Here is a 104,994-nt window from a genome sequence, read left to right on the forward strand (position 1 = left end):
ACAATGCAGGGTGAACGCCAACCAGCTACTTAAATTATATTCACCGATACTTTCGTGAAATCATACTGGTTACTCCGTATATCTACTGAGCGCGAAGCGCGACGAAAATTCTGGGCTTTACTAAACTTTTATGAAAACTAAATGTTGATACTCCGTGAAAACAGCCCCGAAATTCCTCAGGCTATCTTCCTGATCGGAGCATTAAACTACTTCTACTTGACAAACTGAAAATAGCGAAAAGTAGGTAAGTAGATTACAAGATATTACGAAGTAGAAGTAGAAGTAGCGAAAATCAGATCTACTTGAGTAAGTACCAGAAGTATAGGGAAACTACTTGAGTACTTCGAAAAAGTAGAAGTACTTCGTTACTGACCACCTCTGCTCACAACAACCTTGAACAGTGTTTCTTCACCTTTACTAATTCAGCGAACCCCAAATTTTCGCCTAATTGCAAATATAACAACCCATCACATTACACATCTAATCCATTTGTATAGAATACTGCTGCACAAAGTGAACCAGGCTTATGCATCAACAACAAATGTTAAAAGAGCAAAACCGTTAAAACATGATTCTCACATAAAAGTAAAGATTATAACGAATATTTACTGCAAGTCAGTGTGACTTCTGTTTTAAATTAGTCGGGTCAGTGTTTTAGATAGGTATGCAACGCATGTGTCCCAAGCTATAACGTGATATAGGCCTACACACGTTTAAAGGTGTGATGTGAGAAAAGTCTTACAATGCATGACGAAGTTATAGCAGAGTGGTTGCCTGATTTCTACAACAGAATACATCAGATAATGTTATCAAGGTTGATCTCGCATAAAAATGGATATTTCGTAGAACACGGTGCATCATTCAGCAATAGTTTCTCATTTCTCGCACCGACAACAGCCCCACAGTTTTCCTCGCCAAGTAAGCTATTGGGCTCGCCGATACGCCATTCCATTGTATTCTCGTTCATAGTACCCAAGTCGGTCCACACCCATTCTCCCTCCTTTGGAGCATCTCCTGTTCCTATCCACATCGAGCTCCGTTTGTCATCGAGAAGAACAAATTTATTTTCGATGATATACCTAGAATATTAGAATATAAACTATAGAAATTTGACAGATTAACATTTGCCCCTAATATCGTCGCGATGGAATCAAAGTAGCTTATGTCGCCCGCTATTTTGGATAGTAGTATAATGCAAAAGTTTCGTGGCGCTTATCAACTATAAAGGACTGGAGAGCCACGGTCTGTAATTAACATCCGTTACAAATTACCTTGGAAATTCATTTAAGCGTGCACAAAACGGATCACAAGTAACTTTGGAACAAGAACATGGATGTGACAGGACCGTAACTGCCGCACCCAAACCCCCCAATTCGGGAGGGGGCGAGCTCGAAGGGTCCCAAAATTATTTCGTGAATTAGCAATAATTATAGAGCATTTATTTGAAAATTCATGCAGCTTTATTCAAATTTTTTCGCTCCTGGCGCGATTTAATGTTGACAGATCTCTTCATTATTTGGTACCCTTTCCCCAAGAATAAATACGCATGTCGCATGATTTATAGAAATTCGCATTTCAGCGTCGGCCATTACCGCGCCATGACGCATCAAGACATATAAAGTTTTAGGCAATGTAACATGCAACTCTGAGAAGTGTGCCATAACGATCAGCAGCGAGAAAACCTTGGCCGAAAAAGACTGCCCTTATGCTGACCGAGAACATCGATATATATACAATTATACATATATGTTCAATTGTCCATAGCGGCCTTGAAATGGCTGGCGCCAAATGTTCCTGTCCGGGAAATCTACAAGAGAAATGCCATCCCGCAGAGAAAAAATATTATTTGCCAGTGAAGAAATACCAATTTCTCGAAAAACTAACTTAGTTAGGTTTATCACCCATGGGGCCCAGGACCAGTGTTTTATTTGGGGGGGATCTGACGAGGTGCTGTTTCGTCCCTTGATGTGAGCACCCTGATCAGCGAGCACACCGTGTTTCAGCGTTATTTGGCGGTTCATCATGAATACCGACATTAATGGGAAGATATATGACATAGGCTAACGATTACCTCACAGCATCTGGGTGTCTAACGACTTCTGCACCCAGTCTGCCTCTAAACCCCTGGCATTTCTTTCTGGCGTCAAGGAAGGTTACTGGATCGGAGAACTTCCGGAAAATGTAGTTCCCCGATTTGACCCATCCGTGTAGTGTATACACTTTCTCCACTGATTGTCTTATGATTTCGTTGATCTAAATATGGCAATCGGAAACTGTTAATCAGACTGCCGCAGCACCATTGTATAGTGGGAATTACTCGAAAACATGAAATTCATCCACACCTGTGTTTTGGGGTTGTTGGGGTGGCTTTGGGGTTGTGGAGATGTTAAACATTTTCAAAAGCTTGCGGTAGAAAGCTCGGTAAAATTGGTTGCGGTAGAAAGTTCGGTATAATTGAAGGTGTATGCCAAAAAATCATCTATTTGGTAAGGCCTGAAGGTATTTTATTTTGTCGAAATAATTCAAATGCTGTTGAAAATATGTAGCCTACTGTATTAGACCGTTAAATATCTGAAACAAAACCAAAATCATTATTAGGCACGAATCTTCAATTATCGAAAATAATCGCAACTGATTTTAAAAATTGATATAAGAATCTCGATTACCATATCATATGCATATCTTGATTTTGTATTACCGCAGTTGTATTACAGGAAGACCATTCATTATGTCATGTTCCGTTATACATTTAGATGTGTGTGTATATTTTGTATATATATAGATATGAAGACAATTCACCATGTCTCTTGCGAACACTTTTTCTGCGTCTTCAGTATTATTGTCTTGCGTATGATTCGCCCCTGAAATTTAGATAGAACCAGCAATCAAATCACTCACGACGTATTTGGAACGCATAGTGAATATTTCTTGGGTCTAGTCACATTCGCTTTCAGTTGAGTCTTGTATGTAATGCTTGGAGTATACCGTAATACCGTTCCTACTCTTCTCAATTGCCTTACCTGCGTTAATTGATCCATTCGAAGACCATCCGATCCCATCCTCGCACAAAATAGGAAACTCATTTCGGTCGATAATATCAACTGAAAGGTCCGATGTCGGGTCACAGCTCCATAGAAGACATCCCGGACGCGGTTTACATTTGAATTCCTTCGATAAAATTAACTTGCTGTCAATTGAGATTATCAGTAGGGCTACTAATGCATAAGTGTGCATAATGATCTAACTGCAGAAACGAATAAATTTGCCATGCTCTGGTTGAACTTTTAAAATTGATCTATTCTTATACAAACTCGTGGACTCTCAAAGTCGAGTGGTATTTGCGAGTAATTAGTAGGCTACGAAAACAGCTTATGACAATTAAGTCTATAAACCGGTAATTTTACGCTTTGAAATATAAAAAAAATAGCATATATTTTAAAAGATAAGTCGAATCAAAAAACATCGAAGTGGGCTACAGTCGCGCGCCGCAGGCATAACTTTCGATACTACGCGAATCTTCAAAGCTGTGGGTTCTATTGCAAGCCGAGATGACTATACTGCATAGGCGTTAACTCGGAACGTACAAAAACAGATAATAGAATGACGAAAAGCATTAATGATAATTATGTGAAAACAATACATTTTATGTAGATCAGTATACTTAACAACCATTGATTCACGGAACACTTGCAGTGCCATGAGCCAATCTTGGGGTTCCGTCGAGTCAAGACACACTCTCAACTCATACATATGATTTGTGATAATTAGGGGAAGTTTTTGCAACTTTTGCAACTTTTTTTACAGCCTCCGGCAGCTTCCTAAATACTCTGAAGTTATGTAGTATGGTGTATTAGGCTGTTTGGAGGAATCTTATGTCGCAACTTTTTGCAACTTTTTTTCATTTTTTTCATGCAGCTTTTAGCAACTTTTCCGATTTTTCATGAAACATTTGCAACTTTTTTTTCCATTTTTCAATAATTTTTTCCGAGTTTTCATGCAACTAACTGTTTACTGGAAATAATTGGCACTATATGTAAATAGATAGGTCCTTTCTGGTCTGACGTACATTCAGGCTAAACCGCCGAAAATTATATTTCCACTGGGTCAATTTTTTCAGGCTATTGATTTTGTTGAAGTCGCCAATATTGAGTTTTGCTACAGCGCCTTGAATACGATTCGGGTATCTATTGCCTGATAATTTCAAGGAACATGTCCATACATGCAACTCTTTAGTGCAACTTTTGTAATAAAAATAAATGCAACTTTGTACTGCAACTTTGGTCAAAAATAAGCAGACCTTTCCACGGATTTGACTGCAACAAAAACTTGCCCTAGTGATAATACGATCGCCTTGGTTACCATTGGTTGTAGGCAATTAGGCCAGATCGGTTGTCGAATTGTGATGACGGTTGTGGTGACACGTCGCGTGCAGTGGCATACACTTGAGAGGTTGGTTCGAAATCGAAACCTCGATCTTCTGAATGAAATGCCAATGCTATCTCTAATAGTTGTAAGTTTATTTGTAATTAAGCAAACTATTCATTATAATGTTTTGTGTGAAATTAATACATTCAATGACATCTGCAACCGGAGTGAAATTCTCAAAAACTGGTTAATTTTTCCCACTTTGTGATCGGTTGACTAAAAAAAAAAAAGAGCTAAAATCACCGTTTTTCACTCCGAAATACCCGCCGGAGCTTCACTATGCGGCATATCACTCGCAATTTGCTCTAAATCTGCCTAAATTTTCAAAAAAGAGGACAATATCTCAAAAAAGAGTACAAAAGGGCGTCCTCCGAGGACACTTTCAAAAAAGTCAAAAAAGAGGACAAGTCCTATTAAAAGAGGACGTATGGTAAGCCTACTGTATAGTAGCCTAATGTGATAGATGTCCAGATCGACGTATGTATAAAGTAAGTGTGGTAGATTTTTGTTGTTGTGACTCAGCGAAAATTCTGGATTCCGCGAATGCTTGCAGAATAGCGTAACTGTTCCGCGGGTTAGTAAATGATCATAACCACTAATCTACATGTATGCCAAGACAAACCCAGCAAAATGTATTTTCCGAGTAACTGGACGTATCTAATGAATCTCGACGGGCGACAAGTTATGTCTTGCTCATAAATCACGTTAAGCCCGATGCGCAGTGAGCTCGCGACCCGATAAAACGAGAGAATCGCGCCTGTCTGCGACTACTAACTAGGTCATGCAAGCCGGGTTTGCTGGCAACTCGCATCGCGCCGTCTGCGACAGATTTGGACAACTAGAAAATTCCCATCTATTTAAATTAGATTAGAATTAGACTTTCGAGCTACACAGTTTTTTCCAAATTAGATAAGAATTAGAATTAGAGCTACACAGCTTTTTTTCAAATTAGATTAGAACTAGAATTGGAGCTACACAGTTATTTTTCAATTTGATTAGAATTTGAATTACTTTATTCGCAGAAACCTGGAAATTGAATGAAATTGTGAATGGGAAATGATTGCAGCAAAAATCATTTCATATCAAATCACAGTGAATTCCCATGACGATGAGAATGGTAACGTCTGTACAATGTACTCCAAGCTCGACTCGTTTTTTACGATACGGCCGGCAAACTGATTTGAGATTTTGGAAATACGCGAAATATAGAATTATGAAATGCTAAAATTGATTTCAGTTTCAAATTATTATTGTTCTTGTTTAAAAATAAGCAATTCGCCTGCGCCCAACAACACTTTTCCATACTAGTGCGGAGCATGGACCGGAGCCGGATTGGATATCCGGCCAGATTTTTTCAATTTCGGCCTGACCGGATCGGAGCCGGATCAGTACTTTTTTGATAAGTCCAGAATCTTTATGGATAAGCATGGCAACCAACAACACGCAAGTAACCGCCAAGCCAGTGCGAAAAGAAACGAGTCACATTTTTAAATTCACGGAACCACCGTACCGTGTTGGGCCGGATTTCCGGCAGGACTTTTTCATTTTCGGCCGGAGCCGGATCGGAACCGGATCAGTACTTTTTCCTGATACGGCCGGAGCCGGATCGGAGCCAGACCAGAGAATTTGTCGATCCGCTCCGCACTATTCCATACTAGCTGAAAGCTGAAACGGCTTCGGCGATGGCAACAGCATTCCATCGATGGAGAGTCACCGATATCAATAAGCATATTGCCTTGGCGTTCAATGACCCACCACTGCCAAGACAGAGAGGCTTAGAAAAAGGCATAGGAAGTCCTCGCAAGATCAATCTTTAGGATGAGATAGTCCTTCATCTAGTAACATGTCTGGTTAGCCCCAATATCGATTCATCAGTCGGTGGAAAGCGTTGTCGGGTATTGTGCGCAGCTCATATAGTTCAAAGTATAATGACATTTATGATCAAGATATTTCTTGTTGTAATTGCACTACTTTAATAAAATATTAATTTTTTGTGGTTACCATTAGCTCGTCCATGTTAGTCAGAACGGCGTTGTACTCAGACTTGGACAACTAGATAATTTTAGTTGTCTAATTTCACTCAAATAGAGCGAAATGCCAGTAATCTAATTTTAATCAAATTTGTGAAATGTTTCCATGCTCTAATTTTAATTCTGAACTAATTTTCGAAATGTCTCTATGCTCTAATTTTAGTTTTAATCTAATTTATTGTTTTCCTGAAAATTCCTCTTTGTCTGAGGCATTTTGCAGAGAGTCAACAAGAATACCCCTCTCGCGCAAGGAAATCCAGTGCCAAGCAGACATCGCCTTATACTTACTCCAAGCAGTCATAGTGGTTATTGTGAGGAATATTAATAATCTGCTAGTATAGTTTCTTGCAGGGCATTGTATGGTCTGGTATGGAACGAAATTTCGGTATGGAATATGGAAAAGTGCAAGTATTATGGTATGGTATGGAAATTTACCAAGTATGGTATGGAACGTGGTTTCCATACTTCCATACTTTTTCCATACTTTGACCATAGTGCCCTACATGGCGTGGACACAAGCAAATCTCACAAGCAATAATATTATTGATAATCATTCCAATTCACCGATAAAAACGAATGATAATCGACCGCTGTCGCGTTACAATTGCATTTCGCTAATCGTAACTTCCACTACGTAAATATCCAATGGAGTTTAAGATCGTAGACTCTGAGAATGTAATGTTACATGAACATTTTTATCAATTTGTTGAGCTTGGAAATAATTTTCTGCGCTTTGAGAGGATGATCATCACGCAATATCTATTTGACATAACCATCATTGTAATTCAAAAATATGTAGCTTGTCTTGGAGCGCCGTTACGATATGCCGACCCCCAACACGCGTTGTAACTTCATGCATAATGGACAGCGGACACCTTGATGTCGGCTAATGAAGCTGATGAGTGTGACCCACAGAATGCATGGGAAATAGACATTTGATCAGCTGTCGCAAAATGATTGTAGTGATGCAAAATTAAATTTAAAGGTCAACTGCATCTCTGTAGACAACTTTGCGGAATCATGTTCAGAACTTTATTTTATACCTAAATTACCGACTTTCCGTGTTTCTACTCAATCGGAAATTGCCGTAATTTAGACTGAAAGTCCCAATATTGGCATGTTTACAGAAAAAGCAGAATGTGCATTGTGACGTCAAGTACATGACATCTCTATTCTCACCACAGCCGATATGTGTGATTGTGTGTTCGCCAAGACGCTGGGCGAATATTTGAGTTAGTTGTATGGCGAAGGACTCGCTTGTATGGTGTTAAAACTGAATCTGAGTACTTGAATGTAAGTATGAAATGCGGACGCGCTTCAGGTGGTGATTCGCTCGATCCCACATCAGTGGAACCCCTATCAGCTTCGTATGATGGGTCGGTTGGTAATCTGTAGTGTGATCAGCGTAAAAGCTAAATGAAATGCAGTATGGTAGCGGCCTATGTATAATTTGGTGGATTACTTCGTTTCAATTAGGAATCTTGCTACAATCAATCACATGTGTTAATATGGAGGTTGCCAGCTTAAATGCCAACTATCAGGGAGAGTTTGTGCTGACAGAATAAGAGTGAATCACAGCATTACCATGATTTCAATCAGCTTGTTGGGATGATGATGCATTGAAGATGTCTTACTATAGATATGAACAGGATTATGGTCACAGAATTATAACATCTAGTTTGATGCATGAGTGAATGAGCCTCATTAAGATGAAACGGCGAGTCCGTTGCCAAGTAATTTCCTAACACTACACTTTTCAGGAAGCTGAGAAACACTGCACAGGAATTTCGTCCGATTGCTATGGGGATTCTGCAGAAAACAACACGGAAAATCCTGCCTGCGCATGTCGTTACTGCCATCCGATCAAAAGTCACATCCAGTAGTTTCAAAGGATTTCAATTTTGAAATGCTTCATTGTGCATGAAAATAGTAAATGCAACAAACTAATCCATCAACACTGCTACTGTATCAGGAAGAGAAACATATCGGGTTTTGTGTCCAGCAATATCATCATCCGAGCTAATTTTGACGATGCCGCTACTCAAATAAAATTGATGAACTCTGCCGTTCCTGGTCGTGTTTTGACGAGTGCATTGACTTCTTCATTGCAGTAATCTAGAGAAGGCAAAAAAATATCACAAGGTGTTATAACACAGTCAGATTGAAGGCAGTATTCCTTCTCAAGTATCATTAAATAAAGGATTGCAAACTGCATCCTACAATGATGCGTATGGCTTGTGAATATGGTGAAATCTTATAAGGGTTGTTTTGAACAGTTAACACAGTACTTCACGACAGTTATGGTGATACTGGTACTTTCTCATCTCCGCTGAGCTGCCAACATCTTGAGAGGGACATAGATTACGATATAGTAATGGATCATCGGTATTATCGTGTTGCTTTTGCTGCTTACATGATAAGTAGGCTTCCTGACTCATAGGCTACAGCTTCATCAGTCTATGATTTTATCAGGGTTGTAGCCAAGTGGCAAATTTCCGAGTCACAAGTCATCTCACTTCTATAGTTTTGGCTCGAGTCGCGTCCTTTTCAATTATCCACGGAGTCCATAAAATAAAAGGAGGTCAGCGATGTAACCATCAGGTCATGCAGTCAGCTGGTTACATACTCCCTTTTCAGTAACTAATGCCACTACTTCATTCAATGAGTGAAGTGGCTTAATTTTAGAATACTTCCACTTCAAAAGTTTTTGAAGGCATATACGGTACCGTACTTAATTCTACATGCATACTTGAGTGCAAACAATAACTACTTTCGTTACTACCACAGTCAATACTAATAGAAACGGTTAGTTACAGTCTTATAGTACTAGCTGACTCAATACATTTTCACTTACCGATTTCGGACATTACGTAGCTTTAGAGGAGTACAGGTATTCCTCCGTGAAAATAAAGTGTGGACGGGAGTTGCGTGTGTTCGGTAGTCAACTAGCTTGTGTATCTCGGATACTTCATTGAAGCAAGATGGTTGGAAGTGATCCGCGCATGAATATGATTCTGTGCGCAATTTTGGTCTTCACGGTTTTCCGCACTGTTCAGCTAATCAGCTATAGGCGTCCGGTCGGCTGACGGCATATGGCTTGTGAAAGCGATGTAAGGACACTTTGAGTACCGCATATTGCGTATTGTAGCAGCCATACGCGACATAACGTCTACCTCCATTCCTCATCTTCTTAACAGCTTTCACGATCACACTGAAATACTCAAATCCACAGCAACAGGGATAACCTTATGCAAACCAGGTATCAAGACTTCTGCTGTGTCAGTTACATGACGCCATTTCATGGCTGAATGGTTTCGTTTCCGTTTTTTGACTTTTCGATTTATAATTTAAATTACTTGAAAACTATAAGGTATTTTCAGTTTTCATTATTTTATTCATATTCCTAACCACATAATGTACGAAATAAGGCAAAGTCATTTTTGAGATGCAGTTGACCTTTAAAGATATATTCTAATGCAGGTGTTTCCAACTGGTGGGAAATACCCTAATTGTGGGGAATTTAGGGGCTTCTGCACTGTAAAAAATCTGGTAGATTTACTGGGAAATCTCCGTAAATTTTGCAACGAATTACCGGTAGCTGCCAATAACTGTGCGTAGCTTGTAATTTTACATTTTGATATGTAATATTACCTCAATTTAGCTCTAAAGTCAAGTTACCAGAATTTCTATGCAAAATTACAGACAGTTACTCGTTTCTGAAGTTTACCAGGCTATTGGCAAAATTGATTAGCTTGAAAATCTCTGCAGTCAATGTATACGTGGAACTGAATGTTACTGATATCATTCTCGTGGTGATTTGACCTGATTCAACCTCGTTCGCGAGACTGGGGTCTGTCATACGGAAATTGTTGGCCCTAGTACCAATTTCAGTATAGTACATAGTAGGGTAAAAGAAACAACTGACAATCGTAGATATAGCCACTATATTATATTATAAGGCTGTGGCTATCGGCCGGTCTCGCTGGTTACATTCGTTGTCACGGATAGGACTGATGAGTTGGATTATCAGTTTAGGATGTATAATATTGTTCGGGAAACTAGAAATATCAGCGCCGCATGCTAAGATGACCAGTTGTTAATGGCGAACAAGGCGACCTGCAATAGCTTACATTAGGTTACCGTTACGCGTAACTGATTTTTCTGAGATTCGTAGTAAACAACCAACGCACCACTGTGACATCACAAGCAGCGTCTGGTTACGTAAGTACGGTAAGTAGTGACATCACATGGAATAAATATCAATTTATACGCAATTAGATGGGAAAGAAAGGGACTAGATGTAATGATAAATGTTTCTGTAAAAAAAACGACCTAAATCAAACATTATAACGCAGTGGCCAGTAAATATTATTGGTGGCATACCAGCGGATGAATACCACTTATTTTGAAATCGTTAGAGTGGCGTATCGTCGTCTGGCCATTATAGAGATTTGAGCAAAGGGTGGAGCGAAGCTTGTGCTTGAAGAAAGTGGACACGATCGTTGAAGATTCCTAGGAATGCTGATTGGGATACGCATCGTAAAAGGTACAGTACTACATAGTATTCGTTACCTTGAATATCTACGACTGTGCACACCACCGGGATGACTTTGATTTCATGATTGAAATATTTCGCCGCATTCTCTGTGCTATTTTGGGATGTTAGTCGACCTATATACTGACCTGTGACACCACATACTGACCTGTGACACCACATACTCTGCCGCGGAGTAGTTGAAACTGTTGGTATGTTTATGTCATTTTGAGCCATCGCATAGACATGTTTCCATCCACTGCTAGATTTGTTTGGTACATATGCCACCTCAAATGAGTAACCTTTTGCTGCTTCAATACATAAGATCAGTGGTTCTCAACCTGGGGAACGCGAGAAATTGACAAAGTCTGTATGAATTCTGACTAAACATGTGTTTCACAACCATTTTCAGAAGACGATTGTTGAAGATGAAACTTATTTCGTATTCAAGAAATCTCGCCAAATTCAAACTCCAGCAGTCGCGCTCAACTTCATTTAAGCAAATTTGTGATATTCTTTGAAGATTTAGAGGAATTCCCACGTGTAAGTCATTCATTACTTCATAGCTTTGGCAGTAGCCAAAAGCTCTTTGCGCTGGATAGCTGTTGTTAATGGCTGGCGAACTGCACTGCGTAAGACAGACTTCGATGCAATATAGGTTGCTCGGTTTCGCCCTCAATTAAGCTACCCTATATCAACACAATTTGATTCAATTCAATTCCAAAACTGATCAAATTGGGCATGGCAGGACAGAACGACGCCTTGTTCTCTGTAGACACTACGAGCATTAGGGTTAGTCTCAGTGCAACCTACCGTGAAACAAATTGATGTCCTGCCCAATGTTTTTTTGCTATTTTCAAACAAGTTTGGGGAAATTTGTCAAAAATGTTAAAGACTGGAATACGGATTCAATGGCGTAAGACATAAGATCAGGGATGGGCAACCTGCTGCCGTAGATGGGAATTTGTGCGGCCGCCAACACCTAATTCAATTAGTATGTGTTAGCATCCGTCGACATGCAAATTGAAATTACTAATTCACTCCCAATTTTTTTAGAGATTTTAATTATTCTTGAAATTTTCTTCGCGCTCCACGCAATTCAACATAACTTAATTTTTTGATTTTAATATAGTAGCGCCCTTCTAAATCTGACCAGGAATTAGAATCGTGTGCTCCTCACGAAAGAATTTTTTTTATGGTACATTTGGGCGATTTCAATATATTTCCACTACCGATACGCTGGACAATCCTGATCGGGGGTCAAGAAATAACAGCATGCAATAAAGTGCATGGTGAAGTAAGTCATGAATCTCTGCTATATCATGTAAAAGGCGGAGCCGTCACCACACAATGTATCAGTACCGGTACTTCAAAAATTGTTATATTTTTGTTACCTTCTTTGTCTTAGTAGTCTTTATAATGTCATGTCTAGGTTAGGAACTTTGCTTATTATAGCGACTTACGCATGAATTCTTTTTAGTGGAGCTGCAAGATACTAGCTACACAGAAGGAATGAGGACGAGAAAGAGAAACAATTGGAAGTTTGGCCGATGGTGGGAGACCAGTCGTGTTACTGCATGTCTCCTAAAGAAGAATTAGACCTCCAGCAGCAATACTTTTCCATCGATAATCTTCTCATCGTGAATCATGAATGAATATACAGTTTGTTCCAATCTCGTTTTGGGGCTGTGAAGAAGCTTTTGCGATATTTTAGCATCAGGTTGGTTTGCGATAGGTATGGGATGTACGTGAATTTACAAGCTGGTATGTAATCCTGATTTACACAGACAGCATGTATGTAGGACTGTAGGTAGGCGGTAAAATTACAGTCTGAGTGGCAAATATACAGGATAAAATGTAGATTGGATATACCGGAGGTGACTGTAACATTACAGTCTGGCGTGTAAAGTGAGATTACCGGACGAATGTAAGTTCAATTTACATTGACTAACGGTAATGTTAAATTACCACGAAATGTCTGGCTACCGTGCTTCCAAACATTTCGCGGTAAATCGAGGTTTTTATTTTTTACAGTGTGGTTGGCAATAGACTCGCTCGGAAAACAAATTCTTTACATTATTAGCTTCGTTTATTAAACGTCTGTATGAAATGCCGATCGTATATATCTCTAATATTTCTTCGCTCATTTGCAATTCAGCAATTCGTATTATCAGTGCCTCCAATTGGCGAGAATCGATTCAACAGCGGGACGCGATCTCCCCCATATAGGTTGATTGAAATCGCCCGATTCGTTAAAATAAAAGTTGATATGTCTATGAATATGTATTCACTGTAGATCGTGACATCGCTAATTGATAGCATAGCCTAGGCCGTAGGTTACGGTGACTTATATTTACCATACGCATAAGTTCGTCAACACCAGGAAGTTTATCTGACCCATGCAATATATTCGGCATTTACACAAGTAAATTGATGCTACCTTGGTACATTTGGAAACATTTCAAACCCTTCCTATTTTTCTGTCGTCTTACCTCACATATCCATTTTACGAAGGCGCAACATCACTGCTCATTAATTCTATTGCGTGCTGTTCCATTCTGGGGGTCTTAACTTTCACCAATAACAAGTCTTTACAACAGAAAGTCTTGCCAAATTTTATTGGAGGAGCAATTTTAAAGTGTATAAAGGTTGAGAACATATCTTATAATTTGACAATACCTTTGTTTTATGTAATTCTGTGGATGAGGTTACTGCTAGCAGTAGCAGTGCGTTACCACACTAGATTTACATGTCGTGAGGTTCCGTTGTGATTTTCAAATAATCCCGTGTGTATTGTACGTTCCTACATCGCTGACGACATATGATATAAAGAAACTGGGGATATCACTGGCGCATCGGGGCTGTTTAATAAAATGGATAATCTCATCCAAAATAATTAGAATATAAACGCCGGAACATTTCCACACATCCAAAATAGAATATCACTTGAGAGATTGGTCAAGTTGCGAAAGTATGGAAAAGGTATCAAATATGGTATGGAAGAATGTAGCTATGCTATGGAAAGTTGTCAAGTATGGTATATGAAAAGATTGGTCGGGTATGGAGTATGGAAGATTCCCATTCCAAACCATACCATACCATGCCCTGGTTTCTTGTAGCCTGCGAACAACATTCTAGTCGTGCTGACTAACGACGGGCGATGCTCATGGCTACCACATAAGAAGTATTAACATCTTTTTAAAGTAGTAAAAATACAACAAGAAGTATCATGATCATGAACGCCATTTTATTTTGAACTATGAGATGCTCACGATACTCGACAACGCTTTCCAACGACTAATGAATCCATATATTGAGGCTGGCCAGACATGTTACTAGCTGAAAGACTATCTCATCCTAAAGATTGATCTTGTGGGGATGTCCTAGGCCGTTTTCTAAGCGTCTCTGTCTTGACAATGTCTGGGCCATTGCACACCAAGGCAATATGCTTAATGATATCAGCAGACTCTTCATCGATGGAATGCTGTTGCCATCGTTGAAGTCGTTTCAGCTAGTGTTGAGTAGTGTTGTTGGGCACAGGCAAATAGCTTATTTTGAAACAACAACAATAACAATAATAATTTGAAACTGAAACCAATTTTAGCATTTTAAAATGCTTTATTTCGCGTATTTCCAAAGTCTCAAATCCGATTGCCGGCGGCGATTGCGGTGACCCCTGGCGTGGTAAAAAGCGATCAAGCTTGGAGTACACCGTAAAGTAGAGGTGTTCAAAAATGACTTTTTTCACAAATTCTACTGGCTACTTGATCAAATTGTTTAAAAAATGAATAAAAAATTCAAATTTTTCTGTTCACCCCATGCTCGGTTGTCTATAGAAACGATGTTCACCAAATTTGGCTCAATTCAAACCAGCGGAAGCAGAGTTATTGATGTCGAAAAATTTGGATTTGAATAAAATAATATTTGCGTAGGGCACAACTATAATAAATATTGAAAGAATTGCTCACAATAAATACTATTTTATTCAAATCCAAAAATTTTCGTCGGCAGTAACTCCGCTTCCAGTGGTTGGACATGAAACAAATTTGTTGAGCATCGTTTCTATAGACAGCCTAACAATTTCATGGGGTGAACAGAAAATTTTGATTTTTTTTAATTCATTTTATATAATAAAATAAAAAAAACTTTTTTCTATTGTAGCAATGCTACTGGTTGGAATTGAGCCAAATTTGGTGTGCAGGCTTCAATTACGTAACCTAACAATTTTATCAAGTAGTCAGTAGAATTTGAGGGAAAAAGTCATTTTTAACACCCCTACTATACAGATGTTAACCATTCTCGTGGTTATGGGAATGCACTGTGGTTTGATATGAACTTATTTTTGCTGTTTTCATTTCCCATTCACAATTTCATTCAATTTCCAAGTTTTTTGCGAATTCGGTAATTGTATTTATAATCTAATTTGGAAAAGAACTGTGTAGCTCTAATTCTAATTCTAATCTATTTTGGAGGAAACTATGTCGATCTAATTCTAATTCTAATCTAATTCGATAAAGCTGAAAATTTTATAGTTGTCCAAGTCTGGTTGTACTGACGTGAGGTTTTAAAAACTAGAATGCTGTTTGCAGACTACAAGCTACAATATGCTAGCAGGCTATTACTCGTCACAATAACTACTATGACTGTAAGGTGTAAGGCGATGGCGGCTTGGCACTGGATTTCCTTGCGCGAGACGGATATATCCTTGTTAACTCGCTGCAAAATGCCTCGGACTAAGAGGCATTTTTAGGAAAACAATAAATTAGATTAGAGCTAAAATTGGACCATAAAGACATTTCACAAATCAGATTAGAATTAAAATTAGACCATGGAAACATTTCACAAATTAGATTAAAATTAGATTAATGGCATTTCGCTCTAATTAAGTGAAATTAGGCAACTAGAATTATTTAGTTATTTAAGTCTGTCTGCGACAGGGTTGCGCAACTCCGCGAGTTGCGAGGGAGGTGTTAGCAGTTGCTGATCGTGATCTTTATATCACCGCTCTAGTTTTGGGTTACCATATTTCTCTGACTCAAATTACGGACACTCTTTAGCGCCCATTAGTGGATTTCAAAATGAGGTATGAGCACATTGCTTATAAACAGGGTTGCCTTCGACATGGACCCAAAAATAAGGACAGTAGAAAAATTAGATTGGCAATAAAAAAGCGTTTTTGTACATACTTTATATTTATACGAGCCGTGCCATATCACATTCAATACTTTTTGCCAGAAACATTCAGCTCTAGCAACTCCTTGTTATTAAAAGGTGCTTCATGGATCTCACGACAGCCCAGGTCTAGGTTTACCTTTACTTGTTACTGGGGTTTGACTGTCACTAAGTCTGTTTCATTCCTTGGTCCACTTCGCCGAAACAAGAGAGAATACTCTGTAACTTTAACTAAACTATATGGAAAGAGTGACTTCTTGTCACTTCCATTGTTACGGCTCCCTTTGCTAGATTGACATTATTTTGAATCTGGATTACGCATGGGGGTTAGGGTTCTTCAAAAATTAATTTTTTTCTGAAATCGTACTGGCTACTTGATGAAATTGTTAGGTTACCTACTTTAAGCCTACACACAAAATTTGGTTCAATGCCAGCCAGTAACCGCTTTGCTACAGGAGAAGAAAGTTTCTATTTATTATATAAAAATAAATAATAAAAAAACTGAAAATTTTCTGTTCACCCCATGAAAGTGTTAGGTTGTCTATAGAAACGATGCTCACCAAATTTGGTTCAATTCCAACCAGTGAAAGCGGAGTTATTGCCGTCGAAAAATTTGGATTTGAATAAAATAGTATTTACGGTGACCGATTCTTTGTTTATTTATTATAGCCATGCTCACCGTAAATACTATTTTATTCAAATCCAAATTTTTCGACGGCAATAACTGAAACTACCATACCACTCATTGTCCCAGCTATCTCACCACCTAGAAGTCAAATCCTGTGGTATGCACGCCACGGGAGTTCCGGTCATGTATGATGTCATAAAATCTCGACGCAAAAGCATTATTTTTGAATATTATGCAACACATGTATCAGAGAAAAACGATCGAAGTTCTGTAGTTGTTGAAAATAAGACAAAATAAGGACGCAAGTCGAAAATAAGGACATTTCTTAGAAATAAGGACAGTCGAGTTTTCTAAGACCTGGCCCTTCAAAGTAAGGACAAATCTTAGAAATAAGGACGGTATGGCAACCCTGCTTATAAATATGACGTCACACTAGTAAAGCTTTGCTTATCGACCATAGGTGGTCACGATCCGGTTCAGGAGTATGTGGCTGTGTGTTGCGTAACCAGGACCGAAACCACATTTTTCAGCCCCCTCCCACCCAAATAAACAATGATTTTGGGCCTGCCATAGGGTAGGGTTACCATATTTTCGAAATCTGAAAAGAGGACACTTTTTCAAAATTTTCAAACTTACTTTCAAATGACTAAAAAAAGTTCATCTTTCCGGCTCAGATTCCGAATTACTGGCTTTCTCTGAGCTTTTTCCATTGGTTGACTAAAAAAAGTCTTTCTTCTGGCTCAAGTCCCGAAAACCCGGTTGGGTCGTTACCTGGCCGCTGATTCAGTATATCTCAGTCCAATTTCCACGTACATTTAACCAAATATTTCAAAATAGAGGACATTCAGGCGTACTCCGAGGACACTTTCAAAAAAGTCAAAAAAGAGGACAAATCCCTTTAAAAGAGGCCGTATGGTAACTCGAACATAGGCTAATCGATGCAACTTTGGGGGGGGCTTGCTATATGTATCTGGTCGTTAATTTTTTTGAATGAATTCTGTCAATAATATTGGTTCTTCCATATATTACTATGTATAGTTTCATCCGATCTCCGCCCACATGATCAGAGTTAGCGGTAGAGCTGGTGGAAGACGATGACTTCGAAAATACAGGGAGCGTTAATTGTTAAAGGTCAACTATATCGACCGAAACAACTTTGGCTCATTCAGTAGAGTTTTACATGCTGATTCCAAAAATATACACCATACCTTCTAAAATTACGTATTTTCTGAGATATCGAGCAGCGAAAGTCGCAAAATGCCACCACAGATGAAAACGGTAGTAAAATCAATGAAGCATGTCGATGACGTAGAACCATGAGGATTTCTGATGCTGCGGCTGTGGTGTATGTATTGAAGTGGGATAATGTCAACCTCTGAAGCTGTGGACTCAACTGATAGCTACACGGTGTCTAGTAAATCTGATTCCGACACTATTGAGGAATTCCCGTATATAGGTAAGCCATTGAATGGTATATACAATCAGACATTACTGGACGACGAAAGTACCGTACCGTTTGGTCAAATGATTGGACTTGCGCGTCTAAAACAATTAGTGTAACGCATGCATGTAAGATTGCGCGGTATGCTGACGATCTAAGCTTGAAGACCGATGCATATAACTAATACATATTGACTTTTCAGAGACGCTAGACCTGACTAGATTCACTCAAAGGAATTCAGCTCCGCCGCATGCACCGGATCCGAAGTATTCCGACGTCGCTGATCAGTTCTCACAGAGTGCTACTTCCACTTTATCTTTGTATGTAATAAAATGGCTTTACTCAAAAGCTTTTACTGGATTCTAATACATACAGAAAAGTCGAAAGCTTTTATTGGGTTCTAATAAATACAGAATCGCAAAAATTATAATATCATAGAAGGAAATTATCTCAATAAATCTCTGTGAATAAGTGATATTCCCAGGATTCTTCGTCGAATTTTCTTTTTTTGATGTTATGCTCCAGCATGATGCCCTCGGCCAGGATTGTCAATGTTTCTGAAATAATAATTTACAGCAGAAATCCAATCATATACACTCACTAACACTCCCATTTACTTTATTTTTATTGTAACACCGGCTCAATATCTATGTGAAAGCCAGCAGCAGGACAAGAGTTTGTTATGTAAGCCTAGATCAGGGGTGGTTGTTTGAAGTTACAAAACTCTGAATTTGTTGGGAAAAGTGAGGTTGAAATAATAATTACCTACCGTGACACGGCATCATCGTGATGTATGGCTTGATCTCGTTGCAATCTTGCACGTGCAGCAGCAAGGGGAGGGGGTTATGGCCACACCTCGTGGTCAACTGGTCAATGATTGAATGACAGATGTGCCTCCAGAAGTCGTTCTTCACCATTGTACAGCATCCTTTGCGGTAGAGAAAGTGTGATGGCAAAGTGCTCCTACTCCGACTACAGCAGCTTATTGAAAAACACTGTACATCGGTGAGCACAGCAGCCTTCCTTATATTGGACTGCAAAAGGGTCATTCCGGACTTGCTTTTCTTCTGCTCTCTGCATCTGTTTTCATTGAAGTGCGGGGCAGCTAGCCGTCCTCGTCCTTACTGAGGTGGCGTGTCCATGGGATCAATACATGAGATGGAAACAGAACTGCTTGCCTTGCACGTTGGCTTCTGTACTTCCTCTACACAAGCCATCGCAAATTATAAGAACCTAAAGTACCATTAAATGAAGATTGAATAGTCCAGTCGGGCATGACAAATCAAAACAACGCAGCATCAGGTAATTTAGGCGAAGACAACAACCAACGATTGACTAGACATCCCATTCAGTGTTCCATGTGTCGGCAAAATCCTCATGGTAGTACGTCATCGACACGGTTGCTGATTTTACAGCCGTTTCTCAGAGGTCGGCAGTTTGCACTGCGATATCTCAGAAAATACGTAATTTTAGAAGTTAGGATGTATATTATTGGAATCAGCATAAAAAACTCTACAAAATGAGCCAAAGTTGTTTTGGTCGATATAGTTGACCTTTAAGTCATGTTCATGTCACACCGATAAGGTTATTTGTCATCCTAATGCTGGTTTCTAACATTTTATGGTCGTGACTTAGGGATATATAGAACTGTATATATCCCTGTCGTGACTCCATCTCCAATTTGAAAATGTTCCGTGACCCAGATCAAAATTTGACGAGCTCATTACTAGTTTGGAAGCTAATTACGCTCAACATCTTCGCGAACCCCAGAATGAAGGCAAACGACTCCCCGGTTTAGAACCACTATCTTTGAATAAAGCATTTAAACAGCCTTAACCGTCTCGAAGAATATACAGTTCTCCTATAATTGCGCTTTCAATTAGGCTTATTTCAGTAAATGAAGGTTATTTTTATTTATTTTTTATTGCAGTTTTTGCGAAGGTGGTATACCTGACAGTAAATCGCGCGCAGCGCGAAGAAAAATAAATCCCGTCGGAGGTTTATCTGGGCTCCTCTTCCCCCGCCGTTGCCGTTCTTACGGCGACAAAAAAAAGCCCAGAAAAAGAAAAAAACGGACGAAAGAAAACACTCACAAGGAATGGAAATAACTAGTAGAAAGGGCCTCGGCTTAAAAAGATCGATATCAAAAAGAACTGTGACATCGGGCACTCTAGGCTAGGGTTACTGTATTTCTGTTACCCAAATTCCGGACACTCTTTAGTGCCCACTAGTGGATTTCAAAATGAGTTATGAGCACATTGTCTGTCAATTTGACGTCACACTAGAAAAGCTTTGCCTATAGACCAGAGGTGGTCACGGTCCGGTTCAGGAATACGTGGCTGTGTGTTGTGTAACCAGGACTGACACCACATTTTTTCAGCCCCTTTCCGCCCAAATAAAGAATGATTTTGGGCCCACGATACAGTAGTCGATGCAACTTCTGGGGGAGGGGGGGCTTGCTATATGCATCTGGTCATTAAATTTTTTGAATTAATTCTGTCAATAATATTGGGCCTTCCATATTACTATATAGTTTGATCCTCTCTTCGCCCACATGATCAGAGTTAGCGGCAGAGCTGGTGGAGGATAATGACTTCGAAAATACAGGAAGCGTATTTGTACATCGTTAAGTCATGTTCCTGTCAAACCGATAAGATTGTCTATCAGCCTTATGACGGTGCGCACCATGGAGCTTTATAAACACCCCACACCCAGTGGTTTCCACAGCCTTTTCTGGTCGCGACTCCATCTCCAGTTTGAAAATGTTCCGTGGCCCGATGAAAATTTGACGAGCTCATTACTAATAGAAGTACGCATTTTTGCCCAGACTTACTCACGGGCTAAATTGGAAGCTGATTACCTTCAACATCTTCGCGAACCGGCGAATAAAGGCAAACGACCCCCACGAAACGAACCACTATCTTTGAATAAGGCATTTAAACGGCCGTAACCATCTCTAGGAATACACCGTTCTCCTATAGTTGCGATTACAATTAGGCTTAATTCAAGAAATGAAGAATAGGCCTATTTTTATTTATTTTTATTTCAGTTTTTGCGAGGGTGGTAGTCCCCATAATAAAATCAATAATCGTGATAGTATCGCGCACAGCGCGAAGAAAAATGTCATGTAGCATTAATATTCCCCAAAATAATGTTACTATGTCGATTTACGAAAAAATTATGAGCCTTCGTCAAGCGTTCAAAATTCCGGACATTTAGGCATATTTTAGAAATTTCTCCCGGACGCAAGTTTGAACAGTGAAATTCCGGACATGTCCGGGAAATTCCGGACGTATGGCAACCGTACTCTAGGCCAAGGTGGATGTTAGAGTAGGGATCGCTAGATTCGCTACTGAAGCGTGTCGTTCGTCATCTTCCTATCTGTTCATGTTCATGACATCGCATTGTGTCTTATCGCATTGTACATGTATGTGACTTGTTCAGATGAAAAATATAACCCGACGATAATGATATAGATTGCCAACTTTAAACATATTTCAGCATTTTTTTCCTTGACACGCGCGCGCGTTATTCATCCCACACACGTATTATAGATAACTAACCTACGGATAGATGGGCAACACGAGAGTTACGGTCGAGTGATGCGACAACGGCAGATTTGTTGTCGCTTCATAGCATGAAACGAGAGCATAATTGCTAATCCCATAGATGACGACCCGAGCGCTCAAATTAAATAAAGTTGATCTTATTTGAAAGCTACAGTCGCGCTGATTCTGATAATATACATTAAATTTTCATCAAGGCAATGGAACCACCCCGAAATAGCCTTCAAAATATGAAAATCGGCATTGTTCTAAACAATCGCAACCACGCACGGACCGTTGTTATGGTCATTGTGCTGCGCCGTTGCAATTGTTTTAGAACAATGCCGATTTTCATATTTTGAATGCTATTTCGGATTGGTTCCATTGCCTTGATGAAAATTTAATGTATATTATCAGAATCAGCGCGACTGTAGCTTTCAAATAAGATCAACTTTATTTAATTTGAGCGCTCGGGTCGTCATCTATGGGATTAGCAATTACGCTCCCGTTTCATGCTATGAAGCGACAACAAATCTGCCGTTGTCGCATCACTCAACCGTGACTCTCGTCTTGCCCATCTATCCGTAGGTTAGTTATCTATACACGTATATCGCAAATGAATGACGGCCGATTCTCACCGCTTTATCGCCCCCTATGGTGGGATGGCGGTCGTAATTTTGCCTCCGTAAGGCTACCATTGTGTGCAGAAATATTGCAGTTGTTTGTCCTTTATGGCGACTCGTTACTGTGAATGCATGAGTTGTTGGTTATTGCAACACTACTAATGCCTGATTTCATGTCACTGGTAGCGAAAGCAAGACCCTACTTCTTCATTATAGCTGCTCGAGAAGCCTTAGCGTGGGACTGCTTTAACTATGAACTGCTGCTGACATTGTCTTTTGATGTCACTAGTAACAGGAACAATTTACGCAGTAATCTAGAAGTCCTTTGACATCCTTGCTGGATGACCGTTGACGCATACGTTTCCATCGATTCCGTTCATTATATCAACACGGACGACTGAGCTATTTGGTTTTGTTTCCTTTGTCTCATTCTCTCGAAAAAGGTTGCACTAAAGGGGAATTACCGTCGACGCAACGATGCTATCGAAGCTAGCGGCATTGAAGAGGAAATCTGGGCTTTGTTTAGTGAGGCGGTGAGTCCGGTGACATGCGATCGGCTTGGCATAGAAATGACTCGCGTCGATATTATCTCAACAAAGTTTACTTTGTTTGCGATATATATATGATTTACTCTGCGTCAAGGATAACGTTTTCTGTTCTGCGTTGAATAGTCGAACAGGTTGAGCATGACTTCATAAGCTTTATTTGTAAGTGCACCGCTAAATATCGCTAGTCGCAATTACTAAATGCGCTAGCGCAGTTGTTGCTTTGCGTCGGGCTGTTATCTTGTGATGTAATTTAAAGGCCTAGAGATGCCTGTATGGAACCACCTTTTCAATTGGTCAATATATTGAGTCGAATCGACTGTTATTTGTTGGTATATAACCTGCTGATTTGATCCTTTTGACAGGCAATCTGCCAATTTAATGTGTAATAATGAATAGAACGGGCTGACGACGTTATGAAGGAGAGTGAATTATCAGAATGCATCTGCATCTTGCTGAAGAAATTTATCCCCGAAGATAACATTGTTGACGCTAGAAAGCTGTTTGTTCGACATGGCATTCTATCAAAAGGTAACATATCTACTCTAAAATGCTTGTTAATTGAAGCGAAGCTTTTTAAACAGATAATGCATTCTGACTTTTGGTGAGATCATATTATACAATGTTGCATATTGTACACTGTAAGTTACTCGATGAATTGTCAAGTACCTAAAGGATGATACTTTGATACATAAAAGACTTGAGCCCATTTGTTATGTTTGGACTAAACTGATACATATTAGGATCGTGGGACTGAAGGAGACCCGGAGTGGAATTGGTGGCAACGTCACGCAGGATTTTCTGTTTAATTCCTTAATTATTCTATATAGAAAGGCTCTCATCACGCAGGATTTATTTCAAAAAATGGACAGAGATTCCATATAGGAAGGAGACAATATTTGAAACTTCACTTCCAGTGACACATCATCATCATCAAGAATAGTCATTGTATCAACAAGTTGCTTTTTTACATTGCATGAAGAATATAAAAGTATAGCCACAGACATTCGTTCAAATTCAACAACTGGTTATAAAGTGGCAGCTATAAATGAATCCATAAACAGTGTCTCTGGACGGTATATTGAAGATCATACGGTACTTGTTAGTCCGTTTTCTGATTACTGACTTTTTATATTTTGTTATCTTATCGATATGTTCCAGGCCAGAAGAGGAAATTCAAAGTACCCAAACATCCAGAAGGAATCCGACCTTTCTCGAGATTGTTGACTATTGTTACAGAAAAAAAATGCATTGATAAATTGTGCAATGCGATTTCAGATCCAGGTATTTATGGTCAAAAACTTCAACTGCAGCCTTGCATTGTTTTTATAGTACTCCCGGAAATTGAGCTCGAGTTCACACGCTTTGCCGTATATCTATAAAAATTCTTCGGCCAGTATTTTCATATACAAATTAGAGGGTTTATGTTGAAACGGATTGAAAATCCTGTATGTCTGTGTAATGTTTTTAGATTTCCCGCTGGATCAAGCCGTTCTCAATCTCATCACATTTGTTGTAATCTTTCAAAAGAAAGAATGGCTTTTTATCATCAAGAAATGGGACGAGAATGGATTTGCATCCTTTGAAGATTTGAAAGCAGTGGTAAAGAATCCACCAAAGTGGGTTTGACATTCTGTGTCTTTATTACTACATGTCCCAATCACAACGGTCTCGATTTCAGAGGAGATTGGTTTCAAGCAGTCTTGTTGCAAGCATTTCATGAAGTAGTATCTAATGATACAGAGCAACCGGCATTCGAAGCCATTATGTCAAAGATCTCAGTAAGTTACACTTATAGAGACTGTTATATTGTAGAATGTATGTTAAAGGTAATATATTCTTACCAAGTGACTTCCTTGACCTTGTATACTATAATATTTGTCACCATTATTTTAAATTGCCACAATTCATTGGTCATTACTCAAAGTAATAGTGACCATTTTGAGATGTAGTGTGATTGCCCTTGTAGTCACAATGTGGATTTATAGTTTGATTTTGAGCTTGATTGGGGAACTACTATAAAGTGACATGACCATGACCATTCGTATCATTGAATCAGGCTTTGAGATTAGGTGTTAGACCACGTTAGAACCTACCTAGTTGGGTGCTGGGCAACTCTGGTATTTGAAAGATTTATATATTTCTGCAATATGGTAGTACTGCTGGCTCTGGATAAATTTTCAATTACTATCTGTCCTTGATACACTCAACATTCCTGAGAGATTGAAGGGTATATCCTAGATGTGTATGTGTGTGAATTCGTAATTCCCAGAGAACTTAGGATTGACTGTAGTCACCTAAGTGAACCCTACGATCAGAAACTGCAACATTGACATTACCTAAGGGGTGCTTTTCTTGTCATGACCTGTGACGAGGGCCTTCATAACACTCATACTAGAACTAGTGCTTGGTAAACTCACTCAAGTACCTGACTCATTTGACTTCAAGCTGATAATGAGGCGTTCTGTTGTGTATTTGGGTATCGGTTAGTGTGACTCAAACAAAACCATTGTCAGTTCAAATTTATAGATTTTTCAGTGATAAGATACAAAATTATGCCGGTTGAACTTCCTTGAAAACTGCATCTGGCAACCGAGAACTGTTTACTATAGTGACTTCTGTCCATGATCAGTGATCGCTGTCCAGTGTTGTTTAAACTGTTGTTTCAATGAACATGATGCTGTTTTTCCATAATTGTATGTGTAGTATATAGTGGTTTCAACTTTCAATGTTCCATTAGTGATAATTCTTGTTTATCAAATATTACTTGGTTACACGGAATTGCATTTTAATAGTCTTGAAAATCATCTGCTAGTATTCATCTCGAACCGTGTCGAAGCTCAAATCTCAGTGCTCGTATTGCTGTGTCAAGCCTTATTAAAAGTAATGGTGTGATTTTAATATAAAGATACCGGAGGAATCAGAAGAAAAGACATCATCGCCAGAAACTGATTACCACCTGAAATCGGATATTACAGGTGCACATGTTACTATTCCACACCTTCAGTATTGTGAACTGATATGCAATATATATCCTATTTTAAAATTCATCACAATGAAATAGATGCTATAAGAGATATTCAACAGTACTCCTGATACAGTAGTCACTCTCTAATTGTATTTCTGACTCTGAGTCAAATATCTAGAGTGTAGTGATGTAGGCTACCAATTAAAAGTAATCTTATCCATCTGCCTTCATTAGTGCATTAGTGTTTTGGATTTTCCTTTCTGTGGAATAGGTCTTATTTTGATAGTGGAGTTTTGTTTGGATATTACTCTCTCACAACGCGAGAAAGCAGTGACTCTGAAGTATTACTCATAACTTAAGGTTTACTGAAATTCCTCTACAATGTCACTCAATACCATCTGCTACTTATCACAAAATGTTGTACGGAATGTTACAAGAAAATATATCATACCAATTCAAGTTAAACGTCAATATCGTTCTGGCAAGGCGATGGAGGGCAAGAAACTGATCAATCTCAAAGTCAGTTATAGTCTTTAAATGTGTTGTGCATTTTCATTATTTTTCAGTTGTGTAAATGGCAACATCTATTCTATAGTTTGTTCAGTTTCATTTTATCATTGAGACCAGCTTCCAAATGTCATAAGTGTGTGTAATGTTTGCTAGACTAAACCAAAGTAATTATTATCTTACTCTCTGTCTCAGTGGAGATATAAACCAAGTATGGGTTGTTGATTGAGCTTCATTGCTTCAAGACGTCTTGTCAGATTGAGCGCAGGTAAAACATCAACATTATTTCTATGTATTCATACTCAGCTGAAGTCAAGAATGGGAAAGATGTATCTGATACTCAAGATAAAAACGGTGTCAACTCAGCAGTAGGAAGTGGCAACGTGAAAAATAATGTAACTGCAGGTAATCAGTGTACAAGTTCATGGTTTTTCTCTTAAGTTTAAGCATTACTCCACACATTACATCATACTTCAAGGTAGGTGTTTTATGAATCAGCCAGCAAGTGGTTCTGATCTTTCATAGTCATGCAAAAACCTGATGCCAATGCTGTTTGTGATACTCAATCACAGACTGATGATAGTTTGGGTAGCTATGACCAGACCATGACGTTCAACTCTGCAATAACCTTATGACACATCCGGGGCATGCAAATTCTTACCTTGATAACCGAAGTTCAATAGCTCGTCAGAGTACACTTTTTAATATAGAGGTTCTCGAATCGACTATTGTACGTCTTCGGCTATTATATCCAATTTGTGTTTGTTTTGTTTCTTACATGCTTGATTAACAGCCTTTTGTAATCTCTCTTATTGTTGTTTTCTGCAATTCCTGCATCAGACAGCGTTATTTCATATATAAATTTGGAATTTCGATCTCATCATTTACTGATGGTTGTTCTCTATGAGAATCAGTTGAAAGTCGTAGCATGAATAAATGTATCAATGTAATGTACTGTTCGTTGCAATTTTCAAATTTTGGAACACAAGGAACTTATAGATAGCAGTAAATCAAGTGTCACATCATTACTTCTTTGTCCTAAAAATGTCATTTAAATAAGATTGGTAATTTATAACGTTACAATAAAGGCGTTATTGGTATATAAACTTATTGTGACAGCGCGGGGTACACAGCAATCACCAAAACTTTACAATGAGACTGTATCTAGATTCCCCGAGTGGATGTGGGAAAAAATCTGCAGGGAAGAAGTCCAAGGAGCTAAAAAGTAGTCAGGAAAATACAGGCTCGGGGAAGCGTAAAGCCATTGCAACATATTCAAGTGAGTTTTCAAGGTAGAGCTTTGAGATGGAAGTAATGTTGGCAGACTTGTTCACCGTATCTATTGTAACTTATTATTCCTTACAAATTCATATACCGTGTACGTTTGAAAAGACGTAGGCGATAGTGTGCAACAAGTTTTACCGTTTCACCATATGGAATTGAAAAGCTTGTACTAGTATAACTGGAATAAATTGTGTGCAGTCGGCTCATAACAGCGTGATTTCAATCATCAAAACCACTTTTCATATTTATCCCCAAATTGAGTTTGCATATTTCCATAAAATATTCTGGTAGAACACTTTCTCTGTGTTCTTTTTTTGGTAAACATTGGTAAGAGAAGGTTTAGGCCTACTGTTGTAGAATTAACTTTTTCTTGTGAATAATCAACGAGGATTGAGCAGTATTCAAATTCTACAGTAGTCATCTTCAGTACACCAATCTTCTAGGAAGCGATAGTTTGATTATGTATTTGTCTCTATTTTTCTTTGGTAATAATTGTGGTCGCATTTTATCAAACCTTGGGCTAGTGCAAACGTGTCGAGATTTCCGTTTTGGTAGTGTTGGCAAAGTAGAGTCTTTTTACATGGGCATGGCTATTTCACACTTATTGTTGACCGCTGCGTTGTTAGTGCCACCGTTGTAAATCAGAAATTTTAGTTTCTAATTACTGGGATATATTTTGTCAAGGTGTGGTAAAAAAGGACAACAGCAAACGAGATGGAAAAAATCTGCCACAAGGTTAGTTAATACATATAAATTATTATGAATATTTTTTGATTTTGCAAATCCAAATAATCATCATATTCTAATATTTAAATAGATGATATGTTCTTTTTACATTTTGTAAGTTGAAGAAATCCACAGCATTCATCTATATAGTTCTTGCAATTACAATCCATCTTCTGCGAAATATTTTCTACTTGCTGAAGGAGACAAAAATTCTAATGGCTTTGTAACGACAGAAATCTATGTATCATCAGGCTTGGTGTTTGATGAAATGTTTCATTGGGTTGTTGAGACATGTTCTTTTCAGGCCTAATGTCTTCTATTGTGAATGAAATAAGCAATTATCTCTGTACATAGTACCTAAATCTGGCAATGATTCGAAATGATGAAATTATCTTGTTAATGAATTAATGTTGAGAGAAACTGAACTATACATCCATTCTATAAATCTCTTTTTAGGTGAAGTAAAGAGAGGGAAAGATAAATCAAAGAACGTAAATCATGATAAAAATAGTACTCCGTCTTCCAAGGAATGTAACAATGTGAAAAGCAACGGAACCACAGGTAATCAGGCCTATTTTTTCTGTGGGACTTCATTTCAATATTTCAGATAATTCCGTAGGGTTAGGAAGGGTGTATGGTAAATATATAAGCATATGATTCTCACATTCCATTCTATTGCATAGGTACTAGGGTTGTTCAAAATTTGGAAAATGTTTGGAATACTGCGTATCCATGCCTTATTCTGTAGATTATTGTTAAAAACAATATTGGGCATGAAAGAAGCTCGCAGGAAAGTCAGTCAGATTTGTCTAAATGCGTTTGAAAGTGGTTGGTGAAGAGTGGACGGGCCACCGACAGCAGAGTTGCGAAAAGGCGGGCAATCGCGAAAGCACGGTTCTTGATTGGGTAATCGGCTAAGCTTCAATGATTACTGCAACAGCTGACTCGGATCCGGGTGCTTCGCTTTACTAAATTGAAAGTCTGCTTTGCTGAGGTCGAGTCTGTTAGCAGCGGCTGTGGTTCTGTACAAGCGCGTTGTGGGTTGATGAGTCATTAGTAGTACTGTAACACGTGTTCTTTGAATGCTTTAGAGTCTATAGCAGTAGTTTATGCTTTGGAGCAACAATATTGCAGTCATGACAGAGGCAAAACGGCGAAAGATTGTACACATGCCGCAGCGAAGAACAAGATCTAAATCTGAGCAGTACCGTACTTGGTCGGATATACTTGCGATTATATCTGTGGCTCGAGATTACCTACTATAAGAGAAGTAATGAGATACTTGCTGCATCTGAAAGAGCATTGTCCTCAGACAACCCCTACTCATGAACTATGTGATGTACTGGTGTTAGATGATGTAATGACAGTGTGGAAAATGGCCAGGATTGAAAACCTCCACGAAAGATGGCGTGATCACATGGTATGCCCACCTTAAGAAGAGCTTGAACACTGAACAGTCTTGACAGAAAACAGCAATTCAAGACTCTGACTATTCCTATATGTTTTAAAGAACAAGCAGCAATGACAGTTGATAACTTCAAGCTACTACTAACCAGATAAGATTTCTTCCCACGGGATGACGACAGCCAATGTGTGAATAATGCTCTTGCGCTTCTCGGTACAGGTGAAGATATACATCATCACAAACCTGGTGCAACACACCATGCAAGATGGATGGGCACAATTCTGTATGCTCAGAAGATGTTCATGTGGGCTTATCAGTTACATTACAAATCTGAAGAAGTGGCACTACTGCATCGCTTCAATTTGTTTTTAGTTCACTTTTATATACCTGCCTGGATTGATTCCAGCATCAGTCGTGATACAACCGGTAAAGACTTGAGATTCACTCAGGACATGTTGAGTTACAAGGATCATGATGAACAAGCTTCCAAAGCTGCTTTACAAAAGCTTTTAAAGTATGACTGGTATATCGTGGAGGAAACCGCTGTATATGCTTTGTTTTCGCCGAGTGAAAGCATTGAAACCCGAGAAAATATGGCAAAGATGCTCCTGCAGGTAGTGCAAACTTCAAGTTTCAGAAGGGGCCCGGCCTCGTTTAGTGCAACTGTACAGATCAACAAGGACACTACTTTTTCTGTCTTTATTTGCCCACAGACAGGGTACATATTTGATCATTTTGAATGCTGTGGGGCGTGGCTAACTCAACCGGTTGATGTTTGGAACTTATCAGATTCCTACACCAGAATGATCTCCTACATCAGTTCTGTCAAAGTCGTTAATGATGCCGCAGAACGAGGTGTAAAGCTAAGCACAGACTATGCTGCAATCTTGACTGACAATGAACAAAAACAGAGACAATCTGCTTCAAGCCATGGAAGACAGTTGGAGACAGCAGGAAGTCAACTCTAATCAAAAGCCTGTAATCTGCAACTTGTGCCTGACAATGCAACACTGATCCTGCAGTGTACTTTTTCAATGTCTTTCGTAAATAGTGCTTTTTGCCTTCATTCAATTGTGAATAAAAGTGTAATATGCATTCGTTTATTGGTGAGACGTCGACTAGACATAACAAGTTTTACTGAGATGTTGACTACTGGTAAGAAATTTGTTTTGGAAAGGTTCAAGGTAGCAAGATGCATGCATCTAGTTAATTCGTATCTCAACTAGCGAGAGCACCTGTGCAATACATAACAACACTGTTATACACATTCTGCATGTAGATAATAACTTACGGGTTGTGGTGTTGTACTATGGACTCTCGATGACAACATTTAACAAACACAATATATCATGTCTGCAATGCCACCAACAGAAACGACAGGGCACAGAAATCGTTACCAGCAGTGTTCACAAAGTCGGTCTTTCAGCCAATCAGTAGCTTGGTATTACCGGCTTCAACCAATCAGGATTATTGCTTTCTGTTTGTCCGCCCACTTCATCGATGCCCCGCCCACTCGCCGACGGCTACTTTCAAACGCATTTTGACAAATCTTACCGGCTTTCCTGCGAGCTTCTTTCAGGCCCATTATTGTTTTTTAACAATAATCTACAGAATAAGCCATGGTTACGCAGTATTCCAAACATTTTCCAAATTTTAAACAACCCTAATATGTACGATGATTTGCATTGACCGATATTTCTATGAACAAATGTGTACTTAAATAGCTGGTTCGTGGTACAGAACTTGAATATAGCTTTCAATACAACATCCATTGTAGCAGTATATTTATTAAACTCGAAGACTTTTCGGGTGCCTTTTGAGCGTATTAAGCAGCATATCCCAAAATTGATTCGGTCAAAAACATGCACAAATGATCGCACGGAGCTCGCACGTCAGTGCAAATTGGCTGCAAAAACAGACTGCTATGATGATTACCAAGCATATGCTTCGTCAATCGGTCAGCATCTGAGCGAAAACCTTGCCTGTGCACAGCACTATGATGACAATACGTTCACTGTCATTGCGCGTGGTAGGTCTGTGTTTCATTTAAAAGTGTTGGAGTCTACTAGTATTCAGTTGAGCAAACCTATTTTATGCAGACAGAAAGATTTCATCTATAACCTACAAATTTCTCATTAGTGCGTGTTGTTCCGTGCGTGTAATTGTTTATTTACAAATTGTGCTGCTACTATAGTACCGTATGTCCGTATACTTCGTAGTTTGTTATTGTTGCCATTGATACAATGCGAATTTCACGGTCTGTGATTTTGATTGTTGCGTCATACGTTGCCTTTTTGGTTTTGCTTTTAAATCTGTTTAAATCCCTTCAGTGTGCCGATAACTCTTGAAAAGAGGCACCCGAAAAGTCTTCGAGTTTAATAAATATACTGCTACAATGGATGTTGTATTGAAAGCTATGAACAAATGTGTGTGTGTTATATTCAAACCTTTACATATGTATTCCCGGAATAGGCAACAAATTTTACATTTTGACTCACTCTGATCATGCAACATTGATTTGACAGTTGCAGAGACCGGATCCACTCCCAGTCCTGAATGTACTGAAACTACTCATGATAGGGCTGACCGAGAAGGTGCATACAGTGATATTTTTCTAGTTACACCATTTGATTTTTCACAAGTTAACAATCGTTAAAAATGTTCTAAAGTGTTTTCATATTCCGGTGTAAATGAATTTTAGAACATCCATACAACACTCGTGGAAAACAAAGACACAATAACTTTGCTGATCTTGCAAGAAATGATGTCTGGCCTGAAATTATTCAAGATAATGAAAGTAAGTTTCTAAATAAAAGATACGAAGTTGTAGTAATAATATTAGTCAGGACATGGGTTATGTATTGAGTAACCACCATTCATGACGTATGTCATTTTAACCTTTACGAAGCCAATCAGATGATTAACAATTTAGTGCATATTTGTTTGGAGATGGCAGGTACCTCATTCATCATTCGAAACCATTGGGATTGTTTTTAAAATCATATCCCATTGGCATGCATTTATTCCTTCAAATCTTCTAGGGTTTCTGGAGATTCGTGTTGTGATCTCAAGATCCACGGTCCTACCACCTGATTGCAAACTTTCAATGATATATCAAGATAACGATTACACACCTGTCGAAATGGCATACAATGGAAGGTAGACTGTATTTGTTTGTTCTGCTTTCAACTAGATATTCCCTTATTAGGCATAATATAACCTAGTATAACCATATTCATAGACAATAGGCTCTGAGTTGTTCTTGAATGGTCAGTACAGACCAGGGGTTGGCGGACCAGATTTTAAACGTGTTTGATAAATCGCGTATATATCCAATCCACGCTTATATGGAATCGGCCATATTTAATGTAAACATCGACATTTTTAAAGCATAGTATAGGACAGTTGTTCCTAAAGCGGGCGCCAGCGCCCCTTTGGGTGCTCGCGAGCATGAAGCAGGCGCTGGTCATGAAATGGGCGATTAAGGGGCGCTGGCTATAAAATTGGGCGGTAGGGGGGCACTGAGAGCAAATGGGGGAGTAGTAGGTTGTAGGCCGCGTAGTGTTGTAACGTTTGATAAATAAAGCAGTTAAAGACGCAGTAAAAACCCAAAATCGATTCAGTGAGGGCAATTTCGGATCGTCCGTCTATTTAATCAGATATGCCGGAAAGTCCATTGTTACTTGACAATGTTGATCAATGTCAATCAATGGACTAATTTAGCAGTCGGCAGAATCACTAGAAAGCGTGGTTCATTGTGTGGTGTGAGAACTACGAAGTATTTACTGAGCAGTTATTGCTCACTGCATGGTGTGATGACTCTTTAACCGATTGGCACCGGCTGCCATTTTCGAAAAATTTTACTTCATTTTTCAAAATCGAAAAATGGTACCTTCCTGGGATCCGAACACTGTAACCAAGGTGTCGTTCGATTCAAAATATCAACGCGCAACCGATTGCGCCATCCAATCGCTAGCGACGCCGTGTCTGATTACTTATATGAAGAGCAAGCCGAGAAAATGTTGGTTGGGAACAGACATGCTAAGTTGCGTACTTTATGAACCTTGGTATAGGTATTCGACGACGATACAGTCTCGTGTATTGTATAGGCTCAGAATTCATCGTTCTAGAGAGCCCTGAGTCGACGGTAAACGTCTAGCAGGCGCTAATTTCTAATCAAAACAATACCGACCGTTTTAGTCAGCTCGCGGCAGGCCGCCGAGAGATTGCGTCATGGCGAGTGATGCGCTCGTGTATGGAAACTTCTAAGGCTTATAACTCAAACTGTTGTGACCCTATATTAGTCTTTTTAGTATTCGTAGACGGATATTTACAGTCCTTACCATAATAATTTACTGCAAATGCTTATCATTACTACAACGTAAGATATATATCGATGTACGACAGCTCTTTGTATACCCAGACGCACGCTTTTACGCAGGTATAATCGCTGAGTAATATTGTATGAATTCCGAATTATACTTTACCATTAGCCGTTATTTAGAATCATATAGGCAACAACAATTCACAGACACAATCTATGAAGGTTTATGGCTATTAGAATACGATATATTTCACGTTATGTGACGGGTATTCAGCCTTGTGCTTGAAGCTGGTACGGTAGTCTGACGGAATTCGCTTCCCGGTTTTTAAATGAAACTTTGAGCGATATAGAACTAACGAGTATAGTTGCTTTAGCAAAATATAAACAGAAACTGACAATCGCTATTCATAGCAACAAACTACAGCTGATTATGACGAATAAAACCAACTAAACGACAGTGTATATGGCGGGTATGAGGAACGCGCGTGTCTGCGAAATGATGCTTCGGCGGATATTTTTGTCACGCGGCCTATCACATGGCTTTTGATCAGCTTAGATGTAACTAATATCAGATATGAAGATATGTGTGGACTTGTATGGACACTAGCTATTCACATAATGAAACAACTATGCCCGAAGACGGCTAGAACGAAACATACAGAACGTTATCTGAGAGTGGTCAATGACGCGCGAATTGCCGACACAGTGTATTTTGCAACATATTTATCTACGGTGTTTGATATACGATTTTGACGTCTTCTATATAATAAATATCATATAACAAGGTATCAATGAACTTGTACGAACAATATCTATTCACAGAAATTAACAGCAACGACCTAGCACGATTAATATGTAATATATCGTGGTTTCAATTACGGTACTCTTCTCTCGTACCGGCATGTCGAAAAATAGACACGCCGGTGCCAAACGGTCAAGAGAAAATATCTTGCGTGAATAAAAATCTCTGTTTCAAACGATGCTGGATTTTCCGCGGTGCTGCGACCGAGCCTTCAACATGCGCATTCTGGTTGCGAGAAACTTTATATCGCTTCTACTTGACGGACATATCTTCACAAATTTATGAGTAGAATATATCCGTTCTTAGTAATGATGAAACCAGATGAAGGTGAAATGGCACTGTCCAGATTCAACTATTCAACTATTACTCTTGCTGTTATATACGCCAAGCTCATATAATATATACTACCACGCAGAAAAAATTTCTACTACCTGAGAGTACTTTTTCCTGCCGACTACAAAAGACCATTTCTGTACAAATACTGCTATCGAGATGGAAAATCTTGCAAATACGAGGAATTTCGTTGGAGTGGAACTCAGAATCGATCAATCAATATTGATGAAGGTAAGTCAAAACTCAAAATATTATGTCCATACTTTTGTTGCGACTTTTTCTCTTAGCATCATCATGTGTCAGTTTATTCATCCTGCTATATATCCCTAAGTTCGGAAGTTTTTCTCACCTAGCAATTTGTGTACCCCACATTTATTTTTCAGTGACAACTTCGTGGCTGATAGTATTTGATGTTTGCACATTCAATCGTATATATGAATGGGGAAACTTCTGTGGAAAAGAACTTGATGCTTTCCTCCCAACATCATCTGGTGTTTTTACATCACATAAACATCCGAATGATACCTCGGTCACCACTGATTTGTATTATTGGCTTAACCGTGCACGATTTGGATGGACTTTGTGTTCCGATTATGGATGGTCATACTATGGAATGACTGACCACCTTCTTGCCGATCCATCTGTAAGTAATAGTATGCTACATAAATCAGACATGGGGTGATTACTTCATGAATGTAATCGATTGCGATTACGATTACTTCAGAATCACGCGATTACGATTACGATTACAGCAAAATCAAGAAGTAGTCGATTACGATTACATTGGAAAAGTAATCACGATTACTCACGATTACATTTGTTTTGCTTCTTAGAACTATAATCTTAAATGATATATCGGAAGACAATACAAGGATTGCTATGAAAAGGCTTAATGAGATATCAACTCTCTTCATACATCATGCCTCATTTGCTTATTACGTCATAATATACCAATTGCCCAACATTATAGGGGATGATTTATCGCTCCCAATGATTTGCATTATTGCCAGGTTTTTACTTGCCGCACCCCAAATTCCTTAATAGGGTAGGGAGCGTGCTCGAAGGGAACTCAAAAGTATTTCGTAAACCAACATAAATTATAGAGTATTTTCGAGAATTTAATTAATTCTTGAAAATGTTCTTCGAGCTTTGCGATTCAAATGTCTCTAGTACGGATGTCACCCACGCGGACCAAATGAGTCATCCGCGGTCGCTGTAGCAAATATCCGAATGAGAGATTTGAAAGTTGAAGCTGGTTTCATATGACCCGTAGTTGAACATGGGTCGGCCGACCCCAAGTAACATACGAAAGCAGTCGCTCGGGGCATTGCTCGTCTTCGCCCACGCGGCGGCTCAACGGGAATCTATAGTTAATATCCCCGAGTCTTGACGCGGAGATCGGCGCTTCAGCGCGCACTGCAGCAACGCAACTGAGCCTGGAGGAGCTGGTGTGAGTCCCGGCGAGTGAGCGTTTTTTGTTCTTGGTAAGGGGCGGAAACCCGGCCCAGTGCTCTGATTGTCTTACTCTAAGTGAAGAAATCCAACTGAGCACGGATAAACGGCGGGAGTAAGTGGTAACCCGTCGGTCATCGCAATAATCAGTACACACTACACAAGAAGTAGCTTTTTGTTTCAAAACGGTTGGTGACCCATGCTCCAGTAGATAGCTGGTTTTGAAATGCATACCTCTTTCCCTCAAGAAAAACATGTGTAGGCTATTTTTATGGGAACAGGCATTTCGGAGCCGGTCATTACCGCGCCACGATCCCACAACACACCAAAAGACATACGCTATTTCGGCCAACACGCAACTCCACGGGATGTGATACCAAAGAAATACCTTGGCCGAAACTTAGGGTATTCGTCCATTGTCAATAGCCGCGCTGGGTGGGCGTGACTAATAACTCCTGTACTTCCAAGCTGGACCCACAATGCAAATGCCACCCGGCGCATCCACAAAGGAATAAAGCCATGACAATTTGTGTGTGCGTCTCACGAAAGATATTCTTTTAGTCTGCTACGTTTGGGCAAGTACAATATCTTTTGATTATATAACAGACTGGAGGTCGCGAATAAACAACATACAATGAAGTAATTATAACAACATACCAGATGCTATAATTATGAATTACGTGCCAGTGTTGGGATGACTCGAGTCATGACTTGACTCGAGTCACCTTTTCGTATGACTTGACTTGACTCGAGTCACTTTGCTAAAATGACTTGACTTGACTTGACTCGGCGTATCAAAAGTGTGGATTGACTCGTGACTCGGAGCTAAATTCACGAGTCAATTTCAAGTCATCAATTAGTCGGTGTGGATAAAAATCACTGTATCTTGCATATGTTCGGATTGTTCGCGAAACACTGATGTAGCCAATGATCGTGCATTTTACTGAGCCTCCATTGTTCTCCCACAAATAAATAGATCACAAACGAAGTGAAGTAGTGAAGTAATATAATAGAAAATTATCTATTTCTGTTCTCGGTTCTCACCTTAACCAAACCTCTTGTTTTATTGATTTTGAACTCGAATGTAGTTTGTATACTCCTCAACCATTGGTACAGGCTCGAATTGTATCATTTCAATGTGTAAATGGGTAAAGGGTAATGTATTGCATCTTATCAATTCGTTTCTCTATTTTGGCTGGTAACTATAAACTGAGGCTACATATATGTGATTGATACAGCGCCTTCTTGGGTGTATATTCAACTCTATATTCGTTCATCGGTTCTGAATCAATGACCGCTCAATCTGTATTTAAGGCAGATAGTAAAATGTAATGACGTATTCATGCCTCACACCACGAAAAGGCAACTTGACTTGAATTTTGACTTGATTCGTGACTTGACTTGACTTGACTCGACTTGAGACGAGTCACATCCAAAAATCGAGTGACTTGACTTGACTCGAGTCACCTTCGAAAACCGATTGACTTGACTTGACTCGAGTCAAAATCTGCAATGACTCGTGACTCGAAGGTAGTGACTTGATCCCAACACTGTTACGTGCCCCAGCTCTACAGGTAAATCTGACACTCAGGGCTGAGAGAGGTTATAAATGAATAGTAATATAATGCAATTACCAATATTATTGACGGAATTCAGTTTTGAAAATTGACCAACGGTTGGTTTGGGGGACGAATTGCTGTTTTGGTTCTGATTCTAGCTACAACCCACGCTAACATGTCAGGGTATATAAGCGGATGGTTATGGCGACAGGTCCAAATGCTGAGTAACGAACTGTGAAATAACGATTGACGCCCGTTTCAAGTAGTTATATGAGAATAAGATATAGTGAACATGAAAATTCTGCCTTCAACTTAATACATAGGCTATACTGCGAGCTGCTGTTACGAGAAACGGCTAAGCACGGCTCGGTTATGATATATATCATCAGCTGTTTATTTGTAATGCTTCGTTGTGGAAACTGCAATGTTGTATTCGACGAGTACAAAATTCCGAATCTTCGTCAGGTGCACGTGCGTACGTAGGCCTCCTGCTCGCCAAGCAGCAACGGTAAACTGCGTTTAGCTAAGCACAACCAAACATCAATACATAAGTTACTATTTGAAACTATAGGCAGAGTGGTGATCAATATCCTGCTGCAAGGTAAGGGCTTCTGTAGTGTATTGATAACCTGATATACACCACTGGGGGTGTTCTTACAATCACACTACAATGTTCATCGCATGTCTGTTTACTATGTGTGGGTGGATACTTCTATGCAATGACGAGCGGAGCTAATACTTCTGACGTAACAATGAGTAGTGGCGTTTGAAAACAGACGTTTGTGCTATCGCTAACGTGGTATATTATCTCAGTCTTGTTCACGAATATTCAGTTTATGTCATAGTCCTTGTACAAACAAAAAGTAATCGTTCTTTCCCAAAAAATCGATTAGATATGGGAAGTAGTCGATTACGATTACGATTACTTCGGATTTTTTTCGAATGTAATCGATTTCGATTACGATTACTTCAAAATGCTGTAATCGTCGTAATCGATTACGATTACTAATTGCGATTACCCCATGTCTGACATAAATCACAGATAGCCGTATTATCACGAAAACAATATCGCAAATTACTATTTTTTAATTGATTCAATTCGCCCATGTATGAAGTGGAATTTAATAGGGCAGTGCTTAAAATTGGGTTTTATTCCTCATTTTATTTCAGATTTATGAAATGGCTCTCATTTCTTGGCTGGAAAGTCTAGATTTGTGGCGAAGTGAAAACAAAGGCAGCGGACAAACCCAGACAGTTGCTCGAATTGCTCTGGTCATCGCGATGTCTCTTATAAACCAGAGAATTACCAGAAATGAACTAGTCCGTAGACTGTTTGTAATGCTTGACATCAAGGACTGGAATCGAATGGCATGCATGGAATTTATTGAGGAAATCGACGGCATGAGGAAGTATTATGAAAGCTCTGGGTGTGTATTACGATATTAGAAACTTACTAACAATTAAAGATTGTATACCGCATCCTTCATATTTTCTATCTCCGATCACGACGTTACGCCGATACCAGACAACATATATTATGATAATGAAGATATTGGTACCTGTCAAGCTATGTCTACTTTCAATTCAATAATCTCATCATTGAAATCATTGCTATTATTAGGTTTTTTGAATTGAAAGTGGAAGTTAAACAAGGTGTGAGACTGTGAGAGCTACAAAAACTTATGTTGTTATGTTGTCAACATATTCCAATTATGTTCACACCTAAATCTCTATTTCTCAGATTCACTTTACCATCGTCTCATGAAGCCTTGCTGTGGATGTACAAACATATTTCCCGCTGTCCGGAAAACCTTGATTGGATCCTGACATTACCTTTATTCTGGCTGATCTGGAACCGTAATCTGAAAGGAGAATGTACTGTGAAATCGGGTATGAGTAATAATCCCAATCAAGCCGGTTTACCTTGTATGGGAGTTATTGATTGGATCGGAATTCGGCGGTCATTGATGACAACTACTGTCAGGTGGGTTAAGTGAAGTATTTGATACATGTAGTGCATTTTTTACCTTAAAAACCCTGATTTTTACCATATGTATGTAAATTAGGTTTTTCCCACATAATGTTAGAATTGTACTACTTATCTTCATTTCTGGTTGGAAATGTCTGTCCTTACGAAGTAGTCTGACCTGAAAAAACTTATTTGACTTGAAAACTGACAAATTTTTACATTGAAAAACTATATTTTAATGAAATCTGGGCCTATGAAGAATTCCAGTAGCTACATCACGCATTATGGTAGAAATATTTCAAATTTGTTGTAGTACAACGAAAGATACTTTCCTGCATTCTCGGGTAGAAAGTGTCTATCCTTACTTAGTAGCTGGCCACGAATGGAGAAAGAACGTTCAACAGCAGCATTTGTTGGCTGGCAACACTGAAGTTGTGCGACATGCGTACACTGCTGGTGACACACCGTGTTGCTTCATGCTGACAATGTTGTCTACATCACCATTTTTTATCATGCGCTTCTTGATATAAGGACCAATTCCCACGCAGTCTTGCTTCAGTTAGGATATTGCAGTACGTTAGGCATAACACCATGTCAACCTATTTGTTTCATTTGGCCATTTGTAATTCACAATGAACAGATAATGGGCCATCTACAGCGGTAGACCTAAACAGTAGGCTAAAAGCTGTAAAATGTCAAATGATAAGTTCACCGACAATTTTTTGACCTAAGGCTACAATTTTGACAAAATTATGACTTATTTTGACATCTCAAAAAAACGCCCTATATATAAGGTGTCCTTACAGTACTTATATCAAATTTCTCTCATTGTTAAACAGTATCTGTGCATTTGCTGTGGGTATATTCCCGTGGCTTGAATTTTTTCAAACTTTCATTAGCACCGGGCGTAATGCTTCCTCGATGTTATTATACTATCACTTACCAGTACACCATTTTTCAGATCTCATTTTCTTCAAATGATTCCAAGCGTTTTGAAGCTTTTTGAATTGCATCCATGGATCATTGGAACATTCCAGTTCCTAGTGAACACGAGAGAACTCATTCATTTGGTGCATGAGGAAAATAAAATTGTTGAATATTTTCGACTAGATACAGCCTTGCAGCAGTATCTGGAAGGAGTTTACCAGAAAAAGATCAAAATGGTACAGATTTCATTGTTTTATATTTACGTGAGAAATCTACTCTAAAACTCTGAAATTTGTCGATTGAGGTACTATAATTCTTTTTATGACCAATCTGTGACATTTTAATTTATGATGTAGTAATGCTGATGTAGTAATTTATTATATTCTGGTTTCAGCAGGTTGAACTAGTTCATGCTGAAATGTTGAAGTTTTGAATTTTTAATCTACTCTACTCTTTATCTACAGAGCCCTGAAGAACTGGCATCCTTTGATAAATATTTTGCAAGATGCCTTGATGATTCAATTGGTGCCTGCGTTGACCCAATTCATGACTCGTGTACATCCCAGTGAGTATCTATAATTTCCTGTTTCATGTGCACTGTAGGACTACACTAATAAGGCAATGCTGATATAATGACTTCTTTTGAAGGAACATACCAATCTGTTCTTGGATTCTACGATTGTTAAACGTGGCTAATGCAATTGATCTGTGTACTACGTACTTACATCACAGTTCACTTAATTTGGGGGAAATAAACTTGACAGATAGTCCATTGTAGATTGTTTTATTGGAATCTAAGTGGACCCCAGACATTGAAATATTTCTATGCCTATTACCACTCAGCACTTGCACTGAATCTTCCCACTTTGTTGAATTAGCATTTCTCATCTATTTTCATCCCATATAGATGCTTGTCGTAATGCTGGCAAGTGGCAAAACTAGTTAATCATTTAATACTTAGTAGTTGCCGTTTACAATTAAGGAAAATGACAAAACGTTTTTGTAAAATCTCTATTACAGTGATCCTGGAAATGCTCAAGATGCAACAGTTTGTGTCAACTTACTCAGCATATCTGTGACGTATATGGACAAATATTTCGATCCTGAATCAGTGATTCGGTTTGTTGAAAATATTCTGCTGAAGGCCGTTCACTGGGCATCGCTTTTGAAACTGGTAGGGTAGATGGTATTTTGTCTTCTGTTTGTAAGTGTTCGTAATTCTTTTAAAAAAAGATAGGGATATTGGCAAAAGCTCATTGTCAATCTTGTTTGATGTGTTCAAAATGCCTTTTCCATGAAACCGAAAACTAAAACAATCATATAGTGACTATGTGATATTCTGCACAGAACGAGGATGGATCAAAATCCATCTCTGTAGTGTCACGGAAAGTCTCAGATGCAGTTTGTAACATGATTCATCGAAGAAAGATGGATGGCAAAGAAGTCAAGGTATGTCTCTTTGAATTTGGCGTTTATTAAAATACTTAAAAATTTCATTAGCATGTCAGCATCATCATATATTCCTATTTAACACGCTCTTCCATTTCTATTACTATATTTTTAAACCAAATCCTTTTGTCTCCGTTCTCTTCTCATTGTCGAGATGAAAATATTTTGAGTAAATGCATGTATTTCCCTTTTCTTTCAGTTCTGGGACTGGGCAATGAGCATTGCTTGGAAGCTACCAGACTTTACAGAGCAGTGGAAAACTCGACTCGATCAAGAAATAAAGAACAAAATCCAAAATGTGAGGATGGAGCAATAATTTCCTCAGTTAATAAAATACGATCTTGAGCAATGATATATTTTTATGAATATTTGTTAGGAAGAAATGATCCTGTAGACCAGCGATTTCGAACAATTTTTGACCTTATGGCAGTCTATCGAATAGTTGTGAAGGCAACCTGACCAAACTAGATCAATTTTATGAAGTTTCTGTGAGTCGAAGAACTATATAAAATATTATAGATTGAGCTGCACAAATGTATGTTTACACAGTTTACGACACTACTTTATAGAAAATTATAACTAATCAAGTTTATTTAGAAGGCATTTGTTAAAGTTGTGCTTGGGTGTATTGGCAACGTCCTTCAATATGCAGTCAGTAAAGCAACCCGCATTTTATCCTTGACTATACATGGTATAAGTAGTGTTTCTGTAGCGCTTATATGTAAAGTCATGAGGAGTAAATATTGTTTTATTCATTAGGAATGATGTTATACTTATCCACTGTCCTATTTTTCAGCAATGCAAACATGAATGGCAATTTTCTGAATTTCTCGACTTTTATGCTACAAAACTCACGGATCTGAAATTGGAAAGTGAAGTTCAGAAACATTTTGACAACAAAGCCTTTGAAGTTGCGGGAAAAAGTATGCAGCAGCCTAAGCAAGTAATTCACATTCTCCATATAGCTTACCTCGAATTGAGAGTCAATCTGTAGTTCAGGAACATTCAACTATAATTGAATTCTTTTGAGGTGGCAATGTTAAAGAGATGGTGGAAAAACATCACCGATCAATTTGTGGATAAGTCAGCACACCCTGTTGTCGTGATATTCCAGAAATTGTTCTTCCAAGCACAAGGCAAAGCACACCGGCAAAAATTCACACAACAGACCAATGCTCTCAATTTTGTTTGCAATTGGTCTTTTTCGGTGCAATTCTGTGAATTATTCGGTGAGTATGCATTTTTTTGCCAGCATGTTTTTAAACCCGTTATTGATTTGCTGATATGGCAGAAGTATCTGAATGACTAGAAATGGTCGGCAATTGATCTAGCACCATTATTGTCTCACTCATTGATAGCCACTTGTGATACCATAAATCTAAAAACTCCTAGTCTTGGGAAGAGTATATTGAAGGATTTGCACCGTGCTAATTAATATTCATCCATAGCTTTGGATTCTCTCTACATCAGTGGTTCTCAACCTTTTTGACCTCGCGGCACATTTTGAAAACGAAAAATAGTTCGTGGCACACTAGCACAGTGGTTCTGAACTCTTTTGGCTTACGGCACAGGCAAACTACCAGAATGCGTATATCAGCAACCATAGTCTTACAGAGGTGGTCACTGACAAAGTACTTCTACCTTTTCGGAGCACTCAAGTAGGCTTTTCTCTGCTTGAGTTTTCTTTTATCTCTGCGGACATCTCAGAAATATATCTACGAATGGTATCATTTGACATGGGAATCGTTTTCAATTCTTCCCAAACATTTCTTTACAATTTTATTGCAGGCCGGAAGAAGAACTTTCTCCGCTTCCGTGTGAGGTTTTGAATTATCTCCTATTACCTCTGATACCACATAACTGTCCTGCTGAGATCTCGTTTAAACTCCAGGCTGAGCATAATTTCATAAGATTAGCTTGACAATAAAGTCTGCCCACTGACGCATTGTTGATGTAATTAACCGTCGCATCGACTAGTCCAATCAAGATCACCACTAACAAATACAGAGGCGTAGAGGTGTATTATACATGGATGCCAAACGCATTTCCACGCAGATCGTGTAATAGCACCTGTGAGGATAGTATACCTCAATAGTGTTACTGGCAGCCACCCGCAGTTCAATTGTATTTCTAACAAACCAGGATAATAAACCTCAGCGGCGGTGGAATTTGTAACTGATATAATTTGATTAACTTTACTTCGCAATTCTCGAATTTGTCGCCTGCAACATAATGTTCCGCCATGAGCCTACATTTTACCTGCAGTGTTGGCACGCTACCTAACAATCGCAATGTGAATGGCTATGTTGGCAATTCTAATTTGTAAACGTGAACATCACTTCCAAATGAGTTCATTTCTCGATGGTGAGAATGCCTTCCTAGGTGTTGGTGGTTAATGTTGGCTCCTACTCATCCGCCGATCTGCAAAAGCAGTGTCTTTCAAAAAGCGGGCCGTGCTATATGTTGGCATCTCAGGAATCAAAATAAGTAATATCGGTATGGTGTAAAATGATCATCGATGACGAAGACAGAAAAAGGTCATCAACCTGCATCATGTCCCTGTTCTGACTCCGGTTCTGATGGGTGACAAATAAAATGTGAACACTTCGGCCACACCTCAATATCACGGTCCAATTGCCTAAGTTTAGTTATCACCGTCCTAAATGCCACTATGTTGTGGGCAAACTAGCATATCACACCCATTGACGGTGGAGGCTCCAGTTTGATTTATGGCAGTGAAGTAACAAGTTACGAAGCGTCGCAGATTTATTAGATTCTCCGCCCCTGTACGTAGCTGTGCTCAGAGCGTCTTTACAATGAAAATCCCTGAGAAAGACCCAATCCATGACCTAACGGGGATGTCAGATTTAGATACTAGATCGAGATACCGTAACTACGGTCGCCTCGACATCCTTATATCTGTTCACTGCATCAGATTGTGCATCGCGTGTCTTGATCGGGTAAATGCAATAGAAAAACCAACAATGACACACTCAAAATTTGGATTTTTGTTATACTTCGACATAGTTTACCACATTTGCTCGCGGCACACCTGAGCAGTCCAATTGGCACACTAGTGTGCCGCGGCACACCGGTTGAGAACCACTGCTCTACATCATCACTAACCAACTAATTCAAGTCTAGGATGTGCCAACTTAAGTATCATGAAAAATATTGCGCGATTTTTCATTGTCTTACAGATTGCCCTTTGTACTATGGTTATAATATACCGCATCACTTCCACTTGAGTCAAAACCATGTTAAGATCCACCAATTTCTGACGTTTGATTGATTTTTATCATCTTTACAGAGCGGTTTCGGAAATCTTTCTCGGAGGACGCTCTCAGAATAATCTCAGGTGTCTGGAAAGACTTTCAAGCCGTTGTGGATTTGTTCCGCACTGACGGAATACTTGTGGACCAAATGAACATTATTGTTACTAATGAAGAGAGATTTTTCCTTCTATGTGGTGTTTTGGACTGTGCGAACAAGGTAACTAATATCCATTGCACTGCATTTAAATTTGTCTGGGTAAGAAACTTTACATAGAAATAGAAATAACAAACTCCTACTGATGCAGTAGCAGTTTTTTCTGTGGTTTGTATTGACTAATACCTTAAGTTGAAATACAAGTTGTTCATTGAATTCTTTAAATTCGATTTTACAGCACTGCACTCTTTGTTTCAATAAATGCTATGACAATCGCTTTAGTCTTGGCTAAGCTGGTAACTTAAACATTAATTTGTTCTTGACTTCGCCATTTTTAGGAGAAATCAAGCTCATCCGTGGACAATCATGGTAATCTGACTGAATCAGTGAGAATCATGAAGGAATGCCACAATGTCTTCAAACGAACAAAAGCTTGTGTGGAAGACTTTACGCACCTATGCAATTCCATAGAATTTGGTAATATGTAGTTTCATAACTCGTCCAAGGGTGTTTTAAGACAAGCTTTTCTAATCCCGTTATTCGAAATTCTGCTTAGACGTTCTGTTCTGTATTATTGCGCACTATGCAATTAAAAAGATTTTAGTTCTCTTTCTGTCTCAGATGAAGAATCTCCCCCACATGATGAGCTGGAAAAATTGTTGAAGGATCCAACAAACAAGAAAAAGGTCATTGATTTGGTGAATAAAGATGATCGACAAAGAAGCACTGATTATTTTGGAATCACTGAGGATCAACTCGAATCATTTAAAGAAATCGCTTTTCTGAAGGTACTGTTCTGTCTTTTTGATAACTGTTGGAAGTCGAGGCCTAGTTTATGCCAGTGCACAACCTCTTGATAGCAAATTTGTTTACAAATGTAATTTCTCATGTATAAGGCTCGTGTTTTTACATTTTCCAGAAAGTGAGTGGTATACGTTAAATTCATCAAATATTTTTAAATTCTTAAATTCCACGGTCAAAAACAAATTGTACAATATATGGAATCAACTGCGTATTTGAATAGATCACCTACCGCTAATCTCTGTACTTCACGGCATCAATTAATCACCATTTAATGATGCAAATATCCTTTGCTCTACAACTACATACACGGTTTGTGAAGTCTCCTTCAGTTATGCGAGTTTGAATTTGTTAGAATATAGAACCCGAAATTCTCTACGCTCTAGCACACAACATTGTTATTCGAAGATGAGTGTCTACTGTATGAATAGTATTTTCCTTTGATAATGGCTTAACGCATGTTCGGAAGTTCATGTAAAAGAATTGCAAGTTACTGGAAAGTTGTTTACACCAATAAATATAAATTTACAAACTATGGTACAGGTAGCATGTTAATACATTTCTGACATAATCAGCAAATGAAACGCCATGTAGTACGTTTCCATCACGGAGTTTAATCGCTGTATTCCAGGACAGCAAAAAGTTGATACAGTCCATGTTCCTAAAGTCAGTAAAGGAAGCTCAGAGTCCACTGAATAGGAATATGCATTGGACGGATTTATTACAAGCCTGGGAAATAACGAGGGATGAAGCTGTGAATTTGGCCAAGGACGTTGAAGCAGGTATTGCAGTTTCTGCCGTGAAATGTTGCCACTGTCTCTTGATCACTAGCTTTAGGAAAACTGATTTTTTTTCATCATTTCTGACAGGTACCATGACATTGACCAATGTGAGTCAAAAATTTCAAGCAATCGATGGCAGTAAGGATGGAATTGAACTGGAAGTGAATTTGATCTACGACTTCGCTGAAAAATTTTCTGGTGAGAAACTTTGCTTGACGAACAATAGCAACCAAGACGCATTGATGTTACTCTAATCTAGAATCATTTCGATGACGATTTGTAGCGAAGCTATTGTTCATAAATACATTCGAATTTTCAGACGGCCCACCTCTGGAGAATCGTGAAACCCGGCAATTGCAAATATTTAACACTTTCAAACTCAACCAGGCAAATCGAGCTATCACTGTCCTGTTGCAGATCAGGGACCTTTTGCAACTCGAAGGAAATTTTGATAGCATTGTTGAGCGCAAGGTGGGATCTGACTTTTTGATTGATTCAATTCTACTAGTGTGCCATGTCGAAAGGCACTTCTTCAAATTTTATTTTCGAATTTTGATAATGCCTTGTCCCCTGTTTGTCTTGAATATTAGAAATTTAGGCTTTGGACATGGGTTGGGCATGTGTTATGTGCTATAATTGTAGTATCATATGTGTTTTTCTGTATTATTGATTTATTTATTCTGCTAACTTTTGATTTTTAGTATCTTTTTCATTGTCTTATATCTTTTCAATCAGAATATGATTGAAAATCAAGATGATGTCCAGCTGTACGATGTGCCCGAAACTCTGACTATCATGGAACTCTCAGAGATTACAGACGAAAAGCTTGTCATTTTGGAGAAGTTCATCAAAGGAGAGAAAGTAATTGCTTGGCTTCAAGGAAAAATGAAAGGTAGCCTATAGCCTAACACACATGTATTTCAATCAAAGAGATTAGCTTGATTTCTTAGAGAGAGAAAGAGAGAGAGAGAGCGAGAGAGCTATTAATTCTGTCAACCATGAAGTACAGAAGGCAATAGTAATAACTATGCAAGTCATGAAACAAGAATTTTTTATAATTGCCAAACTGACATTAGATGGTATTGACTGGTAGACCCGATACGACTGAAGTCTTCGAAGCGGTAGTCACTCTTACATATTTGGAAGTGATAATAATCAATTTCTTACCTCAATTAATTAGTAAAACATAACGAGCAAAGAAACAAATGCAAAAAATGTGTAATTATAACAGAGCACTATAAGGAAGGAAACGGCTTCTGTTGTAGACAGTGTGATCTTGTGTGCAACAGACAAAAGCGATTTCACCAAAGTACACAATGGTGATATTGTTGTAATATATGAACCAAAACAATATCTCCATTTACTCCAAATATATCACATTTGAACTAATTTTTATCAGTGATCTTGACCACTATATTTCTGAACTCTAACTTAACCTGCAAAAGTACGCTGCAACTATTCTAACAGACTTATGTAACCTGGTCTTTATTTGATTTTTAGGGATCCACGGAGTTCAAGTATTGTGTGATCTGGCTATGATATCAGCCGGAGGCGATGCTATCGAAATCGGGCGAGTGTCTTGTTTCCTTAGTGCCGTCATGGGTTTTGCTCCCCTCATATTTTGGGGGCAGAAGAACGCTGAAATTACAGAGAGAAAGCAGGAACATGATGACCCGCAAATTTCTAACGACGACGACGACTATGTTGAGGATAATCAACAGGATGAACTTGATCTTCGCTACAAAGACGACGTAAATGTGTGCACGGAAGATGCCGGGTTGACGGATTTACTTACGAGATGTAATAAGGTGTGGGAAAAGGCCAAGGATAGCAAAACCCTGCTTCAGCATTGGGTGAGAATTTTATGTACTTTCATTGTTACCGTCACGTTCTATTATTCCATAGGAGTATTCTTGATGTTCTGAAATTGCTACCATATTAGTGACATTGCATGATATGTGTTCCTTGCTTCAAACAGTAATTATTTGCGCTATCAGTTGACACTTGTGCGGAATTTCTCAATATTAAATGTAGCACAGTCATGTTAGCTTTTGCCGTAAGGAACACTTATGTCACAAGACATGCTATAGCCTACAGTTACTTGACATACTGTTTGTATCAGAATTTATTAGGAAATCCTAAAGCAAAGCTATCCATTCTAAAATCAACCATGACTATGTCTTGGTTAATGGGGTAGCCAAAATTTTCTGCGATTTCAAAGACATGGACTCTACCTGATATATTGGTTAGTCCGGATCATTCTCTGTAATGTTGGGTTGGGTTGGGTAACATGAGTCCAGTTAAAGCCATTGCATTACTAACTCTTCGAGCATGAATTCCAGGATGAAACTGTTCGGCATTTGAGCTGGTTCGAAGATGTTGAGAAATTTTACGGATCAGTCGAGAAATCCTCTTTGACTCAAGCACAAGCGATCAACGATCAAGGAGTTTATGTTATCAAAAGATGGTCAACCGACTCGAAAATATCTGTGCAAAATTCCATTCGCTTGCAAATCGCCAGTTTGGACGAGCAAGGTACTAACAATGTTCTTTGCATTCAGTACTTATTGATGCATATTATTATAAGAAATGAGCCTGTAGAGTCATGAAATGAATTGAGTCTAGTTTGATCTACTCAAGAGCGGTATTGGGACCTTTGAGATGTAAGCCATTTTGAGGCCTGCCAGTTTTGACTATATAAATAAGTCAAGTAATCTCAAAATTTTCCGCAGGAACTCACGTAAATCATCCAAATGACTCTTGTCAAGTCAAGTCATCAAATATTTTCACTTTGTGTCGTATATTTTAATGTACAGATGCGTGCGCTGATCATATACAACATATACGTTACAGGCACATCTCAAGTGTTGCATGTCGATGCACTGCAAGAATTGCAATCCAAGCTTATGCTGATTGCCGGCGACGCTGAGAAGGTTCAACGCGACGTCAATCACTTTGTGAACGTCCTCACGTCAGTACAAAAGCTGGCGGAAGCTTTTGTGGAACTTGAAACTTCTGGATGCATGCTGTTCAGTGGATGGGAAGCTACCATTAAGTGAGATATTAAATGTTAGGGATGTGCATTCAGTGTGCATGCCTCTTCTTTACTTCGCCTAGGCCAAGGTGGGTGTCTGATCTTAAAGACTACTCCAAGTTGTTTCGACACCTTCCTATCTTTTCATTGTATCGCAGTTTTGTGGTGTGTTGAAATGATTAAAATATTAATAAAACTGACTGACTGTAATATCAAAATATGTCCTAAAATATCATTGAAAGTACCTATGAAAAGCCAACGATCATATAATATAAATTATTATATTCATATTGAAATGAAGCCATCAGCAACTACTAAAGAATAAGAAAGATCATTGTATATAAACAATGATTTCGCCATATATGATGCCACGGCATGAAATTTCGAAAAATGCAGGTGGAGAAGTCACTTGAGCTCATTGTGCTATTTATGATGGTACACGAAGTCCTTCTATTTGCAAAAACTAGATTGGCATATTTTGATGAAAGTCTATCCAAGGCTCACAAATGAATATGTGAATTGTGTGAAAATGTGAAGTGAAAGTGTGTATTGAAGTTCCGTACCTCCATGGAGCTCCAGAAGTATGTCTTGAACATTTTGTCTTCTATTAGAATCTTTAGATTGGTGCACTTTGCTTGTTTTTGTATTTGTATGAAATTTTTACAGCTGCAATAGCGGCAGAGATCTCATCATCCAAATCAGCTTTACTTCCGGTGATCAATTGGTGGGCAATGGAGGTTGTTACCTTCAACTGGATGATATTACTCGCATCATGAAAGAGACTCATAAACGGTGAGTCGTAGAGGGAGTATGATGTCATTAGTAGGAAAAAATCATGATAATTTGGCAAAATACATTTCCATTCATGTACTGGAATTTCGAGATGTAGGCCTATATATTGACTACGTTATTCAAGTACTAATTATGCATATCTTTCAGTTGGCAAGAGTACATCTCATCCAAACGAATGGAATTCTATCAGCTGAATGAATTTAACATCAATCAAATCATGTATCTGTGTAGAAAATTGTCATCATTAGACGAGATGAAGGCTGTGCCGGATCAGGTAAAGTTAATCTCAAAATTGTGCTGAATATGTTGTTACAAAATGCATTTCCTAATAATTTTACTAGCTCTCTTTTATTTGTGTCTAGTCAGGGAAGCATTACAGGTTTGAGTGATGATCCTTTTGGCAATTTTATGATGTATCATAATTTTTCGCCAAAACTGATTGGTTGGTTTTAAATTTCTGACACTGATTCAGGTTCGGACGTTACTGAGTGCTGTGTGTCCGGATTTGAGAGACTTGGAACTGAAAAATTGTGTCGTGAATATTCTGTCAGACCAGAATCAGGAGACAGATGTTGTAGAAAATGAATTTGAAGGTAAGTATTTTTTACAACATGTATTATTATCATTCCTCTTACCTGTAAGCTTACAGTTTCGTACGGTATCCAACTTTTGCTGACACCATTCGCAATCTTGTATATTCGCGTCTTTGAAATGGAGTACCGTAATTTTCCATGTATAATCCGCAAAATTTTCACGATTTTTTGCCCTAAAATCAGGGGTTGCGTATTATACATGGGAACAACACGCTTGAAAAAATCTCCCTCGATAAAAAACTTGAAATCACTCCTTTCTTCATGTTTGTTTCCGATCGCGCATCACTTTCAGCCATCGTGCCCAGTAATTCGTATTATTAGTGTAACGGAGCTACCAATTAGCAAAAAGTGTGTTGCCAATTCTTCACAGCACGCAGTCTCCTGCTGAGTTGGTTTGCCGTTTGCACACGAGCGAAATTAGGTCATTCATTGATTGATAGCTGAACGCGCGCGCGGCAATCCTCGCTAATTCATCGACAGGCCATGTGCACAAAATATAATCGCTTGCATAATCAGTCGCACCTCCAACAGGCGTGGTGTGCACGACATAACCGTTGGCCTGAGCAATTGCATCTGACCTCGTGCGCAAGATGTCGCGTCGCCGGCCTCGCAGGCTTTGGCTGCTATCTACTATCGTATAGAGGCAATACTGTTACTTGTATAATGATAAGCAATCGCATCTGTAATAGGCCTCGTGCGCAAGACGTCGTGTCGCTGGCCTGAACTATCGCGTCGCCAGCCTCGCAGGCTTTGTCTGCTCTGTACTATCGTTTAGAGACAATGCCGGTAATTGCATAATGATTAGCCATGGTTGGTTATGTCATGATAGTTCGACAGTGACATCGCAAAACAGAACAGCATCGCGTACTAAAACACAGCTATTCAGTGTTCATGTACTGTGAATGCAGGGTGCGTACTATACATGGGTACAGGCTTTTCCCCAGAATTTGCATGCCATTTTAAGGGTGCGTATTATACATGGGGGCAAACTATACTTGGAAAATGATGGTATTTAATTATTGGTATAAAATACCAAGTTTTGGGCAGGGTATTTGATAGTGGTAACTTGTTCGCTTATTTTTCTAGAAAATGTGTCATCAGACGATGAGGCGCCGGAAGATGAGGAAGGTAATTCTTTAATTGTAACAAGTTGGCTGTTATAAGTAGATTTTCAGACGGACCTGAAATGGAAATGTACATTATGCACACATGCATATTACTTTTCCATTGTATTGAAAATATTGTAAGTAGTCTAATCACTTGATGAAGTAGCATAAATAGTTGAAACCTGCTGTAGTAGGCCCATCGTTACTGAGCACCTATGTCTTCATGTCATCATGTAGCAAAAGTCTCAAGACTGAAGATGAAAGCCGTATGGAAACTGGAATCTAAAGAGAGACTCTCCACAAGAGTTGCAAAAGCAGCCGTCCAAGCGGAAGGATATTTGGATCATGAAAAATGCATTGAATGGGTTTTGCTCAATGAGGGTGACGATGATCTTGTTGATGAGATGAGCACACTTTTTGATAGCAGTTGTCCAGGTCTGTATCTAACTACCAGGATTTTAGATTTAAACTCAAATTTTTCCCCATAATTCCCAGTTTAGACAGGATTCTGAATTTAGAAAGGTTTTGATTAATCCAAGATGCTCATAGTTCTCATACGTCACGTCACTGGGTTGCAAAAATTGATCACCCCCCCAGATCTCATTTGATACAACTTAAACTAAACTTTATGAAGCCAAATTTATCAATACCGGTACATTTTTTATTCACATTGAATCCTGCTAAACCGATTTGTCCCAACTCTTAGCAGGTGTTTGCGTGGAAATTGCACGTAGATGACCTTTGTTTGGTAAAGTTTATGTAGGTGGAAGTCGAAAGAGATTCAATTTCAAGATTCAAGATTCAATTTCTTTTTCAATTTAATATTTGTATATTATGGTTTATCAATTGAATTAATTGGGAATGCCAAATACTGGGTATATTGACAGATATTATTCAAAATAAAAGTGTATGATTATACTCATCAGCGTTAAATGTATGATTCGAATCTTGCAGGATTGTCTACTTGTGTAGTAAGCTATTGTCTCTGCCTTTTTGTGTAATAAGGTTGTGTGTAATTTAACCTTTTTTAGTTTCTTACCAAGGAGGTGTTCATCGATATTATACTTATCGAAATATTTTCCTAGATATCCCTACGAAGCCAAAAGAAGCCAAAGTTGTTCATTCGGTATTCCGTGGAAATTGCAGCAATACTTTGAATGACGTGATAGCCAGACTACGGAATAATCTTTCTGGTGATGAAAACCGTGAATTAATCGACTCTATCAAAACGATCTGCGATGGATATCTCAATGAGACCATTGTGAGCCATTTCGGTTTAAAGTAGAACACCACGCAATGCATCATATGCTTCATATTATTTTCAGATGATGAATCTACAAGATCATCTCAGCATCAACGTCCTCGGAAAAATACTTTACGGCTTGAGCAAACCTCGAAACATAAAGCGAGATTTACTCGCCGGATTGAGTCAGGGACAGCCGAATTTGCTGATTTGCAATAAGAACGATATCCTGTCGACTGTACTGTCGCTGTACATGAAAAACTACGATCAAGAGCTACCCAGCAGATCAGAGGTTTTGGTGTGTACCAAGGAAACGACCATCGATGAGATTGAACGATTTTTCAGAAGAGCGATGTGCGATAATGGCCATGAAGGTGACTTTCTATTTGCTGCGTTGTTACGACAAGCCACACATATGTTTAATTTATGTTACATATATGAATTGTTTAGATTCCCTGATTCATACCCTTGCATTCGCGGACAAGCTGAGTTTCTCGACCTCTGCGGCTGTCGATTCGATCTTCAACAAACTAAAAGGAAGCGGTCGTATTAACAAGGACTACCAGCTAGTTATTCTACTCAGCAAGCAGAAACACTTTCTTGCAACTTATTTCGACAAGGTATTGGAGACGATGTACTGAGAGAGAGAGAGAGAGAGAAATATTTATTGATTTGTTCAACCGAAAAGTAAATAACATTAACGGATGAAATAATAACAAAGAAACTTAACGGTGTAGGACAAGGTGTGATCGTCAACTGGTCTGATCATACCCTGCATTCAACAAATACATTTATTATTTATAAATTTGGTTGCAATTGGTTGGGATTAATAAATTAAGCTCAGCATAATATATATATACATATGTTATATTCGAAAAGGGTCGGGGAGGTACAAAACTTCAATATATAATTGAATAATATGTTCAGACTGAAATAAAGTGAATATTTTCAGCTGACATTCGTCATATCATCAGAAACTAGCATAGAAAGGAAAAGAACATTGTATATCAAAAATGGTACCGGTATCATCAAATATAATATCAAAAAGACATTAAGCTTGACACGTTTATTCGAATTTTCACGCCGGTTACGTCATATTTGATGATACGATCATTGATATGCAATGTTCTTTTCAATTCACTACCACATTCTGATGATTACTCCTGACGAGTGTCAGTCGAAGATAGTTGGGTTTATTTTAATATGAATATATTACTCAATAGTTGTATTATGTTTGTAGATACATATGTTCACTAGCAAAGCATAGCAGTCTATTATAATCACTTTGAAATGACCCGAAAAAATTATTGGGTAACTCTAATAGTAGTGGTAACCAAATAGGCAACACAAGTGGATAGCAATTAGTTTTGACTATTGCATTGGTATTCCGTTTGACTACTATCGAAGGTCATGTCCAAAAAGTGTGTTTCTTAACATTTTAGAATGTTGTTGAAGGCAAATGGCTTCAACCGATTGAAAAGATACAGAATTATTTGAAAAGGCATTTGACAGTACAGCGATATCAAAACAGCGCTGCATCTGTTACGAGAGGTCATGTCAACGTCAAGATTGTCTCCTCTTCGAGGTCTGGTGTCGGTGAGTTGAGAAAAAATTATTTGTGTTCTGCCCGCTCTTTGTGTGACTTTTATTGAGTGCATGACAGGCTAGCTGTTTTCAATCAAATTGACTTGAGAGTTGTGCAAGTTGAAATTGAGGATTCACGCCTGGATATTATTTACATTTCTTATAATATTTTAGGAAAATCTCTCCATATCCAAAGAGCGAGAGAGGAATTTGAGCAGAGAACCTTTCTTGATGGACGAGCAGTCACTCTTCGTCTTTTGGAGAATGAGCTTAATCTGGATTATGTCGTCGGGAAGCTGTGTTCTGACAGACATCAAAACGCACATCCGGTCTTGGTCAATATTGACTTGACGCCTGCAGTAAGATAGAAGATTTTTGGTTCTTGCAAGTTGGGAAGTTGTCTTTACTTGAAATCCTACAATCTTTAGTGGAAATAGTGACTCCGAGAATTCGACTCCTTCGACACATCGAATTATAAGCATTTTGACTGAATCTTCACTGGATTCAATGTCGTTATATTAAAATATTCATAATTGAAATGGATGAAGACTTTTGTCTCTATAGAACTACAACACGCAGTAGCTTTAAAAATCATTGACGGCCGAACATAGAATACCCAAGAATCGGTGAAGGTCAATTCACAGTAATTGCGAATTCCCAGCTAGTTTCAACATGCATAGTTGCATATGTTTGCTTGGCCTGGCCCGTTTCTGCTCGTTTCGACATCTTCCTATTTTTCATTACATCTCAGTCTGTCTTGCATATTGCATTATATAATATTTGTCTTGAGCTAAAATTCAACCGCAGATTTTGATTGTGGTATGACAATCAATTCTTATGCTTGATTTATTTTGATTGGTAATGTAATTTAGTTACCTTATCAGTATGAAACCCATACATGTCACGTGCCTTTTGTGTATGGCATGGAGTATTTTTTGTGTGAATGAATTTTAGCAATACGTAGATATTGAAGTGCCTTTTACTTTTGATAACTTACTTAGTAATGGATGTAATGAACCACTCTGTGGGGCACCTAGAGCCCCAGTTGGGATTCGCTGACCTCTATCTTGTATGTATTTTTACGCAAATTCTCCATTCAGGTTGCACGCGGAATAGAATCATTCGCTTTCAACCTGTTCGTACTTGGAAGCATACAAGGAAGTGATGGACGGGTGTGGACTAAACAAAACAGTCATTTGTATCTTGTTGAAGCGACTAATTTCAGCGCCACTGGAGAGGTGAATAAATATCATTGACATCTTTTATATTGAGATGACTCTAGTGTGCTGTAAATCCTTGCCTGTTCAGATTAAGATACTGTAAACAACAAGTTTTTTTCACAGTTGTACTATTGCTCTTAATAGGAATTCTCAATATATGTGACCATACCTTCGTTTTTCAGACACGCTTCCAGAAATCTCACGTGTTGAATTTATTGCCGACTGTACATTGCTGCACTCCATTAGAATTTGTCGATGGAAATGAGGATGACAGGCAAGAAAGACTGGGGATGGATCGTTTGGAATTTGAGTCAGAAATTTTTCAGAGGCCGTTTCAATACTTGATGAGATACCAGCAGAAATTGGATTTGGAGCAATTCTCGTACACCCAAATTGACGGTATGTCCTAACTGTCATTGTGTGTATCTTCGATTTATATTCAAATTGTATCCTGCATGTTAGTTTGTTATAGATTTTCTCTGTATCAGTAAATGACTCTTAAACACACAAACCGGTGGGTAATGCTATTGAAAATACTATTGTTTGACAAAAAAATTAGCGAGAAGCGTGTTGCCAATTAACGAGAGTCGTCTGCACAGCACGCGATCTCCTGCTGAGTTAGTTTGCCGTTTGTAAGCGAGCGAAATTAGGTCATTGATTGCTGCATGTGTGCGCGGCAATCCTCGCTAATTCATCGCGTCAACGACAGGCCTGAACAATCGCATATACAACGGCCATGTGCCATTATACAACAGGCCATAATCACTTGCGTAATCAGTCGCATCTCATAACCGTTGGCCTAGGAGCAATCGCATCTGTAATAGCTAATAGGCCCTGTGTGCAAGATGTTGTGTCGCTGGCCTGAACTATCGCCTCGCAGGCTTTGTCTGCTATCGTTGAGAGCCAATGCCGGTAATCGTATAATGATTAGCGATCGTTATGTCATGAATATTTAACAGTGACATCCCAATACAGAATGACATCCTATACTAAAACACAAATATTCTGGTACCGTGAATGCAGGGTGCGTACTGCACATGGGTACAGGCTTTTTCCCAGAATTTGCATGCCATTTTATGGGTGCGGATTATACATGGAGGCGTACGGTACTATACTTGGAAAATTACGGTATTTAGAATTATCGCAAAAAATGCATACCATAAGTGTGAGCGAAAACAGAAATTTTGTATATTTTTCTCAATTATGGAATTTTATCCATACTTCCAATTCTAATATATTGTGTAATATGCATTGAGGATTAACAATCTTACAAACATAATGACGTATATCTTTTTTCTTCATTAGAAATGGTATAGCAACAAACTCAATGTTGAGATCGCTCGTACGACAATAAATACCTTCTCTGTAACTTCTTTAAAGGTGACGAACAGCAATGCGTCCATGTGCTGCTAAACCACTGCTACATGCGAGATCCGTCGTGGGCGCAACTGCGTCATTTTTGCAGCTTTCTGAATTATCAACTGAAAAACTGCGAGAACTCAGTGTTCTGTAGCAACCCGCATTTCATACCGCTTCTTCAGGGATTAAAGTATTTCGCGGTCCGGTTCATGATCAGGATGGCTCAGGATTTTGCTACCCCGTCTCTGACGATATCGGACACCAGCAGAAAAGATACAAAGGAGCAAGCTACGGGCTTTGAAAATCACCAGCTTCGACGCAAATGGGAAGAAAATTCTCACCCCTACGTGTTTTTCAACGAAGACGGTCATTCGATGACTTTCGTGAACGTTAAAATCGACCGACAAGGGAATTTGCTCGATAAAAATGATGCAATCGTGGAAAATATCATAACGCCACAACTGACAACGGACCTGCATCAGCAAAGGTTTGACTTGCGCAAAAATTTTGACGAATATCCTCGACAAGAAAAGCTGAGGTTTTTGTGCCAAGTTCTTGGAATTGATGAACCGTTCGATCCCGATCCGACTTACGAGCTTACGACTGATAACGTTCTGAAAATCCTTGCGATCTACACTCGGTTCAAATGCGGGATTCCGGTGATTATCATGGGAGAGACGGGATGCGGGAAAACCAGACTTGTGGAGTTCATGAGCAAGCTGAAAGCGGGGAATCGTGAAGAAGGAAAGCAGCGTGTGGAGAATATGATAACTTTGAAAATTCACGGGGGAATTACAGTGGAGGTTAGCTTGATTTTACTGTTCTTTTTTACACAATAATGAAAAACTTGAAATTGAAGTCAAGATTCACATAAATCGTATCTTTAACTACTGTAGACACTCACACTGATATGTGTTGAACGCAAATTCGGGTTTGAAATAGGGATGCTCGCCATTCTCACGACTATATCCTGGGTTTGAATTGCCCTCAGCTTGTTTTAACTTCAAGTCAGGACTCTGAGTATGTGCTGATGTAACTGATCACCTCTGATATTTTCTATTGGTACATTTGTGAGTGGCGGAACAAAATTAAAATTCAGAATGAGAACTCTAGTTCTGTTGCAATGACCAAGTGCCATACTGATCTGTTTGAAACTTGGCGCTTGGTGGTTTCCCACTGATCTAAGTTCTTTCCCAGTGATGGTGATGTCATAACTTATTCAGCATGTTATTGCATGTCTTTGTTCCTGCAGGATATTCACGAAAGCGTATCCAAAGCCAGAGAGATGGAAAAAAATTCACCCGATCACCAGAAGTTCTCCATACTATTCTTCGACGAAGCAAATACAACCGAAGCGATATACGCCATCAAAGAAGTTATGTGCGATCGCAGTATCGACGGCTGTTCGTTCCGCGATTCCAATCTTCACATCGTAGCCGCGTGCAACCCGTACAAAAAGCTATCGAAAAAGGCAGTCAAGAAATTGGAAGATTCCGGACTCGGGTATCGATTCCACACAAGCAAAGTGGCGCACCTCTTCGGCAATATTCCCGTTCGAAGTTTGGTTTATCGTGTCGTGGCTCTGCCGCCTAGCATGCAACCGTTTGTGTGGGATTTCGGACAACTTAGCGACGAAGCGGAGAAAGTCTACATTGAACAGATGTGCTCGAAACTAGCGCCGACCCTTGGGATCGGTCAAGCTACAGTCCATCGGCTGGTTGAAGCGTTGTCATTTTGCCAAAAGTTTATGAGAAGTCGCACTGACGAATGCAGGTTAGTGAGGTGTTGTATTTGGCAATTTACGTTGCTTTCCTTTAACTCTGACTTTTCATAGGACTAGTAATTTGTGCCAATCATTATTTTCTCATGTGCCTTACTTTCGTATTTCTACAATGTGTTCTGTGATCTAATTGACTTACGTCTCTGAGAAAATAGTCTAATTGGGCTCACCTGTGTTAGTGATTATGTGGTTGAAGATTAAAAATGTTGGATTCATATTAGACGTTTGTGGTATATGTTTACTGGTCTACAAAGGCAGTATCAATATCAGCAGTTCAAAACACCAGAAGACTGCGATGCAATGAAAAGATAGGAAGGTGTCAAAATGAGTAGTCTTTGAAATCAGACGCCCACCTGGACCTAAACGGTGTAACTATGTGGCATAGAATATGAATTTGGGTCTTTTCTATAAATATCTATTTATCACTTATAAAAAAACCTGAAACTCGGCCACTGAACAAATTATTTTCATCAGATCAAATGTGCTGTTTCCAGACTTTAATTATATAAATAGGTAATTTGTGATACAAAACTTGAACACTGATTTTAAAGTTGCATTGATGATAACCATATCTACTCAACTCTGTGACTTTTCACTTGTCTCTTGTCATAACTTGTTGGCACAATGCAACGAAAAGTGACTAATACAGATGAAAATCGATATTGAAAAAAATTAGAATCTGAACTTGTGAACTTGAGTAGTCCTGAAGACTTTATAGTCCTTCCCAGAGATATCTAGAACTATCAAATTTTTAATTCGACTCCTTTGAATATTTGCAGATATGTCAGCCTGCGCGACGTCGAAAGATGCATGACAACATTCGAATGGTTCCATCGGAAGCGAGATGTGATCTACCCCCTCATTGAAGCAGAATTGACCAAAAAATATAATAAAATGCGTAACATTGAAATCCCTCAGCTGGAACAAGACGTCCGCACCATTGTACAAACCGTTGGCGTGTGCTACTACGCTTCGCTTGACGACCGCAGTTCATTTCTCGAAGAATTAGCAACCTGTCTCAATATACCCGGACTGGATGACAATGCAATTCAATTGGAGTTGATGAGTTGCCAGTCGGCGTTCCTACAGAACATCCAAGTTGGGAACAACATCGCCTGCAATCAAGCACTTCGGGAAAATGTCTTCATGATGGCTGTATGCATGGACATGAGAATCCCACTGTTTCTGATCGGTAAACCTGGAAGCTCAAAGTCTCTTGCCAAAACGATCATCACTAACAATATGCAAGGAGGAGAATCACATGCGATTCTTTACCAGAATCTCAAGCAGGTAATGAGATTCTCTGTTTGGTATGTGCCACTGCTGCCTTTGCGCCAACAGGAGGCTTTTTGGTGTAATCTAAAAATAGTACCTTGAACTTGAACCATTTGTTTGTCTCAATTATTGGTATTTTCATGCCGGTGATGTGATACTATTGTTGATGTACGATGTTTTTTCCAATTCTCTACTATTTGCTGACGATTACCCTGACAAGTGCCAGGCGAAAATATTCGAGTTTATTTCAGAATCTATTCCTCAATTGTATATTGAAATTCTATACCTCCAATAGTCTCTTGAAAACCTTTGTTTCAGGTCCATACTTTATCGTATCAATGCAGCGCTTTGACGGATGCTGATGGAATTGAAAGAGTCTTCAACCAGTGCATTGAGTTGCAAAAGAAACAGAATCTTAACGCCTATACTGCTGTCGTCATACTTGATGAAATCGGCTTGGCAGAAGATTCTCCAAACATGCCCTTGAAGGTGATATTTCTATGGATCGTATTAGGCTGCTCGAGTGTTTATTCAAGTGCTTCAAGCATACCTTTTTCAAGTTGGAACTAGTTGGGTGTGCCCTTGAAATAGCTACCACTTCTCTAATAATAGCAGGTCCTATGTTGGCACACCTGTCGTGGCTGCCGTGCTAACTAGAGTGAGATTTTATGGGGTGAATACATTTAATGCACAGTATAGAATTGGCAACATTTGTCTCTGTTTCAGGTGAGATTTAAAATTATTTTTGAATATTTGATTCCTTGAAATGAAATTAGGAGGTGATATAATTTTTCCAAATCCTGGTCAGGATTCATGTTCCAAGTTTTAGCATAATCAATCAATCATAAACAATAATATAATAAGTTATAGAGCACGGAATATAGTGTTATATCATCCCTACTCTAAGGCGCTATATACAGGAGGTAGTAAAGTATAAAAAGTTTGTAGTGGATATCATTGACGAAATCCAAATACAGATTTAAATTTATAAATGTGATTCTAATATAGCAACATCTTCAAATCCATTTTTGCGATCCTGATTCAAATTGAGGATTAAATATTTCATGTATGTTACGCCAATGTCTATACATCCCCGCACATTTCGACTAGTCCTTTGCTGTAGCCTACTCACTGTATTATGTCACTATTCCATTTTATAACTTGAAAATACACAATATAGATTGAACTACCAGCAGCCGCAGTAGACTCAATGATCACCAGATCACTTTGCTGAGGCTTTATCTCACAATTACTGTATATATAATCATATATATCTATCATTATTCATTTTATACCATTATTCTTTCGTGAACTGCATCAAAACAATTTGTTGTGCCTTAAACCAGGGCTTTGGAGCCGGAGCCCAGAGCCCCGGAGCCGTGCATTTTCACCGGAGCTGGAGCCGGAGCTCTACATAAAATTTAGCCGGAGCTGGAGCCCGTTATTTGAGGAGTAACTCCGGCTCCGACCTATTTCATAAGATGCTATTATATATGCAACAACCGCATCTGCTGATTTATCATAATTGAACACCAGGCCTGAATTTTAATGCTGTGCACAGCAATGACCTGGAGCAAATTGCGTTCTAGTGCAACTATGATGTTGTCAACAATTGACAAGTATTCAGTATGAAGTCACAAGCCGGCACGGCGGCACCTATATGTCTTTGTTGCTTCATCGGATGTTACTGACGGCTGACGGACTCTAGATTACTATTGATAACTAACATATTATTAGATTAGCAATCTATATAGACCAGGAATGGCCAACCTTTTCGGCTAAAGGGGCACATGCAATTGATGAACGAGTGCGCGGTTCACTAGCCATGCCAAGTGGGTAAAATCAAAATATAAATAAACTAGGTGAGTATTGCGGGTCTATTGTATACCACCCGCTAGGCTCAGTTTGCAAGGACACGACTATTCGGCGTCTGGACACATCGATATCGATGGTCTCCGATAATATGCGACAATCATTTTGTGCCTACATTTCACCGTCAACGATTTTATGCGAGCGCAAACGCGAAAAGACTTTCTTCCGTAATTGCGAATACAGTTAGACTCAATCGGGTAAATCAGGCGTTTTTTTCATTTTCAGTAGTGGGTAGGCTACCAAGCAAGAAATTGTGTGACAATTAAACACGCGAAGCGTGAAGAAAAATTTCGCTACTATTTTAGTTTATTGTAATGTACGACGATTTACTGAAAATGTGACTGGACCCTGGATCTGTCAATGCGTCGGAGCTGATATTTTAGTCATCAACATCCCAAGTGTCGCAGCCAGAATTGTAATTTTTTGTTGGCATTGCAAGTTCACAATCTGAGCAATTCATTTTCGATAATATAATAGGACATTACCTCGCGGGCCACGCAAAACCCTCTCGCGGACCACATTTGCGGGCCACCCCTGATATAGACAGGACCATTCGATAATTTCAGAGCCGGAGCTGGAGCCAGAGCAGTGGTTATAATGCGGCTCCGGAGCTGGAGCCGGAGCTAATGTATGATAGAAGAGAGCTCCGGAGCTGGAGCAGTTTAAATTTACGGCTGCTCCAAAGCCCTGCCTTAAACTTGAATTACGTGTTTTCATTTTTTGCGATGATGAATAAATTCACTGTGTATGTCTGTTCAGATCCTCCATCCACTACTGGAAAGGCGCAGCGCCGATTTGCAAACAGTCGGACGCGGCGACTCAGAGAGAGTCGGCTTTGTGGGCATATCGAACTGGGCGCTGGACCCCGCCAAAATGAACCGGGGTATCTTCCTGACCAGGAACAAACCGGACGAATCCGATTTGAAGAAGACTGGCCGTGAAATTTTCCAAGGTCGCAATTCGTTGTGGAGAACCAATGAGAATTTACTCTCTGGATTGACGAGCTCTTACATCAAAATGTACAGCGAACAAGAAGTTGAGTACTATGGTTTGCGGGACTACTACAGCTTGATGAAGATGATATGCACCCGCTCTGACCATCCCAGAGAACGAATTTCGTTTGAGGAAGTAGCTTACGCAGTTTATCGGAATTTCGGAGGCGGTGGTCGTGAAGTTGTGGAACAGTTTTTGGATGATGCCCGTAATTCTATTGCTAACGATGACGATAACTCCCAGCAAAATATGATTCCGCCAATACGGAAAATGATTGAAGACAACTTGTCTGAAACTGAAAGTCGATTCATGCTGCTTTTGACGAACCAATTCTCAATTGTCAGCCTTTTGGAATCGTTTGTGACTACCCAGGCTCAAATTGTGTTTGGGTCTGACTTTCCCGGCGATCGCAACTACACGGAAATCTGCAGGAACATCAACAAAATCAAGGTGAGCCTGGCTCGATTCTTGCAGGTAGCATGCCACGAAGCGATTAAGGAAGTGGTTCTTAACCTTAGCTAACCAAGCCTTGCGCTAATCTGCAAGGCTTTATCGTGCCCCCAAATTTCCACCTTGTCACAATAAGAAAAACCTACTGCATTAGATTGTTGATATTTCAGTAATAAAGTCATATTGTTATTCCCGTGCAACTCATAAAATGAATGGTTTTAGAAGTAGAGTTTAAAGATAATTGAAAATGGAGAATCAAAATTAAAGAAGTTTTGCTATGAAATATGATTTATGATTTCTATGATTGATTTTTTTATTTTTTTATTTGCAGTACATGAATCTTTTTGCCACTACTCCTGTGTGCATCGTGAAAAATGAGTTAAGTTATTATGATTTATAATTATGATAGTCTTATTCGTATTAAGACTGGAAAATACATACATAATCTGGAGAGCAACCTGCATCCTAATATTAATATAATATTTTATGTATATATTCATTTAACTAATATTATTATTATTATTATTAGGTGTGCATGGAAACCGGGAAAACGGTCGTGCTTTTAAACATGACCAAGATTCACGAGTCGCTGTACGACGCCCTGAACCAGCATTTCATGAGTTTCGGAGGGCAAAACTATGTCGATTTAGGGCTCGGCGGACACCGCGTCAAATGCCGCATTGCCGACAATTTCCGATTGATCGTAGTCGAGAAAAAGGACGTCGTGCGAAAGGAATACCCAATCCCGTTGATCAACAGGCTGGAAAAGCATCATTTCAGCTCGGAAAATTTGCTCGACGAGACACAGAGAGAACACGCTCGAGATCTTGACGAATGGATGTCGAAATTCACACCGGCGCTAAGCGATTTCGCCCGACACCACACATTCATAGGATGCCACGACGACTCGGCAAGCTCGGTGGTGTTAACAACTGGTGGGGACGACTCGGCTGAATTCCACGAGGTCGTACTACAAACCTGTTCCGTGGACGCGATATTCCGTCTTCAAAATTCCAGACATTCGGACGCAGAAATCAGAATGATTGAAGAGATCTATTTCGAAAAGCAACATCATGATAGCCTGGTCAATGTCTTGGCGGACGTTATCACCAGCAATGTTCAGTTCAGTGTGTTGGAGGTTACTTCGTTTTCAGCCGGTTTATGGGAGAGGGACATGTCTCAATTTGAAACGCATTTGAATCTCGCGAAAAGAAGCGTGACTCTCGTGCCTTTGGAACATTTTCAAACGCAAGAACAGTACTGCAGCGAGATCAGGCGTTTTTTCGAGTCCTGTCAAAGTGCAGGAGGAGCGCCTTTAATTCTTTTGATTCAATGTTCGCAGGCTCAAAAGAATTCGTCCCTAATCGCGTGCGCGCAGTACTGCTTGAATAATATCATCAAGGAGTTTGAAGGTGCTGAAAATTTCACAAGTAGAACAGTAATAGTGGCTCTGTTGCTTTCTATGGAACGGGAAGGTATTTGCGAATCCAGATACGGCTCGTTGGCTTTGCAACATACGCGTGGTGCTACAATTTTGCACGTAGACGATTTCCGTATCACCGACAATCAAATGTCTCCCGCTCATCGATTCTTTAAAAAGTCTTTGCATCAAGTCTTTCATTCCAACTGTGAGAATCTTGGCGGCCCCGGTGGCTTGATCGGAGTTCAGGCGTTGTTTAAAGACTGTGTGGCCGAATGTGTTGCAAAGGTTAAAGACAACCGACGTGACGTTGACCCGTATTCGAGAAGGGTTGAGATTCTGACACGACTGTTCAGCGGAGAAGGCAAGTTGGAGAAAAGGTTTCGAGATATTTTCCTGGACAAAATCGTTCCGGCGTTCAAGGAAATTGATCAGTGCTTGGGCGATGACAGTAGCTGGGTCGACGAAGAAGCGAATAACGGAGAGAATTTACAGGAAGGTGGAACTTTCAGCAAAACGCTGTGGCTGTGTTTGAAAAAACACGTGTCTCGAATCATGGCAGGTCTGGTAAGTGTTATTGACAGGCGGGACAATTTGGACACGATAGCTTCTGATGAAAGCGCCCTGAATTCTGACATGTGGATTGAAATGTTTGACTCGCTGGTACTGCCTTGGAACACGTTGTTGAAATCGAATACATACGTCATGAACGATCGGGTGTTGTGGGAAAATCGCTCTTGCCGGATTCCATTCAGTTTTCTTGCGATCGAATACCTCGAAGGCCAATGGACGGCATTACGGAGTCAAGGGTCGCGCGACCAAATGTATGTGCACATATTTCGAGACTTTGCTATGAAGAAGGCTATTGTCAGAGAGTTGCAAAACGCCAGGGTCGAAGTCATGGATGCGTTCGTTCACGATTTGGTGATGACTTTACACCGGCCTGGTGCGGGAGATGATTCTGAATTTGCATTGATTAACAAGGTGTTGCGCGAATTTTCGTTAAAAAATTTTCGACTGCATAGAGATGCACACTTTCAGATTGGTGATGAGATTGGGATTATATTCTGCACTTACAAAATGATGTCAAGGGAACTGGTGAAGTTCTCCGAAATCCTGGCTGCGTGCCCGACAATTTTGGACAAATCTAAAAACTGGGAAAAGGCTCAAGAAGGCCAGGACACTGTCGTCATTCATATTTCCGCGCTTAAAGACGCGATCGCGCTACTGAAAAACATGGCCGAAGGTATTGAAAACTTTGAGAACTGCATCGCATGGATCGAACGCGCCAGAATCACGAAAGACATTTACAATTCTGTGACGTCCACTATTGACGATGAATCTGTTCTAAAGGGGTTGAACGAAATCTGGACTCCGTTGCGTATATTGGATTTGATGTTGCGACAACTGCTGCCACCTGCTGACGTGGACAGCGAATTTTTCCGGAAAATCGTAAGGACCATTGCTCAACCTGCTAAACTGTTTTGGCGAGGCACGGTAAACAGAGATCCCAGGAGCGTGAGTTTCTTGAAAATTGTCACCAACGTATTGAAAAAATGCTGCTCAGAAGTGGAATTGCAGTTGAAACTCGGCTGGAAAGCAGACACAACGTGCCGCATTTGCGGTAGAAAAGTTTCGGACCCCGTAGTGTTACCTTGTGCGCATTTCTTTTGCGAAAGTTGCATTCCAAAATTGATTCTGGATCAGGACGGGCTGCGTCAATGCGGATCTTGTCGCGCTGCTATTGCCGAAGACTTTGACTACGCTGCTCGGGTTTTGGATGAAAATTCGCTGGCTGTTTGTGAAAAACTGAAGATGAACGCCACAGGCTTTTTCGTAGAGTGCTTGGATCAGTTCTGTTTCAAACGTGACGGCCGACGTGCGCAGATGAGGCAGCAAATAGAATTGATAATGCGTGAGGTGGTCTTGGAAACTCAGGACGCTGACAGACCGCAACTGGATTCGACCGGTTTGGACTTGAATATCAACTGTAAAAGTTCGGTGTTCCAAACTTTGCTGAATTATGATAGAGATCACGTGGAGAACTTAGTGCGTGCGTACTTGACTGAAGCGACTCTTGAAGACAGGGAAATCGTGACGACGATAATTTTGAAGGCATTTCAAGGGCGTATTTTATCGAAAACCATGATCATTAATGACGATTCGGTGAGACTGACGCGGTATTGGGAAGGGACATTGAGAGTTGCGTGGCGTGAAATCACAAATGTCGATGGTCCGATTGACGTACCAGCACTTGAACGAATCAACGATGTTCGCTGCGGAATTCATTTTCTTGCCTCCCTGATCGATAAAACGCTTCAAGGCGATAAGTTGCCGCAAATCGCCGAAGAATTTCTGAGTGTATGGGCTAGGCTGCTGACTGACGATGCGACACCTCATTCAGTAAAGGATTTTTTGATGAAAGTCGGATGTAAGAAGTATGGGAAACGGTGGCTGTTTCAACTAGCTGAAAATCAGGAATTGAAGGTAATTTTATTCACTTTTTGGTCGAGTAAGTTGTAAGTGGCAAACATGATAGTCTATAGTACAAAACTTAAGTTGGCATAATATCCGTAAAAGCGTACAAAGTTAACTTTCATTTGTTTCAGATGTTCTATCCTATATGAACGTTAAATTACGAAGCTTGCAAGGCTTTGTTGGCGAATTAATCTAATGTCATTATGAATGTGTTGATGTTATTGAGAACTAATGTACCTGCCTTCAATATTTTTCTAAATGGTTGAATTCACTAATATAATGTCGGATGTACGCAATGAATTCATAAGCATTCAGTATGAGTGTGAAATTGCATAGTTTGCTAGGCTTGTTTTAGTGAATCCAAATAGGAACTAATGTATCTGTCTTCAATGTGTTTCAAGATGATTGAATTTGCTAATATAGGATGCACACAATGATTCAATAAGTCGAGATTTACTTAAATTCACAATGCAGATACGTTAATTCCGATTTTCATCAAATTATACATATCAACATTTGCTTAATCCAATAAGACAAGCCTATGTAATTCCCATCATATTATATCATCTTGGAAAATCTTGTTCACTGCTAATTAGCATAATTCTTCATCTTTTATCTATTCATATTCAGATGCTGATCACACCCAGCCTCCGTCGAGCAGCTGAATCCTACTCAACAGATCATTGGGCCGTGTTGGGATACGATTACATTCAAATAAAATCGCAGCTTTACCGCCAACAGCCCGAAGATGCAGAAAGTTCGGTGGCCCAGATATGCGAAGCAAATTCCGGTGATGATCAGCTTTCTTCAATTTTGGCTGTTATGTACTGGAGTGAAAAGAAAACTTTGCAGGAAAAGACAAATTTAATCGACGTGCTTTGTCACAAATGTCAACGGTACGATAGCTTTCTTGCAATGCCCGTGCTAACTTTGCGCGACCTAATTGACAACTCTATCGACCATCAGCATAATGCAAACACAATATATCAAGTAACAGTGATCGCTTTGGCTGCTTCGAGTCCGAACAACATCCTGTCGGAGTTTGCAAAGATTATCCGTGACCCTATGTCAATTCTTCGGAGTTTTTTGCCTACCATGCCCGAACACAGGTTCTTCGTGGTTCCCACCGAATACAGAGTGGAAGATCAAAACCGTAATTCCATGTACACGTGTCCAAATGGTCATTTGTATAGTATCGGCGATTGCACGCAGCCAGTTCAAGGCGCGTCTTGTCCTACGTGTAAGGAGAAAATTGGCGGTGTCGGCAATTACCGGGCGGCCGCTGGTAACGAGAAATTCACGCTCACACGGGAAAGTCAAGCTGGCTACAGATATAACGAGGACAAGGCCACGTATTCTAGCGGTTCGGAAAGGATGTCGTCTCAAGGGTGTGCTGCGACGAAATATATATTGCATTCCTGTCTTCTTGGTGCGTGTCTCGAGAATCGTGTGGATGTAGCCAGGTAACTTATCACCCTTAGGATTTCTGTCAAGCTGAAAATAGTTTTGGAATAGGTTTGCATCACTTTAATGAGGGTAAATAGGCTCTATGATTTCGAATAATTATTTACAAATTGCAATTCCGAAAGAAGCCACCTCCGAGTAGCTGCTAAAAGTATGCAAACCCTCGTCCAAATCATTACTAACTAGTAAGTTATGGTTCTATTTCTGTCTGAGTACCAACGCAACTGCTTTGGCCCTCTCTGCTTATGGCTTTGTTTTTAATATCACAGCTTACCTGATTACCCTTGTTCTCCCTTGTTGGGTTTCATGATTCAAGATGTTGTCTGTAAATATTCGGGTTCAAATTCCACTGGAAATTCCAAAATATTCCAACAACCACAATGCTTCCGGATGTATGGCTCATTTACCATCATTACAAACTGAGCACAGTACCAGATTTTACGGAATAGACTATTGTCCTTAGTTGCTACATTCTCTGAAACACACTTTTCTCAGGGTGTTGCAGCAAAGTCCTGACGAGGTTGTAAACTTTGTTGTGAACGAGCTTCGTCAAAACATGGATGATCTTGCAAATGCATTAGCGCGGAATCCGGATGAAGCTGCATTGGTCATGCTGCGTGTCCTCCTAAACATCATCGATCAAGTATGCTCCTAAGTCTACTATTCAACTATGACTGTTTAATTGAGGACCTCTGGTTGTTTCAACATTCTCTAATTTGTTCATTTCATTGGGTTAATTCCCATGCAATGGGTGCATTTGGTTTTTGTTTAATTGCAGTAATTATTCATAGTTAAATAGTAGTTCATAAATTATTTTATGATGCCAATTTCCCTGTGTGAACAAAAGACCATGATTTTCAAATCCATGTTTATAAAATAGCCAAAGAATGGCATCACGTTCTTGGATATTTTGTTAAAATAAAAACTGTCTAATGGAAAAGTCATATCGGTTGAATTTCAGCGTGATCAGATCCACAATGAAAACTGGCAGACTCTGGAATCCAGGAGAGAATGGGAGCAGACGTTTAGGCGACAATATCTTCTTCCTGTATTTCAAGACGTGGCTGGATGTATTGAAAAATCAAAGCAAGATATGGCGGAAGACGAAGAAGCCGGAGCCGCCACCTTGACAAAGTAGGCTTTGAATAGTGATAGACAAGCATAGAAAATGTAGTGAGTAATCAGTTATGTCACATTTCCATGGGTGGTCAATACTGAAGCACTACTATTTCTAACTACAATGATCTGAGTAGGGAGATATAATTATTTCAAGTAGTGGAATTAGACGCCCCTGTCCACTAAGAGCTTAATCATCAATGAGAATTATAGTTTCAATACTATATTTTCCCATTGTGGAAGCCTTCAAACCTCAGTCGGTCATACCGCAGCATAACGAATATGTAATGGGAAATGACGTTTCTATGAAGATATGATCAAGCCACCACATAGACACAAAGTGCAATGGAATAGATATGGTTGAAATATTGCCAAATTCTCTTCAATGTGATGCAGAACCGATAATAAGTGATACTTGACTTGAAGTTCTATTCAGAATCAAATCACATAGGTACTCAATTTTGCCCAGACCCATATCTAACAAAGAATTTTTCATGCTACACTTCCTGAAAATTACTGGAAACGAAAGATGTTCCTTTCAAAATATTATTTACGTCATTCAAAGTTTTTGAATTGACTCTTGTCACGATAAATCATCAATGCAGACATAGGTAGTTGGTGGTGTTAGAAGTTAGTTATATGAAATGTGCCTACGGACTATGTACTGTTGGCGCTTACAATTTTGCTCACAAAAATTATGTGTATCAATTAGGAAAGTATGTTGAAAGTCTCCGGACATGGATTTGTTTCAAAAAATATTGATGTGTGTATAGTACACAAAGTGAACACATGGAAAAATTAGACATATCGCTGACCAGCTATGATTTTATGGAGATCTCCAGATCGTATCATCGCACCTTTGAAAATTCAGCTTGATCAACGAGATCGATGAAGCAGACGGAATGAACGAGATTGACGAGGATTGGGAAGGCGAATGGGACTGGGACCATCCTTCTTTCTGGAGGATCATGGAGCATCACGACTCGAACCATCTGCGTCAGGTATTGGAAGATTCCGCTCACAACTCTTCAGGTCAGTACATAATGTTAAGCATCTTCTTTTTATTTCCTCAATCATTGTATCTCATTATGATGTGGAAATATAGCGATGAGTTCTAAATGTGACAAAGAGACTGTAGTGAATGCTCAGAATTGTACATTGTTAATATATTGTCGATTATATACGGAACAACGTGACATTTTGTTTATGCTTTGTTTGCAGGGGATGTACTTCAGATCATCTTGAAGAATGCCGACTTGGAATTTGTCAAGTATCTCAAAGATATATTGACTCTGCAACAGCGAATGATAGACAGGTTTCTGTCTAATATTTATTCAATATAATCGATAATCGCCAGATTATATTTTCATCTGAACAAAACAAACACAATGTACAATGCCATATACAAGACACACTTTGCAATGCAATGAACAGATAGGAGGATGCTGAACGACCAGTTGCGGTCTCTTAAACTGGCATTCACCTCGGCCTAGTGCCCGATATCAATGTCCTTTTTTTATGTTCGTCTCTGTTCCGTGGCTCTTTCTTGCTTCTTCCATTCTTTGTGAGTGCGCACTTTCCTCCGGTCTTTTGTTGTCGCCGTAAGAACAGCGACGCGAGGGAAGAGGAGCCCAGAATAACCTCCAAAGCAGAATCGAACTCTGGGCGGTAGGTGCCTATCGTCACCACTACGCTATCTTCGCCGCAAATTGCAAACTATCAAATTTTTCGAGCCTGTTCATAGCCTGGATTGATATTTTATATAGCCAGAGGTAGACTGTAACAAAGCATTGCGAGTTTTTCCTATAAACAAGTACTACTTATTATGTACAATGAACATATTCTCTTTTAGAAATTCGTAACCCCTGTGCAATATATACCCTATATCACGTTCACAGATAATTGTTTTGATAATTTACCAGTTCTTAGCAATATCGAATTTTCTGTGAGCAATCATCAAATGTATTGATTTATAAGTTACCACCTCAACATTCTGCCGTGTGCTGGATAAAATCTTTCCGACGAATTCCATATTTTTTGCTTATTTGGCAGGTATCGCTATCGTTTGGATTTGGAAGAAGCAAATACAGCTTCATTGAAACAGCTTATCGGAGACTTGAACATTGAGGAAAGATTAATCGAGAGATACATTTCTGTGTGGAACCAAGTGAGATATTACAAATTTTTGAAGCATTACAATAGATGAGGTTTGGATACGATTGCTGTGATTTGTCGATATATATGGGGGGGGTTGCTGAGTTTTTAAGTGATCCGCATTGATTCATTGGTTATTTGATCATTACGAATCGTCATCAAATTTTGTTTCTGAGAGCAGATCATGATATCTGAATGACTTAAACACTCACTTTAGTCTGCAATACAATACAATGTAGTTTTGTTCACTGCAAATTTCGAAAATTTGCTCAGTTACGTACATTTTGAAAGATATATATACGTTGAAAGGCATGAGTTGGTACAAATCTGTCTCAACACCGCCTTGCGTAGCGATATGAGTTGATATGTTAAATTTTTGATTGTTCAGCCACATGCCACGTCTTTTCAGATATATCCAAAGCTAAAGGCCGTCGCACCTGTTTTCTTGCACCAATTCATGGAAGAAATCTCCATGGACAGCCCACTATCAATGGTATTACCGAGCTTGAGAGGAAGGGGACAGTGCGCCAAACTCCTGGCAGAATATTTGATCGAAACCCAGAATAATTTCTTGGAGGAATGTGTTGCAGTCGTGAAGCCACAACAAAGGTAAAATTATCTCGCTGTTAAGTTAAAATTGTAGATGTCAACTAAGATAGCGTATTTAATACATGCATTTCAAGTCGTATCTAGTAGTAAACATATTAAATGCTTGCACAGTAGAGTAGAGTATAGTCAACACTGCATCTTGCATGACTAGAGAGTACACCGTTAACTGTGATCAGATGATGAGTTAAATCTTACATTTGCATTCGATTCCTATCCAAGCGATTTTGTAGGTTCAGGATTGTGATTTGGTCAAATTTCCATAGTATTCCAATCCATACTTGGATTTTGACCTCATCAATCTCGACAGTGTTGCCATCATGAATATATCATCCATGCTTCACTGTTATGTGTTAAACACTCCCTAAATCTCTTGTAGATACTGACGTTTTGTCACAATTTGAATTCTTTGCACGGATTTGTATTTTAGTTTGAGCGAAGTGGACATTCCACAGATGAAGTCGTGCGACTATGTTTGCATTGATAAAAGCAAAGATTTGATCCGGTTGATCGACATGCATACGAGCTATAAGATCTGCGTGGATGAAGGAGGAAGACGTCACCAGATACAGTACAACGTGGAGGCTTTGGAAAAACAAGTAAGCTTTTGCACTGGGGAACTTCTTCCAGCATTTCAGTTCATTTATTTGACATTGTTATCTTCATGTTTTGCAAATTTTCAAATTGTGGAATCTTTTTTCCCCAGGTGAGAGAGAAGTACATTCTGAGCAAGAAACTGATTAAAAAGAAAGTAAGTAGACCTTTTATTCTCACAGCCAAAATGAAAATTTAAATACGGTTGGAGCAAAGAAGTGATGCTGTAGGCCAATTCTGACATCGCAGGCTCGTGGGGATCCCTAATTATGCCCATTTTTATCTGAATATCCCATAGTAACACATATACTCCCGTTTTCAAAAGTATATCTATAATAATCGTTTATAAACTCGAACAACGTTTCACAGGCCCCTTACCAAGAGTTGAGTTCAAAACCAAATGACGCAATAATGTAGCATCAATAAAGATTGGAGTGTAGCAACAATGCAGCATATAGCAATGGGTAGCGTAAAACAATAGTGCGTACGTGAGATATGAAAAATACAAAAACAATTAGCGAATATGGTATTGCAGAAAAAATAACGGTTATCAAAACAAGGAAGGACAGCTACTTCACAACGGCATCCAGTGTGAAATCTTGAGACTTTATTCGTATACGCTATACCAGTGCTTTTCAACCTTTTTAAGCTCCATTCGCACTTTTTTTGTAAAATAAATTTCCTTCGCACAAACTAATCGAAAATTGTTATACAAAAATAAGATGAAGAATGAAGATACTTAACAACATTTTGTTCAGATGTGTAACTTAAGCTATCAAGTGTCCCAATAAATAGGCAACTTTTTTCGCTCGTTTTCATTTCAATTATTTCACTAAAACCGTTCTCGGCCAAACAAGTTTTTAGGTTTGTACAAGAACATGAGGTGCAAAAACGATCAAGGAAAGTAGGCATATTGGAGCAACGGATCATAAAGTAGCGAGCTCTAACTTCTGTCTCGCGAGTTTATGAGACGAGCAAATATACTCACGAGACTGTGTTCTGCTCTTCAGCTCAATCTAACTTGAGAATTCATAACAGTTTAAAGCAGCTTTTAAACTACCACCAAAATCTGAGTTTTTGTGGTATCTCGCGGCCCGAGCCTCACCCATGAAAAGGAATTCATTTTGAATATTACAGTTGTAAGCTACGATTTTGAGGAAATACATGACATACATAACGCGCACACCACAATTCTACCCACCACAGCTCTACGAAACATGTCTGACGCACGTGATTTCAAATTAGTGCAAATTAAATTCCTCTGCGTGTCGATGCTGTACTACTCCGATTGCAAAAACGGGACTATTCCGTACCGACAACGGAGCATATCCATATCGAAAGGTTTGGCCATCCAGCATCGGTCATTTTTAGACCAAGGTTTTGTCGCCGCTTATGTTTTTGACACCGCTTTTTATCAGCGTTTTGTTGGCCAAAACTTTACGTCTTCATGTGCCCCTACGCAGAAGGGGTTGGCTCAAAATGATAGAGTATCATATGCCTGAACTCGCTCGTTGCACACGCTAGTTCGTCCCAACGGTCTTCGACCTTGTTTTCCAGAAAAACCAGTCGGACAAATCTTATCATGAATTCTCACGATAAACCCATATTTTCTGCGTGTCTCGCTGATTGGCTACAGTACTCAACACAGTGCCTTGGATATGAAAAACCTCGCGCAGGATTTTTTGCAATAAATTAAACAAATATTACATACATACAGATAGCTCTGGCACCGTGTCGACCCAAAATTATATACCCGTTGCGGTCCATACTTAAATACCTGAAAGGGTAAAAATTTGCGTTACAGTATCTTGCAAATGGGAGTCTGTAATGATTGTATGTATTGCGAAAATGTACTGGCTGGATTGATATCGGACAGCGACAAATATCTGCTATCCTCGTGCCTCGCGCTAATCGAACAGTTATTACGAAAATGATGATTGTTTAGCGAATTGAAGCAGAAAGTCAATTTGACGTCATACACTACGGCTTGTGAGAGCTACGATTAGCGTTAAGTTAGACAAGTTTTTGCAATTGCGTCGCCACTACAAAAGTTACACTGACCTTAAATTTCCTATTAGGTTTATTTGAATTATTCCAAGTCAGAAAAATTAACAATTATTCACGATTTTCATTCGCACTTGATCCGGAATTTCATTCGCACTCTTCGCACCACCTTCGTCGTTCGCACTGCAATTATTTTCATTCGCACAAGGGCGAACCGTCACACAGGTTGAAAAGCACTGCGCTATACAAACATATACTCCGGTTGAATATTGCCGTTGTTGATTATGGTTATTTTACAATTACCTGCATGATTTGTGTCCGTGTATTATCATATGTTGTCATCTATTTTCACTGTTCAGACTCTTCCCTATATGAAGTATTCACAAGATGTTGGTATCGGAACCGATTGGCAGGCAGTAAAGTCATCCATTCCGCAAGTGAGTGTTGGGTTTGCTTGCTTTCGATTCAAGGTTCAGTGACTTGTAATCTTGTTGGATATCTTTCCAGATTCCTCTCTCGGCAATGCTTCAGCAGAAATTGGATTCGAGCGTCAACTGCGTACACTCGTCCGATATTTGTGAGGCAGTGAGAACCCTAACCAATGCCATTAGTTTTCTTGCTATGGTAAGTTGGTTAGCCAGAGTGTGAAAATCAATTTGTCGCTCAAATGAATATGTTCATCGCTTCAAATCTTCTTGTGTGGTTGAACGAATATTCAACAGATATTCAAATTTAGGAAATGTGACATCACCTAATAGATTAGTCAGGTCAATGGCCGATACCAAGTATAAAGGAAAGGACGAAGTTTATTTTGGTCCTTGATGTTTTTTGCGGCATATACACTGACTCATGATATACACACGATCTAAGCATATGCATACCATGAGTGGGGGAAGCGAGTGGCGCAGTTGGTTAAGCGCCAGCGTCACGACACCAATGGTAGTGGTTCGAATCCCGATTCGGACCAACTTCTATGTGTCGGAGGTTTCTCTGGGCTCCTCATCGCCGACCTCACTGCAGTTGCAGTGTATTGAAAAGCCCAGACTGAAAGTGAGCCGTGCTACAAGTCGGCAGCAAAGACCACGAAGGGGACGCATGGGTGCGAGAGAGACTGACATCTGAATGAGCGAAAAAGTGAAGAAGTCGTCCCCAAGATTACCAAAGACGAAGATATATGAACATTACAAAAATTACTGTCGTGGTGCACATAACCTGGAAAAGGCGAGAAGCACCACTGTAAAATGCCAATAATAATAATAATAACCATGAGTGCTTGATGTACATATGCCGTTGGACAAGGAAGGTGCAGATATAGCCTTGTATGGCTCTATAAGTCTTGTACCACCCCTCCATGCTATCCCAGTAATGCATGAGCGCCAAGCAGGGAAGCCATGGATACCAGTGTTACTAATCAAGTCTTTGGTCTGACCCGACCGGGGATCAAACCCACGACCTACCGATCAAGAAGCCGGACTATTCACCATTACGCTATCTTGTCGGTTTCTATTCTAGTATTCTATTCACTGCACTTGGTCTTTATGGGATTCAAGTGGGAGAATATAATCAATGTGGAAAACCAACAGCAATATATGTGCCTCACTAGAATTGTCCTATTTTGTTTTAGCATCACTTTTAACCAGTGTATTATTTGTAAAGTGGTCTTCTATACAAGCATGAAATCTTGCTATCACCGCCTTCTGATTGCAATACTGTGAAAATACAAGCAATTACTATAATTGATATATACTTGAATGGCAGGTCAAGGTTCAGCCTGAGAAGAAACTGCAAGAATTTCTTGAGAAATACCTGAAGCTTGCGTCTGGCAGAAGTCAAATTATTCCATCGGAAGTGGAAATTGCCCATGTCCTATCCTTGTACCAAAGACTTACTTGGCACAAGGCAGTCATTTTTGTGAAACAAGGCTTGGACCCGTACAAGGAAGCACTGTGTGCAAGTAAGTCAAGCCTGTGCTGTTATTGTAAGCTTCCTCGCAAATATGTGGAGATACTCCTAAATTTATTTCAATATGAATTTATTATTCAATTGTATATCACAAATATGTATTAACATAAGGAAAAGTTTCATGGAAATTTAATATAACTGTCATCCGTATTTGGTTTACATAAAGTCACCATACCATCTCTATTGTATTATTATCCTCATTATGATTTTTCATTGATGTAACAATCAGGGTTGTAATGACTCAACTCGAGTCATTACAACCCTGATTTTTTGGTGACTCAATTTTTGTAATGATTCGACTTGTACTCAAGTCATTATGCATGACTTGAACCAAGTCACATGACTTGAGACTAGGACGGCCAAGAGAGACATTTCATTGTAGATCGAAGAATAGTAAAGTCACCACATTATTGGTATTTCGTCTATCAACCCTGATACTTGGAAAATAGGGCCACAAACTGTTAGGACTGAGGAAAATTACTATACTATGAATATGAATGACTTGACTCGAGTCACGATTTTCTGGTCATATGACTCGAGACTAGTACGGCCATTGAAACTTTGGAGAATAGTTAAGTCACCACATTACTGATATTTCGTCTATTTATTACGATATTATGAATGTTAGCCATTATATATCACTCTAGCAAACTTGAAAATAGTAGGTTGAACTGGATTGAACAGAAAACTAAACATTGAACATAATGACTTGGACTCGGACTCGAGTCAAAACACTATGACTCAGACTCAACCCTATACTAGCTGACTTGAACTCGGACTTGACTCGGTGGTGAATTGAAATTGACGCGACTTGTCTCGAGTCAAAACTATATAAGTGAGATTGACTTGTGACTCGGAACCTTGTGACTTGGTTACAGCCCTGGTAACAATACTAACCCTCAGTTTGAGATTGCTGGATCGACACTCTGACTCACAGACTTTGTCTGTACCCTGTACCATTGCTTGCCCATTTTATTGTGTTCTGTAAATATTATTTCTCAATGTGTTTACATGCCACTTTTCAACTTCTTCAACAATATTATTTTGTTGAAATTTTCAGAGGCCATTATAGTAGTTCGATTAATGGACTTCACACAAGCTGTTTGAATTCATTTATTTTGTTGTGATTCATATGATATTTCATATTGATGAAACTTCTTATAAGAATGATTCTAATTACGGCTGATTTTTTTCTTGAATCGTAATGTAAATTTGGTCATCTTATATTTCAAATAGCTCGTAAACATCCTATCCTCTCTGTCTTGGTAATAAATATCCAATCCAATCTAGTTTTGATATGATGTATGTTTTTAGTTGAACAAGAGGATATTCCTGAGGGTTTACTTCAAGAAACACGCGACACGCTCGACAAAATTAACGTCCCGATGCTTCAGCAGCGAATGAACGAGATTCTCGTCACCGGCACCGCCATTGATCAAGCTAACAATGCAGATTGGAGGTACCTTTTTGAATACGTTTGATATATCTGCCGAGTTTTGATGAGATAATCTATATTGCTTTGCTTCCCGTAAGATGTCTATTCTTTTTGATTATATAGTCTACTCATTTGTCGTTTTCTGTTTGGCATAAAAAACGTATATTCAATTATACATTCAAGGCAGCAGTGTGATTCATGCTCCCTCATTTTCTTTAAACGAACCTGGTTTGTACAATCTAGTAATCAGTTTTCTAATGAGATCTCTGCATTTGTCGCATATTATTGCATTTTTATACCACGGCAACACTTAATTTTCAGTTTGGTGGAGGAGGTTTTTCCGTACGTGGAACCAATTGACGACTCAGACGACGATTCTTGGTACATTTCTCTTCCTGAAGAACTCTGCAATAAACATCTGTCGCATCTCTTCAAGTTGACCACAACACATTCCGTTAATGCTTTGTGAAATTCGTTCCGAAACGGATTATTGCTTGTTACCAATTTTGTTAATATGTCATTATCTTATTCCATGTTATTGCCATTCCTAGTCACTGCGGCATTTTTCGTAATCCATTCCGCCAACTGTTTTTTTTTGGGGGAAAATGATCGATTCTGTACATAAAGTTTCAACCGTGTGAGGGGATGGACCTAAACAGTTTTCTTGTTTTTGACAATTTTGCTACACCGAGTGTGTAATCAATATTGTCAATTCAATTTCTGTGTCCTGTATATATATGACATTGTGTTGTCAAGTGCATTATGAAATGCTCATGTTGCTTGTTTGTGATCATGTATAATATTTGCCTCTCTCTCTCTCTCCCTGTTCGTTTCGATTCTAGCCCAATTTTCTTCCCTGGTATCGACACTTATGTGATCAATGTATTGTTTCAACGCTTTCCGTGTGATGTCTGTCTCTGCGTTTGATCGTGCTTTCCACGGAGTAGGGGTAGGGCTCAGAGATGCCACTCCTGCGTTTTTCCACCCAGATCTGGGTTTTTCGAGCATCACCTGGGTTTCTGGGTTTTTGTGCTTGAAATCTGGGTTTTTTTCAACATCATGTTTGCCAGGTCAATTTTACGACGCAAAATTGATTATTATTAGCTTGATAAGATCTTATAACATCGACGGATTCTACTGTGATTGAGTCTAAAGAGACCCGTTTACTATTAAAATGAGAGGTCTTGGCGTGATGAGAGAGCTTAATTGAATACTGACTACTAGGTCAATGAAAGTCATTTTCACAAAGCAAGTCTGGAGCATTAGTTTTGCAATTCAAAACGATTTAGGACTCGAATGCTAGCGCTGCAACAAATTCGTTGTCTGTCAGTAAATTGTATATATGTAACTGCTGAAAAGTATGCAATTAATGCACATGGAAAGACCAAATGTTGATCTAACTAATTTACCATGTTGACATCATAGTATATTCACTTTCAACAGGGACACTCAAAGAGACAGTTTGGGCACCCGGGCAAGTTATTCAGAGGGAGAGGGGTTTGCCAAATTCAAATGTACCGTTAATTTCATGATCTGGCAGTTTCTTTTTCGACAAAACATCCCAAATAAAAATGATTGTCCCAGTTTAATGAATCGAAAGCTATTTTTAATATATCTGGTCAGCTCACAGTCACTGGAACTACCCTAAAATCATCCTCATCACAGATGGGGATTATCATTGTGACAAACATTACAAATATATAATAAACTACGTATTGACTGACCCCCCTCCATACCGAATGCCCGTAGCAATGTGTCGAGAGGAAAGCATCATATTTCGATGGATTTGCTCATTCAACTGAGCAAAATGTATAGTATGAAAATGAACAGTTGGGATTTCAATATCAAGGGCTAAAACTTCTTCTATAATGGTCGTATAACTGTCATTGATGACTCTCAGTCACTGTTTTGCAGCTATATCATATAAATTTGAGTGAAATGTAGGATCTGGGTTTTTCTGAGTTTTTTTCAACGTCCAAATCTGGGTTTTTCCAAAATATCTCAGTGGCATCTCTGGTAGGGCTGCTTCTCAATGCTCAAGCGATTGTATGTTCGCAACAAGTAAGTCAGGTTCTCTTGGAAATTCTTTTTAGACTTCGGATAGCGGAAGGCGATATGTACTGCACACAGTGCACAGGTACACAATCGTACTGAGAAAGAGCCTTTATTTTCATACAACCAAAATACATAACGGACGGCAATGATGGTGGTACAGAAAATATGCATGCACAGTATTCGGTATTAGATGGGGAATGAACGATATCACCTTGAGGGTCAACCAGTCTGATCACACCTGCATCAAACAGGTACACTTGACTCTCGACCAGTGGTACGTAACCTTTTTTCCTCCAGCGCCCCTCCACTTCGTCAGCCCCCCTAATAAACGGTTGTCTTGGGCACCCATAGCGTGTTAAACCAAACTCATGAGATGGCTTCGCCACCAAGAGCCCCGTCGCATGATCTCGATGGTCAGCAAAATTTATGTGGTCTATGGTTGCCCTAGGAGCCAAAATTTTCTATAATGCATGAATGAAATAGGTTGTAATTGCATATGTCACTATCAACTTTTTATTTTCTCAGCCCACGTAATCAGATTTACCAGTTGCGCTAAGTGAGCTGTTGCATTGGAAAATGAAGGCCACGCAATTAATGAATGAACATATTTAGGCCTGCCCGTTGGTACAATTACACCGTTACATGTTATTTTGTTACCTCTTGTCCGCTGTATAGTCAAAAGTTATTGAAACAAATAAGCGTATTAAACTGAAGTAAGCACGTGATTCAAAATTGGTATTTCGTCACTGGCAAATAATATTCTCTGATGGATGTTATTTATCCTGTGGGCGAGCAGTTTGCGACGACATGATAATTCGGCACGACCGATTTAAGCACCTATGGACAATTAGACTTATATACATCGAAGTTTACGCTCAACATAAGGGCCATCCTCTTCAGCTAAGGTTTTCTCGCTGACGATCTTTTGACACACTTCTCGGAGTCCCATATTCACCGGAACTTCATACGCCTTTGTGCATCGTGGCGTGGTAATGGCCGAAACCGAAATGTTCATTTCTATTTTCTCTAATTTTGCGTATTTTTCCGTGGGGGAGTCGTAAAAACATGATGTTCAATTTATGTTCATTCACCGAAATAATTTAGGGCACACTTCGAGCTAACCGATCGCGGGTTTGGGTTGCAGGAGTTTCGGTATTGGTAGAGGTCAGTCTTCAGTCGGCCTTTTTGGGACTTCGGTATTGGAAATATTTCGCACTTCAATCGCGCTCGAGCACCATTCGACTATAATAATCAATATAATATTTGTGTGTGGTATATTCAGGATCAAATGGAGGTTGTTAGGCTATATCAACAATCGGGCACAGTCTTATACCCCATGGTTCGAACCCTCCCAAATTCACATCGGCGATTGGCAATACGGGGAAATTAATGGTATACCCATTGGATTTTGTCTTAGTGCTTTGTGTAACTATAAGTAAGTCAACGGAGAATTGGATCCATATATATCTGTTCTCATTGAATTTACCACTGTACCCATAGTTATTAATTTTAACATGTATTCCAGACAAAGCAACTCGTATTATATAACTTTCATAATAATAACCCGCTACATTTATGAAAACATATGTAGCAAACATCGTCAGGAAGCGCGACCAAAAATTTCGGGATTTGACATGTTTTGTTGGATGTTAAGGATATGTCCTACTACCACATAATCTACGGCGAAGCCATTTTTCTTCAGCGCCCCCTTATCGCCCCCCTGAGCCCAGCGCCCCCCATATCGCCCCCTGAGCGTTTCCATCCCCTTCAAAATCGCCAGCGCCCCTCAGTTAAGAACCACTGTGCTCTAGACGGACTCTACATATATTGATACAGGCCTATACTCGCGTGAATCAAACTGTTGCGGTTCGTTTTGGTCTTCTAAAATTGAAGAGGTATGGTCGTATAATTCTACTCATATGCCTAGTTATGGGGCATTAGTAAATGACCAGAGGCGGTTGGTGGTCCAGTACTACCTTTTGACCTCATCCCTAATGCAGTGGTTCCTAGAGTTGGCGATATCGCCCATTGGGGGAGGTGTGTTGAAGTAAAGGTAATATACATGCATTGCTCTATCAATGCCGAACCCCAATTCTGGAACAGCATCTCGCCGGCTATCCGACAGTAGTCAAGCATGTCCACATTCAAGTCGAAATACAAGGAATTTCTTTTAAAGAGAATACGAGTCAGCCTTCAATATTACCGGACCATGACCTAAGATCGATCTCGCCTTCCGCCACATACCACCTCATTTTGTCGCTTGCCTTTTACATTCTCTGCTTTACTTTTCACTCAGTGTGCAACTGTACAATGTGCATGCCTCTCCTTCACTTCGCCTAGGCGACGGTGTGTGTCTGATCCGAAAGACTACTCCAAGTCGTTTTGACACGCCTTCCTATCTTTTCATTGTATCGCAGTTTTGTGGTGTTTTGAAATGATGAAAATATTAATGAAACTGATTGATTGATTGAATATAGGCCTACCTGAGTAAGGGGTACGACCTACTTCAATGCTACGAAAAAGTAGAAGGTTGACCTTACTAATGACCTGTACTCAGGGATGTAACCAAGTCACCAGGCTCCGAGTCACAAGTCAATCTCGCTTTTATAGTTTTGAATCGAGTCAAGTCGAGTCATTTCAATTCACCACCGAGTCAAGTCCGAGTCCAAGTCAGCGAGCAGAGGGTCGAGTCCGAGTCATGGAATTATGACTCGAGTCCGAGTCCAAGTCATTGTGTTCACTGCTCATTTTCCAGTTAAAGTCTTGGTAAACCCACTTTTCATAACTCTGTTTGGTAATATCGAATGGTTCGCATTTAAAATATACCAATTTTCTTCACTCCTAGCAGTTTCCGGTCGCATTGTGAAGTACCAGTACCAGCAGACGAAATCCCAATAGTGTGTTGGCTCTGGAATTCAATGAAATGCCGGTCTTGGCCGTATAAGTCTCGAGTCAATGACTTGGTACGAGTCATGCGCAACGACTCGAGTCCAAGTCGAGTCAATACAAAGATTGAATCGAGTCGAGTCATTTCCGTTTGTTGAAAAAATGACTCGGGTCAAGTCGATTCATCAGAAAATCGTGACTCGCGTCTAGTCATCACTCGAGTCAATACAACCCTGCCTGTACTCTTTTAGTAGGGGGTCGATAAAGATATGTTGAGCTTTATTAGGGGGCGAGGAGTCAACTACTCATCTGATGGAAAGATATCTCTGTAGGTGCCTTCGCATTCGAAGTGTGGTCGCATTGGGTTATCGGAAAATGGTACAGAAATCGTGTTCGGCTTTGGCTGTGAGGGCCGTGGGGTGTCATACTGGATATATATATCGTTGGGTTATATATCGTTGGATTGGTTGTTGTGACCCTAACGCAATTCTTTGTGTGTGGAGGTGGGGGCGGCTTTTCGATGTTGTGAATTGATTCAAACTCCCAATGGCGCCAATCGCTTAAGTATTTCCTTAGTTGCAACGAGCATCGAGTCCTATCATTGATCTAGTCCAGCTATGTTGACCACTAGAGGCAGATTGCCATAGTTACTTGGTCAGCTATATAAACACCATGGTCACGTTTTGTAAAATTTTGTAAACAATCTGCGAGGCAGCCAAGGATATTACGTTTACGCAAAGTGCGGAAGAGTAGAAAGACAGATCAAGTATTCTGTCATATCTATGGGCAATTCGTATCGACAATATTGCGACAGAACTTAGGAGCAGAGGGGGCATGCTGCGGAAGGCGAGATCGATATGTTAGGTCGTGGTTCGGTAATCCTGTAGTCTGACTAGTATTCATTTAGAACAAATTTCTTGTATTTCGACTTGAATGCGGACATGCTCGACAACGAGATGGCAAGATGCTGTTCCACAATTTTGGTCCGGCATACTTGATAGAGCAATGGGTTTTCTTGTATTCCGTCCTGATCATACGGTAGTTGTTCTTCGTGGATGCATGTAAAACTACTGTGTGCACTTTGTATCCTATTCTGCTATGCTTCAATCGTAACAGTGCTTGAATAGTGTTAACATTTCGATTAACATTGAGAACGCTGGGACTACCATAGGCAGATCGATATTGTCACGCTGCATTTCAAATATGCTTCCATGAGATTCAGTTTGGCATAATCTTTTCACTTTCTTACAGCTAGTAGTTCTTTCAAATCTCATCATGGGTTGCGCCGCGAGCACTAGTACGTCTACTCAGCAAAAAGCTGTCATCCAACCAACATCCACGAATCAATATCCCGTTGCTCGTTCAGCCACGTTAGAAACATATACACACACCCAAAGTCACAATCGCGCCAATGTCACCGTACATGTAACGGTAAGAACTAGCATTTTAATACATGTTCTATAATAATTAGTGAAATCTCCTGCTTTGCTACTTTGACAAAAAGATGAGTCCTGCACACTCTTGTTTACATTTTGACACTTTTTGATGTTCTATATACCAGTGATTTCCAACTGTGGCTGTCATTGACTATTGATAATCCCACACATAATATAATGGATAGTTGTTATTGTTTTTGTTGTTGATTGTTTTTCTTAAGTCGTCAATTTCTGTATATCAATGCTAAAATAATGTCTAAGCTGGTCAAGATTACATCAGAAATCCAGGAAGAAAATTCATGCAGACTAACGTGAAACGCATGAACAAACCCGTAATAAAACACAATCTCAGATTGTATCGGTGATGGACTTTTATAGATTGATTCTGTGAAGAGCACATGCCCATACAATTTTACTAACATCAAAATTATGGCTAAAAGCCAAGTATAAATCGCAATAACTCCAATATTACTCCGAGTAAATTACCCCCGCAAACTTGGCATATGCATGTGTGAATAGCTATCACATATCAACATACATCTTACTTTGCAGTAATGAAAGCCTATGCATTTGCAGTTTGTTTCATCTAATAGTACACGCCAACCTGTGTCATTGTTGAAATATCTTTGATAAAAACCAATAGAAGTCTATATGCATGCTTCAAAATGTTTGTTATAACTACTTGAGTATTTTCATGCGGCTCTGAGGTTTGATCACCAGAGCAGATTGGGAACCACTGCTCTATACTCAAATTGACATTGTCAATGTGCTGAAGCAATGGGCTTCGTCATCCTAGTAGTTGCAGCATATGTCTGTTTTGTCACCAAAATTCTGGATCTTAAAGCACAAATCAAAACAACAGGTAGCGTTTTCACCACCGATATTATCAACGGATTTATTTACAGAATCTTCCCGATGCTCCAAAGCACAAAACTAGAAAAGACTCCTCAAGTTCGTCGAGCTCCTCGGATTCGGGTTCAAGCTTGGACTTGCAGAAACAAAGATTAGAAATGAAAGAAGTAAATTATAAACTATTTGTTGGAATGAAAAAAATGAGCCTATTGACATAGCCACCCCAATGTGTACATATAACAACCGCAAATGAGAAGACTCGAGTCATACTTTGCAAATACTTTCATCTTATTGACAAATAAGAAGCAGCCTAACTACCGACTAAAACTCTTTATCTGATGACGATGTATATGCGTGTTGATTGATAGCACGAAATGACCCAATGAAATTACTTGGCTAAAGTTCATATTAGTACACACTCAACTCCTTATGAGTCTAGAGCAGTGGTCGGGAACCTTTTTCGTCCGAAGAGCCATGTTGGCCATATATTTTCCATCTTAACTCAAAAAGAGCCATACATGTCAAGCAAATGTTACGTCATGATTGAAAATTAGTGACGTCATGGTAGTACTAATCGGAACTCACTATATGGGATTCGTGTTGAGCGACATATTTTATCTGTAAAAACTCGAAGGCTACTAATCATCCTGTGACAGAGCAATTCATCGTAAATAGCTCAGAATGTATGATAACTGATATTAATCTAATAAACCTATAGCACCGATTCCGAAAATCTAAATGTTGATCGACTTCTCAATTCTTGAAGTATTCGTCGGTAAGATAGATGTTGCACTACACGCCTACATTTTAACAGCAGTAGGCTACTAAAAAGCTACTTAACAATCAAGAACGTGGATAGCTAAGCGTTGTTTGTGATTCCAATTTATAATTGGAATGTCAGCTCCATAGCGGCTCATTTCTCGGCGTAGATCAGGAAGACTAGATTGTCATACAGGCGTATCCATGTCTGCTATTCTCTTTCATCAATCAACGTATTGTGCAATCCAAGATTACGCAACGCGAGATGTCGAGTATATCGAATTTGCAAGAGATATTGGTCGCTGGCGCGACAGCAACTTAAATTTGAGGATTTTGTGAAGGGGTCCGAGCCCTTAATCCTGGATACGCCACTGTCTTGACCTCTCAAATACATGTTTATGCTGCCATGAGAGCAATTATTCTGTCCGTAACGAAAATTTACTAACAAGTCGCTGCATTATCGATAAAATAAAGTACAAAATTGAAAATATGTCTGAGAGCCATATCTTATACCCAAAAGAGCCATAGGTTCCCGACCGCTGGTCTAGAGGTATGATTTTGTTATGTATGCTATCTGTAACACACGTATCATCACAAAGCTGCAATGTTATGATCCTAATGACGTCTACGAAGCTATTCCCAGAATGCAAATCTTGTTATTTACTTCATACTCACCTTTAATGACTTCATTCATTTTTTTAGCGAGCGAGGCTTGCAGAACAAAAGGTTTTTATCAATCTTCATATTTGAGTGGTGTAGCTTCATCTGCATCTGTGCGTTAGCGTAACAAACATACTAATTTGAAATGTGGTCTCATCTTTAATGAGTGATAATTAGTAGCTATCAGCGTTGAGCAACCATTCAAAAAACAGGGTGTGCTCTGAAAAATAGTTGTTAGATGGTATCTGTAGCATTGTGAATGTATAAGATTTCTAGAGATCTGTGTTTATAGCGTTCCTCGTGTCTGTGGATGCTTAGTTACATCAATGTTTCATGTATAAAGTAATGAATGCCGTAAACCTAGTTTTACAGAGTCATTAGAGAGATTTGAGCAATGAATTTATGTTAATTTTATTAGTATGTCTGCCTGTTTACATGGACTGTTTTGTTTCACTATTGTAATTTTTTTAAATGAGATTTTATAGAAGGCCGACTATTGGTTTATCCTGTGTCTATGTGGTTGCTTCATCATCAGCGTACATATAAACTATTATAATATTTAGTTATAGCATCTGTTGTCATGTCCTTGATTGTTTATTTTACTAATCAGCTAATCCATATTACTATAGGACACTTGATTGTCAAGTATCATTCTATAGGTACTGCATGATGTCTGTTGTAGCCCTCAATATTTTTTGTTTCCTTAGTGGTTTGTTTGGTGTTATGTCAATAGCCTACTTTTAGGAACCAAGATTATTTGGATGTTATATATAATTTGATGTCTTGAAGATTCCGATTTCTTGTTATTTACAATCTGTGTTTCCGAATAATATAGTCTCGATTTTGCAGCAACGTACAGTGATCACAAAGGACGTGCTGCTCCGTTACAACGCGCTATCCATTGTAATAAACAAACTAGAAAGGAAGAACATAGCTCTGAAACTGGAAGAAAAAGTTCGTATAAGCACAGACCTCAAAAAACAGGCTCAGACTCTCAATGAAGAATACCGTCATTTGAGTCAAAAAACGTAAGTGCAAGCAAAGTATTTAATTTGATTTTACTGATTTTTGTCTCTTGCATTTCATCCACATTATATCCGCCCATTTACTATGGTTATTATTCCATTTTGTCACTCACTGCACGGTGAACATGTCCTATTTAAATTCCAAGTAATTTCATAGACATCTTGTGATATTTTGGAATGATTATGATTTATTAACAAACGGATGTCACGAAGACTTCATAGCAGTGCTTATCAACTCAGGGTACCTAAGTCTTTTCAGATAGGACACAGAAAATGCATTTCAATTCAGGTAAAATTACAGTTTTCACGAAGTGCTAATATAATTTCTTCCAATGTAAGAAATGTCCTGATCGAATGCACAGGTAAATACATTCTTCATCATTCGAATCAGTTTTACCCCGCATAGGTCAGCTTGTGACGAAGAAACAATTGCAACCGTCACATTAAACTTTGCCTTTTTAGTGTGTGTTATCAATAATAATAATCATGGGTGGATTAGCTCGTGGGCCTATATGCATCTGGCGTAAGGTTGAGTTTTTCGTCAATTTGTTGGTACTAAATAAAATCATATAACCTTGAAGACGTACGCAGTAAGAAAAAGGATGAGAACCACTGCTCTATAGGAGCCTTGATAGATAGCAAGTGCTTTAACCCACACAATTGCTGGACTCAGTCACTAGGCTGTCTTGGCTGTAGGCAATACTAGTGTCTTAGGCTGATACAATGGTTCCCAACCTTTTTGACCTTGCGGCATCCCACGAAAGGGATTAAATAGTTCTCAGCATGGTGACATTGGCTAAACTTTATGAGGTTCCAGTATTTCGAAGAAAGGTATGAAATAACGCTGAACAAGTTGTAAAGTATGACGCACGTCAGACATGGTATTTATTCAAATTTCCTTGTAAAATTTGGGCACTTATAAGCTATAACTGGAGTCGATATTGTGGCAATAATACCCTTCATCCGGATGTGTAAATACCACTCTACACAGGGCATCAGAACTCCTTCGATGTTGTTTTACATCACTGCAAAACAGGGTGCTGTCAATAGTGTCACGACATTTCATCTCAGTTGAGTTCATTGGCTCTAGGCAAATTTTATGTCCTAAAACGGTGGCTCTTGTAGTGAATTCCTCATCAATAATGAGCCGTATTGTGACTGGGTTTGAAATCAATAAGATCTGCATCGCGTGGTTTCGAGCTAAAGAAAGTGAAGGGATTTTGTTTAGTTATGAAGTACCTTATTATACCGCAGTACGCTTGAGTATATCAAATGGCTCTGCGGATGGGAACCACTGGTCCATCTCATGGATCGTAACTAATATATTGATTTCAAGTTTCAAGTAATGAATCACCACAAGACTGCGATTCACCAAAAAGATAGGAAAGTGTCGAAATGACTTGAAGTAGTCTTTGAGATCAGACACCCAAGAACTGAACAGAACGGAACTGATCTTATTCTTGAACCATCATGTGTCTTTATCACCTCTTTAATTATCTTCTTCTGTGTACGTACACACGGCACTCGTGTCTTTAAAACAATTCTGTTGTGTGAGTAGTTTGGCATTGTTTGATAAAGGAGAATGCTATTGTGAATTGCCTTGTGTCTCACCCACATTGACTTTTGATAATACGTTCTTCCGCCGTTGCACATATTTGTATTCTATTGTTAGGTGGAAATCTATTATTTACTTAAAGAGCTGAATCACGCTTTGCTTTGGAAACTGCAATCACAAGACCATACAGATATTTTTAGCAGGGGGGTTATGTAATCTAAAGTGTTTTTGTCTTCTTAAGCAAATTCTGGTTTGTAATCGCTTGAAATAAACAATTAAAATCATGACTATGTTGATGTTTCAGCTCCAAGGAACTGCAAGATGTTAAGAATTTGCAGAGTCTGGCTGCCGGCACAAATGTCTTCAAATATTTTGAGTCTCAAGTACAGTTTGACTCGGCCATGTCGAAGGAGCAAGAGGTGATTTGAGCAATATTATGGAAGTTTCTTTATGCCGTTTGAGGTTAATGAATCAGACATGCACGAGCTACTGGATTTTTAAAATGTGCAAATAGAACTACAACAAGAGTCGCGAGCCACTTTTCAAATTTTGTCCAGGCCACGGGTCGTAAGAATGCAATGTCAAGACAAAATAGGCCACACAGTTTCAAAACCAAGTTTCTCAAAAATTTTCTTCAGTAAAACGCCGTGCTCTTTAACATGGGCGACAGCCATAGTTACCACAAAATTAGTAATATTTTATTAAAGAAATACAATTACAACAAAAATATCATGAATATTACTTCAGTTCTAATTTGAACTATGAGCAGCGCACAATACCTGACAACGGTTTTCAGCAAATAAAGAATCGATATTGGGGCTAGCGAGACACGGTACTGGCTGAAAGACTATCTCCTCGTAAAGCTTGATCTTTTGCCCGGAATCCGTAAGACGTTTTCTTAGCGTCTCGGTCTTGACAGTGTCTGAGTCATTGCGTGCCACTATGCCTTTGCCCAGTCATATTAGCTGATTTTCCCTCGATAGAATGCTGTTGCTATAGCGGAAACCGGTTCAGCTAGTGAAGAATAGTGATGTCGGGCACAGGACGATATCATATTTTGAAAAACAAAAATATTTTGACTAAAATCAATTTCAGCATTTCAAAATGCCTTTCTCAGTGTTCCTCCAAAATCTCAATTCAGATCTTGGACTGCAAAATATAACCCCGCTGATCGCGTGTTGGCGATCCCTGAACTAAAACTACTCAATTTTCACAACTTGCAACTAGAACTAGAACTAACGACAATTGAATAAAATACAACTAACTAATAAGTGATAATACGAATTACTGAATGACAAATTAGCTAAGAAACATTGGAGATGGAATGGTCATTTCAAATGTACAGGGTTTCGAGTGTGAAATGGGAGGGGCTTCCACCCCTAATATGTATTTCCCGGCTACACCACGGTTAGTGGTGATGACCCTGAGCTCGCAATGCCTGCAAGAACATCAGTAAACGGAACATCGGTATCGTGATTCACACCAAACGACGAAACGTATTTTTTAGTCGTTGGTCTACAACTGAATTATTTTTATGTTGCGCAACGATAACTACTGTACAACTGTAACTACAAGAAAACAGTCGTTCGTTGAACGTCAATGAACTAGACTGCTAGTTTACGCAAGTCTGTAATGAATTATACTCCTAGCTTGCATAGCAAAGTGGTGAATTGGTCCTGACTAGGGTTTGATTATCCGGATAACGGTTAACCGCAGGTGTTTTTATTATCCGATATTCGGATATAAATCTGCCGGTTAACCGGATAAAATAGTATCGTTAATAATGTGTTTTAAACTTTTAGGAAGCTTCAACAAGTTGTATTATCAGTGTTTCGCGCGGCCAATTAGCGAGAAGCCTGTCGGCAATTGGCGGGATACGTCAATGCACTGTGTAAGGCGACGCAATCTCCCGCTGAGAAGATCGCCAAATTAGGTCATTGATTGCCGCGAACTCGGCTATCGTTGCTGGCCTGGAGTCTTCTACAAGCCTATAGTTCCGCTGGCAGAATCACATCTGCGATGGGCTCTGCGGACATTACACCATCACTGGCCTACATAATCGCATCTGCATTGGCTTGGTGCTCACGATATTATCGCTGGCCTGCGCAATCGCATCTGCAATAGGCATGGCACGAACGATATCATCGTTGGCGTAACCATAGTCTCGGGCCTGGCATGCGTTGGCTCCTATCTCTTGGTGGCTTGAAGACAATATGCCGCTGAGATTATTATGATCAGCGATTGTGATTAATGAGGGACATTGCGAAACTGAATGACATCGAATGTTCGCATTCCGGAAACATGTTCGTGCGTGCAAGCGTAATTGATTTCCGCTGATACTAAATTCGAAAAAAATCGAAACCACCTCGTTTAATTCAAACAGCCCTTTATTTTTCGGCTGGCTACGGCCCTGATCATGTGAATTTCTCATGGAGGAATTAGAGCGAGCTATCATGTCGGCCTCAATTCCGGTATCAGCTACTCGTCCTTCCCGTACTGGACACCTAAACAGAAGAATGGGCAAAAAGGAAGCGCTGCTTACTATATTCGGCCTTGCTTAGACTACTATAATTCAGCCCATTTTGTGGAAGCAGAAAAAACATTTAACACGTGTGGACTCTTTGTTACAAAACTCCGGTCCCGGCTACGGTATGACACTATTGATGCGGTGTGCTTTATAAGGAGGGAGCTGCAATTACACTGTGTAATGATTTTGCGATCCATTTTTCATGCAGAACTCGTGGAATCGATTATCTCACTTCAGATTCACTATCCGGTTAACCGGTTACCTAAATTCCAAATATACGGATATATCCGTTATCCGGATAGAGAAAATTATTGATATCCGAACTAACCCTAGTCCTGACGTTATCAACGAAATACAAACTGATAACTCCATTAACCTTGGTCAGCACTGACAGTGATTGAGAATTTCTAGATGTATCCATGATTTCAGGAATATATTCAAGCCAAGACAGAGATGGAAGATAGTTACAAGCGTATTATGGCACTGCAGTCACGGCAATCAGTCGTTGAGTTGGAGATTACTACCTTGAAACGTGATAATCAAGAGTTGCATATGCATTACAAGGAACAGGATGACATTTTAGGTCTGTATCGATATTCATCGTGATTCATTGATATGATTGCCGTGGGATTGTCTGGTAGAAATATTGCAATGTATACTGCGTCAGTTAAGCCCCTTTATTAGGAACGAGTAGCTGGATTTCAGTCATTTGAAATTATAAAAGTGCCAAACTGAACCGTGTGAAAATAGGACTCAAGTCAAGTTAAGCTCTCAGGGGATATTGGTTATATTCTGACTCAACTTACACCATGGCTCAAGTCAATAATGAAAAAGTAGGAATTCTAAGCCCACTTTGCCTAAGAAACTTAAAACTGTAAGTGCAAGCGGAAGCTGTGTTTAATATCATAACCACTTGAGTAACTAGTGCAAACAGGCAAAACCTACTTGTGTAATCTGATAAAGAAGTACTCCGTTTCTGGCAACGTCTGCAAATTCGAAACCTTAAAACCTGATTCAGAAATATTTTCCTCTCGAACTTTTGAAGTCTGAAACATGATCCGGGCATAGTTAGGCAACTAGAAAATTATCAGTTTTTCCAAATTAGGTTAGAAATGAAATTATAGCTATACGGTACTTTTACTCTGATTTAAATTAAACTAGAATTAGAATTATACCTACACAACTGAGTTCGCGAAAACTTGAAAATTAAATCAGTTCATATTATGTCAGAGTCGATTCTCATAAACATAAGAATGGCGAATGTCTGTTCAGCAAGCTTGGCTCGTTTTACACTATACAGTTGTGTAGCATTTTCAGTAAAAGCAGAAATTGAAATTTAGCATTTCACTAATTTAATTAGAATTAGATTGCTTGCATTCCAATCTAATCACCCTAATGAGACAACTAGAATTATCTAGGTTTCCCAGTCTGGATCCAGAGTACCGGTAGATGTAATCTGCTGTTGCAGAAATATGCTATAACTGATGTAGGCTACTATACCATATATGTCCTCCTTTTTTGTAATTCGTCCTGCCTTATAGCTTTGACAGCCAGGCTATTGAAGAGGCACAATAAAAAAACTCCATAAATGACGTGAAATCTGTGATGACCGTATAAAGTGGGTCAGTTGGAAGTCGAGTCAGAAAAGTTACCTTTTCTTTAGTCTACACAACAACATTTCCCATAGAAATTCTAGAATCAGCAGTTTTCTAGTTCGGTAATCTAAATTTTGTGGTTTTTTCCGTGTCCCAAAATATGGTAACCCCGCTGTTAAACCCTTATTGCTTTCAGGTTCCATATTTGGCGGGTCATACGGTAGCGATTTGGAGGACCAACTTGAAAGTGAACTCGACCAGAAACTGGAGAGGAAGCAAAGGGTGGAACTTGTTTATCAGAGATGGAGAAATGCCGATGTGAGAATAATCTTTTGTAATGCTTCCTCAGAATGCTGTCATGAATTCTTTGATATTATTGAATATATGTGTTGACAAATGATTGGCATTTAATATTTGACTTTGGTGTTGATAACACACTAATAACATATATCCGGTGTCAACATTATCAGTATCATTATACCAGCCCGTGAGTTGTTTCCACCAATCCTTCCTCTCATTCTTGGCCATATTTTACTGAACAAGTTGACTACTGTTTTATGATATGTAACTTGAAATTTGCAGCTACTGGTGAAACAAGCGTCAAGTCAGTTGAATTATGCATACGATAGATGGCAGAGCATACAACGAATCTCTTATCATAGTTACCAGTAAGTATGCACTAGATTTGATTATCCAATTCTGATTCCAGTGTATCTTTATGAGTTACCGTAACTAGTATTGAAACCCGTTTTATGAATACATTGACAATCGATGTCCCTTAATGCAGATCCGCGCACCTGGTCATAATTGCATGAGTAAAATAATACTTGCCAACACTTCCTGCATCAGAGCTTAGTACTAGGCGAATTGGTCTGAGTTTTGCCAAATCACAATGCCCATATGTGACTCGACAAAGTATCAAGATTTGGCACTCTAATATTCACTTACTGCTAAGCATATCGATTAATTCGATTGGTGTCAGGTGTCCTATCCAATCATGCTAAGGTCGTTCTGATTCAATTGTTTTGAAATTTTTATGATCTCAAGTTCATACAGCAGTTCACACAAGTCTGACTTTAGAAACAAGTCCGTCTAACGTACCAACTGGGATATTAACAACACCACAGAAGGAAGTTTCACATACCCAATGATATAGTAGATTGATATATAATATAACCAAAATCACGGAAGCACCAACAAGAATATCAATCCAAAATTTAAAAAAGTTAATTCATACTTCTTAGTTAGGTTTATGATTGTAGTTCGTTCATTATATCAATTATATCATTATATCAATGCGGCTTCCATCTTTTGTTTCGCCAGGAATAAAATGCTCTGCCTGCAAGTTGCCGCACAAGCACGGTCCTATTTTACAGCAGCATCGCAAAATCTCTCATCGGCGCACAGGATTCTCAACCATGTCAACTTTCCGTATTGCGACAAGAGTGAGGTAACTATCTGAGTCAGCATCTACTGACCCGAGGTCATCAAATAGTGAGGAGTGACGCCGTAGCAATTTACAATAATTTTAAAACCACATAAAAGATAGTTTTTTAATTACTGAATGCATGAAACGACAAAGCTTTGAAGGCTCAAAAGTAAACGTCTTCATTTGAAATATTAGATCGCGACTCTCAACAAAGCGATTTCGTACATTTTCATCGATGTTCAAACCAGAGAGCGGCATGCACATGCCGGAAACGTCTACAGGACCACGCGAGACAGGTGTTTTGTTCTGTCGCAATGGATACAACAGGTGGGTGTTCAGCTATTACGTGCATTATGTGCATTGATACAATCAGTAAAAAAATCTGTCATGGGTTTGGACTATATATTTTAATTGTATTGTGGCAATTTGGATATATTGTGATGTAACAGATGAAAATATAATCGGACGAGTATTGGATATTATTGATAACTAACCAAAATGTCGTCACTCTTTAGAAATCCTAAAGTTTTTGGTTTAACAAGAGAAACTTTCCCATTCCCCTCTATGCCGGTTTTCCACGTGATAAAAGCAAACTTTTAAATTGCTAAAAGCAGACAAACAAGATTTAATATTTACTTAAAATACGTGATTTACCATGGTAACTTTTGACAGAACATCAAAAACACTACACTTACCGAGTCGCAAATTCAAAGTGAAGTTGATCAGAGTAACTGCCATATAGAATATTAGCAATTGCTGTTAGTGGCCTGGTGTTCAAGCATATTCACACCGCTTAGAACTGCAACCACTGCCCAACTATACCACCAATTATGTCTGCATATATCAAGGTTTTTAAACATTTTCAACAGGTTATGAGCACCTCAGTATTGAAAGATTTAGAAGGGTATCGCAAGGAATGCGGCGAGTTATCGGCAAAACTGAGAGCGGAACGAACTCGACTCATGAGGGAGAAACTTGAGGAAGAAACCGGACAAAAAGTCGCGTTCGATGTGGAACAAGGTATGGCTAGCACTCTCGTGTTACTGAAAATTAAATAGCTGGTAAAATAGAGTACCTGTGTGATTTGGTTCGAACCGAGCATGTGGCTTCGATCCGATTATCTCTTAATGGGATTACATATAGGAATGAATGATTTGCAAAGTGCAAATGTGATTCACAGAAATGCCTGCATGTTTTGGATGCTGTGATTCGACCAATGTTTCAGTGTAACAATAGAAAAATGTATCAAAACTTTAATTTTCGTGGATAATATATATTGTTAGTGAAACGGGAGCGTATAATTTCAGTACTCAAACAAATTATTAAATCTAAAAGAACAATTCTCCACTAGTTGCTGATTGTCAGCCAAAAATATGTGGGTTTATTTCACTAGGAATATACCATTGAATTGTCTATTGAAGTTCCTTGCCTCCAAGTGTCTCATCAAAATCTCATCTCTTTTATTAGACTCCGGCGTAGAAACCGATGATGAAGAGGAAGCCCCGACAGCGGAAGCAGAAAAAGTAGAAGTGGATCAGGCACTCGACCAACAGATCAAGGACGCCGAAAAGGAAGCTGCCGAAGGAGAGGTGCGCTATTCAAACATATATCAAATAAAAGCATATATAACACGTTGGAGGAGATAGCGTAGTGGTGAGATTCGACGACACCTACGCTGGCGGCTCGGGTTCAAGCCCCGTCGTAGGAGGTTAATCTCAGCTCCTCTTCCCCTATGTCACTGTTCTAACGACGACAGAAAACGATGTAGAACTAAAAAAAAACAAAATGAAAAGGAAGAGCTGGAGTATATTCTGTGTGTCTTGATCGGATAAAAATATAATCTGAGCGACTATCGACTGGTGCTTCGCATTATTGAATGACATATTCTCTAAAATGCTTCAGTATTGTAACAAGGGCTGGACAAAATCGAGTATCAATCATGATGATGTCATAACAGTATAAACGATTTATAAAATTCAAATATATACCTTGTATACGACCACAAAGAATATAATGCCAGTTCTACATCACATTGAAGATAAATTGGTGTTTTATCATGCCTATATCAATGCACTTTGTGGCAACGCTGTGAGTTGATCAGGACTACACAGAAATGTCATTTCCAGCAGCGTGTGTCTGTGTAGCTTTGTACTGCATGTTTCGTATGTTGCGATACGATAGGTTTCCACAGTGCATAATACTATCTAATCTATAATTTTCGTTGATAAATAGACTCTTAGTGACAAGGGGCACATAATTTTAGTATTTGACTCGAATCATTAGAATTAATACTCAATTCAGATTTGGTTACTCCTTGTGTCCAGCTCAAAATGGCCGATTTCGGAATTTCTACGGATACATATCGGCGTTTTATGTATCAGTCGGACTCTAATTGCAATACAATGCATTGAATATTTTGACTTCCTAGTTAAATTTGCGTAAGTCATACCATAATCTCACTAATTAGATTTAATCTGAATTCGTTCTGCCAAGTAAAGCGTATTGAATTTCTTTAGGGCGAAGCTACAGCTGATGACGTGAGCGCAAAGCCGGTTCCTCTGCCCTTGGACGAGCTAGCCCCGGCACCGAAATCAGACGAATTGTTTGGTAAGTTAGTTTTATCTGTGTGCAGCATGCGTAGAGCGTTTCTAGCATTCAACTTCAGTTGCTGACAAGATACTTGGAAATGATGGAAACTACATTGTACAAATTCATTCAGAGATATAATGCACAGTCTACACCAGGTCTGTAAGGAGTCGAGTCAAGATTTTTTGATGACTCGACTTGACTGGTGTGATTTTTTCAAATGCGTTAAACGAATTGACTCGGGACAATTTCTGCATTGACTCGAACCCTGTCATTTGACTCGAGACTAGGACGACCAAAACAGACATTTCATTGAAACTTCAAAGAATAGTAAAGTCACCACATTATTGGTACTTATTCTATCAGTCCTGATACTTGGAAAAGAGGGCCAGGAACTGTTAGGACTGAGGAAAATTATGATATTATGAATGCCAGCCATTCTATATTACTCAAGTAGAATTGAAAAAGTGTGTTAAAAGCGGATCTAACTCAGAACTGAACAATGAACACAATGATTTGGACTCGAGTCACAGCACTATGACTCAGACTCGACCCTCTACTCTACTCATTGACTCGGACTCGGATTTCACTCGGTATGTAATTGAAAATGACTCGACTTGACTCAAATCAATCTTATATAAGTAAGCTTGACTTGTGACTCGGAACCTTGTGACTTGGTTACAACCCTGGTCTACTCATAATAGCGACAAAGCTGTCACCATCCCAAAATCACGTCACCTCCATTTTCTAGTTTCATGATGTAACACCAAAATGTGTTGCATCATTCTTAGGCGACCTCGAAGTAGTCATGGCCAAGTACGACAAGCAACGGGGAGATTATGAAAGCGAAATGGAAGCCAATCGCGCCCGACAACATGCTGATTTCCAAATGAAACTGCAAGCCAGGCGTTCGAGAAAGAGAAGAATGATGGCCCAGGAGCAAGAGCTTGATGTAAGTCTTTTTGAATCGTAGAAAGTCAAGTTGTTTGATAATTCAAATAAGTGTTCCACTAAGCCATGATGTAGAATTTTGAGGTGCGGCACATACACCGACTCCTGATATACATTCACTCGATTCATACCATGAGTGCATATGTCGTTAGACAACGAAGATGCAGAAATAGCCTTTAAACGCTTTTTAAGTCTTAAACCAACCCTCCATGCTATCCCAATAATGCTGAGTGCCAAACGGGGAAGCCACAAATACCTGTTTTACCGATCAGGTCTTCGATCTGAGCCGGCTGGGGACTTTACCCACGACCTACCAATCTAGAGAAACATGACGCTTCACCATTACACCATCCAGTCTTGTGTATAGTGTCGATGGTCTCAGATGTATTTTCACGTTGAAATGTCCTCATCTAATCCTCTATTTGCAGGAAATGATGAAAAAAGAGCAAGCTGTCAGTGCCATTGAAATACCACAAGAAGGATGATTGAAAATGGAAATCTTTTGTAAATGCTATCTGATGCGGCTGACTCCATAACCACATTCTTGGTTCTATATACAATTATACAGTCTACACACCTAGTGTTCTTTGTGCTTGTATAATTTTTCTTGTCAATTTTATACTTGTATTGATTCAGCTATACAACATCTATGTCTTCCTTGCACTATCACTGTTTTCCCGTAAGTTGTTAAATAACATGGATGGTCACAGTTCACTGAAAATCAGAAATTAAAGTAACACATAACAATTCGGAATAGCTCTAAATTGGCACACATTCCTAATCTGATTATGCGTCATATTCACAAACTTTCTGTTAGTAAACCACTTCAACCTTAATGATTATTTTGTCATTGAACCATGGGTTCGTAGCACTTACTTATCATGTCACGTATAGATGATTTGCTTTTTGTTCTAAATTGAGATTGAATTATCACCCATTCAATATTGCTCATCTCTTATAGACTTTACTTTCTTCTGCCATGTCAACTACAGAATGACAGAGTGACTGATAAGTTTATCCTTATACAGCTTTTTTTATTCTGTATTCGTAATCCTGTATTTACGTATTGGGTATCACACAGAAAAAGTAAAATAATTGATACCTTGTATTATTTGCTTTTTAAAATAAGTAGACTACACCACATGCAACCAGCAAGCACTTACTGATTGATAAATATTATATTCATATGCTTATATCAGCCTAATTGTCATTAGTTATACTATATAGGCACATTTTAATACATGTCACTTGAGATTGTAATGTTACCATTTAGTATTCGTTTCATGTCATGGGTTCATATTGTGCTTTCAAGACCTAGGCTTTCTAAGGATGGAAAATTTGGTGTGACGGTTCCTTCGCATCTGCAGCATCTATAAGCAACTCGATGGAGCAGACGGAAATAAACTCTACCTTCCTTCTCCATTTTGTCACATAACGTAGTTGTGACTCGCAATTTTTAATAGTGTCATGAAGATTATTTGTTTTGCTAATACTTCAATATTGTGTTGGTGTACCATATTTGGTGTTTCTGTTTATGCATTTACTGTATTTGACTATTGTCATGGGTAGGTTGAGTAATAAACATGGTTTTATAGAATGATTCATTGAACCTTGTGGGAATGACCTATTAATGAATGTAACAGGACAGTTTCACAAGACGAGGTTGAGTTTAGACGATTAGTGATTTGAATTGATGCATGCAGTGTCAAATGAATTATACTCTTACTAATCCGACCTGGTGAAGTCACCAAAATGGGAGTGAATGTTAGAGAGAGAGAAGTAATATTTATTTGTTGATCGCGCTAATATAAGAACAAAAAGGAATGAAGCATTTTTCGGTAGTCAAGGTTGATATGTGAGATTGAGGTCCGGTAATCTTTCGGGCTGACTAGTATTCACTCGGTAGAAATTGCATATGTTTCGACTTGAATGTGGGAGAGAGGGAGAATTATTTATTGATTCGTCCAACCGTAAAGAAAATGATATTGACGCATGAAATATGGCCTAATAACAAGAAACTTAACGGTGTAGGACAGGGTGTGATCAATATGACTCAGGGTATGGTCAACTGGTCTTATCACAACATGTATGCAACAGTTACAGGTATTCTTTAAAAATTTAGTTGCAGTTAGTTGGGATTATTGAATTCAGCATAGTGTTAAATAAATAAATAATAATAATATGAAAATTGGGGCGGGACAAATAGACGAGTAAGTATTAGGAGCTGAGGTGTGTGAATAATTCTCTTTTAAATGAGTGATGTGGAAGGTGTCGTATAACTCCAAATAACAGGAACAGCATATGTCAAAGAGTCGGCGAAATATTGTTCCACGCTTCAGCATTGGTTTATTAGCAATTTTTATCAGTTCAATGCACCACATAAATGCGATACAATGATAAGATAGGGAGGTGTCGAAGCGACTTGGAGTAGGCTACTTGTGCGCTTTTGATTCCGAGGTAAAGAAGTCATTGAAATATTCGGGGCAATGACCACAGTGGAACTGATATTTGAACTTGTCGAGTTCTAGTTTCCGCATATCTTCTATGTTTAGGACACCGAATCTCTTCAGCAGCGACTTGTTGGATAGACAACCAGGTCCCTTTGGGCTCTAGCTATGATACGGAGTACGTTATGTTGTAGTTTTTGCAGTGGTTTTACATTATTACTGACAGCCCCCCGGCGGACGATGCCATATTATAACTTCGATTGCATGGAGGGTTTAAAGAGTATCGGAAGAAACCAGGCTGGCATGAGGCGTCTAAGGCAGTGGTTCCCAACGTGGGCGATATCGCCCCCAGGGGGCGATTTGGCGGTCTAGGGGGGCGAAAATAATGAAGGGGGCGATAGGGGACGATGGCGCGTTGAAACGGCAATATTGGAGTCATGACCGTAACTGCCGCACTCAAACCCTTCAATTGTGGGTAGGGCCCCGAACTCGAAGGGGGCCCAAAATTATTTGGTGAATTAACATAAATTATGCAGTAATTTTTAGAAATTCATGCAACTTTTTTTAAAAAATTCGCGCTGGACGCGAATTCATATTTTAATATATCTTTATTTTGGGGTACCCGTCACTCAATAAAAATATGCATGATTTATGGAAGTGGGAGACTTCAGCGTCGACCATTACTGCGACGCGACGCACCAAGACATATGACGTTAGAGGCCATGTAACATGCGACTCCGAGAAATGTGCCGTCAGCAGCGAGAAGACCTTGGCCGAAAATGAATGCCCTTGTGCTGACCGAAAACTTCGATATATATATACTTACAGGGCCGTAACAGCACTTCGTCACGCCCCCCCCAAAACTTTGGTCTTAGGCCCCCCATAGGGTTATAGGCCGAACTTCTGGGGGGCTTTGCCCCCCAGACCCCCCTCCCGCGATACCCTGTTGACCGCTATTTAGCATCTTGTTGGGAGTTTGTTTAGTGAATTACCTTTTGTCGCCTAAGTGCGCGAAGCGCAGGAAATTTCTAGAATTCATGATTGAATCGGTCAGTATGATTAAGAATTGCATATATATTGTGATCAATTTTTATCTTCTCTCTGCTCACGTAATCAGATTTGCCGGTAGAGCTGAGTGAGGTGTGTTTGAAAAGGTAGGACGACTCAATAACAATTAAACATCTTCGGGTGTATACCCATTGGCAGGAACGAAACAGTACCTCGTCAGGCCCCCAAAAACGTGGGTCTTGGGCTCCCATAGGGTGTAAAACGACCCACCCCATCACGTTGTTCGCGTTTGTCACGAAATCATCTGTACTGTATTGTGAGGCAGCGCGAAGCGCGAAAATTTTCGATGATTTATGATAAAATCGGTCAATCAGATCGGCGATTGCATATATATTATGCTATCAATTTATTGTCCTCGCTACTCACGTAATTAGATTCACCGGTCGAGCCGAGTGAAGTGTCTTGAAAACGGGAGGGCCCGTAAATAATAATTAAAAATCTTCGGCGGGCGGACCCGTTGATATGACTTCGTTACATGTTATTTCGTGACTTCCAGTCTGCTATAACAAAAAATATAGAATCGCCCAAACGTGAGCTTCTAAACTAAGAGACGCACACGATTTCAAATTGGTATTTCTTCACTGGCATAAAATTTTTACCAGCGGGATGGTAGCCTATTTGTCTTGTGAGGTTCAGATTGCAAAGACAGCAACATTCGGCGCCAGTCATTTACGCCTATGTACAATTAAGCCTATATGTATTTTGTATATACAACGAAGTCTTCGGTCAGCATAAGGGCATAGACCTTTTCGGCCAAGCTTTTCTCGCTGCCGATCGTTCTGGCACACTTCTTGGAGTCGCATGTTATAATGTTATATGGCACAAAACTTGATTGTATGTCTTGGTAAGTCGTGGCGCGGTAATGGCCCAATACCCAATACCCAATATTAAAGACAAATAACTACTTGAATTCGCGCGCAGCGCGAAAAAAATTGAAAAAATTGCATAAATTTTCAAAAAATACTCTAT

The 104,994-nt window shown here is 39.3% G+C and overlaps 6 protein-coding genes and 4 long non-coding RNA genes across 12 annotated transcripts; 8 read left to right on the top strand and 2 right to left on the bottom strand.

The window, feature by feature from the left end:
- Positions 1-465: 465 nt before the first annotated feature.
- Positions 466-3,280, bottom strand: LOC145459297 (C-type lectin BfL-2-like). Its single transcript, XM_080337944.1, has 4 exons — positions 3,021-3,280; positions 2,800-2,861; positions 2,072-2,253; positions 466-1,079 (listed from the first exon to the last, which is right to left on the bottom strand). Exons 1-4 carry the CDS (start codon positions 3,232-3,234, stop codon positions 797-799), a joined length of 741 nt encoding a protein of 246 aa, XP_080194070.1. The 5' UTR covers positions 3,235-3,280; the 3' UTR covers positions 466-796.
- Positions 3,281-7,463: 4,183 nt separating this feature from the next.
- Positions 7,464-8,524, top strand: LOC145459315 (uncharacterized). The gene is made up of 2 exons (XR_013921345.1): positions 7,464-7,748; positions 8,216-8,524. It is a non-coding gene; the product is annotated as an uncharacterized LOC145459315 (long non-coding RNA).
- Positions 8,525-9,984: 1,460 nt separating this feature from the next.
- Positions 9,985-12,685, top strand: LOC145459182 (uncharacterized). Of its 2 annotated transcripts, XR_013921298.1 has the most exons (3): positions 9,985-11,001; positions 11,402-11,532; positions 12,470-12,685. It is a non-coding gene; the product is annotated as an uncharacterized LOC145459182 (long non-coding RNA). The 2 variants fall into 2 exon arrangements; XR_013921297.1 differs by lacking the exon at positions 11,402-11,532.
- Positions 12,686-17,913: 5,228 nt separating this feature from the next.
- On the top strand, positions 17,914-18,578 carry LOC145459426 (uncharacterized). Its single transcript, XR_013921411.1, has 2 exons — positions 17,914-18,245; positions 18,433-18,578. It is a non-coding gene; the product is annotated as an uncharacterized LOC145459426 (long non-coding RNA).
- Positions 18,579-18,600: 22 nt separating this feature from the next.
- Positions 18,601-19,797, bottom strand: LOC145459425 (uncharacterized). Its single transcript, XM_080338061.1, has 2 exons — positions 19,000-19,797; positions 18,601-18,787 (listed from the first exon to the last, which is right to left on the bottom strand). Exons 1-2 carry the CDS (start codon positions 19,277-19,279, stop codon positions 18,681-18,683), a joined length of 387 nt encoding a protein of 128 aa, XP_080194187.1. The 5' UTR covers positions 19,280-19,797; the 3' UTR covers positions 18,601-18,680.
- A 3,138-nt stretch (positions 19,798-22,935) lies between these two features.
- LOC145458652 (uncharacterized) lies at positions 22,936-34,077 on the top strand. Its single transcript, XM_080337088.1, has 10 exons — positions 22,936-23,474; positions 24,105-24,227; positions 24,415-24,562; positions 24,625-24,724; positions 25,852-25,921; positions 26,725-26,823; positions 27,587-27,697; positions 28,387-28,437; positions 28,885-28,989; positions 34,034-34,077. Exons 1-10 carry the CDS (start codon positions 23,360-23,362, stop codon positions 34,075-34,077), a joined length of 966 nt encoding a protein of 321 aa, XP_080193214.1. The 5' UTR covers positions 22,936-23,359.
- Positions 34,078-40,198: 6,121 nt separating this feature from the next.
- LOC145458653 (E3 ubiquitin-protein ligase RNF213-like) lies at positions 40,199-50,261 on the top strand. Its single transcript, XM_080337089.1, has 18 exons — positions 40,199-40,287; positions 41,234-41,435; positions 41,664-41,764; positions 42,220-42,373; positions 42,547-42,648; positions 42,848-42,946; positions 43,445-43,591; positions 43,679-43,877; positions 45,959-46,140; positions 46,416-46,554; positions 46,699-46,865; positions 47,510-47,660; positions 47,748-47,858; positions 47,980-48,131; positions 48,396-48,552; positions 49,161-49,513; positions 50,003-50,195; positions 50,248-50,261. The coding sequence occupies exons 1-18, from the start codon at positions 40,232-40,234 to the stop codon at positions 50,259-50,261; spliced, it is 2,679 nt and encodes an 892-aa protein (XP_080193215.1). The 5' UTR covers positions 40,199-40,231.
- Positions 50,063-81,095, top strand: LOC145459420 (E3 ubiquitin-protein ligase rnf213-alpha-like). Its single transcript, XM_080338058.1, has 34 exons — positions 50,063-50,195; positions 50,514-50,715; positions 51,361-51,486; positions 51,634-51,760; positions 51,959-52,079; positions 53,166-53,207; positions 53,423-53,620; positions 54,271-54,446; positions 54,511-54,802; positions 54,879-55,048; positions 55,871-56,024; positions 56,187-56,371; positions 57,113-57,250; positions 57,415-57,631; positions 58,613-59,394; positions 59,844-60,364; positions 61,151-61,661; positions 61,965-62,135; positions 64,278-64,961; positions 65,491-68,868; positions 69,490-70,322; positions 70,819-70,966; positions 71,285-71,457; positions 72,311-72,471; positions 72,661-72,754; positions 73,492-73,606; positions 74,003-74,202; positions 74,630-74,798; positions 74,906-74,950; positions 77,157-77,234; positions 77,305-77,421; positions 78,556-78,751; positions 80,074-80,218; positions 80,516-81,095. Exons 2-34 carry the CDS (start codon positions 50,567-50,569, stop codon positions 80,661-80,663), a joined length of 10,764 nt encoding a protein of 3,587 aa, XP_080194184.1. The 5' UTR covers positions 50,063-50,195; positions 50,514-50,566; the 3' UTR covers positions 80,664-81,095.
- Positions 77,675-77,987, top strand: LOC145459421 (uncharacterized). Its single transcript, XR_013921410.1, has 2 exons — positions 77,675-77,863; positions 77,933-77,987. It is a non-coding gene; the product is annotated as an uncharacterized LOC145459421 (long non-coding RNA).
- A 4,778-nt stretch (positions 81,096-85,873) lies between the features above and the next one.
- Positions 85,874-102,110, top strand: LOC145458619 (uncharacterized). 2 transcript variants are annotated; one of them, XM_080337037.1, is made up of 15 exons: positions 85,876-86,566; positions 87,477-87,590; positions 88,885-88,908; positions 89,692-89,870; positions 91,727-91,841; positions 94,379-94,532; positions 95,741-95,862; positions 96,127-96,212; positions 96,868-96,994; positions 97,169-97,300; positions 97,843-97,993; positions 98,441-98,562; positions 99,490-99,580; positions 100,351-100,511; positions 100,939-102,110. In XM_080337037.1, exons 1-15 carry the CDS (start codon positions 86,411-86,413, stop codon positions 100,993-100,995), a joined length of 1,791 nt encoding a protein of 596 aa, XP_080193163.1. In that variant the 5' UTR covers positions 85,876-86,410; the 3' UTR covers positions 100,996-102,110. The 2 variants fall into 2 exon arrangements, with proteins under 2 accessions (XP_080193164.1, XP_080193163.1); XM_080337038.1 differs by lacking the exon at positions 88,885-88,908 and having other exon boundaries at positions 85,874-86,566.
- Positions 102,111-104,994: the final 2,884 nt, after the last annotated feature.

The sequence above is a fragment of the Botryllus schlosseri genome, chromosome 16, assembly GCF_051294905.1.
Source record: "Botryllus schlosseri isolate E-star chromosome 16, Bs_hap1, whole genome shotgun sequence".
NCBI lineage: Eukaryota > Metazoa > Chordata > Ascidiacea > Stolidobranchia > Styelidae > Botryllus > Botryllus schlosseri.

Bases quoted from the DNA above. Each gene is read 5' to 3' on its own strand.
- LOC145459420 (XM_080338058.1), top strand. From the start codon at position 50,567: ATGCTGATTGCCGGCGACGCTGAGAAGGTTCAACGCGACGTCAATCAC. The intron at 60,365-61,150 runs GTTAGTGAGGTG...GAATATTTGCAG, and splicing joins AGTCGCACTGACGAATGCAG to ATATGTCAGCCTGCGCGACG. The intron at 78,752-80,073 runs GTAAGTCAAGCC...GTATGTTTTTAG, and splicing joins CAAGGAAGCACTGTGTGCAA to TTGAACAAGAGGATATTCCT.
- LOC145459425 (XM_080338061.1), bottom strand. From the start codon at position 19,279: ATGACCCTTTTGCAGTCCAATATAAGGAAGGCTGCTGTGCTCACCGAT. The intron at 18,788-18,999 runs GTAGGTAATTAT...TTATTATTTCAG, and splicing joins CACGATGATGCCGTGTCACG to AAACATTGACAATCCTGGCC.
- LOC145458652 (XM_080337088.1), top strand. From the start codon at position 23,360: ATGAAGGAGAGTGAATTATCAGAATGCATCTGCATCTTGCTGAAGAAA. The intron at 24,228-24,414 runs GTATTTATGGTC...TAATGTTTTTAG, and splicing joins CAATGCGATTTCAGATCCAG to ATTTCCCGCTGGATCAAGCC. The intron at 28,438-28,884 runs GTTAGTTAATAC...ATCTCTTTTTAG, and splicing joins TGGAAAAAATCTGCCACAAG to GTGAAGTAAAGAGAGGGAAA.
- LOC145459297 (XM_080337944.1), bottom strand. From the start codon at position 3,234: ATGCACACTTATGCATTAGTAGCCCTACTGATAATCTCAATTGACAGC. The intron at 2,254-2,799 runs GTGAATTGTCTT...TGCCATATTTAG, and splicing joins AAGTGTTCGCAAGAGACATG to ATCAACGAAATCATAAGACA. The intron at 1,080-2,071 runs GTAATCGTTAGC...CTAATATTCTAG, and splicing joins AGACACCCAGATGCTGTGAG to GTATATCATCGAAAATAAAT.
- LOC145458619 (XM_080337037.1), top strand. From the start codon at position 86,411: ATGGGTTGCGCCGCGAGCACTAGTACGTCTACTCAGCAAAAAGCTGTC. The intron at 86,567-87,476 runs GTAAGAACTAGC...ATTTATTTACAG, and splicing joins ATGTCACCGTACATGTAACG to AATCTTCCCGATGCTCCAAA. The intron at 97,301-97,842 runs GTGGGTGTTCAG...CATTTTCAACAG, and splicing joins TGTCGCAATGGATACAACAG to GTTATGAGCACCTCAGTATT.
- LOC145458653 (XM_080337089.1), top strand. From the start codon at position 40,232: ATGGGAGTTATTGATTGGATCGGAATTCGGCGGTCATTGATGACAACT. The intron at 41,436-41,663 runs GTACAGATTTCA...CTTTATCTACAG, and splicing joins ACCAGAAAAAGATCAAAATG to AGCCCTGAAGAACTGGCATC. The intron at 47,859-47,979 runs GTGAGAAACTTT...TCGAATTTTCAG, and splicing joins CTTCGCTGAAAAATTTTCTG to ACGGCCCACCTCTGGAGAAT.